Raw genomic sequence first — 144,179 nt, 5'->3', positions numbered from 1 at the left:
GTTGGAGGAAAAAGGGGGAGGCTTGCAAGCCAAGCCTACTGGAGCTTGTTAAATGTATTTACCCAAGAGAGAAAAGCTACATCCACGGACTATTATGTTTTTTTTGTCATGCATAATGTGCTGTAGCATAAATAGGCTATGTATTGGATAATGGTATTATCATTCGCTTTTTTTGGGGCTTGGGCTCATAATATGTCTTTAATGTCGGGATAATCAAAGGTATTTAAGGTATGGTTCATCAAGCTCAGGTAGCATCAGGCTTGAATTTTCATGCCTATCAAAACAAATCAAATCCATACATATATGTTTTGAATGACACTCAGTTTTGCCGGAAAATATCAGGTTACCTGGAAGAAAAGGTGATTTATTATCAGGATGGAACGTTTGTAAAATACTGGGAAAATATTCAACCCTAATGGTGAATGAAGGAATTGGCTGACAAAATCTATGGATAGTAGACGATAATTTTGTCGGTTTAACAGGTAGGCCTACCACTTATTTATTGAACAGGAAGAAATAGGCTCCAACACAAAGACCTCCTGTTGTTATTAGACTAAAGTCAAATTAAAATGAAGATTATTTAAATGGATTAGGCCTTCTCGAATTAGCCTACTTTCAGCTGTCCATCTCAGTGGCTACCGCTTCATAGTAAATTATGCAAATTACTCGAATATGGTTTATTGTGAGGTTAATAACTCTGATAAATAGCTTTATTTTTGGCAACAAAAATCTATTATAGATGTAGCAAGCTTACCTCCAGTCCTCCTCATCTGCATGCTATCCCTTTCATACATAACAGGACATCAGTAGGCCTAATCCGAGCGCACATACAGTATATAGATTTTTTTTTTTTACTAATTGCCTTGCCCCCTGAAGTGCCACCGTGCACAGCGCAGTCATTGGTTAGGCAGGAGAAAATGGTTTACTCAGCAAAAGCAGGGCAGGCCAGGATCGTGATTGGGAACGCCTATCCATTGCAGTGTGTAATTGTATACTTCACCAGTGGCGATTTTAGCATGTAAATCTTGGTGGGGCAAAAAAAATAAAGAAAAGTGAGATGCATGCCAGCAAAGCCACTACACTACACAACACAACACTAAATAATACATGAATTGCACCCACAAACTGTTAGGGCCCACATAAAGGTGTCCCAATAGCAGTCCCAACATCTTTCCACTGCTACACCTGGCTATCAGCGGAGCCTTGTCTGGCAGCAAAACAATTCATTCAGCCTCATTTACTGCCTTTAAAAAAAACATAGCTGATATGGCTGACTTGCTTAAACAAATGTGGTTTCTAATGACAATTGAAATGCACAAACTATTGGCATAAGGGGACGACAAGTGGATGAGATGCATGAGCTAGGACGTAGTCAATTTAACAATTTGTTTAGCACTTTTGAAATGTACAGTGACAGAATTCAGAACATGGGCTGTTCTTACAGTGTTCTGCCTGTACACCAAGTCAGAACCTTAGGATAAATAAAGGGGGCATATAAGCAGACAATGAAAGCTCTTACAATGTTCGATGATTACATTTCTCTAAAACAGGTTATAGGCTACATGTGCACCACCAAGTCAGAACAGTAGGCAAAATTAAGAGGTGTAAATAGACCAAATGTGAGGCACATGGGCTACTAACATTTTACAACACAATATACACTTAGTATTACTTTCTTAGCTACAGTATACATATCTCCCTGGCATATTACACCATTTATGCAGCAGCGTACAATACATTTTTGGACTAAACTTGTTGTGCTGTGCTCACTTGAACAGGAAGGTGGCATGCTGGTCCTTCGTGGGCAAATTTGGTCATCAAAGTCTGTCATTCTCTGGATATATGGTGCTTTCAAAACAAGGTTGGATCATGATGACCTCATTGATCTTCAGGTCATAGCTCCTGAAAGAGGCCGGATTTACAATTCCGAGTTGGATGACCATTCAAAACATATTTTCCCAGTTGGAGCTCATTTATTCCCGATTTACAAGTTTTCTTGAACTCACTGAAGTCAAGTTTTCGCTGTTCCGAGTTAACAGTTGTTTTATGCGCGGCACAAATCATGCTTCATTGACAGCATGGCCAATGTTGAATGTGTATAATTTTAAACTTGGAAAAGAGCCCCTCAATCCCAGATTTGCGACCACATAGCCACTGTTACTGATTCCTTCCAAACCACTCATTGTTGAATTTGCGATGTCCAACTTGTTGTGTAATGTTTATGTCCAATGGCCAATGAGCACCGATAGTTTTTATCTATAATTTATTTTCATTATTTATCTTCATATGACAAGGATTAAAAAGGATTTGCCAGCAGATTGTCGGCTTGTTTCATGATGATGACTGCTAGCTAAGATTTTGAAAGTATGAGGGTGACATGATCAGTCCAATCAAAGCTACGGTAGATATAACGTCATTTGATGTCATTTTATCTGTGGCCAATGACCTTGAGCCTCCTTGGATTGGCACTTCTAATGTAACTGTAACGATCGTCTGTAAAAGAAGGGGACCAAGGCGCAGCGTGGGTTGGGTTCATCATACTTTAATATAAACGGAGAACCAGTGTCACGTCCTGACCAGCAGATGGAGCTATTGTATTAGTTTTGGGGTCAGGACGTGGCAGTTTTTGTGTATGTGAATGATTGTGTTGTTGATTGGGACTTCCAATTGAAGGCAGGTGTGTTGAGTTGCCTTTGATTGGAAGTCCTATATAGGTGTGTGTGTTTTTCTTTGGGGTTGTGGGTGGTTGTTTTTGCACTGCGTTTAATAGCCTGCAGAACTGCTGCTGTTGTCACCTTTATTGTTTTGTCAAGTGGATGCTTTACTCCTTTTTTGAAATTAAATATGAGTATTCACATACCTGCTGCGCCTTGGTCTTCTCTCCATGACAACTGTCGTTACAACCAGCAAAAACCAAAACACGAAGCAACACAACGAACGAACAGTTTCGCAGGCTACTCACAGCAATGCAAAACCACACAACAGAAAAAAACTACCCACAAAAACCCAAAGGAAAACAGGCTGCCTACGTATGGCTCCCAATCAGCGACAACGATGTACCTGATTGAGACCCATACCAGGCCAAAACAAAGAAATACAAAAACATAGAAAAAAGGACATAGAATGCCCACCCTAGTCACACCCTGGCCTAACCAAAATAGAGAATAAAACCCTCTCTATGGCCAGGGCGTAACAGTAACTCTATGACAGCACCAAGGGGCTAGAACTTTCATGGTCTACCCTTAGACTTGTCGATGATGTAGTGTCCCCATGAGTGACAGAACAATGAGCCAATCACGGCGCAACACTCCGTAGTTTCTGCTGGCTTGCCCCACCACCACCACAGAAAGCACTGAGCTAGCCTGAAACACCTGCATTTTGGAGCTACCTTACTCAAGAAAACAAAAAAGAGACAATGTTTGAATGCGGCTTTATTAACTCAATGATATATGTTTTTTTTTTTTTACATTGTTTGCAAACTGATACGTGACACTTATTGCCAAAATAACATGCAAAACAGGCAAACCCCCCCCAAAATCGCCACTGATATTCACCATCCCAGCAGCAATTAATTCCCAAACCCTGAGCAATATAACATTTAGTCAATTACAAATTACATAACCCTCCCTTGGACTAAATTAAAAAAATACTAAACCCTCCCCTTGACTAAAATTGAAAAATGTGATTCTATCCATCATGATCGGCCCATCATCAGTGCAAAACGTTTGATTGTGAGTTAAAACAAACAAACAAAATAAGTGAGACTGCAGAATAACAAAATAATAGAGTTGAGTCTTTCCCTTTCTCACCTTCCATGAGTCCTCCTCTTTCAACACCTTGTAGGCTATTGAGTGGCTCACATTTCCTCCACATTTAGCTTGGAGTTAAGACAAGACTGATTGTGCGAGGACGCTATATTGTCTATAATATCTGTCACATACATCTTTACCTTTTACAACTAACAAATAAACACTATCACGTACAGTTTTGTTGATACATTAAATACAATCACTTCTATTCTCCATTGTACTATATGATTGAGTGTGTGATTCACAACTCTCCAATACAAAGCGACCCTCAGGGTTTGAGTTCTGCTCCCATTGCTACTCTTCCTCAGAACCAAATGATTACTTCAGATATAAATTTGGTTAACCCAAAACTAAAGTCTCACGTAATTGGTCAGCTTCTTTGTTTACGTATATATGTCCACTAGAGATTACTTCAGATGACTCAGAAAATGTATTTCAAATATTCATGTTCGTAACCACAAATGTACAATATTCATCCAGAAATATGGAAATGTAGTTTCACCTTTCACCCTTCTCCATGTGCTGCTGTGTGTATCTTGTCCCTCTGACTGTATCTGACAGGAATGCTATCAGATCAGTCTGGCTAAATCATTCTGCTCATGTCAATGTTGGTTTGGTGTTTGTAACTTAAACGGTTCAACAGCATTGGGGAATCTATTATTGTCTATGGAGCATTTATACAAATGTAAAATTGTTGTAGTTCACAAAGTATTAATGAACTAGTAAAAAGCAACAAGAATAAAAAAGTTTATGACTTGAAGCAAGACTGGAGTTCCTCTGGCCAGTGTCTGTGTTCTTTTTCCCATCTTAATCTTTTGTTTTTATTGGCCAGTCTGAGAAATGGCTATTTCTTTTCAACTCTGCCTAGAAGGCCAGCATCCCGGATTCGCCTCTTCACTGTTGGCATTGAGACTGGTGTTTTGCGGGTACTATTTAATGAAGTTGCCAGTTGAGGACTTGCGAGGCTTCTGTTTCTCAAACTAGCTCAGTTGTGCACTGGAGCCTCCCACTCCTCTTTCTATTCTGGTTAGAACCAGTTTGTGCTGTTCTGTGAAGAGAGTAGTACACAGCGTTGTACCAGATCTTCCGTTTCTTGGCAATTTCTCTCATGGAATAGCCTTCATTTCTCAGAACAATAGACTGACGAGTTTCAGAAGAAAGTGCTTTGTTTCTGGACATTTTGAGCCTGTAATCGAACCCACAAATGCCGATGCTCCAGATACTTGTCTAAAGAAGGCCAGTTTGATTGCTTCTTTAATCAGAACAACACTTTTCAGCTGTGTTAACATAATTGCAAAAGGGTTTTCTAATGATCATTTAGATTTTTTTAATTATAAACTTGGTTTAGCTAACACAACGTGCCATTGGAACACAAGAGTGATGGTTGCTGATAATGGGCCTATGTAGATATTTCATAAAAAATCTGCCGTTTCCAGCTATAATAGTCATTTACAACATTAGCAATGTCTACACTGTATTTCTGATCAATTTGATGTTATTTAATGGACAACAAAATAGATTTTCTTTCAAAAACAAGGACATTTCTAAGTGACCCCAAACCTTTGAATGGTAGTGCATATATATATATAGTCAAAGTGCAAGTAATCTTCAACTGTCCCTCAGGGAATCAATTGACATTGTAATTACACACATGGGGGTCATTCATAAATATTTACTGCCACAGGAAAATAACCACTTTTTGGGAAAATTACATAAAATCCCATTGAAAAACATCATGCAATTTACAGGTCACCTTTTATAAAAGTGCAAATTCATTCGGGAATGAAAGTGTTATTCAACAACATTTTAAAATACATTCTCTCTCCGGGTATGCAATGATTAGATGACGTAGGCTGTAGGAAGGCTGGGACGTATGGCGGCATGATATATGATATGGCAACATCAATAAATCCCACCTTCCTATCATGATGCTGATGAGCTATACCCGGGTGGTGGGGGAGGGAGGGTTGGGGGGGGCACAACGTAAAAAGCTTTTACATTTCCAAGCTATTGTGTGAATATCAACTTATCCTAGGTATCTAGTTTTGTGACCCCAAACACACACACACACACACACACACACACACACATATACAATATTAGGTTTCAGCCTACTCAATAACAATATTCATATTTGCATTCCACTGTGTCAACATTAACTTACACTAGTCTCAGGCAAACATGCAAAGGATCATAATCTGTTCAGGCATGGGCAGTACTGTACAGTGTACTAACATTTCCATTTTTATGTTGCCATTCCCTGGGTATCCATGGTAAGGAAAGTAGAACTGTCAATAGGACCATTGTAGGGATTCTTTTCCCATACGTAGTGGAATCAAACGTTTAAAGGGTCACATTTCCCTATGCCCCCTGCCAAATGTTTATTGTCCTCATTTCGATGTGTATAAATATTTTTCTATTATCAAACGGTGAGGGGTTAAAGTGCAGAGGGGCTTGTAGGGTCTGGTATCGGAAGCAATTAAGGTGATCAGGACTTATACTTCTATCCATGTTCTCCGTCCGTTTCTCGACCTAGATGACGTTCTCAAAGAGCTGCATGGAGGCCATGATATTTTCATCCTGGTGAGAGAAATGAAAAGTTGAGGAATCAGTTGTTAAGGACACAATGTCAATTGAACACTACTTATGGCAGAACTGTTCTTAGCTCTTCATATGATTTGTGTTCCTCTGACATGTAAGACAAACCTGTCAGTTAACCTGCTGTCTACCAGCTACAGGAATACCTGAAATGTTAGCCGGGCAAGTTAAAGCCATGTAATAGCATGTGGCTTGTCTGGGCATTCTAACATGATGTACAGTACATCTTTTCATCAGTAAAGATTGTGGAGGATGTGTTTACCTTCTGACAAGTCTCTATGAACTCATCAATGGTCACCACCCCGTCTCTGTTCCGATCCATTTTCTGAAAAAGCTAGCCATTAAATATCTTATACGATTACATACAGAACTACAATTTATTTGATTTTATTTAACCTTTATTTAACTAGGTAAGTGAGTTAAGAACAAATTCTTATTTACAATGACGGCCTTCCCCCGGCCAAACCCTAACCCGGACGACGCTGGGCATGTTGTGCGCTTCCACAGTAACAAAATGTGAAGCTTTTAGGTTGGGAATACTCAAACAGACGAGAGTTCTTATTACACAATAGCCAAACAATAAATCTTTAGGACAGAAACAATACAAACATAAGGACAGAAGGTGTTAAACAACGTGAAATGTTAGACATGGGGGTGGGATGGGAGGGGGTCATACACTGGGGGTTTATGTACCTGAAAGAACTTGTCCACATGCTCAGATGGATCAACATCTCGTACACTGGGAGAGGTATACCTGCCCATCATGTCATAGATGGACGTCATTATGGCCAACATCTCCTGTACACAGGTTTACAAGCACACACACACACACACCCCCGCACACACATACAGTCATGAGTCAGCGCCATGTCTTGGAGTGTTATGTCTAGCAGAAAAGCATCTCTATGCAACAAACAGGAAATGCACGACCTTACACTGTACCTTCTTGGTGATGTAGCCATCCTTGTTGATATCATACAGATTGAAGGCCCACCGGAGTTTCTCTGTTTCTGAACCTCTGAGCAGTACAGATAGTCCAATCACAAAGTCCTGCAAAAAAACATAGAAAACCTGACTGACTGTCGAAGTAACAGATTACATCTACTGAAGGCAGATTGAGCAGGTTATCGGGATGGCTAAGGTTGATTGTTCTGAAAGGTTTTATACGAGAGGACAACTGACCTAACTTAAAAGGAGCTTTGCTTACCTCAAAACGGATAGAGCCATTTCTGTCCATGTCAAATGCGTTGAACAGGAAATGTGCATATGTGGTGGCATCTGAGAAGGGATGCCAATAATGTAGTTAACATTAGGCAGGTACTGTACACAGTGGGTGACAGCTGGTTATTTATTCTCTTTCCACTTTTATCCACTTTGACAGTTGCTCTGGGTGAAATGGGTCAGTCTTTATAGCATCTATAAATCAATAGGTGAGGTTCTGAGTTGTCAGAATCTTGCATTTCTTATCAAATGTTGATTACAAAACAGTATGACCATGCTCTCTATTAAACCCATTGAAAGAGCTGACAACGTAGCAGCAGTGGAAAGGGAGTCTCCCACCTATCTGCAGTACTATTCCATTGTGCCTCCCTTACATCACTTGAGGACAGACTCCTACCTCCCTGGGGGAAGAACTGTGAGTAGATGTTCTTGAAAGTCTCCTCATCCACCAGCCCGCTGGGACACTCCTGTTCAGAGGGGAATTAAAATATATTTATTAAGTACTAAGTGCTTAACTTGTATGCAATGTATGTATTTATAAATGTAGTTACATATCTATGAAAATAGATATGTCTAACGGTTTGCTCACGGCTAATATATGTGTAACAGCTTGTAGTGAGTGAGTGTAAATATCTGTGTAAATAAATGTGTGTAGCTATGCAAGTATATCAAACATATTGTGAGATGATATCTTTGCAGTCCTTCAAGTCCCTGACAGTGTGTGTTTAACCTCTACCCCACTCCCACTTGGTGCTCTACGCCCAGTCAAGTCCCAGTCACACGTTTTTGAAGCCTCTGTAGAGCGACTGCAACTCCTTCTTGGTGAACTGGGTCTGGACCTGGAGCTGTTCCAAGCCTTCAGGCTGGTGACGAACAGTAGAAAGCTCCAATTCACAGTCGCTACTCTCTGTTTGAGAGAGGAGAGGGAAAGAGAGAGACGAGGAGAACCCAGGGAAATGAAGGAGAGTCGGGAGAAGGGGAGAGGTGAAAGGGAGGGGAGAATGTGGATCAGGTGAGAGGCAAGAATAGGACGGGAGCGGATGAGGAAGGTCGAAATCGGGAGAGGAAGACGTGACAAGAAGATATTGGGAGGGAGAGGAATTTGTGTGGTGGGTAACAGAGAAATTGGATTTGATGAAAATGGTGTACAATATTTCAAGGCAAAAAGAAGGTGGACAGGTGAACAATAAAGTGGGAGAGGATGACGAATACAGGGAGTTACAACTGTGTGTGTGCTCACCATCTATGAAATACAAACAAACAGCGCGATGAACGGGGAGAGGAAGACAGGGGAGAGATTGAAGTATAGGGAAGTGAGAAGGGGGGAACAAATACAATCAGATTAAGCCAGACAGTCACAGTATTTTGGTTTAAGTTGTTTCTTTCTCTATAAACCAGTAATAAGACATGAAACCTTCGTTGTCTTGAGGCAGTCTTCTCTCATAGAGTGACAACACTGAAATCAATTTATATCTTCAACTATCAACAACACAGTACAAGAAGCTTCTGTCTATCGCTGAGGAATATGATGGCCTTGAAAAGAACAGGGCACTGTAGAGTCTCTCCTTGTTACTTACCATCTAATGACAAGGGCTCCCAGACACCAAACTGCTTGAACACTTCAAAAAACAGGCCAATGACTACAGTAATTGCAATCAGTTCCATGCCTTCCAGCACCATGGCTGACTTGTTTGAATAAGAACCTTTATCAGCTTGCTATTGGCCAGCGCTGAACATATTGGATGCATTTTCCACAACTTAACAAATGTTTCCTGCTGGATGTGTGTGTCTAAGAAAACATCAAAACAAACAATTGAACAATGTCTGAAAAATAGCTGTGAACACTGAAATCTATTGGTCACACTTTACTCCCCCCCATTTTCCCAGCCACACACAGTGTTAAAGGAGGTGAACTCTCAGGTGACGATGCTCCTCGTGATGAACACGGTAAAGATCCAGTGGAAGAAGAGATCCATTAACAGTCACTCTGTTTCAGGTGCCCTTCATTTAACCCCTTGATATCCAGCAAAAGCAAAAAGGTGAGTTTGATGATAATATCTTCTTGTCTTCAAAAAGTCCCTCTAAATCCAAGTCCAGCGCATGGTATTGAGTTGAAAACAAACGTGTACTACTTGATTCCTCATCTCCCAAATATCTCCATCCTCTGTGAAGTATCTTCCATAGTACACATTCTGCACCAGTTAAGGGCTGAACCCCCTGTGTCTCCCTTTTTGGGCAAGTCTGTCCTACAGGTCCATCAAGACAGGAATTTTCCCTCTAAGGGCAGCGAGACCGGAGGGATGATGTGCTGTTTTTTGGACTAATAGTTTCTAAATGACGGTCTGAGCGTTTCCTTGTTTTCCCGGGCATTTCAAGGATGATGTAAAGCTGTAAACCAGGCATTGATCCACATCCACTGATGGCTGGAATATGACCAGCAGCACTTAGAGTGAAGGAGTCTGCCCTGTGTGGTGCTGCCTGTGTCTACCTCTCCATTCACACAGCCAACATGACACTGGATTCAAAAAGAAACCTCACATTGTGGTTCTGATTCAACAAACTTATATCAAAAACTGATATTCCAACTGAGTTTATTAAGGGACTTTAAACGGGAGAAATAGCGGAGGTAGACTGAGTGCCCTAATTATTTTTCCTATCCCAAAACCCCTTACAAAGTCTCTGTGAAGTTTTAAACTCCTTACAAAGTCTCTGTGAAGTTTTAGCAACATTCATTGACAATCCACCAAATGCTTTCATGATATCACTTGTGGTGTGCATGAGTGTGAGGCCGTAACCAGTTCATAACTGATGAGTGTGCACATCTTATTGGAGAGAGTTTAAGCAGGAGCTGAGAGAGGGAGCGGGGGAGGATAAATCAATGAGATGCAAAATACTGGTCTTAGGACTGGAATGGGAACAGGCCAGAAATGCATTTTACCAGAGAGAGATTTAGATGGAGTTAGCCACTGGACTCGATCTTCTTTATGCTGCACATCAAGGTGCTGCACCTTGTGGACACTGTAGGGAAACCACTGAAGCAAAGCTGCACCACTGCACCACTGCACTGCGAACACAGTCCCACAAATGAGCCCCTGTTCATCATTTCCAAGTACTACTTTGCAAACTCATTAATGTCAAACATTTGTGTTTTAAAGATAACCGTATCCTCACTTTCAATTCCATTCCTGCAAAGAGCAAGCACAGGTAACCAAACCACTACCACCAGAATGATCACAGAACATTTTTAATCCACTGTTGTCTCTATAACCGTATGAACTGCCACAACAGTGTCAGGCAGAGCCTTGTATTCATGCATACAGTACAGGGTTAGCTCATGTAATAGAGACCATTGAAAACCAAGACAGCAGCAAAATGTTCATGCTCCCTAAATGCTGATCTATCTTAACTCTTACATTAAAGACGAACAAGGCCTAATGCTGGCATATCGGCATTTCTGCACTCTTCAGATCAAACATGAATAACAACAGTAATGAGAACGTCATGAAGGCCCATAGACCCAGACTATCAATCATACGACAGCAACTCACAACAACACAACCATCTGCTTAGAGTATAACCCAGCTCCCTCCCTCCCTCCCTCCCTCCCTCCCTCCCTCCTCCCTCCCTCCCTCCCTCCCTCTGAAAGGTTCTAAGACTGCCAGAGTGTGAGACTACCATCTGGTGTACATAGAGAGTACTTATATTGTGTCATGTAATGATTAATACTATCCAGCAGATGGCAATGCCTAGACATGGTTGTATTGGTGGTTCCTTACTGGAAAGGACTTAGAGTTGACGCAGGGCAGGGCGACGGAGGGGTTAACATGGGGGGGCGGGATGGTGGTTGGGGGTCTCTTCGCTCTGGTGACTGCACATGAACATGTTAGCCCCAGTCTGCATGCACAGAAGGGCAATGTCAATAATTTAGATAGGTAGAGAAAGCGAGGGCACACCGGGGTATAAGCAGTAACAGACACTCGGCTATTCCCTCCATATTCAGCTCATACTTCCACCCATAAAAAAAATACAAATATCAAACTAGTTCAGGTGCTGGACAGAAAAAACAAATAATGGACTCTTTCAACAACACCCTTATTTACTTAACAATATTGTGTTTAGCCTTGGATGTCTCTCTTTTTGCATGTGTTGTACATGTTTTGGCTTTGAAACAAAAGTCATTGATCATTACCATTTTGACAAAATGACTGGCCATAGTTTCTTTCTGGAGGCAGCTTCTCTCCAGTAAGAGATGACTGGTACATTACTGTCAACACTGGGACTTTTATTTCAATAATCATTTTAAGCTTTCTAAATCCCTACTAAAATAACTGAAGGAAAAGGAAAGAAGAGAAAATGGAGAGAGTGGGAGAGTTTACAGGAGAGTTTACAGGAGCGTTTACAGGAGAGTTAACAGGACAACTCTCAGCAGTAAGCCTACGGCAATCAGTTTGCTGGGATTGTGGAGAACGAATAGAGATGTATTGATAGTATATTGAAATGACACAAAGAGATGAGCGGCTAGCACAGTAGAAGTCCACTGAGAGACAGCAAGACAGATGATAGTTTTAAAATATAGTCCTATAAGATGGGGTACACGCATTAAAATTAATCTTACATGCATCCCCTCCCCCTCTCCTCTGCCTTCGTCTTCACTCCACCCCAGCTATCCCACACAGGGAAGAACACATACAACTCTGTAGCTGGGATGACTGAGCCTCATGTAAGTTTGGCACTGTCCCTGACCTACCTGGCCCCTGAGTGTTTGTGGTGCTGTCAATGATCCATTTGACGAGGCAGCACTTCATCAGAGATTTACGAGTGATTCGGGGCTTCTGCCATTTCCCTCTGTCCTCCCTCTGTCCTCCTGGGCTGGGCTCCTTCCCGTTGGCATCAGGCAGCAGGCCACCGTCCACTCCCTTTCCATCAGCCTGGGGGACACAGAACTAACTGGGTTAACAGATGACAGAGAGAGGGGTAAGGACACTACAATGAAGACTGTTGGTACAGAAGGGTTAGAGGATGCACAAAAGACAATGTATGGGCTGGACAGAGAGGGGGAAGAAGAGAAAGAACATAATATTACGGAAAATGTGTACAAAGAACCCTGCATAAAAAATCTAATAAAAATAAGCCATCCCTATTCCACTTTTTGTTTCAGTAATCTATTGTTGTCCATGCATTTTGCATCATACTGTATGATTATGCTTTTTTGCAAAATGCATCATAGCGGCTGTATTTCGAAAGTTATACAGTGCCTTCAGAAATTATTCACACCCCTGGACTTTTTCCACATTTAGTTGTGTTACAGCCTGAATTTAAAATGGCTTAAATAGAGATGTTTTCTCAATACCCCATAATGTCAAAGTGGAATTACGTTTGTCAAAATGAATTACAAATTAAAAGTTGAAATGTATTGCGTCAATAAGTATTCAACCACTTTGTTATAAGTACCCTTGCACGAGCCCTGGACAGGATGCTAATCTATTGCAGGGCCTTCATTTTCTTTCAATATCAAACAATCTATCTTCTTAATGCTGAGTATCAAGCAGCAGAGACACATCAGGGCCCATTTTTACAGCCTTTGGTATGACTCGGCCAGTGATCGAACTCCCAACCCTCCAATGTCAGAGTGGACACTCGAAGGCCACTGAGATGGTAGCCTTTTGTTATGACAAGCCTAAAAAAGTTCAGGAGAAGACAGTGAATGTTCCTGAGTGGCCAAGTTATAGTTTTGACTTAAATCTACTTGAAAATATATGGCAAGACCTGAAAATGGTTGTCTAGCAATGATCAACAACCAATTTGACAAAGCTTGAAGAGTTTTTAAAAGAATAATGGGCAAATGTTGCACAATCCAGGTGTGGAAACTCTTAGAGACTTAATAGGAAAGACTCACAGCTGTAATCGCTGCCAAAGGTGCTGCTACAAGGTATTGACTCAGGGGTGTGAATACTTATGTAAATGAAAAATGTCTGCATTTTATTTTCAATACATTTGCAAAAATGTATTAATTTTGTATTCAGGCTGTAACACAACAAAAATGAAAAAGAAATCCTTTAAAGTTGGCAATTCTTTCAACTTGCCACCTACGCATTACCTAGCAACACTGTCTGGTTAGAAGTTAGAATAAAGCGTGATAAAACAATGGAATGTACATAGTTATAAATCCAATGTGCTCCAATGGGATCACATATCAACGTTACAGTCAATTCACAGAGGATGAAGAAATACAGGATGCTGTGACTGAAGATTAGAGAAGGATGGGCTGTAGGATGACATGGATGAATAAAAAAATAGATAAGGAGAGAGGAAGCTTTATCACCCCTGGATTGATGGGGAATGGAAGGCCCACTAGTATGTATGGGGTGTGCATTGCAGAGTACTGTATGTGTGTGACTATGTAAAATATATTCCCTGTTAATGTGTGTGTGTGTGTGTGTGTGTGTGTGTGTGTGTGTGTGTGTGTGTGTGTGTGTGCGTGCGTGCGTGCGTGCGTGCGTGTGTGTGCGTTAGTATGCATGCGCATGGCCGCACACATGCGTTCTTGTTTTGTTACAGTATTTGAAGAGAGAATGGAGCAAAATATCATGGGAGATTCCCAGCCCCCTTGTAATCTCCTCATCTCCTATTTGAATATGAAAGGAAGCCAGGGCGCACAGAGCACTGAGGAACTCACTCAATAATTCACACTCCTGAAAACAACATAAATAAAAGATCAGAGTCAGCTGCCATGGTGGGGATGAGTACCAGCCATGTGTTAAACACTGAGTACCAGCCATGTGTTAAACACTGATTACCAGCCATGTGTTAAACACTGAGTACCAGCCATGTGTTAAACACTGAGTACCAGCCATGTGTTAAACACTGAGTACCAGCCATGTGTTAAAAACACTGAGTACCAGCCATGTGTTAAAAACACTGAGTACCAGCCATGTGTTAAAAACACTGAGTACCAGCCATATGTTACAAACACTGATTACCAGCCATGTGTTACAAACACTGATTACCAGCCATGTGTTAAACACTGAGTACCAGCCATGTGTTATACACTGAGTACCAGCCATGTGTTATACACTGATTACCAGCCATGTGTTAAACACTGATTACCAGCCATGTGTTAAACACTGATTACCAGCCATGTGTTATACACTGATTACCAGCCATGTGTTATACACTGATTACCAGCCATGTGTTAAACACTGATTACCAGCCATGTGTTAAACACTGATTACCAGCCATGTGTTAAAAACACTGAGTACCAGCCATGTATTAAAAACACTGAGTACCAGCCATGTGTTAAACACTGAGTACCAGCCATGTGTTAAACACTGATTACCAGCCATGTGTTAAACACTGAGTACCAGCCATGTGTTAAAAACACTGAGTACCAGCCATGTGTTAAAAACACTGATTACCAGCCATGTGTTAAACACTGAGTACCAGCCATGTGTTATACACTGATTACCAGCCATGTGTTAAACACTGATTACCAGCCATGTGTTAAACACTGATTACCAGCCATGTGTTATACACTGTTTATATACACTGATTACCAGCCATGTGTTAAACACTGATTACCAGCCATGTGTTAAACACTGATTACCAGCCATGTGTTAAACACTTATTACCAGCCATGTGTTAAACACTGATTACCAGCCATGTGTTATACACTGATTACCAGCCATGTGTTATACACTGATTACCAGCCATGTGTTAAACACTGATTACCAGCCATGTGTTAAACACTGATTACCAGCCATGTGTTAAACACTGATTACCAGCCATGTGTTATACACTGTTTATATACACTGATTACCAGCCATGTGTTAAACACTGATTACCAGCCATGTGTTAAACACTGATTACCAGCCATGTGTTAAAAACACTGAGTACCAGCCATGTATTAAAAACACTGAGTACCAGCCATGTGTTAAACACTGAGTACCAGCCATGTGTTAAACACTGATTACCAGCCATGTGTTAAACACTGAGTACCAGCCATGTGTTAAAAACACTGAGTACCAGCCATGTGTTAAAAACACTGATTACCAGCCATGTGTTAAACACTGAGTACCAGCCATGTGTTATACACTGATTACCAGCCATGTGTTAAACACTGATTACCAGCCATGTGTTAAACACTGATTACCAGCCATGTGTTATACACTGTTTATATACACTGATTACCAGCCATGTGTTAAACACTGATTACCAGCCATGTGTTAAACACTGATTACCAGCCATGTGTTAAACACTTAGTACCAGCCATGTGTTAAACACTGTGTACCAGCCATGTGTTAAACACTGATTACCAGCCATGTGTTAAACACTGAGTACCAGCCATGTGTTAAAAACACTGAGTACCAGCCATGTGTTAAAAACACTGAGTACCAGCCATGAGTTAAAAACACTGAGAACCAGCCATGTGTTATACACTGATTACCAGCCATGTGTTAAACACTGAGTACCAGCCATGTGTTAAACACTGATTACCAGCCATGTGTTAAACACTGAGTACCAGCCATGTGTTATACACTGATTACCAGCCATGTGTTAAACACTGATTACCAGCCATGTGTTAAACACTGAGTACCAGCCATGTGTTAAACACTGATTACCAGCCATGTGTTAAACACTGATTACCAGCCATGTGTTAAACACTGATTACCAGCCATGTGTTATACACTGATTACCAGCCATGTGTTATACACTGAGTACCAGCCATGTGTTAAACACCAGGATAAGAGAGACCATCCCCCACCAACCCAAAACACACACACACACACACACACACACACACACATACATACACATACATACACCCACCCCCACACACACACCGCCCTCAAACGACTACACTGAAACATGGCGTCAACTGTCGCCTCCTGAGCGATAAACAAATGCAGCTTCTTGCTTACGCTGGCAACATGGCATCGAATCCAGGAAGGGTTGGTACATGATATGCATGCAGGGGGAACGGTTTGTCCACAGTGCTCACATTGCTCTGCAGCAACTGTTCTCCTTTTTGATCACGTTGACCGCTATCTGTGTATGCTGGACTATTCTTCACACACACTGTCAACAATACAGTGAGTGTACCAATACACTGAGTGAACCAAACATTAGGAACACCTTCCTAATATTGAGTTGCACACCCTTTTGCCCTCAGAAGAGCCTCAATTCGTTGGGGCATGGTCTCTATAAGGTTTTGAAAGCGTTCCACAGGAATGCTGGCCCATGTTGACTCCTATGCTACCTACAATTGCGTCAAGTTGGCTGGATGTCCTTTGGATGGTGTACCATTCTTGATACACGGGAAACTGTTGAGTGTGAAAAACACAGCAGCATTGCAGTTCCATGTTTTAATTGTCTCAAGGCTTAAAAAAACCTTCTTTAACCTGTCTCCTTCCCTTCATCTACACTGACTGAAGTGGATTTAACAAGCAACATCAATAACGGCTCGTAGCTTTCACCTGGATTCACCTGGTCCAGTCTATGTCATGGAAAGAGTTCTTAATGTTTTGTATACTCAGTGAATGTCATCTCAACAGTGGATGATTGTAGGCCCTGGCATCCGCAGTTCTACATTATTAACGTTTAGCCTGACATGTGGGAGATGCAGCAGGGTTTAACTATCCTCCCGTAATAATCCAACTCATCATGCACACTGCGGGCGACAGCACTATCCGCTGATCACCACACATGTCACCAACACATGCCCTCTTCATTATCAGCCACTCTTCCTCCCCGTGTGTGTGGAGCTTGTAGCCTCTCCCTTGGTCCTGACATAGTAGGAGAACACAGTGTACACAGAGCTCATTGACATGCAACACAGATACAGCCTCCTTTCCCTTCTTCTCTTGCCATGGATCACAGTGAGGTGGTACACTCACCACTCCAGTAGAACTGGCCCATAACAGGACTGCTAAATACAGATTGTCTGGGTGATCACAAGCCCTAAAGATGAACTTTCCCTGTCCTGACCTGGATCACTACAGTACAGTTTACGGTAACTTTTTGGCCTTTAGCTAAGGACAATGCACAAGGGACATTTTCTTGTGGGAGAAATATTCCAAAGAGAAATGTTAATATATTACATAATACATTCGTGGACAAGCAAATACATTTTTGCTTTCTTACAGAAATACTTCAAATAGTCTCCATAGTCCCCATACACTCCTCCAAGATGTATTTTCCTCTCTCAATCAATCCTGCTTCCTTTCTCCTATTGGCAAGCTAAAGCAGATTTCACGACAGGTGAGAAAAGGGGAAAAAAATCTATATTTTATTTGCCTGGACGAATTGTTCAATGAACAATCCAATAGAAGCAACAGTGTGGTTAATATGAATCTTGTCAACGTGTCCACTGAGTCTGAAATCGCAATGTATGAAATTCTTTGTGTTTAGATCTACAGGCCTGAGGGGTTCCTCTACTACTGTGACCTTTTGGGAAAGAGCTCCTTTTCCATATTTCCTAAGCAATTCTAACTATTTATTCCAGTTTTGTGTAGTTTGGTGAGAAAGGGGCCAGCAGTTGAGAAGCTTCAGGGTACAGTGCTGCTGGCTGGTAAATCACAGACCCTTTAGGGCAGAGCGTTGCCTTCCTTTTTTCACAAGGGCCGCCCTTTTCACATTTTCACAAGCTTCATATTATTATTATTGTCTATTGAGATAGCCTATATTAAATACACCACCAGCTTGATTTTGTTTAATGTGAGGGTTTTTAAGCTCATTTCCTACAATTCTACTTAGTTTAAAAAGACTCATGACATATTTTAGATAGTATATCTAATGATAATAATAATGATAATGGATAAGGAAACTGTCTGGACCCGATTTCCCCAAATGTTATTCCACTGCTACACATGTTTTTATTATGATAATTAATATGAACCCTCAATTTAATTCTACATATTTTCTTTTACAGAAAGTGAACAGATCAAATGATAGCAACAGAGTCCCACATAAGATCACTTCCAAGCAAAGTCCAATTTCTTTGACTCCTCAACTGTAGATGGTTGAAGCTCAGCTTCTGTCATAGAGACAAAACCCTCTGATGTTCCCATGTGCATCAGAGTAGCATCTTCCTCTGACATTGTACAACTTGGTTCTGGCCTAAAGCATCAGAAAAACATGCATTGTTTTAGATCGGTCTAAACAATCGCGAACGGGGAAAAAAAGAAAGAAAAAAATTCAATCCAGCCACTTCCCGTGTACCCCACACAAGACCTTGGCGCGCTGTGCCTCCTATGGTGAGAACATCTGCTCTAGGCTTCCATTGTACTCATAATGCCTGGCTGCATGGAACAGCTGGGATCAGCTGATTATTGTCACAGAGGGATGCACTGTAACTCAGAACACTGTTATTATATTGTATTAAATATTATCTCTGTGCACTGTGTCTCTCACAGTCAAAATACAGTACAGAGTGGGACAACTACAGTGAAAATGGTTATATCATTTGCATAACGCTCCCTCGTTGCTTTTGTGGACGGTCCCAAGATACATTGCCTTCAGAAAGTATTCACACCCCTTAACTTTTCCCACATTTTGATGTGTTACAGCCTAAATTTAAAATGGATTACATTTAGATGTTCTGTCACTGGCCTACACACAATATCCTATAATGTAAAAGTGGAATTATGTATTTCAAAATGTTTACCAATTAATTAAAAACGAAAAGCTGAAATGTCTTGAGTCAATAAGTATTCAACCCATTTGTTAGCCTAAATAAATTCAGGAGTAAGAATGTGCTTAACAAGTCATATAATAAGTTGTGCACACTCTGTGTGCAATAATAGTGTTTAACATGATTTTTGAATGTCTACCTCATCTCTGTACCCCACACACACAATTATCTGCAATGTCCCTCAGATGAGCAGTGAATTTCAAACACAGATTCAACCACAGACCAGGGAGGTTTTCCAACGCCTCGTAAAGAAGGGCACCTATTGGTAGATGGGTAAAAAAAAGGACATTGAACATCCCTTTGAGCATGGTGAAGTTATTCATTACACTTTCGATGGTGTATCAATTCACCCAGTCACTACAAAGATACAGGCCTCCTTCCTAACTCAGTTGCCGGAGAGGAAGGAAACCACTTAGGGATTTCACCATGAGGCCAATGGTGACTTTAAAACAGTTACATAGTTAATGGCTGTGATATGAAAACATTTAGGAAGAATCAACAACATTGTAGTTACTCCACAATACTAACCTAATTGACAGAGTGAAAAGAACGAAGCCTGTCCAGAATACAAATATTAAAAAAATAATGCATCCTGTTTGCAACCAAACACTAAAGTAATACTGCAAAATATGTGGCATAGCAATTTACTTTTGTCCTGAATAAAAAGTGTTATGCCTAGGGCAAATCCAATAGAACACATTACTGAGCACCACTCTCCATATTTTCAAGCATAGTGGTGGCTGCATCATGTTATGGGTATGCTTGTAATCGTTAAGGACTGTGGAGTTTTTCAGGATAAAAAAGAAATAGAATGGAGCTAAGCACAGGCAAAATCCTAGAGGAAAACCAGGATCAGTCTGCTTTCCACCAGACACTGGGAGATGAATTCACCTTTCAGCAGAACATTAACCTAAAACACAAGGCCAAATCTACACTGGAGTTGCTTTCCAAGAAGTTAAAGTTTTGACTTAAATCTGCTTGAAAATCTACGGCAATACATAAAAATAGTTGTCTAGCAATGGTCAACAACCAATGACAGAGCTTGAAGAATTTTGAAAAGAATAATGGGCAAATGTTGCACAATCCAGGTGTGGAAAGCTCTTAGACACTTACCCAGAAAGACTCACAGCTGTAATCATTGCCAAAGGGGATTCTAACATGTATTGACTCAGGGGATTGAATACTTATTTAATCAAGATCTATATTTTTTTCTTGTTTTTTTTATGAATTTTTTTACAAATGTTAGAATTTTTCTTCCACTTTGACATTAGAGTATTTTGTGTATATCGTTGACAAAAAAAATAAAATTCTATCCATTTTAATCCCTCTTTGTAACACCACAAAATATGGAAAAAGTCAAGGGGTGTGAATACTGTCTGAAGGCAGTGTAAAAGTGTATGCCCATTTTTTTGGGGGTGGACTGCAAGTCTTGAAGGCATGCTGTACATACATTTACATTTAGTCATTTAGCAGACGCTCTTATCCAGAGCGACTTACAGTAGTGAATGCATACATTTCATTAAAAAACATTTTCTTCTCCGTACTGGTCCCCCGTGGGAATCAAACCCACAACCCTGGCGTTGCAAACACCATGCTCTACCAACTGAGCCACACGGGACATACAAAAGGGATGCTGTACAGAGGCTTGCATTGAAATTCTATACGTCATTGTGCAGAAGACATTGCTTAGAGCAATGGAGTGTGTGTCTTTATGTTCATTATGCAACTACTTTTCTCCAGCTCACATTTAGGTGTGTGAACCCTCCCCCTCACAAATACGCTATTATTAACTTGAGCATTGGATACTTTCCTGACCATCAACCAAATTCAAACGGACTAATGGGCAGTGAATCCATCGCAGGGCTAGTTCCACAAGCTCTGTACAAAAGTAGACGCCTCTCACCATAGGCTCTATTTAAAGTGCCACGAAGAGCCAGTGGAAACAAACAACATGAGAGAGTGAGAGAAAGAGAGAGACAGAGAGTAAACAAAAAAGAACACAGTGCTCCTAATCCCTGGGCTGATGATTATGTCCGCCCTCCTTGTTTCCCCTCCATCAACTTTTTCTCCATTGTTACCTCCACTCCGGTCACAAAGATCAAGGGCTCCTCTCTGTTTCCCAATGTGAATCTAGCAAGGAACAGAGTTGAATTACAATTTGGGATTTAGTGAAACTGCCTGTCAAACTTGCTAAGTGGATTCTTAAGATCTTATTCAACAACCACTTTCTGTGGAGCTTTCCGTCCTTTTCACTCCCTGAAAGAATGTCTGATTTGTAACACAGTCAACATTTTGTCCCAGAGAGGAAGTGATATTGTTCAGTAAGTGCAGTATTGCATTAGTAGACAAACCACATAGGACAGCTGCTGAAAGATGAGTGATGGAAAAGGACATCACATGAGGTCACTGTTACATAAGACGAGGGGATAATGCCTTTAGTTGTGGTTCATCAGCACACTGTTCTTGTGTGTCACGCTATGCATGTCTGTCCCCTCACACATCTGGAAGATGCATGCCTGACTTACGGATTCTTGTCTAAATCAACATTTGTGCATTTGCTTTGAAGACAACAAAAAAACGTGTTCAATTATCAAAAATCACAGTTAAGCATCCCAGTTTGTGTGTGTGTGTGTGTGTGTGTGTGTGTGTGTGTGTGTGTGTGTTGTATAATGCAGGGGGGGGGGGGGGTGGTTGTGTATTATACATTATTTACAGTGTATTAACTGGAGGGCACTTACAACTACTTCTTGACCTGTTTTTCCCTCAAAGCAAGATGACATTTCAGCTCCATATTTTTCTGTTTGTTTTCCAATTAGCCTTTAGCACATTAACAAGTAAACACATTGAGCTTCTACAGGGAGTTAGTTGTCATAACCCAAATAGTTTTAATGTCAAATCTCAACATATGGCTCAAAACAGCAAGGCAGCTGCTGAAAACAGAATCAAACTCCAGCTGCAGCTGCAATGAGTGAAGTCTACATACTATATCTGACAGAATGCTGAGCACCTTCAAGAGAGAAAGAATCCCCCATGTACCTCACAACTTCAGCAACAAGCTCAACTATTGTACTATTAAATAGGTTTTTGCAGCTACTAGACTTCTGTCTAGCACAATTGCTACAATGGTTTGAACAACAGTCAGTCACTCTATATATCAACATGCACACCATTAGTTGATTAAATACATTAAGTGATATCTGAATGCCTGCCTTTGGACAATGTCTTCACTTGAAAAATGAAATAGTAATTGCCTGCTTGAAATTGATACTCATAATTAATTGAGTAGCACATGGTTACAAGACAATTAAGCTACTGACATACAATACTGCAGATGGTAAGAATCAATATAATTAATTATCAGAGCAGGTACAATATCAGTGACACATTTTACATTTATATTTAGGTAATTTAGCGGACGTTCTTATCCAGAGTGCATACATTTTCATACACCAAGCAGCTTACATGACAACTTTTCCATGGCATCAACAAGCAGTTGGTTACTGTTGCATTTGATTGATTCAACAACACTCACGTGCTTCCACTTTGTGAGACATGCAATAACTCAGTGATGAGTTTTTTCTGCAGTAACTTATTGCACGAATGACGTGCGCATGGATTTGTTAGATCTGCCTCGTACTGAACTCAAACTTGAGAGTGAATGTGCCGGAGCAGTTTGTTTAGGCTATGCCAACAATTTAAAAAACCACATCAAAATATACATGTAATATTTTTTTTATTTACCTGCATGATGTTGATGTTATGTTGATTTTTGCCTTTTTGCAGTAAACCGCTCTGAGGCATTCGTCTAGTCGCGCGCACTTTCTGTTCTGAGGATCCTGACGTAAACGTTAACCTGCGAGGCATAAAGTCGCTCATTTCAAAGCACGGAGAGAGAGAGAGAGAGAGAGAGAGAGAGAGAGAGAGAGAGAGAACACTACCAGTATGCCTTCTTCCACGTGCTGTCCGTGGTTCTGAACAAGCTGTGGTGTTTTCCTTGTCGGGATTCTGACCGCTGGCAGAATGTCTTTCCCAATCTAGCACAAGTCAGTCACCAACGAAACCTGGCCAACTATCTGTTCCCCAATTAAACTGATCCCACAGGGAGCTACATTTGTATTGAGCCCATTGGGGATATCTTACTTTGATTTTCTTTCTGTAGACTTTTGCGCATTTTGCTGATCATTATGATAAGCAAGTAGGACAGTTACATGTACATTGTATACTGTTATGTGGGCTAAACAATGGAATACATAGCCTGTAGCAGATTAAACAATTATTTATTTGAAGAAGATATATTTTAGCTTGAGATCCCTAAATCTGTGGATGAGTTAAGCTATGTGCAATTGAGTACATGTACAGTTTACACATCACCAGGATTTTATATCAATATTAAATCATTTCTGGGTAACAGTTTAGTAACTTACTGTGATTGTTTACAATTAAAATGGTCAAAAATATACAAAAATAGCTTCTTAGCAAACAGCAATTTCTCAAGCAAGAATTTAGCTAGGACTGTCTGGGAGTGGTCTGAGTGGGGAGGGGAAAACAGAAAACTAGCTGTTATTGGCAGAGTGGTTTGGAACTCTGTTTCTTATTGGTCTATTAACTAATTTCCTGCTGTCACCAGGCAGGCCAAAACACCATCCCACCAAAACAGGCTGAAATTTCAGGCAGCCTTTTCAAACAGCTCTTACACTAAAATGGAATTATAATAATTTTCACAATTTCACAGTATTATTCCAAACTCATAGTGTTGAAATATATATCAAAATATATCCAAAAAAAACCATCAGTTTTTAAGACAGCAGTGCTGCACTGAAAAAAAGTGGCTTGGCTTGGAAGCCAAGCAGAAGAAGGGAGGATGAGGAGATGAATAACTTCCCACTGTTTTGGCTTGTATTGAAGCTACTCAGGCTAGGTATTAGCAGTTCAAGACATTTTTCTATCAGTTACGATAGAGTGAACACAGGATGAATGTGTAGCAAGGTCACGGTAAAAATATCCCTTAGGAACCTGTGATTGTATATTATACTGGACATTAATAGATGTTATAAAAGCATATAAAGTACCCATTTGAAATTAATACAAACGCTGATGGTATTGCCAGATATTTTATGGGAATTGCCATGTCACTAATGTTTACACAGTCCTGCCTCTAAAATTAGCCTACACTGTTGTAATTTCACTATTTAAAGACTGATCTGAGTCCTTTCTCTTTTCTTTTCTATAGACAGATGATTGACTAGAGATTGGTCCTCTTTGACCTCTCATGTCGTTTCTCCCAACAGTGAATTAGGAGGTTAATTTCCTATTGAACTCAATCAGGATAACAGAACACACAGCGCTAATCACAGAGGTCTCTCCTGAAGAGTGTTTAAGATTCCCACCCAAATACCTTGTTTCTAGTTACCTTCCGAAATCATTTGATTAATGACAGAGCATCTTTATCTGCACTGATCTCCCTGCTGCATAGGCAGACTTAATGAGGTGTTCAAAGCCTCTCCTGCTTTTTTCCTACGGAAAAATGGGAGTAGGGTTTCATTCAGAATGTGAACTGTAAAGTAAAGCCATTTGATCACATTGCTTGTCAAATATCTGAATGTCATTCCATTCACTGCTTTGATTATCTTATCACTTGCAATTTTATAACAAGCAGTTCTTGTTACTTTGTAAAAACGCAGTCTACTGTATGTGCTATCATATATCAATCCATGAAATCACTTTCAAATTACAGTCAGATCAATAGACTCTAGCAGGAACAGCAGGTCCCCCCCCCCCTTTTCTTTTCACCTGGGGATTCTATTATTGTCGAGAACTGTCAACTTGTTAAACTTCTGTGGAACTGTGTGACTTTATAATGAGCAAGATAAAGGCCAGGGAGGGAAGATAGAGAGCGATATATAGACAGAGATATATATATATAGACAGACAGACAGACAGACAGAGATATACAGACAGACAGACAGACAGACAGACAGACAGACAGACAGACAGACGGTGAAGTTTTTCAGTTTGTTGCTGTGGGAACTGTTGCTAAGCAGTGTTTAGGAGGCTTAGAACATAAGGAGAGAATAAAGTTAAACAGACATAAGTGGGAGGTGAACAAAGTGAAGAGAAGAACATTTTGAATAAAGAAAAAGTAGAGACCAAGCAGATAGCAGCATAAAGTGAAGACTCCAACTCAGTGATCCCAAGGATTGAAATGGATATACTGTAGGTAGAAATTAAAATGACCAATGCAAACATGTTCTCTCAGCCATCTCAGCTATCCAAAAACACATCTTCTCTGAGGGAAAGGGAAGGTGCGGATGTCTCTTTAATTCATTAAATAATAATAGAGTAATAAGTAATTATATTTTAAAACCCAATCAATTAGTGTCACACAATGATCTATATATTTTAAAACCCAATCAATTAGTGTCACACAACGATCTACCAATTAAGGCTTATACTCTTTAATGTGATTCATTTCTTTGGTATTTCCTTACACTACATGTATTAAATTCCACTATAATTTCTGTTACAGGGACCAAGCAAAAAAGATTCAATATTTCCATGAGTCTGTCCCTGTGTGCCTCTGGGTGCTTATCTCCCTACAGGTCTATCTCATTCCTGCAGACACTATGGCTATTTTTAGCCTAGTGACTAGTGCGCTCCAGCTAGCGCTTGGTGTCCCTGGTGATTACACACCAATGGTGAGTCTAATTGAGAATCTGAGTGTGTGTGTTTGCTTTTTCATCATATCTTCTCCCTCAATGGATGCTGTTGGACCATGCAAACGTGCATGCACTCACACACACAATAACCCCTCGGTCGTTGCCACGTTATTTCATCTACAATATCCGTCCCTTTCTCCTCTCTCTATACTTTCATCCCTCAGCCTGTTTTACATTCACACTTCTTGCACTCCTTCTCTGTCATCTCTCTTTTTTCCGTCTCTGCAATCTCACTCCTACTCTCTGTCATCTTTTCTCTGCTTGCTTTACTTGCCCCACACCTCCTCTCTGTCATCCTATCCGTACCAGTTCTCCCCCCTTCCTGCCAGCCTGCAGATTCAATCTAGTATTGCCTTTTTTTGCTTACATACTGACTATCGTGTGATGTTAAGCAGATTCAAAAAATCTATCATGCATTGATAATATGCATGAAGTATAATAGCAGATGTCAAAATATAGGTATTGGAGATTTTGAGAAAATGAAAATGTATACCTCACTGATGTATATTTAGGGTGATACAGTATTGAAACTCCCATTGCTATGATTCAGAGTGCTTGGGAATATGAAGACGAATGGGAAAATAAGTCAACGTCACCATATACAGTGAGGGAAAAAAGTATTTGATCACCTGCTGATTTTGTACATTTGCCCACTGACAAAGAAATGATCAGTCTATAATTTGAATTACATTTACATTTACGTCATTTAGCAGACGCTCTTATCCAGAGCGACTTACAAATTGGTGCATTCACCTTATGATATCCAGTGGAACAACCACTTTACAATAGTGCATCTATCATCTATATATATTTTTTGGGGGGGGTGGGGGGGGTTAGAAGGATTACTTCATCCTATCCCAGGTATTCCTTAAAGAGGTGGGGTTTCAGGTGTCTCCGGAAGGTGGTGATTGACTCCGCTGTCCTGTCGTCGTGAGGGAGCTTGTTCCACCATTGGGGTGTGTAACGGTTGTCGTCGGGAATAGAGGACCAAAACGCAGCAGGAATGTGGATGCTCATCTTGTTATTTATTTTAAATAAAGAGAACACCAAAATAACAAACTGAAGAACGCACGAACAACAAAACAGTCTTGTCAGGCTCACACAGGCGAAACAATCTCCCACAAACACTTAACCAAACACATACCCATATATAGGACTCTCAATCAGAGGCAACTAGAAAACACCTGCCTCCAATTGAGAGTCCAACCCCAATAAACTAGACATAGAAATACAAAAGACTAGAGACCACATAGAAATACAAACATAGAACATAACCACAAAAACCCGTAACTAACTAAACCAATACCCTACTAAATAAATCACCACCCCGAACCACATAAACAAAATACCCTCTGCCACGTCCTGACCAAACTACAATAACAAATAACCCTTATACTGGTCAGGATGTGACAGGGTGCCAGAGCAGCGAACAGTTTTGACTGGGCTGAGCGGGAACTGTGCTTCCGCAGAGGTAGGGAGGCGAGCAGGCCAGAGGTGGATGAACGCAGTGCCCTTCTTTGGGTGTAGGGACTGATCAGAGCCTGAAGGTACAGAGGTGCCGTTCCCCTCACAGCTCCGTAGGCAAGCACCATGGTCTTGTAGCAGATGCAAGCTTCAACTGGAAGCCAGTGGAGTGTGCGGAGGAGCAGGGTGACGTGAAAGAATTTGGGAAGGTTGAACACCAGACGGGCTGCGGCATTCTGGATGAGTTGTAGGGGTTTAATGGCACAGGCAGGGAGCCCCGCCAGCAGCGAGTTGCAGTAATCAAGACGGGAGATGACAAGTGCCTGGATTAGGACCTGCGCCGCTTCCTGTGTAAGGCAGGGTCGTACTCTGGGAATGTTGTAGAGCATGAACCTACAGGATCGGGTCACTGCCTTGATGTTAGTGGAGAACGACAGGGTGTTGTCCAGGGTCACGCCAAGGCTCTTAGCACTCTGGGAGGAGGACACAATGGAGTTGTCAACTGTGATGGCGAGATCATGGAACAGGCAGTCCTGCCCCGGGAGGAAGAGCAGCTCCGTCTTGCCGAGGTTCAGCTTGAGGTGGTGATCCGTCATCCACACTGATATGTCTGCCAGACATGCAGAGATGCGATTCGCCACCTGGTTATCAGAAGGGGGAAAGGAGAAGATTAATTGTGTGTCGTCTGCGTAGCAATGATAGGAGAGACCATGTGAGGATATGACAGAGCCAAGTGACTTGGTGTATAGCGAGAATAGGAGAGGGCCTAGAACTGAGCCCTGGGGGACACCAGTGGTGAGAGCATGTGGTGCAGTGACGGATTCTCGCCATGGCACCTGGTAGGAGCGACCTGTCAGGTAGGACGCAATCCAAGAGTGAGCCGCGCCGGAGATGCCCAACTCGGAGAGGGTGGAGAGGAGGATCTGATGGTTCACAGTATCAAAGGCAACCTAATGATAGGTTTATTTGAACAGTGAGAGACAGAATAACAACACAAAAATCCAGAAAAACCCATGTCAAAAATGTTATAAATTGATTTGCATTTTAATGAGGGAAATAAATATTTGACCCCCTCTCAATCAGAAAGCTTTCTGGCTCCCAGGTAACAAGCTGAGATTAGGAGCACACTCTTAAAGGGAGTGCTCCTAATCTCAGTTTGTTACCTGTATAAAATACACCTGTCCACAGAAACAATCAATCAACCAGATTCCAAACTCTCCACCATGGCCAAGACCAAAGAGCTCTCCAAGGATGTCAGGGACAAGATTGTAGACCTACACAAGGCTGGAATGGGCTACAAGACCATCGCCAAGCAGCTTGGTGAGAAGGTGACAACAGTTGGTGCGATTATTCGCAAATGGAAGAAACACAAAATAACTGTCAATCTCCCTCGGCCTGGGGTTCCATGCAAGATCTCACCTTGTGGAGTTGCAATGACCATGAGAACGGTGAGGAATCCGCCCAGAACTACACGGGAGGATCTTGTCAATGATCTCAAGGCAGCTGGGACCATAGTCACCAAGAAAACAATTGGTAACACACTACGCCGAGAAGGACTGAAATCCTGCAGCGCCCGCAAGGTCCCCCTGCTCAAGAAAGCACATATACATGCCCGTCTGAAGTTTTCCAATGAACATCTGAATGATTCAAAGGACAACTGGGTGAAAGTGTTGTGGTCAGATGAGACCAAAATGGAGCTCTTTGGCATCAACTCAACTCGCCGTGTTTGGAGGAGGAGGAATGCTGCCTATGACCCCAAGAACACCATCCCCACCGTCAAACATGGAGGAAACATTATGCTTTGGGGGTGTTTTTCTGCTAAGGGGACAGGACAACTTCACCGCATCAAAGGGACGATGGACGGGGCCATGTACCGTCAAATCTTGGGTGAGAACCTCCTTCCCTCAGCCAGGGCATTGAAAATGGGTCGTGGATGGGTATTCCAGCATGACAATGACCCAAAACACTCGGAAAAGGCAACAAAGGAGTGGCTCAAGAAGAAACACATTAAAACCTGTTGGGGCTACAGGTTAGCAATGAACCCCGAGCCGGGATTGCTAACAAGGCTGGAAATTCAAAACATCAAAAATCTAATAATTTCAATTTCTCAAACAATCAACTATTTTACACAATTTAAATGATAAACATCTCCTTAATCTAACCACATTGTTCGATTTTCAAAGAGGCTTTACGGCAAAAGCATAAAGTTAGATTATGTTAGGACAGTACATAGCCACAAAAGTACAAACATCCATTTTCAATTCAAGGTCAGGCATCACCAAAAGCAGAAACCAGCTTGAATTATGCACTAACTTTTGTCAATCTCCATCAGATGACACTCCTAGGACATTATGTTATACAATGCATGCATTTTTTGTTCCATCAAGTTCATATTTATATCCAAAAACAGCATTTTACAGTAGCGTGAAATTCAGATTTTTTCTTCTCTGAAATGCTTCCGGTGAACATAACAAAATTACTATTCGAAAACATTGGTAAATTATAATATTGTCATTCAAAGAATAATATATTATCATCTCGTAATTGCTACCGAATGGCCAGATCTCAAAATAACTTTACTGGGAAATCACATTTTGCAATAAACGGGGTGCTATGCTAAGAACAACAGGCTATGCTATACAGTTAGCATCATCTAAAATCGATAATAACATTGTAAATACCCCCTTACCTTTGATTATCTCCATCAGAAGGCAGGATCCCAGGTCCGGAAGGCATTCCAGGTCCGGAACAAATGTGGTTTCTTTTGACAAAGTTCATAGTTTATGTCCAAATAACAACAAGTACTTAGCGTTCATTATGCTCCCACAAAACGTGGTGTGGGGCTGGTAAAATCACGCCGAAAAGCTAAAAAAAACCTAGTAAATAATCTATTTATGTTCGTTCAAACATGTCAAATGTTGTTTAGCATTAATCTTTTGGTCCATTTTTAACGTTAAACATCAGTAATATTTTCACACAACCTATCCTATGTCTAGATAAAAAATGATGACAAACTCACGTCTCTCAGATTTATGCGCAGGCGCAAAAAAATGAAGTGATGACATGTCAACTTCCTTGCATTCTAATTTGCTCTCTGTTTATCATAGACGCTTCAAACAACTTTATAAAGATCGTTGACATCTAGTGGAAGCCGTAGGTGTTGCGAAATGAATCCTTTCTCACTATGGTATCTATAAAACAATGACACTAAATAGTACAGTCACAAAATCCACATTTTTTTGGATCTATTTTTCACAGGTTTTTGCCTGCAATATGAGTTTTGTTATACTTACAGACACCATTCAAACTGTTTTAGAAAATTCAGAGTGTTTTCTATCCGAATGTGTTAATAATATGCATATCCTAGCTTCTGAGTTGGTGTAGGAGGCAGTTAAAAATGGGCACATATTTTTTTCAAAATGTCTCAATACTGCCCCCGAGCCCCAACAGGTTCCTGGAGTGACCTAGCCAGTCTCCAAACCTTAATCACATAGAAAATCTGTGGAGGGAGCTGAAGGTTCGAAGTTGCCAAATGTCAGCCTCGAAACCTTAATGACTTGGAGAAGATCTACAAAGAGGAGTGGGACAAAATCCCTCCTGAGATGTGTGCAATCCTGGTGGCCAACTACAAGAAACGTCTGACCTCAGTGATTGCCAACAAGGGTTTTGCCACCAAGTGCTAAGTCATGTTTTTCAGAGGGGTCAAATACTTATTTCCCTCATTAAAATGCAAATCATTTTATAACATTTTTGACATGCATTTTTCTGGATGTTTTTGTTATTATTCTGTCTCTCACTGTTCAAATCAAATCAAATCAAATTTATTTTTATATAGCCCTTCGTACATCAGCTGATATTCTCAAAGTGCTGTACAGAAACCCAGCCTAAAACCCCAAACAGCAAGCAAAGCATGTGAAAGAAGCACGGTGGCTAGGAAAAACTCCCTAGGAAAAACTCCCTAGAAAGGCCAAAAACCTAGGAAGAAACCTAGAGAGGAACCAGGCTATGAGGGGTGGCCAGTCCTCTTCTGGCTGTGCAGGGTGGATATTATAACAGAACATGGTCAAAATGTTAAAATGTTCATAAATGACCAGCATGGTCAAATAATAATAATCATAGTAGTTGTCGAGGGTGCAACAAGCACGTCCGGTGAACAGGTCAGGGTTCCATAGCCGCAGGCAGAACAGTTGAAACTGGAGCAGCAGCACGGCCAGGTGGACTGGGGACAGCAAGGAGTCATCATACCAGGTAGTCCTGAGGCATGGTCCTAGGGCTCAGGTCCTCCGAGAGAAAGACAGAAAGAGAGAAAGAGAGAATTAGAGAGAGCATATTTAAATTCACACAGGACACCGGATAAGACAAGAGAAATACTCCAGATGTAACAGACTGACCCTAGCCCCCCGACACATAAACTACTGCAGCATAAATAATGGAGGCTGAGACAGGAGGGATCAGAAGACACTGTGGCCCCATCCGATGATACCCCGGACAGGGCCAAACAGGCAGGATATAACCCCACCCACTTTGCCAAAGCACAGCCCCCACACCACTAGAGGGATGTCTCCAACCACCAACTTACCGTCCTAAGACAAGGCCGAGTATAGCCCACAACGATCTCCGCCATGGCACAACCCAAGGGGGGGCGCCAACCCAGACAGGAAGACTACGTCAGTGACTCAACCCACTCAAGTGACGCACCCCTCCCATGGACGGCATGGAAGAACACCAGTAGGCCAGTGACTCAGCCCCTGTAAAAGGGTTAGAGGCAGATAATCCCAGTGGAAAGAGGGGAACCGGCAAGGCAGAGACAGCAGGGGCGGTTCGTTGCTCCAGCCTTTCCGTTCACCTTCACACTCCTGGGCCAGACTATACTTAATCATAGGACCTACTGAAGAGATAAGTCTTCAGTAAAGACTTAAAGGTTGAGACTGAGTCTGCGTCTCTCACATTGGTAGGCAGACCATTCCATAAAAATGGAGCTCTATAGGAGAAAGCCCTACCTCCAGCCGTTTGCTTAGAAATTCTAGGGACAATTAGGAGGCCTGCGTCTTGTGACCGTAGCGTACGTGTAGGTATGTACGGCAGGACCAAATCGGAAAGATAGGTAGGAGCAAGCCCATGTAATGCTTTGTAGGTTAGCAGTAAAACCTTGAAATCAGCCCTTGCCTTAACAGGAAGCCAGTGTAGGGAGGCTAGCACTGGAGTAATATGATCAAATTTTTTGGTTCTAGTCAGGATTCTAGCAGCCGTATTTAGCACTAACTGAAGTTTATTTAGTGCTTTATCCGGGTAGCCGGAAAGTAGAGCATTGCAGTAGTCCAGCCTAGAAGTAACAAAAGCATGGATTAATTTTTCTGCGTCATTTTTGGACAGAAAATTTCTGATTTTTGCAATGTTACGTAGATGGAAAAAAGCTGTCCTTGAAACAGTCTTGATATGTTCTTCAAAAGAGAGATCAGGGTCCAGAGTAACGCCGAGGTCCTTCACAGTTTTATTTGAGACGACTGTACAACCATCCAGATTAATTTTCAGATTCAACAGAAGATCTCTTTGTTTCTTGGGACCTAGAACAAGCATCTCTGTTTTGTCCGAGTTTAAAAGTAGAAAGTTTGCAGCCATCCACTTCTTTATGTCTGAAACACAGGCTTCTAGCGAGGGCAATTTTGGGGCTTCACCATGTTTCATTGAAATGTACAGCTGTGTGTCGTCCGCATAGCAGTGAAATTTAACATTATGTTTTCGAATGACATCCCCAAGAGGTAAAATATATAGTGAAAACAATAGTGGTCCTAAAACGGAACCTTGAGGAACACCGAAATGTACAATTGATTTGTCAGAGGACAAACCATTCACAGAGACAAACTGATATCTTTCCGACAGATAAGATCTAAACCAGGCCAGAACTTGTCCATGTAGACCAATTTGGGTTTCCAATCTCTCCAAAAGAATGTGGTGATCGATGGTATCAAAAGCGGCACTAAGATCTAGGAGCACGAGGACAGATGCAGAGCCTCGGTCTGACGTCATTAAAAGGTCATTTACCACCTTCACAAGTGCAGTCTCAGTGCTATGATGGGGTCTAAAACCAGACTGAAGCGTTTCGTATACATTGTTTGTCTTCAGGAAGGCAGTGAGTTGCTGTGCAACAGCTTTTTCCAAAATTTTTGAGAGGAATGGAAGATTCGATATAGGCCGATAGTTTTTTATAATTTCTGGATCAAGATTCGGCTTTTTCAAGAGAGGCTTTATTACTGCCACTTTTAGTGAGCTTGGTACACATCCGGTGGATAGAGAGCCGTTTATTATGTTCAACATAGGAGGGCCAAGCACAGGAAGCAGCTCTTTCAGTAATTTAGTTGGAATAGGGTCCAGTATGCAGCTTGAGGGTTTGGAGGCCATGATTATTTTCATCATTGCGTCAAGAGATATAGTACTAAAACACTTTAGTATCTCCCTTGATCCTAGGTCCTGGCAGAGTTGTGCAGACTCAGGACAATGGAGCTTTGGAGGAATACCCAGATTTAAAGAGGAGTCTGTAATTTGCTTTCTAATGATCATGATCTTTTCCTCAAAGAAGTTCATAAATGTATTACTGCTGAAGTGAAAGCCATCCTCCATTTGCGAAGGCTGCTTTTTAGTTAGCTTTGCGACAGTATCAAAAAGAAATTTCGGATTGTTCTTATTTTCCTCAATTAAGTTGGAAAAATAGGATGATCGAGCAGCAGTAAGGGCTCTTCGATACTGCACGGTACTGTCTTTCCAAGCTAGTCGGAAGACTTCCAGTTTGGTGTGGCGCCATTTCCGTTCCAATTTTCTGGAAGCTTGCTTCAGAGCTCGTGTATTTTCTGTATACCAGGGAGCTAGTTTCTTATGACAGATGTTTTTAGTTTTTAGGGGTGCAACTGCATCTAGGGTATTGCGCAAGGTTAAATTGAGTTCCTCGGTTAGGTGGTTAACTGATTTTTGTCCTCTGACGTCCTTGGGTAGGCAGAGGCAGTCTGGAAGGGCATCAAGGAATCTTTGGGTTGTCTGAGAATTTATAGCACGACTTTTAATGCTCCTTGGTTGGGGTCTGAGCAGATTATTTGTTGCAATTGCAAACGTAATAAAATGGTGGTTCGATAGTCCAGGATTATGAGGAAAAACATTTAGATCCACAACATTTATTCCATGGGACAAAACTAGGTCCAGAGTATGACTGTGGCAGTGAGTAGGTCCAGAGACATGTTGGACAAAACCCACTGAGTCGATGATGGCTCTGAAAGCCTTTTGGAGTGGGTCTGTGGACTTTTCCATGTGAATGTTAAAGTCACCAAAAATTAGAATATTATCTGCTATGACTACAAGATCCGATAGGAATTCAGGGAACTCAGTGAGGAACACTGCATATGGCCCAGGAGGCCTATAAACAGTAGCTATAAAAAGTGAGTGAGTAGGCTGCATAGATTTCATGACTAGAAGCTCAAAAGACGAAAACGTCATTGTTGTTTTTTTTTTTGTAAATTGAAATTTGCTATCGTAAATGTTAGCAACACCTCCGCCTTTGCCGGATGCACGGGGGGTATGGTCACTAATGTAACCAGGGCCTGCACCCTATTTCATTGTGGAGCTAGAGGAGTTAGAGCCCTGTCTATGTTCGTAGATAAGATGAGAGCACCCCTCCAGCTAGGATGGAGTCCGTCACTCCTCAACAGGCCAGGCTTGGTCCTGTTTGTGGGTGAGTCCCAGAAAGAGGGCCAATTATCTACAAATTCTATCTTTTGGGAGGGGCAGAAAACAGTTTTCAACCAGCGATTGAGTTGTGAGACTCTGCTGTAGAGCTCATCACTCCCCCTAACTGGGAGGGGGCCAGAGACAATTAATCGATGCCGACACATCTTTCTAGCTGATTTACACGCTGAAGCTATGTTGCGCTTGGTGACCTCTGACTGTTTCATCCTAACATCGTTGGTGCCGACGTTGATAACAATATCTCTATACTCTCTACACTCGCCAGTTTTAGCTTTAGCCAGCACCGTCTTTAGATTAGCCTTAACGTCGGGATGCCCTGCCCCCTGGTAAACAGTGTATGATCGCTGGATGATTAGTTTTAAGTCTAATACTGCGGGTAATGGAGTCGCCAATGACTAGGGTTTTCAATTTGTCAGAGCTAATGGTGGGAGCCGTCGGCGTCTCAGACCCCACAACGGGAGGAGTAGAGACCAGAGAAGTCTCGGCCTCCGACTCCGACTCGCTTAATGGGGAGAACCGGTTGAAAGTTTCTGTCGGCTGAATAAGCGACACCGGTTGAGCATTCCTACAGCGTTTCCCTCCAGAAGCCATGAGAAAGATGTCCGGCTGCTGGGACCGTGCGAGGGGGTTTATACTAACGTTACTATCTGTACTTACTGGTGGCACAGACGCTGTTTCATCCTTTCCTACACTGAAATTACTCTTGCCTAACGATCGCGTCTGAAGCTGGGCTTGCAGCACAGCTATCCTTGCCGTAAGGCGATCGTTCTCCTGTATATTATAAGTACAACGACTGCAATTAGAAGGCATCATGTTAATGTTACTTAGCTTCGGCTGTTTGAAGTCCTGACGAACCATGTCCAGATAAAACCTCCGGGATGAAAAAGTTGAATGAAAAAAGTTGAGTGAGGGAAAAAGTAAAAATATACGGTAATGAAAAAGTAAAAAACCGTCAGGTATCAAAGTAAGATCGGCAACAAAAACGCACAGCAGCGTAAACAAGTCTGCAAGTTGTGACCGGAAACAGGAAACGAATAGCAGGAAAAACTAAGTTTGTCACATGCACAGGATACAGAAGGTGTAAATATAAGCCTACCATTAAAATGATAGACTGATCATTTCTTTGTCAGTGGGCAAACGTACAAAATCAGCAGGGGATCAAATACTTTTTCCCCTCACTGTAGGTACCATATACAGTAGGTATGTAACAGAGGCACATGTTGTGTACACATGTACAAATCATGTCAGAAGTTCACATCATGCATTATTTGAGACATACTATGTTAGACAAAAAAAGGATCTGACAATCTCAAGGGAACACACAAAAAGCTGAAATGTCTTGAGTCAATAAGTATTCAACCCATTTGTTATGGCAAGTCTAAATACGTTCAGCAATAATAGTGTTTAACATGATTTTTGAATGACTACCTCATGTCTATACCTCACAGTTCCCTCAGTCGAGCAGTGAATTTATAGCCACAAAGATCAGGGAGGTTTCCTGTCTCACAAAGAAGGGCACCTATTGGTTGAAGGGTAAACATTTAAAAAAGCAGACATTGAATATCCCTTTGAGCATGGTGAAGTTATTAATTACACTTTGGATGGTGTATCAATACACCCAGTCACTACAAAAATACAGGCGTCCTTCCTAACTCAATTGTCGGAAAGGAAGGAAACCACTCAGGGATTTCCCCATGAGGCCAATGTTGACTTTAAAACAGTTACAGAGTTGAATGGCTGTGATAGAAAACTGATGATGGATCAACAACATTCTAGTTAGTGTGCCTTCAGAAAGTATTCATAACCTTTGACTTATTACACATTTTGTTGTGGTACAGCCTGAATTCAAAATTAAATATATACATTTTTCTAACTCATCTACACACAATACCCCATAATGACAAAGTGAAAATATGTTAGCGAAAATGAAATACATAAATATCTCATTTACATAAGTATTCACACCAATGAGCCAATACTTAGTTGAAGCAACTTTGGCAACAATTACAGCTGTGAGTATTTCTTGGTAAGTCTCTAAGAGCTTTCTACACCTGGATTGTGCAACATTTGCCCATTATTCTTTTTGAAATTCTTCAAACTCTGTCAAATTGGTTATTGATCATTGCTTCACAACCATTTTCAGGTCTTGCCATAGGTTTTCAAGTAGATTTAAATCAAAACTGTACCTTGACCACTCAGGAACATTCACTGTCCTTCTTGATAAGCAACTCCAGTGTAGATTTGGCAGAAATGACAGTGAAAAGAAGGAAGTCTGCACAGAATATAAATATTCCAAAGGCAGTAAAGTAAAAGTGCAAACAAAATGTGGCAAAGAAATTAACTTTATCTCCTGAATACAAAACGCTATGTTTGGGGAAAATCCAACACATCACTGAATAACACTCATATTTTCAAGCATGGTGGTGGCTACATCATGTTATGGGTATGCTTGTCATTGGCAAGGAATAGGGATTTTGGAGGGGAATAAAACAGGCAAAAACCTAGAGGAAAAGCTGGTTCAGTCTGTTTTCCAACAGACACTGAGAGACAAATTCACCTTTCATCAGGACATTAACCTAAAACACAAGGCCAAATATACACTGGAGTTGCTTTTGCTTACCAAGACAACACTGAATGTTTGTGAGTGGCCTAGTTAAAGTTTTGACTTACATTGGCTTGACTTGAAAATGGCTGTCTAGCAATGATCAACTACCAACTTGACAAAGCTTGAAGAATTAAAAAAAAAGAATAATGTGTAAATACTGTACAATCTAGGTGTGCAAAGCTCTTAGACTTGGCCAGAAAGACTCACAGCTGCAATCAATGCCTAAGGAGATTCTGACATGTATTGACTCAGGGGGTTGAATACTTATGTAATCAAGATATAGATTTTATTCTTCCACTTTGACATTACAGAGCATTTTGTGTAGATCGTTGACAAACAAATTACAATTAAATCCATTTTAATCCCAATTTGATAACACAACAAAATGTTCAAAAAGTTAAGCTGTGTGAATACTTTCTGAAGGCATCCTATGAGTATGTCAAAACAATATAGCCTATTTGTATGTACTTGGAAAATGTATACAGCAGTAAACTAATATTGAGCAACTGATTTCAGGTTTTCATCAGAAAGTAAAGGACCAGGTAGGAATAAATTGTGCTGGAGTTCCTCTTTAAAACACTTGACCCATAGAGTAGACAGTAGTAATACTGAAAAGCCATTTCACTCTTTAATTAACTCCATCCTAAACTGTTAAATACTTGAGGGCTGAGCAGTTAAGCAGCAGGCTATGTTGTGGTTTTTATCAAACATTAACGAAGCTTAATTACTCTTAATACCAAGTGTGACTGTACATGCTGTCTTCTCACTTCAACTTACCAGATAACTTCAGAGGATAGAAAGCAGAGAAAAGTTGGACTAGAGTCAATTTTACACGTATTAGACTATTTTTTGCTTTGTCTTGACTGCCATCAAGTGGCCATACGTGGCAATAGCACAGTGTATCTAGTTCCATACTCTGATGAACAACATGAGGGATATAACTCAGTTCCATAATGAATAAAACTTCTATAGAACTTTATTTGTGTGTAACAAAACAGCATATTTACAAAGGATGTGGGTAAAATAGGAATAAACAGTTAGCCTAGAGTACATTATTGAGAGGAGCAGTATGATGAGGATAAACAATCCGTGGCAAACATACTGTATCCACCAGACAACTTCAATGTTTCTTACATAACAACACATAAAACCTCTCTCTAGTTATATTGCATTAACCATATAGTACACACCATTCCTACAGGATTTAACTGACATCTGTAACACATTGGGAAGTGCAGAACAGCCAAACCTCTTTAAAGGTAACCTTTCACTAGGACCAGACAGTCTTCTTAAGGGTTCAGTCCAGGTGTTGTCAGACGTGCTTTGGGTCAGGTTGACGATTAGGATGCATCATCGTCAATTTTAGGTGCCAGGTAGTACTTGATGTGGCCGATGTCTGCGATCCTGTACTCCACCACTGGAGGGAAAGAGCAAACAGGTTGAGATGGTCTTACACACATTACCTTTGAACAGAAACTCCACAGACCTGAGTCTTCAGGGCCAACAGTGATCATGGAAGTTATGAACAGCTAACTTGTTACCATACTATTACCACTTCAATCCGTTCTGTACCGCTACTTACTAATAGGCAGCGTGAGTAAATGATGGCCTTGGTTGGCTTTGAGAGTTGCAATTAAAAATGAATAGGTAAGTGGTGTGACTCTCTGTGAAGTCTTCCCTCTGTAGTCTCTGGGCATGTAGTGTACCACCCTCTGACATGCAGAGGGTGACCGTGTTGGAGAGAGGAGTAGCTCTGGAGAAGAAATTCAGGTACCGGTAGTTGAGGGTAAAGATCAGCCGTACTTGTTCTTTGACCTCAATGTTCACCTGTAGGAGACCGAATCAAAAATGGGTCACTTTGGAATTATGGCTCTCGCTTTCTTCAGCTTGACCCATTTAAATGTAATCAGCCTCAAATAACCCAGAGGGTGGAGCAAAATTAGGAATTAGGCATTTTGCTGCAAAACGGTTTTATTATGCAAAGTTCTCTGTTAACAGTACTTGTGCTGAGCCTTTTGACAGACTGATTTAAAAGGTCATGTAAGTCGGGGCAGCAGGTAGCCTCGCAATTAAGAGTCTTAGGCCAGTAACCGAAAAGTCACTGGTTCGAATCCCCGAGCCAACTAGGTGAAAAATATGTTGATGTGACCTTTAGCAAGGCACTTAACCTTACTTGCTTCAGGGTCACTGTCAATAATGGATGATCCCTGGCCCTGATCCTGCTTTCAAGGGGAGTGGGATATGAAAAAAACACATTTCCAGTTCACACAAATGAAAGAAATGTAAGCACCCACCTAATTATTACGTGTGCAGTGCACTTGGCACAAGTCAACAATCCATACAACTACAGTAATTGCTATTGAAGTGGTGGGCCTAGTGGTTAGTTGCCTGACTACAAATGATGTCATGTGCCTGTTGATTTGACTGTCAGGGCAAGTGAGTGTGAGAATGTGTGTGGAGGCAGTCAGGCCTCTCTCACCGACTCATCCTCATTGTCCACAATGTTGGTCTGGGACAGCTTGATGTTGCCAGTGCCCAACTCCCCACTGGCTGAGAACTGGACCCTGCCTTTTGCACAAGTGATCATGACAACATCCCCGATTTGGGACAGGTCTCTACAAATCTGTGAGAATTCGCCAGACGGCATTTTCACCACACAATTGTACTCTTGTTCCTAAAGAGAGAACAGGATATCGTGCGAGCTATCAATTTTGCCAGCTCCTCCACTTCCACTGTACATCAATGGACATTGAAAATATCACATGTAAATTGCAGTGAACCGATTGTGAATAAGGAATAAAGATTGCTTACTGGAATACGGACGGAGCTGTTCCACATCCAAGTCCATCAACTTAATCTCATAGTCAGAGACTTTCTCCTGATCTAACAACACAGAGACAAGGTTATACATTAGGACATGCCTCAGAAAATATATGACCTTCATACATGGAACAGGTCACTTAGCAGGTGTTTGGACCAAGTTTGATAACCTACCCTAACCCTAACCCTTTTAGCTAACCCTTCCCTAACCCTAACCCTTTTAGCTAACCCTTCCCTAACCATAACCCTTTTAGCTAACCCTTCCCTTAACCCTAACCGTTTAACCTTACTGCTAAACTTAACCCTAACCTTAAACCCTAGCCTAGCTAACATTAGCCAGCTAGCTAACGTTAGCCACCTAGCTAGAATTCGTAACATATACATTTAGCAGATTTGTAACATTGTATGTTTTGCTAATTCATAACATAGTGTACGTTTAACAAATTCGTAACGTGTAATATGAATTGTTATTTGTAACATATCATATGAAATGGGTGATGGACGTCCACAATATATTCCATACGAAACAGGACATATCATACTACACTGAACAAAAATACAAACACAAGATGTAAAGTGCTGGTCCCATGTTTCATGAGCTGAAATAACATTTAATAACATGAAATAACATTTCCCAGAAATTGTCCATATGTACACACAATAATATATCTCTCAAATGTTGTGCACAAATTTGTTTACATCCCTGTTAGTGAGCCTTTCTCCTTTTGCCAAGATAATCCATCCACCTGACAGGTGTGGCATATTAAGAAGCTGATTAAACAGCATGATCATAACACAAGTGCACCTTGTGCTGGGGACAATAAAAGGCCACTCTAAAAATGTGCAGTTTTGTCACACAACACAATGCCACAAATGTCATGCAATTGCCATGATGACTGCAGGAATGTTGATCAGAGCTGTTGCCAGACAATTGAATGTTCATTTCTCTACCATAAGCTGCCTCCAAAGTCGTGTTAGAGAATTTGACAGTATGTCCAATCGGCCTCACAACCACGTGTATGGCGTCGTGTGGGTGAGCAGTTTGCTGATGACAATGTTGTTAACAGTGTTCCCCATGGTGGCAGTGGGGTTATGCAGTATGGGCAGGCTTAAGCTACGGACAACTAACACAATTGTATTTTATCGATGACAATTTGAATTCATAGAGATACAGTGACGAGATCCTGAGGCCCATTGTCGTGCCATTCATCACCTCATGTTTCAGCATGATAATGCACGGACCCATGTTGTAAGGATCTGTACACAATTCCTGGAAGCTGAAAATGTCCCAGTTCTTCCATGGCCTGCATACTCACTTGACATGTCCCATTGAGCATGTTTGGGATGCTCTGGATCGACGTGTATGACAGCGTGTTCCAGTTCCTGCCAATATCCAGAAACTTCGCACAGCCATTGAAGTGGAGTGGGACAACATTCCACAGGCCACAATAAACAGCCTGATCAACTCTATGCGAAGGAGATGTGTTGTGCTGCATGAGGTGGTCACACCATATACAGACTGTTTTTTTTATCCATGCCCCTAGCTTTTTTTAACGGTATTTGTGACCAACAGATGCATATCTGTATTCCCAGTCATGTGAAATCCATAGATTAGGGCCTAATGAATTTATTTCAATTGACTGATTTCCTTATATGAACTGTAACTCAGTTAAAAAAATTAAATTGTTGAGTTTATATATTCTTTTGTCCTGTATAAATGGAGTGTCTTGGACTTACATACAGAATAATATGAAATGCTCTGAGACCTACTTACTGGCCTACTTACTTTCAGTCTCAAACATCAGGAGTCTCTGCAGTGTCATTTGGACGTAGGGTGACGATGTCCTCATTCCCTGCACACCTCAACATCTTGGACATGCTGCAAGTAAACCAGCAAGTGTTAATTTTAGGTAAACTCAAACAGAGTTATCAATGAATGCACACATTGTTCACGCACCTGTTTAGGTTGACTCCCATAGCGAGCGTGCGATCACAGCGATACCAGTCGAATCCATCGCTTCGCAAGTTGATGTGCACAAGGGAAACGCGAGTCCATACTCTGGAGGGAGATACCCGAGGAGTTCACATCCAAGCAAGCTTCAGTGATAAGGTCTTTCAGAGCATCCAAAACTTTCTTTAGTATTAGACCTTGGGTCAATCGTGCCTCAAACATTTCGCTTTTGTTTGTGTTTTCTTTGCTGATTTGGAAAGCAGTATTTAGGATCAGCTGATGCTAGTTGCTGCTACAGGTCGAAATATGCGCAAGGAGCCCTTCTAATGTTATTTCCACAATTAAATGTAGGCCGCGTTCCAGACCGTCTACAAAGCAGTCGTGTTGCACAAATAAAACCACACGAATATTCTGGCATGATGTGAGGTACTTGGTGTAAGAATTGTTTTTCATTTTATTTATTTATCCTTTATTTAATCACAGAAGTCACATTGAGATTTAAATAGATTTTTCAAGTGAGCCCTAGCCAAGAAAGCAGCATACATTAAGTTACACATGAGACAACAAAACATAAAACATAACAATGAATGCAAGTTAAAACAGTGCATAAGATAATTTAAAAGGTTTAAAAACATGTGCAATCTGTGGTCAACAGCCATCCAATCTGGGATTTAAAATCATCAATCAGAATATAAAATGTATGTCCTTTTGCAAAGTGTTCCAAGATGATGGGGCAGCAAAGCTAAAGGCTTTTACCAAACTAAGTTCTTGTGTTGGGAACATTATATAAAATACAGTTCTGTGATCTTAGATGGTAATGTCAATTACTCTGCAGGGTTAGTGAAGTGCTTAAATACTGTATATCGACAGCTGCCATTAGATGGCTTTATAGACAACCATGTACCAGTGAGTCTGTGGACTTACAGTTAAGGATGGCCATCCAGCCAACTGATAGAAGGTACAGTGATGTGTGAGAGGTCTTGTGTTGATTACAATTCATAATTGTATGGTACTGGATCATTTGTTTTCAGCAATAAATCAGGTATTTTGTTTAAAACTAACATTTTGTTTGACTTGGGTTGATCCGAAATTATGAATTGAATCAAACATAAACAAGTTCTGGATTTAATTGAATTATGGATGTATTTATTTTCTTATTCTCTCCACCCCAGTTCAGTATTTCCATGTGTAGTAAAATTCCATCTCCTTCTATTCCTGGGTCCTCTGTGTGTACCACTACAAGATAGCAGGCACTTTGACCACTAGATGTCGGTATTCTGCTTCTGATTCAGTGGTAGGCTATGTGGAACAAAAGGGATGGAGGGTGTGTTGTAAATTCACTCTGGAATGCCAGAGTGTGCTCAGAGTGCACTCTGGGTGTGTCAGAGTCTTGTCAGATTGTCTGTTCCTAAATTCAGAGAGTTTTGCTCTCGGGGCGTTCAGAGCGCAAACTGGACGTTCTGGCCAAGGAGTAGGGTTGATCCGAGCCTTCGGACCTCACAACGTCAGTCAAGCACCCAAGCTAACTGGCTAACGTTGGCTAGCTTGCTAGCTACTTTCAGACAGAAATAAGAGAACACCTCCCTCTGACCATTTTACTCGCGCTAGCAGAGCTGATTAGGCTGTTTTCATGGTATCTCGAGCGTTCTTGACTAACTGTGCTGCTGGCAGCAATTTCATTTATTTTCTAAATTGGCGAAGTTTACTGACACCGGTCATACTCAACGGGTGTTGCGTGTTCGTAAATTCATCAGTTATTCTGCGCTTTTGCACACAGACAAGAGTGCTCTGAAATCAGAGTAGATAGCCAGGGAATATACGAACGCACCCTAAGTTATCCTTTGTGACAAGGCTGAGACAAGGCTGACACACATCAGTTGACACAGTATCTACGCTGCAATAGTCTATGTGCCGGGAGGCTAGGGTCAGTCTGTTTTATCTGGTGTAGGTCTCCTGTCTTATCTGGTGTCCTGTGTGAATTTAAGTATGCTCCCTCTAATTCTCTCTCTCTCCCTCCCCTCCCGGAGGACCTGAGCCCTAGCATCATGCTTCAGGACTATCTGGCCTGATGACTCCTGACTGTCCCCAGTCCACCTGGTCATACTGCTGCTCTAGTTTCAACTGTTCTGCCTGCGGCTAAATTCACCGGATGTGCTACCTTGTCCCGGACCTGCTGTTTTTGACTCTCGCTCTCTCTCTCGCTCTACCGCACCTGCTGTCTCGACCTCTGAATGCTCAGCTATGAAAAGCCAACTGACATTTACTCCTGAGGTACTGACATGTTGCACCCTCTATAACCACTGGTTATTATTTGACTCTGCTGGTCATCTATGAACATTTTAATATCTTGAAGAACAATCTGACCTAAATGGCCATGTACTCTTAAAAATCTCCACAGGCACAGCCAGAAGAGGACTGGCCACCCCTCTGAGCCTGGTTCCTCTGTAGGTTTCTTCCTAGGTTCCTGCCTTTCTAGGGAGTTTTTCCTCGCCACCGTGCTTCTATATCTGCATTGCTTGCTGTTTGGGGTTTTAGGCTGGGTTCCTGTATAGCACTTTCCCAATATGAACCCATAATTGGTAGATAATCAATTATCTCCATACTTTATCACCATTCGGCAGTCCCTACTTTCATCTCAGGCTAAAATAACAATTTATTTTCAAGGACACATCCCACAACCCCTTCTGCAGCACTATGTGGACAGGGTGATGTTTGAGGGCCAGCGTGCAGACTGTGGGTTGATGAACGTCTGTACCCGCAAGGTGATGGCGGCCACCCCAGGGGATCACTGGAACATCTGACCCAGTGTGAGATTAGGAGGCTGCTGGCCAGGGAGAGAAAGATGCCATCCAGACCCTGGGGGTGAGCCTGGGGGGCTGCGCTGTGCTCTGATGAGGGACAACATGATCACCCCAGGGGAGAGGTCCATGGAGCTACGCACCAAACAGAGGCCCAGCCGGGGTGCGCCGGGCACGCTATCTCCTTCTGGTTCTCCTCGGCAACAGAGATATCAGCAGTGGAGTCCTCAACCAGAAAGCCTATCAGATGGCTGCATGCCTCTGCAATGTAGGACATTAACTTGCATGAATGCACTGCTTACCTGAACTCTTGCGTTTCTCCAGTGTCATCAACAGTAAAGGATCTGTAACAGAGTAAAACTGAGTTGAAACTGTCCAAAACTGGCTACACTGTCTCCGAAGGTTACTGACATATTTGTTCTTCTTTAACTACAGTGACCTGCTATGCAAGACCAGTACACTCTATAGTCTGTATCATTTTCATCACGTCAGCCACAGAGAGTGAACTAGTATGCAGTGACCTACTATGCAAGTACACAGTAGTCTGTATGGTCAGGTCCCACATTGTTATTACATTATTATGACAGCCACAGTGTCACAGTATCCACAGAAAATGGTGCCCCTCCTCGGCCGGGCGGCGCTCGCCGGTCGTCGTCGCCGGTCTACTAGCTGCCGCCGATCTGTGTTTCTGTGTTCATTGTGTTTTGTCTGTCTAGGTCCGCACCTGTTGTCATTTCTGTCATTAGTGGGGGGGTATTTAGTTTGTTCCTTTGGGGTTGTGTGTTGTGCGGGATTGTTTGTTTGTCAGCGGGTTTACGCTGTGGCCGTTTCTTCTCTATCGTTTTTATATTGGAGGATTTATTTTCTCGCCGGGCTGCGCCCCGTGCGTGATTTTTAATCACCTAGTGTTTGGGTGTGAATAAACTTCGAGCTACTGGACGATATCTCCTGCATTTGACTCTACTCCTTCCTCCTGCCCTAAGTACCCGTGACACACAGAGAGACCAGTATAAACACGCAATGTAACACTAACTGACAGTTTAAGGGTTAAGAGTCAGACACTCAGTTTAACCTCTACAGGATGTAGAGTGTCCCCCCCCCCCACGGGACGGTTGAGCTAACAAAGGCTAATGTGATTAGCATGAGGTTGTAAGTAACAAGAACATTTCCCACGACATAGACATATCTGATATGGGCAGAAAGCTTCAATTCTTTTTAATCTAACTGCACTGTCCAATTTACAGTAGCTATTACAGTGAAATAATACCATGCTATTGTTTGAGGAGAGTGCACAGTTCTGAACTTTAAATGTATTAATAAACCAATTAGGCACATTTGGGCTGTCTTGATACAACATTTTAAACAGAAATACAATGGTTCATTGGATCAGTCTAAAACTTTGCACATACACTGCTGGCCAAAGTCTAAATTGCACCTAGATTCCTAAGTCATGTATTGGGCTTGCTCTTGCATTTTAAAGATGAAAAAATTACAAAAACGTATGTTTTGTTCTTTGTATTATCTTTTACCAGATCTAATGTGTTATATTCTCCTATATTAATTTCACATTTCCACAAACTTCAAAGTGTTTCCTTTCAAGTGGTATCAACAATATGCATATCCTATGCATATCCTTGCTTCAGGTCCTGAGCTACAGGCAGTTAGAGTTGGGCGTCATTTTAGACGAAAATTGAAAAAAGGGTTAGATCCTTAATTAACAAGTAGTAGGCTAATTATTATTGATGTTTGGAACACTAAATACCAATAGCAGAGTAAATATGTACCCTGTCAAGCATCTTGGAGAAATGGTTGCATGCTGTGTTAATTAACCTGCATAATAGCATAACCTGAGTCTAATGTAGATACACCTTCAGAACAGAATGTATTAGAGCCGTGAACAATTAAGGTAGTATGACTCATGCATGCTGTGCTTAAGGTAGTAGAAATAAAAAAGAGCATATGCTCAAAGTATGAAATCAACCCATAGTGTTTGACAAGGTGTTTGTCTACAGTGGAGTGAACTTAAAGGCCCATTGCAGTCAAAAGTATGTTTTCCTGTGTTTTATATCATATTGTACAACAGCTGATGAAACTAACACTGAAAAAGTGTGAAAATTTGATCAGTGTTATTCCTGATAGTTGCTTGTTGAAAATACAATCTACATAGGACCTTCTAATCTGCAGGTTTGCATGGGCAGGAGTTGCGGCTTTCCATCGTGACATCACCATGCGGTAAATTGATTAAGAGTTTCAGACCTCTGTCAATAACAGCTAGTTTTCTGTTTCCCCTCCCCACTCAGACCACTCCCAACAAACAGTCCAAGCTAAATTCTTGCTTGAGAAATAGCTTTAGTTAAAAAGCAATTTTTTCCCATTTTCTATTACAGTAAGTTACTTAATTGTTACCATGAAAAGATTTTATATTGATATACAGTATAAACGGCTGCATTGGGCCTTTAATATAAAGTAGCTAGCGCAGGCTGACACTGTACTGGTACTATAAATGAACATAATTGCTTGAACTAGACTAATAACGTCATACACTTCTATTGGAAACGTACATGATGGAAAACCTGTTTGCTAGAGTGCAATCCAGACTTCAAACTTCTTAATATTTTTCTGGGAACAGTGATGGCTCTTTTCTCTACAATCTCATTGTGTTGGCTGTAACTGCATTCTCCAGGAAGTTACCCAGCCCTGTTATCTTGCCATTGTCCTAGCGCTGTCAATAACCATTTGCAGTAATTGATGTTTTGATAGTTTTTTTTCAACCATTTTGTTTTTCCAGCCAGCTAAAGAGAAAATAGGGCACATCTGTTTTGACTCACAATTTGCACAATGTAGGCCTAAACACACACACACACACACACACACACACACACACACACACACACACACACACACACACACACACACACACACACACACACACACACACACACACACACACACACACACACACACACACACACACACAACCCCAGACACAACCCCAGACACAACCCCAGACACAACCCCAGACACAACCCCAGACACAACCCCAGACACACAGCCACACACACACCGCCCTAACTTCTGACGTCAGAGGGGGAGTTTAGAAGGGGGCACAAAAATCACCCCTGCCTTTTTGGGATGGAACAAGAGACAGAGGCCGCCTCCTCACCAGCCCCTTCCTTTCCCACAGTAAACAGGAAGACTGAGCCAAGTCAGACCGGAGACCAGAGAGAGGAGCCAAACACTCAGGAGAAGGAGGACGTCTAAACAGCTGCAAATCCAGCATAAACAAAAGAGAAGTCTGACAAAAGGAATGAACATAAGGAGTAAGAATCACAGAGAGGTGGAGAAACTCCAGTTAACGTCTCAATACAACGTTGAGGTGGAGAAATCAGACAAGAAAAGTTTTAAATACAGAGAGGGGGAGCTTTCAAAGCAAACTACAAAGGAAAAGCCTAGGCAGTCTACTATGGCTGGGCAAGTATCCAAGAGCTCAGCACAGCGACTCAGCCGAGACCTGACCTGTTCTATCTGCCTGGACCTCTTCAAGCAGCCTGTCTTCCTGCCCTGCGACCATACCTTCTGCCAGGCATGCATCGCTGGCTACTGGGCGGGCCCCAGAGGCCAGGTCCAGGGGGGGTCTGGATCCTGTCCACAGTGCAGGAAGGTGTTCCCTGGCCAGAGCTACCGGCCCAACCGCATCGTGGCCAACATAGTGGAGAGCTACTGCCAGGGCCTGGAGGAGAGCGGGGGGCTGCTGGGGGACGTGGGGGTACCAGAGAGGAGCTCTGCCCCCGCTCCTGCCCCACGCTGTGGCCGGCACCGAGAGGAGCTGAAGCTCTACTGTGAGGAGGACCAGGAGCTGGTGTGTCTGGTGTGTGGACTCTCTCAGGAGCACAGGAACCACACCATGGTGTGTGTCCAGGAGGCACAGCAGAGATACAGGGTAAGTCCAAATTCAAATTGATTTCTGTTGCCTTTTTACACTGCTAAATTTCAGGAAGAATACTTGTAAAAGGCTTAGCACAGGGCAAAATATGTACAACAAGCCAAAGGGTCACAGATGCAGGGGAAATTGAGGACAGGAAAAATACATTTTTGGGCCATGGATGGAGTAGCAGTATTATGCATGGGAGGAATTGAAGCAAAACTTTTTTGGGATCAAATATAGCACAGAAAAACTTGATGTGACTTGGCATCAACTACTAAAATGTCAATGATTTGTCATAACACTTCAGGTGTCACTTTATTTTTGTACGACAAACCGCTCATTATCCTCCGCTGTTCGTCTGCTTTCCAGTTGCATCCGGCTCTTTTCCCGTAACATTGTTTTTGCCAGCCTCACTCCCAGGGCAGATTACTGTATTTACCGTGGATGAGCTCTGGTGAACAGTAGAGAAGAGAAGGCTGATGACGACTTACAGTAATGCTGCTGCTTTGTTCTGGCTATGCAGGCCTCTCTCAACAGCTCCATGGACTCTCTGAAAGGGGAGCTGAACACGGCCCTGCAGTGTGAGAGAGAGACTGAGGAAGAGGTCAAGAAGCTCAAGGTAAGAAAAGCTATAGTATCTCATACCTACACCTGGTAACAATCTATACATTACGCTTAAACCTTGATCTTCTCAAATTAGGAGCACACGGCAGACCTGAAGCAGCGCATCGAGGCCCAGTTCAGCGACCTGCATCAGTTCCTTTACCAAGAGGAGAAGCTGCTACAGGTGAAGCTGAAGACAGTGGAGCGCATGGAGCTGATCAGACTGGATGAACACAAGGCCCTGCTCTGTGTGGAGGTCTGCCGTCTGCAGAGGGCCCTGAACGAGATCGAGGACAATTTGAGGGTTCAGGACCCCTTTACACTGCTGCGGGTGAGACAGGACAGGGCTACTGTTTACCTACTGGAGTTATTGTTGAACGACTACACTGAACGATTTTTAGGTTAGATTTAGTTTTTTTTGCATGTGCTGTTTGAACAAAAATATGGTTGTGAGGACAAACCTAGCTTGCACACTTCTAGACATTTACATCTGCTATAATAATGTAGTAAGTATCTATTCTAGACATTCTACAGAAGGACCCCAGAGTGAGGGAGGAACACTTTAGGGTGGAGCACAGGCAGAATGTGGGCCCATGACCTCACTCCTGGTCGATGGTGAGGATAAGGAGATTATAGGGACAGGCTCAGACCCAGGGACTTTCCCCCAACTACGGGGAGATCCCAGAGGGTGGGATAGCATTAGCTCAGACACTGATGTCATATGGAACACTGCTTTTCCTCTTTTCAACCACTGCCCAAACTAATTATCACTCTCTCCCCTCTGTTTTTCCTGTTGCGTCCCAGAATATCAAGACCCTGCTCCAGAGGTGAGAGCATGGCGGGACGTGGGCCGTTTTAGCTTTCACCATGTTATTCCATAATGGGGTTTTCCTGTTTCTGATATGTATTGTCTAAAGCTTGTGTTGTCTTTGGCAGGCCATCTCCGAAGTTTGAGAAGCCTACCCTCACGGCTCCCAGTCTGTGTGAGGGGCGGTTCGCAGGGCCCCTGCAGTACCGAGTGTGGAAATCACTGAAAGGAAGCATCTACCCAGGTACTATAATTTAAATATTCATCTTGAATAGAGTGAATGTCAATTACAGAACGCAGGAGCTGCAATTCAGGAGCTTTCAGCTACTATTCTTGCTCTGCAACATAGGTGATTTGTGGTGTTGTAGTACGGTCTTGAGACGTGGTCTCGCTCTTGTCTCTGTGTCGGATACATTTGTACTAGGTCTTGACTCGGTCTCGGACAGCGAGGACTCATCATTTCTTCTTGAGACCAGTGGAGTAAAAAAATCTTAATTATCAGCCTCCATTCAGTCAGCGCATAAAACAATATCTTAACAGCCTTTATATCTATTATAGACATGTTTGCGCAGAGGTGAACCTATAGGCCTTCAGTGTGTGACAGGTTCATGTTTCTGAAAGGACAGCAACCATAATACCAGTGCACTCATGTAGGAGAGAGCACTTTTGGTAAAACACAAACGGCCAGGGGTGTAGTGGAGTGTATGGCTTTTTTTTTATTCAGTGGGCTTTGCTTATACTCACTTTTTAATCCGTACTGATGCATATCAAAGTAGTGTAGTGGAGGTATACAACTTATCAATTATGTAGTATAATAGAGAAATCATGCACAAAGTAGCCTACACAATCGCAAAGCACATGAAATATATTCACATGCTCGCCGCACACATAGCCCAGTTTCAGAGGAATATCATCTGCAGGAAGCAAGAGTGTCGCAGCTGTCATCTGGTTTTGGAATGGAGCAGCTCACAGAAGAATGACATCGGTACCCTGTAGGGTAGGAAAGACATTTCAAATCATGATATCTACCAGTAAATGCTTAACTAAAGCATCAATGGGTATGCAAACCAGGTATTGAAAAAGTTTAGTCCAAAGTGTTGGTTAGTAGGCTATTTGTGATGCGCAATTGTCATCATGCACTATTTGCATCAGGGGTGTAGACATGGATAGGCCTGGGTGGACAGAGGCCCAGCCACTGGGGAGGCCGGCCCTGACAGATTGATGTGATCAGAGCCGGGCGGCCAAGTTGCGTAGGGCCCCGCAAATTACGCAAGGGCCCCGCCTCCCCCTCGTGTCAAAGCAGGTGTCAATGTTTACAACTTGGATGAGAGGATGAAGTGGAACTATCCGTCTGGTTACGAAAAGAGAAAGAAAAAAAACATAATGAGAGTGAATTGTGGGAACAGCAATCAGGTAAACTTGTGTTCTCTCCTCTCCAAGTTTGATGCCAGCAAATAACAGTAACGTTAAGTTGATGTGCTAGCTTGCAGTGCATCTCTCTCTAGTCTGTCTGTCTTGCTAACCTAGCAGGGCAGTGCATCTCTTGTTCTGCCTGTGTCTTGCTTGCTTGCCAGCCACTTCCAGGGCTGTGTTCTGTGACTTTGTGCCTGACAAAAGTGAGACTGAAATACAACTATTTATTACGTTTGATAAACGCCAACGGTGTTTACAAACTGCAGCTCGGAAAAGATAACTAACACAGACCCAGTACAGCCATCTTCAGCAAGTACTAACACAGACCCAGTACAGCCGTCTTCAGCAAATACTAACACAGACCCAGTACAGCCGTCTTCAGCAAGTACTAACACAGACCCAGTACAACCGTCTTCAACAAGTACTAACACAGACCCAGTACAGCCATCTTCAGCAAATACTAACACAGACCCAGTACAGCAATCTTCAGCAAATACTAACACAGACCCAGTACAGCCATCTTCAGCAAGTACTAACACAGACCCAGTACAGCCGTCTTCAGCAAGTACTAACACAGACCCAGTACAGCCATCTTCAGCAAGTACTAACACAGACCCAGTACAGCCATCTTCAGCAAGTACTAACACAGACCCAGTACAGCCGTCTTCAGCAAGTACTAACACAGACCCAGTACACCCGTCTTCAACAAGTACTAACACAGACCCAGTACAGCCGTCTTCAGCAAATACTAACACAGACCCAGTACAGCCATCGTCAGCAAGTACTAACACAGACCCAGTACAGCCGTCTTCAGCAAGTACTAACACAGACCCAGTACAGCCGTCTTCAACAAGTACTAACACAGACCCAGTACAGCCATCTTCAGCAAGTACTAACACAGACCCAGTACAGCCATCTTCAGCAAGTACTAACACAGACCCAGTACAGCCGTCTTCAGCAAGTACTAACACAGACCCAGTACAGCCATCTTCAGCAAGTACTAACACAGACCCAGTACAGCCGTCTTCAGCAAATACTAACACAGACCCAGTACAGCCATCTTCAGCAAGTACTAACACAGACCCAATACAGCTGGCTTCAGCAAGTACTAACACAGACCCAATACAGCTGGCTTCAGCAAGTACTAACACAGACCCAATACAGCTGGCTGCAGAAAGTACTAACACAAACCCAATACATCTGGCTTCAGCAAGTACTAACACAGACCCAATACAGCTGGCTTCAGCAAGTACTAACACAAACCCAATACAGCTGGCTTCAGCAAGTACTAACACAGACCCAATACAGCTGGCTTCAGCAAGTACTAACACAAACCCAATACAGCTGGCTTCAGCAAATACTAACACAAACCCAATACATCTGGCTTCAGCAAATACTAACACAGACCCAATACAGCTGGCTTCAGAAAGTACTAACACAAACCCAATACAGCTGGCTTCAGCAAGTACTAACACAAACCCAATACAGCTGGCTTCAGCAAATACTAACACAAACCCAATACAGCTGGCTTCAGCAAATACTAACACAGACCCAATACAGCTGGCTTCAGCAAGTACTAACATAGACCCAATACAGCTGGCTTCAGCAAGTACTAACACAAACCCAATACATCTGGCTTCAGCAAATACTAACACAGACCCAATACAGCTGGCTTCAGAAAGTACTAACACAAACCCAATACAGCTGGCTTCAGCAAGTACTAACACAGACCCAATACAGCTGGCTTCAGCAAATACTAACACAGACCCAATACAGCTGGCTTCAGCAAATACTAACACAGACCCAATACAGCTGGCTTCAGCAAGTACTAACACAGACCTAGGTGAAGTACAGACAGCCTCAGCCAGGACTAGTACAACCAGAGGTGTACAGCCAGCATCAGATACATTGACAAACAAGGTGAACAAGCTCCTCCAATCCGCCTCAATGCAGCTGGATATCGCAGTGAATTTAATCTCAAATGCAAAGGCCTCCCTCACTACATACCGGGAAACTGGATTCTCTGAGGCCCAGACAACAGCCAAAAGCATTTGTGAAGAAATGAATGTGGAGCCTGTTCTGAAAGAGAAGAGACAGAAACAGCAAGAGGCATTTCAGCTATGAGGCTCCAGATGAACCAGTGACTGATGCACTGAAAAACCTTGAAGTCAACTACTTCAACATTGTGGTCGACTCTGCTGTGACATCCATGGATGAGAGATCTAAACACTCAACCAGATGAAAACCAAATATGGAGTGCTGCTGAACTTCAGCACTGCCTCAGATGTCCAGTGAATCTTTAAAGGCTCACTGCATGGAAGTTGAAAACACTGTAACCTTCAGAGATGACTGTGACATCAGTGCCTTTGAGCTGCTTTCCTTTCTCTGTGAGAAAAACCTGAAGGAACTATCCTAACCTTTGGACAGCCCTAAGAATTGCAGTCATCCTAACAGTAACATCGGCAGAGAGGAGCTTTTCAAAATGAAAGCTCATCAAAAGCTACCTGTCACAGGAACGTTTGAGTGGTCTGGCCATCATGAGCATAAATCATGACGTGGGGAAACACATGTCCTATGATGACATCATTGATGATTTTGCCTCAAGAAAGTGCAGAAGAGGAATATTTTGACGGTAAGACTTTAATTCAAACATTCAAATGTTTACACACTTAGTAACATTTAAGATTGTATGGCAGAGGTGCATTTGTGTAAATGACTGCTTAACTATGTGACATACTTTCTCAATTTCTTCCAGACAGTCCAGATAGACTGGTGCCCATGCTGATGCTGAAAATTCCCAGGCTGTAGAGAGAACCAAAGTTAATCACACAGCTGTATAGGTTTATTTGACTATTTTGAGACATAGCTGCAGCCATAGCCTATAGGCGTATGTTTATATTGTATAGACAAAGCTAATTGTATAATATTGTGAGGACTGGACTCATTACCAGGCAGCAGAGCCAAAGCTCACTGTTATATTTTATTATTTTCTACGTTTTATATTTTCTACAATTTCTTATTTATGTTAATGTTAATATTCACTTATCTTAAGGTTCTATAGAACATATTATATTCAATAAATATTGTTTGTTTATACCTCATTCTGTTCTGTATAAGTCTACTTATTCTTAGACCGACTGATGGAGCAAACTTTTTTAAAGGAGGGAGGATTGTAGTGGGAACACTGGCGTGTTAGGTGTGACTGTGGCAATGGCAAATGGTTTACATGGCTCGCGGGTCAGGTAGGAGGGCCCCTTGGCAGAATTTTGCTTAGGGCCCCAGGGAGGTCAGGACCAGCTCTGGATGTGGTTTAAGCATTTTTGTGGACTTAGACCATCACATTTTTCTATTCTTTCTGTGATTTTGAGTGTGAAAAATCAGACAAATCTATTGGAAAACTCATTAAAAAAACGAAGGAAAGGATTTTTCAAACAGGGTGCCTTTCCTTCTCTGGGTGGGCCATTTAGGCACTTTTTGGCAAAATTAGAGTATACCCACTTCTCAAGGCACAACTACACCCCTGCATAGGGCCGATGGAAAGTCAGCAGTCACACAGAATGATATTAAAGGATAAGCAGTCCATAAACTCGGACACAGTAAGCCAGTAGGTCCCAATCATAAGAATACAAAAACACAACCATTAAGCATTTCCCAATCAAAATGTACAACTATTACTTCCCATTGCACGTTTTGCACACAAAGTAACCGGTGACTTAAAGTTTAAATTGGAACTGACAGTGTTTTAACTACTTTGCAGATATGAAACAAACAGACAATCATAATATCTGTCAAAAATATATATAAAAAAATAGGTTATATTTGACTCAGCATTCCATGATGTACGTTAAGGCATTGTTGGCAGAATAGACGGATGCAGTTAAAAGCATGATTAATATAATTCACCAATACATTTCTTGGTAGTACAACAAATATTGCTATCAGGTTGTAAATCACAGCTGGTCTGGTACATTGTTTGCTGCCTCCATTCTGAATGCACTGTTTCAGTTTCAATGACTCAATATTCTGGATAGAAACAGCCGAATGTAACTAAGGCTGGGAATGTCAATACAATCAAACTATCAAGGGCAATGATCACAAGTCAGTCATAACACATGTATGTAGCAAGCTAAAAACACGTAGCCTAACGTTAGCTAGCTAGCTAGCTGCTAGAAAGATGTCATGCCATTGGAGGAGTGGGTGAGTGACTGACTTTTCCCTCTCATATCGTTTTTCAGTGGCTATACAGTGCATTCGGAAAGGATTCAGACCCCTTGACTTTTTCCACATTTTGTTACATTACAGTGTTATTCTAAAATTGATTAAATAAAAACGTTCATTCAATCAATCTACACACAACACCCCATAATGACAAAGCATATTTTTTGTTGTTGACATTTTTGCTATTTTATTCAAAATAAAAAGAGAAATATCTTATTCACATAAGTATTCAGACCCTTTGCTATGAGACTCTAAATTGAGCTCAGGTACATCCTGTTTCCATTGATCATCCTTGAGATGTTTCTGTAGTATTGAAGAACACAGTGGCCCTCCATCATTCTTAAATGGAAGAAGTTTGCAACCACCAAGACTCTTTCTAGAGCTGGCCGCCCAGCCAAACTGAGCAATCGGGGGAGAAGGGCTTTGGTCAGGGAGGTGACCAAGAATCCGATGGTCACTCTAACAGAGCTCCAGAGTTCCTCTGTAGAGATGGGAGAACCTTCTAAAAGGGCAACCATCTCTGCAGTACTCCACCAATCAGGTAGAGTGGCCAGATGGAAGCCACTTCTCAGTAAAAGGCACGACAGCCCACTTTGAGTTTGCCAAAAGGCACCTAAAGTCTCTCAGACCATGATAAACAGGATTCTCTGGCCTGATGAAACCAAGATTGAACTCTTTGGCCTGAAGGCCAAGCATCACGTCTGGAGTAAACTTGGCACCATCCCCACGGTGAAGCATGGTGGCGGCAGCATCATGCTGTGGGGATGTTTTTCAGTGACAGGGACTGGAAGACCAGTCAGGATCGCGGGAAAGATGAATGGAGCAAAGTACAGAGAGATCCTTGATGAAAACCTGCTCCAGAGGGCTTAGGACCTCAGACTGGGGCGAAGGTTCATCTTCCAACAGGACAATGACCCTAAACACACAGCCAAGACAATGCAGGCGTGGCTTCGGGACAAGTCTCTGAATGTCCTTGAGAGGCCCAGCCAGCGTCCGGACTTGAACCCAATCAAACATCTCTGGAGAGACCTGAAAATAGCTGTGCAGCGACGCTCCCCATTCAACCTGATAGAGCATGAGAGGATCTTCAGATCCTGGGAGAAACTCCCCAAATACAGGTGTGTTGAGCTTGTAGTGTCATACCCAAGAAGACTTGAGGCTGTAATCGCTGCCAAAGGTGCTTCAACAAAGTATTGAGTAAAGCGTCAGAATACTTATGTAAAATGTGATATTTCATTTTTTTAACACATTTGCAAACATGTCTGTTTTGTGTGTAGATTGATGAATGAAAAAATATATTTAATACATTTTAGAATAAGGCTGTAACAACAAAATGTGGAAAAAGTCAAGGGGTCTGAATACTTTCCGTGTGCACTGTACACAGCTAGAGATGCAGGTGTCATTTTGTTAGCTAGCAAGAACTCGAACGACTGTTATAAAATGAACATATCCCTTGCGTTCACAAATTCATTCTGACTATCTACTCTGATTCCAGAGCACTCTCGTCTGAGTGTGCCAGAGCGCAAAACAACTGCTGAATTTACAAACACGCAACACCTGCTGAATAAACATAGGCAAAACAAGTAATATTTAGTTAAGAATGCTCTAGATAACATGTAAACAGCCTAACCAGCTCTGCTACGGTGAGTAAAATGGTCAGAGTGAGATTCATTTGTGTCTGGAAGTAGTTAGCTAGAAAGCTAGCCAACAAGCATGAATTGGCAGGCAAGCTGCAGAAGGACGAGGAGGCTACAAATTCCCCATTGTTTATGAGTGCAATTTTGACAGCCAACTTGCTGAAAAAGTATGAGGGTTTACAGTATCTAATGTACCTTCCTTACATTTAAGCAAATTTTGCTCTGGCTAGCAATAGTTGTTGATCTTGTTGTTGTTGATGCACATAACTGAGGGAGAGAGAGCCTACCTTTTCGGGTGTATTTTGTTGCTTTTGGCAAATTTGTTCTAATGATCTAAAGTCGGGCTTTAAGAGATTAAATCAGAACTATCTTTGAAAATAATAATATAATAATTATTATTATTATTCTAATCATTATTTTATAAATCCTTAAACCTTCTCTAAAGGCGTGGAAGGCCCATTGTTCCAAACTGTGTTTGGGTTAGTAACAATTTGTAGAGTGTCTCTATTTCCCCTCAGCCTGCATTTTTTCACTATTCTGAATGTCTAAAGAATCCACGTTGTTCTGAAATATGAACCCAGAAATACAGGACATTTAGAACTCTTATTATGCTGGTGATTTGACAAAATTACAATCATGGTCTTTAATTGGACTCGCATTTTGCTAGTCTCGGTCTTGACTCCGTCTCAGACCCATTCTCCCCCTCCCGGTCTCGGTCTTGACTCCGTCTCACCCTCCCCCCTCTGGTCTTGGTCTTGACTCGGACTCGATTTACTCCGATCTTGTTCTTGAATCGGTCTCGCTTTAGCTGGTCTCCAACACAACACTGGTGATTTTCACAGAATTCACTACTTTACTACACAGAATTGACAATTTAATTGTTGTTTTCTTATTTTAGATAGAAGATTAAACTGTTTCATTGAGAATGACACTGCTGTACCACTTTTATCTGTATTATGGAATGTTATACTTGGTTTCCTTGCTCTCAGTTCCAGCTGCCATCACCTTAAACTCAAGCACGGCCAACCCGTGGCTCAGCCTGACCTCATCCCTCACCTGTGTCCGCTACCAGACCTTCAACCACTCTGTCCAGGACAACCCTCACCGCTTCAACGCTGCCCTGTCCCTACTGGGCAGTCAGGGCTTCACCCATGGCCGTCACTACTGGGAGATAGAGGTCTACAGCAGCACTGTGTGGACCGTGGGGGTAGCCAGAGAGTCTGTATCCAGGAAGGGGGTCATCAAAGCCCTGCCAGCCAATGGCTTCTGGACCCTGTCCCTGTCCTATGGAATACAGTACATGGCCTGTACATCGCCCCCTACTGTCCTGTCGCTGGAGGAGCCTCTGGCTAGGATAGGGGTATATCTGGATTATAAGAGGGGTCTGGTGTCTTTCTACAATGCAGAGAGCATGACTCATCTCTATACCTTCCGTGAAACCTTCACAGAGACGTTGTACCCCTACTTCAATCTGGGATTCCTGGATAAAGTGCATGAGAATGAGCCCCTCAAAGTTTTCCTTCCCAAAATCTGACAGCCGCGGCACGCATCGACACATCGCAAAGCCTGAGGCGAGCCTTATACTGGTGCTAAACCTCCCTCAGAGTATAACTGTCAGATAATATGCAACATCAAAAAAACGGACACAAAATACTACCATATTGTGATGAGATGTTAACGAGTAAGTAGGCCAACTGTTCAACTTCAGAAATGTCTCAATATCTTAATGAAGTCATCTTGATGGGGGTCAGTGAGCTTCACCATCCAGGTTTGTTTAATGTTTTTGTCATCATTATTATTAATGCACAATAACCTTTTGCAATATTACAGCGTAAATTGTACGGGCCTGGTGTTAACTGAATGACGAATACAAAATTGCCTTATTGTCTACAATGTACAGCAGTTCAGTATTTTGAGACAAAGGTGCGGCAATTATTTGGATAAGTAATTTTCAATGCATGATTAGACTTTTCATATAAATGTTGGATATCATCAGTACACTGCAAGATATCGTTCAAAATAAACGCGAATTTGTTTTGTGTCTCTGTGTTGAAATATAACCCTTTTTTGATATGAAGAGTCTTAGCAAAAAACAGCAACAAGCATGTTTGTGAATATCAGAGCACAGGAAAGAAGAAACTCATTAAGAGGTCATTTGAATAGAGTTTTCTGTGTGATTGTGTCCTTTTCTTACTGAGCTGAGTAATGGTCCAAATGATTGGAGTCAAATTTAAGATGGGAACCATTTCCTAAAAATCCCCGATAGTGCAAGTCAGAGAAGTGCTTATCCACAATGGAGCTGTCATTGTCTCATCAACAAGTGTTTTTGTCAGTGTGAGTCATTTTGGAAATGAACATAGTACATAGAGCTACTATAGATAAAGTGAAAAGCAATTATAAAGTCTCTATCAGCATCCAGGAGCAGAAATGGAGATGGATTGGCCACACGGTCTGCAGAACATCATACAACATTCATTGACTGAAAGTCTGCAAAGCAGAAGTGGTTAAAACACAACAACTGAATAACAGTTTTGTTTATTTAGGATAGCACCACTAGCACCATACCAGGTACCTCAGAAGTACATGTGGATACAGTACAGTACCATAACATTAAGTGCTACCCACGTTTTGCCCAGGATTAGCAGATCAGACTTAGAAGTTACATGTCTGTACAATCTCCACAAGAGTACATTTCATACGCTTTTTCTTCCCTCCCATTCCCCTTGCCTTTACCTAATTAAAAAAAAACATTATTATTCAAAAGCTATTTTTGGAAGGAAACTGCACTCAACATAATGGCATAGGCCTAAGCTATTATCAGTGGAGCGAGAGAGAGAGAGAGAGAGAGAGAGAGAGAGAGAGAGAGAGAGAGAGAGAGAGAGAGAGAGAGAGAGAGAGAGAGAGTGAGAGCAGTTCAAACAAGCACATTGAAATGCTGTATACCACTAGTAGCACTTTAAGGAAAGTATTGTCATTCCACCATGCAGGCTGATACAAAAACATCAATCAGTAATTGTTTCATGGATTTAATGGATTAATCAAGATAGAGCGTAAGTGAGGGAGAGGGAGAGAGAGAGAGAAAGAGAGAGAGAGTTAAAAACAGAACAGTGAAACAAACATCAGGAACACTTATTGAGGACAGCATGGGACTTATGAATATGTTGGTCCTTCTGTGAAGTATATATTTGGGCCAAATCATCGAAACAAATGGAAAAGAACAGACCACCACCTTACACTATATTTATTAACCTAGCTCTTGAAAAGAATGACAACAAATGTTTGTTTTTCTTGTCCGGCTAACATCAATCATTATGGGGGGGAAAAATCATCCCTGTTCTGCATTGGAGGACCATACAAATTACAACTGTGTGCTCAAAACACATTTCCTGATTCTCTTTGTCTTTCCTTGTCATTCATGTGCACCCGTAAAGATATATAGTCATTTCAGTGCCAAGAATTAAAGTCAAGAGTAAATAGTCATATTTAGGAATCAACCTTTTATTAAAGCCACACCAAGGTAAGGTTGGAAGGTTAGCTTCCCAAGGAGATCAGGATCAGCTGAGCTTCAAGTTAGGAGGTGGCTGGGGAACTGGGGATTAGTCCCTATAACATGTTACATTTTAGTCATTTAGCAGACACTCTTATCCAGAGCGACTTACAGTATTGAGTGGATACATTTTTTTTACCCATACTGGTCCCCTGTGGGAGTCGAACCCACAACCCTAGTGTTTAACATTGCCATGCTCTACCAACTGAGACAGATATGTACCCTGACCATTGTGTATCCTGTACAGTAATACCACCACCCCACTGTTCCTTACAGGCCTGTGGGATCTTTTTAGTTGAGAAAATGAAAATCTTTGGGGGGAATTAAATTAAAGTCTCCCCCACATATCCACCCTCTCATCCACCCTCCCTAATCTAAATGATACAAACTTGAAAAAACTGTCTTTTGCTACATGGCTTCACTCCTTACAGTTGTGATTGGAGGGTAAGGGGGGTGGCTTTGGGTGGCGGGTGGAGTGTGGGGGGACAGCTATCCAAGCCCCTTCTGCTCTTAGGGAACTGGGAGTATCAAAGCATTGGGATGCACATTCTCCTCTTATTAAGTCTGGGGAAGTCTGGTTCATGTGCAAAGGGTCTTTGAACTTTGCGCTGGTGTACCGTACCTGGAAGCCCTTCTTATTGCTGGTGACATCAGAACTATATAACGATGGCATCCCCAGCAGAGTAGTATCTCCTCAGGGGGATGAAAGAAAGTGAGCGAGAAAGAGAGAGTCAGAGAGAGAGAGAGGAGAGAGGGAGAGTCAGAGAGAGAGAGGAGAAAGAGAGAGTCAGAAAGAGAGGAGAGAGAGAGAGGGAGAGAGAGAGGAGAAAGAGAGAGTCAGAGAGAGAAAGGAGAGAGAGAGGAGAGAGAGAGGAGAGAGAGAGTCAGAGAGAGAGAGAGAGAGAGAGAGTCAGAGAGAGAGAGAGGAGAGAGTCAGAGAGAGAGGAGAGAGAGAGAGAGAGAGAGAGAGAGAGACAGTCGGAGAGAGAGAGAGTCAGAGAGTCAGAGAGTCAGAGAGTCAGAGAGAGAGAGGAGAGAGTCAGAGAGAGAGAGGAGAGAGAGAGTCAGAGAGAGATGAGAGAGAGAGGAGAGAGAGGAGAGAGAGACAGTCAGAGAGAGAGAGTAGAGAGACAGTCAGAGAGAGAGAGAGAGAGTCAGAGAGAGAGGACAGAGTCAGATCGAGAGAGAGAGAGAGAGAGAGTCAGAGAGAGAGAGAGAGTCAGAGAGAGAGGAGAGAGTCATAGAGAGAGAGGAGAGAGTCAGAGAGAGAGAGAGAGAGTCAGAGAGAGAGAGAGAGAGTCAGAGAGAGAGAGAGTCAGAGAGAGAGGAGAGAGTCAGAGAGAGAGAGGAGAGAGTCAGAGAGAGGGGGAGTCAGAGAGAGAGAGTCAGAGAGAGAGGAGAGAGTCAGAGAGAGGAGAGAGAAATAATCTTACACTTCTACATTTTAAAAGTATGCAAACACCCCTGGCATTTTGTGAAACACTACATACAGTAAAAATATGTACAGTAGCTGTTACAGTCTAGTAGGTGTACTGAAACCTTTGGTTGTCCTTACCCCAGATTCACAGTAACAGCCAAGCCTTGGGGCCTTGATATCAGCACCGTCAAATAGCTCCACGTAGTCGTAGCCGCAGTCTGGCTTTTCCTCAATCTCAAAGGTTTGGAATATGAGCTCTACTCTGTAGCCCTTCTCAGCAGAGACCACCCATTGGCAGTCAGACACCCCTGGGTAGTTGTTATCCCCAAACTGGGCGTGGGAGTAAAGATCTTTGGTCTTGACCTCAGCTTTAATGCTTCCTCCACAGTCTGAGAACGCACAGCCACAAAATGAGAGACCGAGGCTCAGAGAAGGGACTCATTCAGATATGGAATGTACAATTTAGCAACACATAATTCTCTGAGAGCCAGTTATTTTCCCCCAAAAACTCCACTACATTCCCTGTGGTATTGTGTAACTTTATACGCGTGAGTTGAAAGAGACCACTAATCACAGACCCAGATGGCAACATGGCCATTGTAGCCCTCAATTTATGCAGGGTTAATTCCTTCAGATGAATCCTCTCATTATTCAGGGGTCCTGACAAAACCACATATGTTGTTCACGCATTATTAACATAATGTACTGTACTTTAGTGATAATATAATACAAACAAAACAAAAACCAGAAATATTTCCATCAGCATACAAGAAGAAATTTGCATCAGTGGACACAAAGCTGATCATTAACGATGAAGGAGGTAAACAATGGTCCCAGGATGAAATCCTTGTGGCCCATCCTTTTCAACCTCCTGTAATTGGAGTTGTCTTTGGGAAAACACAAGCCTTTTTGATTGATTTGAGAGACAAAATGAGCCCAACTGGATCAAAGGCCTTGCTAAGATCAATGAATACCTCTTAACTGGTCGGCTGAGATTGATGGATTATTTATTATTATTATCAATATTTTAAATAGGCTATGGCAGTGGATTGACCAGACCTAAATGAAAAAGGTTGAATAATTGATTATACAATCAATATTACTTGATTATTCAAATTTCTCTGAAATAAAAAAAAACACGATAGAAGTTCGCACATCTCCCTGTGCACGAATAAGAATGATCCATTCAGTCCTTTCCTTTCTGGTGTCACAAAATCCTAATGCCAGTGCACGTGTCACCCACCTGCACTGTCTCAAAGCCTCTCTTCTGGACTAAGTTGTCAGAGAAGAAGCTCAGGAACATCTTGTTGCCGCTGGAGATGACTGGCGAGGGTTTCTTGGTGCCACGGAAGCATCCTAGACTGGGGGCCCAGCCGTCCCGCCCATTGTAGATCTCCAGGTGGTCATAGGCACACTCCGAATGAGCCTCCATGTCGATCTCTTTGAAAACCTGAACATTTTATGAAGATTCAGCGAGGTACTGTAGGTGGTAAAAATCTACATGAACCTTATTCCGATGTCTATGTACTGTTACAATGTACATTACAAGTATGACATAACAGGTGCCATTAAAACAATGCCAATCTTGTCATGACACTAGCAGTAAACATCGAAGTTTGATGATGTGGCCTGGGGTGGTAGAGAGGGCCCAGGTACAGGCCTTCTTGCTGGGGTACTTTTCAGGCCAGTTGGGGCTGGTGGAGGTGCCTACATGCTTACCACATGATCACAGCCGTCTGGAAAAGAAACATCGCCGAACAGCTCAGTAATCCAAGAGGACAGATCATATCCCCAGCTCTTTGATTTCATGAGCCATGTAAAATAGGATGTCAAGGGCTTTATGTAATTCCTGAATGGATGGATATGGCCTTTCTGGGTGATATGGCCTTTCAATATCAAGCCTGATATTGGGCGCTGTGAGCAGCGCTGTGTGAATACCCTGGGCCAATGTGCCTCTGACCCTAGTTCTCCTAAAACACCATCAATGTAGTATGAATCACACAACTTCACCATCCCACTCACAGGACAGTCTCAAGGTTTTTAATTGAATAATGAGCTTCTCAAGAAATAAGTATCCCAATATTGACACCATTGTATTTAAAAAGCTGTCATCAATCATTGTCTTCTAACTAAATGTTGATATTCTTTAATACTCTGAGAGAGCTCACTAGGTTGCAAACTGCTACAGTAAGTGAAGCTAATAAGAAAGTCAGGTCCTACCTACAGTACCAGTCAAAAGTTTGGACACACTTATTCATTCAATATTTTTTATTTTTTTTTGTATTTTCTACATTGTAGAATATTAGTGAAGACATCAAAACTATGAAATAACACATGCAATCAGGTAGTAAGCAAAATAGTGTTAAACAAATCAAAATATATTTTAGATTTTAGATTCTTCAAAGTAGCCACCCTTTGCCTTGATAACAACTTTGCACACTCTAGGCGTTCTCTCAACCAGCTTCACCTGGAATTCTTTTCCAACAGTCTTGAATGAGTTCTCACATATGCTGAGCACTTGTTGGCTGCTTTTCCTTCACTCTGCGGTCCAACTCGTCCCAAACCATCTCAATTGGGTTGAGGTCGGGTGATTGTGGAGGCCAGGTCATCTGATGCAGCACTCCATCACTCTCCTTGTTGGTCAAATAGCCCTTCCACAACCTAGAGGTGTGTTGGGTCATTGTCCCGTTGAAAAACAAATGATAGTCCCACTAAGTGCAAACCAGATAGGATGGCGTATCTCTGAAGAATGCTGTGGTAGTAATGCTGGTTAAGTGTGCCTTGAATTCTAAATAAATCACAGTGTCACCAGCAAAGCACCCCCACACCATCACACCTCCTCCTCCATACGTCACGATGGGAACCACACTTGCGGAGATCATCCGTTCACCTACTCTGCGTCTCACAAAGACACGGTGGTTGGTAACAAAAATCTCAAATTTGGACACGTCAAACCAAAGGACAGATTTCCACCGGTCTAATGTCCATTGCTCGTGTTTCTTGGCCTAAGCAAGTCTCTTCTTATTATTGGTGTCCTTTAGTAGTGACTGACCTTCATGTCTTAAAGTAATGATGGACTGTCATTTGTCTTTACTTATTTGAGCTGTTCATAATATGGACTTGGTCTTTTTTTTCATCACAACTGTGATGAATGTGGTGTGACTGTTATAAAAACACACTCTTTCCTCGGATAAAGGATGATTGTTAAGGTGGCAGACACTGAGTTCATTAATAAGTTTGTGTCCAATTGATGTCCAAGTGATAAAGAATATCAACATTTAGTTAGAAGACAGGGGCTGATTAGTGTTTTTTAACTACAATGGTGTCACTATTGGGATATTTATCTCCTGAGAAGCTCATTATTTCATTATGACAATTTGTCAGATGATTATTTGGTGGTGTTAGACTGTAGCTTGAGTTGTCTAACACCTTGAGACTGTCCAGTGAGTGGGATGGTGAAGTTGTGTGATTCATACTACATTGGCGGTGTTTTTAGGAGATGGATCAGTAAGCACTTTAACTCTATTTTACTAAGTATATGAAATGAACTGATATGCGGAGGAAGACGTAACTCTTTCATTCCATAAGTCAGCCATGTTGGCCGTCATCAGATAATATGTGCAACGGTGCAGAAATATACAGGTGAATTTTAATTGAAAACAATTACAGTAAGGTACTTAGTTGTTACCCAGAAATAACTTGATATTGAGATAAAAATGGCTGCATTGGGCCTTTAATGTAAATGTGAAGGCCTGAGATACAGTTTAATAATCAGAAGATGGTTCCACAGATGTTAATGTGAACTAATACAGTGAGGGAAAAAAGTATTTGATCCCCTGCTGATTTTGTACGTTTGCTCACTGACAAAGAAATTATCAGTCTATAATTTTAATGGTAGGTTTATTTGAACAGTGAGAGACAGAATAACAACAAAAAAATCCAGAAAAACGCATGTCAAAAATGTTATAAATTGATTTGCATTTTAATGAGGGAAATAAGTATTTGACCCCTCTGCAAAACATGACTTAGTACTTGGTGGCAAAACCCTTGTTGGCAATCACAGAGGTCAGACGTTTATTGTAGTTGGCCACCAGGTTTGCACACATCTCAGGAGGGATTTTGTCCCACTCCTCTTTGCAGATCTTCTCCAAGTCATTAAGGTTTCGAGGCTGACGTTTGGCAACTCGAACCTTCAGCTCCCTCCACAGATTTTCTATGGTATTAAGGTCTGGAGACTGGCTAGGCCACTCCAGGACCTTAATGTGCTTCTTCTTGAGCCACTCCTTTGTTGCCTTGGCCGTGTGTTTTGGGTCATTGTCATGCTGGAATACCCATCCACGACCCATTTTCAATGCCCTGGCTGAGGGAAGGAGGTTCTCACCCAAGATTTGACGGTACATGGCCCCGTCCATCGTCCCTTTGATGTGGTGAAGTTGTCCTGTCCCCTTAGCAGAAAAACACCCCCAAAGCATAATGTTTCCACCTCCATGTTTGACGGTGGGGATGGTGTTCTTGGGGTCATAGGCAGCATTCCTCCTCCTCCAAACACGTCAAGTTGAGTTGATGCCAAAGAGCTCCATTTTGGTCTCATCTGACCTCAACACTTTCACCCAGTTGTCCTCTGAATCATTCAGATGTTCATTGGCAAACTTCAGACGGGCATGTATAGGTGCTTTCTTGAGCAGGGGGACCTTGCGGGCGCTGCAGGATTTAAGTCCTTCACGGCGTAGTGTGTTACCAATTGTTTTCTTGGTGACTATGGTCCCAGCTGCCTTGAGATCATTGACAAGATCCTCCCGTGTAGTTCTGGGCTGATTCCTCACCGTTCTCATGATCATTGCAACACCACGAGGTGAGATCTTGCATGGAGCCCCAGGCTGAGGGAGATTGACAGTTCTTTTGTGTTTCTTCCACTTGCGAATAATCACACCAACTGTTGTCACCTTCTCACCATGCTGCTTGGCGATGGTCTTGTAGCCCATTCCAACCTTGTGTAGGTCTACAATCTTGTTCCTGACATCCTTGGAGAGCTCTTTGGTCTTGGCCATGGTGAAGAGTTTGGAATATGATTGATTGATTGCTTCTGTGGACAGGTGTCTTTTTTACAGGTAACAAGCTGAGATTAGGAGCACTCCCTTTAAGAGTGTGCTCCTAATCTCAGCTCGTTACCTGTATAAAAGACACCTGGGAGCCAGAAATCTTTCTGATTGAGAGGGGGTGAAATACTTATTTCCCTCATTAAAATGCAAATCAATGTATAAAATTTTTGACATGCGTTTTTCTGGATTTTTTTGTTGTTATTTTATCTCTCACTGTTCAAATAAACCTACCATTAAAATTATAGACTGATCATTTCTTTGTCAGTGGGAAATCATACAAAATCAGCAGGGGATCAAATACTTTTTTCCCTCACTGTATATTATGACAAATTCTTCACTGGTAGTAAATGTTGTAAAGGATTTTGGTGCAAAATGACCCAATCCTGTGGCATCTCATCATCATCATTAACACTAGTCACAGATGGACACTATTCTTGATCTCCGAACTTCGAAGTAGTTCGCAGCAAATCCAGCCTTGTTCACTGACCCATCAGACACAAACTTCATCCAGAGCTGGTTGGAGCTGGTCTTGATGTCATCTGGTTTGTCGTAGCCACAAAAGCGGCCCAGAAGTGGACTGCTCTCTGACTTCCCGTTTCTCACCTCCAGGTAGTCATAGGCACAGCTGTCATGCCTCTCAATCTATGGTAGAGACAGGCAAGGCACATTGGAGAATGTTGACACAGGATGCTCAACTGTCCTACAAATTCACATCTACTCTGCTATGTCGGTTATAAATAGGATTATTTCAAGCTGACATAGCAGTATCCTCCTATCAGTAATAAAGAAGAAGTCTCCAACACAAATCAAATGAAATCAAATTGTATTTGTCACAGTGCATTTGGGTTACCATTTGGGTTACCAAATCATTCAAATCCAGATGGAAAATATTTACACAAGAAGCAACCTAATATCACACAGTCAAACTCTCAGTCATTTAGTAAGTTCACCATTCTGCCATTCTCACTGTTAAACATCACACAGTATTCAACACAACGGCTCTTTATGTCAAACATTTGATCTGATCAGTCAAACCTTACTGTGAAATGCTTAGTTACAAGCCCCTAACCAACAATGCAGTTTAATAAATAGAGTTAAGAAAATATTTACTAAAGAAACTAAAGTAAAAAAATCCAAAATGATAATAATAAAAAAGCAACACAAGAAAATGACATAATAACGAGACTATATACAGGGGGTACCGGTACCGAGTCAATGTGCGAGGGTGCAGGTTAGTCGACGTAATTTGTAAAGACATAGATAATAAACCGTGAGTAGCAGTGAGTAGCAGCAGGGAAAAGTACACTGTGCATTCAGCAACACGGACAGAACTCTTGTTAACGGGTATGCACAAAAACACAAGAAAGAGAGAGAGCTCAACATTACATTTAAACTAGTCAATCAGTGTGAGGAGTGAAGTCTCTGATGGGCATTGACTAGAGCAGGGAAGTCAGGTATTGTTTCTCACGTCCCTATGTGCAGGATTGCTGAGAGGTGAAAGTCAGTAAGAGATGATCTGTGCCTTGACTTATTATATTTCATCACTGAAAATGTCTGTTCACATACATAGGTTGACCCAAAAATGTACCAACATCTTCTGAGCATGACTCCTAATCTTTAGAAATCTTGTTCATCGAGAGACGCATAGAACCTCGTCAGTGACATTGTTTTGAATAGTTCTCCAGTCACTACATCAGACTGAAGATCGATAAGCTCAAGCTGCAGGTCAGTGGGAGCGTTATCCACATTGAAGGTGAAAGGAGAGGAAACCAACATCATGTCATTGTCTAACACTTTGAAATCCTCAAGACTCACCGTTCAAAGCACGCAGCAGCAATGTATACTTGCTGGTCATCTGATAGGGAACAGACTAGTAGTGTGGGAAGGTGGGTGAGATTGTTGGCTTCTACTTTGCGGGTCAGGAGGAGTAATTTTCCCTTGAAAGCTTTGACAAGGCTGTACATCTGATCTGCAAAAAGACCCTTCCCTTATAGTTTGCAATTCAGTTCATTCATGAGTGCCATGATGTCCATGATGAAGGCAAAATCAGCCAACCATTCTTTATCTTGCAGAAGAGGGAAATCCATATATTTTCCGTTCATTTGCAAAAACTCAGAAATCTTCGACTTCAGGTCCCACACCCTTTTAAGCACCTTCCCCAAACTCAGCCATCTCACGTTTGTGTGGTAGGGGAGATCTGCATGACCCGACTCTGTCTCTTCCAACAGTGAGACAAATGGCCTGTGGTTTAAAGATTTTGCTTTATGAAGTTTACCACTTTTGTGACTGTATCCACAACATGGCTCATTTTCAGAACACATTTACAGAGCACCTCCTGATGAATGATGCAATGCAGGAGAAGAAAAACAATTCAGATCTGGGTTCAGCTCAGCTACTTGATCTTGTATCCTTTTCAAAAGGCCAATGTTTTCTCCTGTCAAGTTTGGGCACTCTTCATTGACTGCGCTGAAGCAAGTTCCTCTGTAATTTCAAAGTCTGGGGTTATGCCTTGTAACAATATCAACAACTGCGCCGTGTCACGTGCATCACTGCTCTCATCCAGGGCCAAGGAGAAATAGGTGAAATCCTTTACCTTGCCTTTCAACCTTTGTTACATATTCTCTGCGATGTCCTCAACACACCGTGTCACTGTTCGTCTTGACAGGGAAATATTTTCAAACAGCTCTTTCTTGTCGGGGCAAAGTATTGCTGCAGAGTCAATTAAACATTCTTTAATGAATTTGCCCTCAGCGAATGGCTTGCTATGTTTAGCAATTTTGTGGGATAGTACACAGCTAAAAATTCCGTTGTTTGCTGAATGCAGTATTGTGAAAAGTCCTTGCAGCTTTTGCAACAGAGAAAGCAACTCTTTCAAAACACTTGCCCTATGCTCAGAAGACATATTTCTATATTTCTCTGCATGCTTCGCCTGGAAGTGTTGGGACAAGTTTTAGTCTTTCAAGACAGCGATGCTCTCTTTGCACACTAAGCACACAGCTTTCCCTGATACTTCAATAAATACATATTTTGATGTCCACTATTGCTGGAACACCAAACATTCATTGTCTACTTTCCTTTTCTTTGAAATCTTTTTTTTTCTTCATTTTTGCACAATTTCTAGCTAGCTACTATTTGTAACTGTGACGTGTGTGTCAGCCTGTCAGTCACTGTCTGTCCTCGTGCAGTTGTTATTTATACGTGCCTTCAAAATAAACGTCCCACAAGTGGTGGGAGTTAAATCATTACACATAGGAGAGTATTCATTGGGCTTTTAATTTGAATAACAAATATGTTTTTCAAAACTTTACTATCACAAATTCTTTATGTGATCTGAGCATGATTCCGCGGGCCGTATTGAATCATGTCGCGGGCCGCATACGGCCCCCGGGCCGGCATTTGCCCAGGCCTGGCCGAGTACATACACTACCGTTCAAAGGTTTGAGGTCACCTAGAAATGTCCTTGTTTTTGAAAGAAAAGCACATTTTTTGTCCATTAAAATAACATCAAATTGATCAGAAATACAGTGTAGACATTGTTAATGTTGTAAATGACTATTGTAGCTGGAAAAGGCTGTTTTTCTATGGAATATCTACATAGGCTACAGAGGCCCATTATCAGCAACCATCACTCCTGTGTTCCAAATGGCACATTGTGTTAGCTAATCCAAGTTTATTGTTTTAAAAGGCTAATTGATCATTAGAAAACCCTTTTGCAATTATGTTAGAGCAGCTGAAAACTGTTGTTCTGATTATAGAAGCAATAAAACTGGCCTTCTTTAGACTAGTTGAGTATCTGGAGCATCAGCATTTGTGGGTTCGATTACAGGCTCAAAATGCCCAGAAACAAAGAACTTTCTTCTGAAACTCGTCAGTCTATTCTTGTTCTGAGAAATGAGGCTATTCCATGCGAGAAATTGCCAAGAAACTGAAGATCTCATACAACGCTGTGTACTACTCCCTTCACAGAACAACGCAAACGGGCTCTAACCAGAATAGAAAGAGGAGTGGGAGGCCCCGGTGCACAACTGAGCAAGAGGACAAGTACATTAGAGTGTCTAGTTTGAGAAACAGATGCCTCACAAATCCTCAACCGGCAGTTTCATTAAATAGTACCCGCAAAACACTAGTCTCAACGTCAACAGCGAAGAGGCAACTCCGGGAGGCTGGCCCTCTAGGCAGAGTTCCTCTGTCCAGTGTCTGTGTTCTTTTGTCCATCTTAATCTTTTCTTTTTATTGGCCAGTCTGAGATATGGCTTTTTCTTTACAACTCTGCCTAGAAGGCCAGCATCCCGGAGTTGCCTCACTGTTGATATTATGTAGATGTTAGATAAAGATCCCAATGTGTGTCTACTACATGAAGTTCAAACAGACCTTGGAGGTGAGGCAGTTGTTTTGTAGCAGCAGCAGCATAACTAGACCATTTTTAAATTGTTAAGATAGGCACATGATGACTTAGACACACTTAAATACGTATTCTATTTGATATGTATACTATTAAAACGTTTTTTCTTTCAGTAGTAGATTTTTAGTATGGTAACCTATGTGGGAGCGAACATTAAACCTAAAATTCCCTTTGTTTACTCACTCCTTGTGCCTAGAGAGCCCCAGGTAGGCAAAATCTCAGCAGAAAGCTGTCAGACAGACTCTGATGCAGAGGAGAGCAGGGAGGAGGAAGAGGAGTTAAGGATTAGCAGCAGTGCCAGTGAAGGAGTGACAGAAGAGATTGAATAAGCAAGTAATAACGGAAAGGAAGCATATGGAAAGATTCGAAGTGAGGAAGATGAGGTTTTAGATGATCCAGCACTGTGGCCAGAGAAAGTACAAGACCATGAAAGAGAAGCAAGTGTTCGCAGACTCGCCAACAGGTGTGGTGAGGAGACAGAACTGTATAAAATCATACCCCCAGACTCAGAAGGCAAGCCATTCCCCAACTATTAACAGTATAGTAAGTCAGCAAACGGAAGAGAAAAGGTGCAGACAGACTGGCTTATTTATAGTAAGAGTGTAAAGGCATTATATTGCATTCCATGTGTTCTTTTTTTCTCATGAGCAAAGTAAACCATCACCTAGTTCTCTGAATAGTAAAGATGACTATAAGATATCATCAGTGTAATGGCGGAGCATGTATGACAAACTACCAGAGCATGAGGATGGTGTGTTTCACAAGAACTGTTACTGTTACTGGAAAAATCTGCAGCATACCGTAACAACAGCTACAGCTATAGACAGTCAGCTACAGAAACAAATCCAGTCACAAAAAAAACAGAGCACATGTAGAAAGGATTGTGGATGTGACACTGTACTTAGCATCTAGGAATCTGCCATTCCAGGGGAAATCACTCAATCTTGATGTGCATAATGGACATTACCTGGGCTTACTTGAACTGTTGTCAAATTATGTGAGCACTTACAGGAAGTCAGGGACATAAAGAAAGGAGCACGACTGACTCATTACCTCAGCCCTGAGAGTCAAAACGACTTCATAGGAATATGTGGTCAAAGGGTTTTGAAAACAACACTTTATGAAAGAGAAGATGCAATCTATTACTCGGTTATATGTGATGCAACACCAGACATTTCTCGTACTGAGCAAAATGTATTATTGGTGAGATATGTACAGAAAGATAAAGTTCAGGGAACAGGTGAATGGGAAATAATTGAACGTTTTCATGAATTTAAAGACTTTGCTAGAAGGACAGGCAGTGAAATATTGGAAGGGCATGGTATTGACATAGCAGATTGCCGTGGTAAAGGCTGTGATAATGGTGCAAATATGTCAGGGAAAGTGAAGGGAGTTCAAGAACACATACTGCAAAGATAATCCACTGGCCACATACTCACCTTGTGCCTCCCACTCTCTCTTAACTCTTAATCTTATGGGTGTACATGCAGCTTAGTCGTGCCCAGAAGTATCAACCTTTTTTGGCTGTGTGAATCGTCTTTACAATCTGTTCAGTGCCAGCTCAGAGCGATGGACCATTCTCAAGGAAAAGACTGGCTGCTGTCTTAAACACCTTTCAGACACGCGATGGAGTGCACATATTGCTGTGGTCCAACCAGTGGCAACTCATTTACCGTCTATCATCAAGGCCCTAGACATGCTTCTTGCTACCTGCAGCCTGACAAACGAAGCCAAATCTGAGGTAAAAGGTCTGAAAAGCTACTTCATGTCTTTCAAGGCAATCTTCCTGCTCACTTTCTGGGTAAAAGATTTGCAGTGTATTGAGAATTAAGCCTAATTCTTCAGTCAGGAAATATTTCTCTGGACACTGAAGCAGCTCACATTAAGGCACTACAGGAAGAAATACAGGCTCTGCCTAATCAGCGGGACGCTATTCTGGCAGAAGCTGGTGGCAAATGAAATGGGTGTAACTCAGTTTCACAGTGAACAGAGGAGCCACCAGAAAAAAAGAAAAAGTTTCCCTGATGAGACTGAAGATGACATAGCAGATTAACAGACGTCAGACACTGGGTTTCTCAACACAATGTTTTATGTGGCTCTGGATAGTATAAACAATTATTTGGACATGCGGTTCCACACGAGTGCAACTATATGCGAGGAGTTTTCACCAATTACATTTAGGAAAATGACTGAAAACAAAATTTGTGTATCTTGCCACAAATTGAGAAACAAGTACTCCAAAGATCTCACAGATGGATTTGAAAATAAAGTGCGACGTCTAAAGACGATATATGTTGCCACTTTTTCAGATGGTCTTTCTCCTGTATAGATCCTAAATGCCATCCACAAGATGCAGCTACAGAGCATTTTTGGGGAGGTGTGCATTGCACTGCGAATCTTCTGTACCATGCCTGTAAAAGTTGCTGGAGGTGAACGTGCCTTCAGTAAGCTGAAAATTATGAAGAACTATCAACGAACTACAGAGTGCCAAGACAGGTTGAACAGCCTTGCCATCCTTCAATTGAAAACCAGTTAGCTAGAAAATTAAACTTGAAAGACATTATAAATGGGTTTGCTCACAAGAAGGCTCGACGCTGGGCTCTTGGGGCAGTGTAATTTCGGAGTTATGTTTACAGGGAACAAACACAAGGACAACTGCCTTAACCTGTTCTACCTAAGCCTGCCCGGGGATGGGCAAAATATTGTTTCAGAGTATTTTCTGCTATGGTTTATCTCCTGTTGAACTTACTCAGGAATGTCCACATAATGTCTTGACAGTACAGTTGCAGTTTCACAGATGCTTGTTCTCTGTAGGTACCACATTGATGCCGTCCATATAGTTCAGATCTTTATTTTATTTTGGGTATGTTATTTAGGCACATATTTAGGAATTATGCATAGGGCAGAAGAGGGTTAGCCTTGTTTATAAGAATTGGCAATAAATTATTTAATCTGAAACATGGATCATTGGTAATTTGTTCATTAAAACTGACTCCAATACCATATATTAAAAAACAAGTCACCAATTGTGTAGTTATTTATAATAAAGCATCATAAAAATCTCATGACACAGACAGCTTTTGCTTACATTAGGAACCAAAATTGTTTGCAATAATGTCAATATAGGCAAAGGATGAAGGTGGAAACTAGAATCTGCACAATTGTAGTATAGAGCAGCAGAAGCTTATAGTTAGTACATTTAATAACACATATTGTTCAGTACGTTATTTTAATCTGAAACATTCTGATTTCTATGTTAGGGGCCCGGTAATCATTTAGGCAGGTTTCCTTCACTTTCTTGGGAACAGGGACTATGGTGGTCTGTTTGAAACATGTAGGTATTACAGACTCGGTGAGGGAGAGAATGAAAATGTCAGTGAGGACACTTGCCAGTTGGTCCGCGCATGCTTCGAGTACACGTCCTGGCAGAGGTGTGGACTCGAGTCACATGACTTGGACTTGAGTCAGACTCGAGTCACAAATATGATAACTTGCAACTCGACTTTGACTTTAACACCAATGACACGTGACTTTGCTTGGACTTGAGCCTTATGACTTATGACTTGATACCCTCCCCAAGCCCAAATATTAAAAATGGTGCTATTAAAAAAAGTGTGCAGTGCATCAACTCTTCATTTAACGGATTACAGTTTGAATCGGACAGGAGCCAATCAAATTGTTCCAGCTGAGAAAAAGTTGTGTGTGGCAGTGCAGAGGAACGTTCAGGGACTCATTATTCCATTTCTGTTAGTCACATGTCTGTGGAACTTGTTCAGTTTATGTCTCAGTTGTTGAATCTTGTTATGTTCATACAAATATTTACACATGTTAAGTTTGCTGAAAATAAACGCAGTTGACAGTGAGAGGACGTTTCTTTTCTTTTCTTTGCTGAGCGTAAAATATTAGCTCAAAAGTATTGTGGAGCTCCGGCACCTAAATATAAACAGTACAGTCACCCAAAAGAATTACCGGCATCTATTTCAGTCCAAGTCAAGCACTGCATACAAGTACATGATTGAGTGAAAATGACATTACACTTCCCTTTCTGCTTCATAATCTTTACTTCATATGACTGGAAGGAGAGGCCCACATGGAAATCCTGCGCTACAGTGATCTTCCACACACACCGGGTAGTTAGGTGACTGGATCTGGCCATTGTTCCTGTTCACCTCTCCCCCACAGATGGCTGGTGAGAGAGGAAGGGGGGGGGGGGTACACCTTCCATGAATTCTTCTAACAACAATATCAACTTCCCTCTTTTTTTAAATCAAGGGAATACAGTGGCAAAACATGAGTTTTGTGTTTAGTGTTTATAGCGCTTATGTAATTTGAATGTTGCAGAAAACTAAGGCTTTTTAAACACTAAAAGAAGGACATTTAGACAATATATAGACAATATGTTCTATGGTGAAACGGCTGATGTTAACTTCATACACGGCTGAGAAGCCCTTGCCCACCCAGTTGCTGCTGCTCCTGGAATCTATCCATAGCCGACAGTCCGTGGAAACGATGGGGCCAGGTAGACTGTCCCCACAGTAACGTCCTGATACGAAAGACAAACAAATAAAAACTCAACAACAACAACTCCAGGGTAACGACGAATAACTACACTGAGGCGGGCAGCTCTTAGTTCATCTCAGTTACACAGACAGCTGGTGAAGTCTGATCTTTATGCATCAGTGTATTATTCTGAACATATTGTACATTCTATTCAAATTCTCTACATTTCCATAAACTGTTCTGCTCTAGGAATTCAAAATCTCAGGTGAACATTGACTTAGGCACAGATGTTTTCTAAATTACGTATTGGCAGATGTAGACAGCAGGCCTCTCTGAAGAGTTCCCCGTGGATGGGCTCCAATCTAAATCTTCATCCATGTAAAGACCTTTCAGAGGGGTTTTTCTCCAGACAGACAGACAGACAGACAGACAGACAGACAGACAGACAGACAGACAGACAGACAGACAGACAGACAGACAGACAGACAGACAGACAGACAGACAGACAGACAGACAGACAGACAAGAAAGAGGGGTTGGCGAGTGGTGGGTTGCGGGACGCAATGCAGATAGCCCGGTTAGCCAATGTGCGGGAACACTGGTTGGTCGACCCAATTGAGGTAGTATGTACATGAATGTATAGTTAAAGTGACTATGCATATATGATAAACAGAGAGTAGCAGCAGCGTAGAAAGAGGGATTGGGGGGGTTGGGGGGGCACACAATGCAAATAGTCCGGGTAGCCATTTCATTACCTGTTCAGGAGTCTTATGGCTTGGGGGTAAAAACCTTTGAGAAGCCTTTTTGTCCTAGACTTGGCAGTCCGATACCGCTTGCCATGCGGTAGTAGAGAGAACAGTCTATGACTGGGGTGGCTGGGGTCTTTGACAATTTTTAGGGCCTTCCTCTGACACCGCCTGGTGTAGAGGTTAGACCCAGTGATGTACTGGGCCGTATGCACTACCCTCTGTAGTGCCTTGCGATCAGACGACGAGCAATTGCCGTACCAGGTAGTGATGCAACCAGTCAGGATGCTCTTATCCAGAGCGACTAACAGGAGCAATTAGGGTTAAGTGCCTTACTAAAGGGCACATTGACAGATTTCTCACCTATTCGGCTAGTCGGGAATCAAACAAGCGACCTTTCGGTTACTGGCCCAATGCTCTTAACCGCTAGGATACCTGCTGCTCCCAAGAAATCCACAAAAAACTGGTGATTTAAACCTTCAACCCATTGGCTGCAAGGCAGGGATTCAACTCCAGAGCCACAGACTCCTGAGGCTATTAATTCTTATGGCTTGAATCCCATTAGCGGGATCAATATGACAACAGCCAGTGAAAGTGCAGGGCGCCAAATTCAAAACAACAAAAATCTCATAAAATTCCTCAAACATACAAGTATTATACACAATTTTAAAGCTTTACTTCTTATTAATCCAGCCAGTGTCTGATTTCAAAAAGGCTTTATGGCGAAAGCAAACATATGATTATGTTAGGTCAGCACCAACACACAAAAAAACACAGCCATTTCCCAGCCAAAGAGAGGAGTCACAAAAGCAGAAATAGAGATAAATTTAATCACTAACCTTTGATGATCTTCATCAGATGACACTCATATGACTTCATGTTACACAATACATGTATGTTTTGTTCGATAAAGTTTATATTTATATCCCAAAATCTCAGTTTACATTGGCGCGTTATGTTCAATTTACAGAAATACTCATCATAAATGTTGATGGAAATACAGTTGTTATACATGGAACTTTAGATAAACTTCTCCTTAATGCAACCGCTGTGTCAGATTTCAAAAAAGCTTTACCGAAAAAGCTACAATCTGAGTACGGCGCTCAGACACAAAAACATGCCATACAATATATCCCCCATGTTGGAGTTAACAATAGTCAGAAATAGCATTATAAATATTCAGTTACCTTTGATGATCTTCATCAGAATGCACTCCCAGGAATCCCAGTTCAACAATAAATGTTTGTTTTGTGCGATAAAGTCCATCCTTTATGTCCAAAAACCTCCTTTTTGTTCGCTTCTTCAGTTCACAAATCCAAAGTCACGACGCGGAGGTCAGACGAAAACTCAAAAAATCCCATTACAGTTCGTAGAAACATGTCAAACGATGTATAGAATCAATCTTTAGGATGTTTTTATCATAAATCTGCAATAAAGTTTCAACCGGAGAAATCCTTTGTCTTCAGAAATGCAATGGAACTGAGCTACCTCTCACGTGAGCGTGCATGGCTGAGCCTCATGCCCTGCTGGCAGTCCACTCACTCAATGAGCTCTTATTCATCCCCACTTCACAGTAGAAGCCTCAAACAAGGTTCTAAAGACTGTTGACATCTAGTGGAAGCCTTAGGAAGTGCAAAATGACTCCACAGACACTGTAGTTTGGATAGGCAATCACTTGAAAAACTACAAACCACTTCCTGTTTGTATTTTTTCTCAGGTTTTTGCCTGCCATATGAGTTCTGTTATACTCACAGACATCATTCAAACAGTTTTAGAAACTTCAGAGTGTTTTATATCCAAATCTACTAATAATATGCATATCTTTGTTTCTGGGAGTGAGTAGCAGGCAGTTTACTCTGGGCACGTCAGTCATCCAAGCTACTCAATACTGCCACCATCCATAAGAAGTTAAGAGGCTATTTCTGAACAAGTCTAAACAGAAAAGACTGAAGCCAATGCACTTCAATTAAATTCAACCAGAACTATCATCTCCTTTGGTTATAGGATACGATATGTTTGTTGTCAAGTGAACTGACAGAATTCACTGAGAAACTCACTGCACAGATGAGAACTGAGTTTGACGGCTAGTCCTTGGCTGTTTTCAACCTACTTTCTCTTCAGGTGTGACAGAGATCCTCCAGATACAGTGGACATAGGCTGCATATCCATTGGGATAACCAGGAGAGGAGAAGTTTCCACTACTGTCCTGTAGGCGGTCCCCACACCCTGCCCACAAAACACAACACAGCACACAGTGAAAAAGAAACACTCTAAACACACCACAGAAATGGATACAGTAAGCTACAATAGAAAAACATTGCTGGGATACAAAAGACAAGCTTTCGTTTCAGCTGTCTCAACAAAGATTTCCCTTAGCCTTAAAAAGGAGGCACAATACCAAGCACTTGATGGTTGCTGATTGATTGGTTGTTGAATTGTAACAACTGTGGCCCGTTCCTGGGGTTTGAGTTCTCCAGACTACAACAATAAACTGAATTCCAATTTTTGGAAACTAAAGAATCAATCAATCTCCTTTGAATGGGCGGGGGTGGTAGTAGTCAGATCTTTTGCAGGGTTTATCCTCATGTTCTCTCTGACATTTCAAGTGGTGAAAAGCCTACATGAGTCAGGGGGTCTGTGAAGTTGGATATGTCTTGTACACTTGTAGAGTTTGCGAGCTCGTGCGATGTCCCCTTTGCTCAGCCTTGTCCTCTGCCCAATGGGTGGCCTGACTCCATTGACATCATAACAGGCAGAATGGTGTCTAAGAAGACGCCTCTGAAGTTGAAATCCGCATAAGGAAAACAGCGCCACTCTTCGCCCCCAGTGCATTTGTTCTGGTTTTTGTTTTGTTGATGAAAGGTAGAGGAGCATCCAGCATCATGGTAAAAAAACGAATTACAGTACTCTGCTGTTCTGTCACACGTGCAAAAATGAGGGGGAAAAAGTGTATGTTGTTTGAAGTAACTTCTTTGTTGTTGTAATATCGCAAATGGATGTGGTAGTTTCACCATTACGGATTTAGCTTTAAGAGAGACCTCTCCCTATTCTCTCTTTGCAAAACAAAATGTTTAATTTGTATTCAGCTGACTTTTAAGAATTTTTTGTACTGTCAAAACTCAACCATTCATCCTAGACATCATCATCATCAACAACAGTTCCATCACTGGAAAATAACCATTCATCCTAGACATCACCATCATCAACAACAGTTCCAGCACTGGAAAATAACCATTCATCCTAGACATCACCATCATCAACAACAGTTCCAGCACTGGAAAATAACCATTCATCCTAGACATCACCATCATCAACAACAGTTCCAGCACTGGAAAATAACCATTCATCCTAGACATCACCATCATCAACAACAGTTCCAGCACTGGAAAATAACCATTCATCCTAGACATCACCATCATCAACAACAGTTCCAGCACTGGAAAATAACCATTCATCCTAGACATCACCATCATCAACAACAGTTCCAGCACTGGAAAATAACCATTCATCCTAGACATCACCATCATCAACAACAGTTCCAGCACTGGAAAATAACCATTCATCCTAGACATCACCATCATCAACAACAGTTCCAGCACTGGAAAATAACCATTCATCCTAGACATCACCATCATCAACAACAGTTCCATCACTGGAAAAGTAGTCATGACATGGCACTGCTGAGAAGCAGGCCATAATAAGACATTTTCACATGGGGTTCCGGTTTGACACTTTTCTACTTTATCGACCTCCCTTTCTGTCCCCCCAGCAGCCAGGTGTCACCCAGTTCCCATGGTGATGCACTCTTGAATGGCAGGCATGTGAAAATGGAGCAGTCTGAACGAGGGCTTTATGCTGTGCCAACGGGCTCAGTGGAGCCCAGCCCTGAAAGCCTAGATTGTCCCAAACAAAGACCCAACTGACAGCCCTATATTTACCCTGGCCCGCCACCACGACCCTGGCCTCCAAAGTGTTGGTGGAGGTAAAAAATCTTAACACCAACAGGGTAACAACATGCACGAGACAGAAATGAAAAGACATCGGCCTTCTGTGAAATCATTCTAATCACAATCAGGACCCAATCCCCATGGCATCCCAGGGTTCTTTGAAGTCAGATCTAGATGCAAAGTGTTTGTTTTGTTGGAAGATAACCAGTTCCTGACAATGACATTGTTATTCTAATATGTATACTAATTAGAAGATTTAATGTTATCGTGCACAAGCAACCTGACTGGAATATGTCAGGTGAAAAACAAAGTACTTGAGTGAATAATACTCAACTGAAGGTTAGACTAAATCAAATGTATACTGAATAAAAATATAAGCGCAACATGGAACAATTTCAACGATTTTACTGAGTTACAGTTCATAGAAGGATATCAGTCCATTGAAATGAATTCAAAAGGCCCTAATCTATGGATTTCACATGACAGGGCAGCGGCGCAGGCAGCCATGGGTGGCCTGGGAAGGCACCCACTTGGAAGCCAGGCACACCCACTAGGGAGCAAGGCCCAGCCAATCATACTTGAGTTTTTCCCCACAAAAGGGCTTTATTACAGACAGAAATACTGCTCAGTTTTATCAGCTGTCCAGGTGGCTGGTCTCAGACAATCCCGTAGGTGAAGAAGCCGGATGTGGAGGTCCTGGGGTGGTGTGGTTACACATGGTCTGCGGTTGTGAAGCTGGTTGGACGTACTTCCGAATTCTCTAAAATGACGTTGGAGGCAGCTTATGGTAGAGCAATGAACATTCAACTCTCTAGCAACAGCTCTGGTGGACATTCCTGCAGTCAACATGCCAATTGCACGCTACCTCAACTTGAGACATCTGTGGCATTGTGTTGTGTGACAACTGCACATTTTAGTGGCCTTTTATTGTCCACAGCACAGTGTAATGATCATGCTGTTTAATCAGCTTCTTGATATGCCACACCTGTCAGGTCGATGGATTATCTTGGCAAAGGAGAAATGCACACCAACAGGGATGTAAACAAATTTGTGCACAGAATTTATGAGAAATAGGCTTTTTGTGCGTTTAAAACATTTCAGGGATATTTTCTTTCAGCTCATGAAACATGGGACCAACACTTTACATGTTGCATTTATATTTTTGTTTCGTATAGATACTGAGGAGAAGAATGATTGACCTTCGACACAAATTTATTGTGCAACCACACAGTAACTAATTAACCAAACAGAGCTTATGAATAATCAGTTCTTTGTACCAACCTGGAAAAGGTGTTCGGTGCATAATGCATGATGCTGTCAAATAAATCCAAGGCCACAATAACGGACCGACTTCGGCGGAAGTCGTGACAACTGCACACACTTCAATAACCCAGCATGGTCAAACTCTGCAACTGTAGAAACACAACACAGCTCTAGCTCTGTGGTCAGTCACACATGAAAGCCCAGATTTAGAAAAGGAAGAAAGACTTTGCTCTGAGGCAATGTTCCCGGTTTTCTTTCTTTTGCCATGAATTCTGACAATAACACAGACACATCCAGGCAAACACACGCTTACAGTACACTGTTCACAATCAAATCCCTTTATACAATAACTACCTCACAGCTTTGTTCCCAGTCTTTTCTTACTTTATTTTTTAAAGGAGAACAGAATTGAAAACTCCTTTCATATTTGTATTTATTTGTGAAATGACAGAAGAAGAGAAACAGAGAGACAGAAGGATGAGAAATGCATAGGGTGGATGTAGGGATCGATCCGGCTTCCGTATGTGGTTCCGAGGACAAGAGTGTTACTGCTCGATCAGACAGACTCCGAGCCCATTTGTTCCCAGTCGTTTTCAATATCTTATGCAAAGAATATGAGAGAATAAAGATCAGTTGGTCCTGCAATGTGCAGCATGAACCCTGTCTGAATAGCAGATATGGTGAAAAGGTTTAAGAGCAATGGAGAGGCATGTAGAGCTGCTGCTCATGGAGAGAATCATTAGGTTTGAAACCACAGGAGCCAAAGACAAAATTCTAAAATGACAGTGAAGCGTTCCTGCCTGAAGTGCATTACCATCAATTGTTTTGTCAAGGAGAACTTAAGAGGGCCACAGCTCTGAAGCAACTGGCAATGTTCTGCTGTGATGAAAATCAGTAGGGAGCCCTGGGCCTGACTGTCTGGAGACGTGTCATTCTTACTGCTCTCACTGGACGACAAACCATTCACTGGAACAGACATATGCAAACAGATATGTGGCCCATGCAGGTTTGAGGTCATTCAATCAATTTTAATGTAACCTCTCATCTCAAATTCATGCATGAATTTGCAAAGGAGATGGCAGTCATGTGAAAACACCCTAAATTGACCCCAATCTGGGATCCTCCATGTCCAGCGCGGCTCCAACACTGAACCTGCATCTGTATTGTTAAAGTTCTGGATGGTCCTATGAGTAACATCCAGACTGTGGTCCACCTTAAACATACGCAGTATGTGGTAATGTTTTCCAGGAAGGCAGCTGGAACAGTAACACACAGGCAGAAGTGATGCTGCAGCTGGAACAGTAACACACAGGCAGAAGTGATGCTGCAGCTGGAACAGTAACACACAGGCAGAAGTGATGCTGCAGCTGGAACAGTAACACAAAGGCAGAAGTGATGCTGCAGCTGGAACAGTAATACACAGGCAGAAGTGATGCTGTAGCTGGAACAGTAACACACAGGCAGAAGTGATGCTGCAGCTGGAAGAGTAACACACAGGCAGAAGTGACGCTGCAGCTGGAACAGTAACACACAGGCAGAAGTGATGCTGCAGCTGGAACAGTAACACACAGGCAGAAGTGATGCTGCAGCTGGAACAGTAACACACAGGCAGAAGTGATGCTGCAGCTGGAACAGTAACACACAGGCAGAAGTGATGCTGCAGCTGGAACAGTAACACACAGGCAGAAGTGATGCTGCAGCTTGAACAGTAACACACAGGCAGAAGTGATGCTGCAGCTGGAACAGTAACACACAGGCAGAAGTGATGCTGCAACTGGAACAGTAACACACAGGCAGAAGTGATGCTGCAGGTGGAACAGTAACACACAGGCAGAAGTGATGCTGAAACTGGAACAGTAACACACAGGCAGAAGTGATGCTGCAGCTGGAACAGTAACACACAGGCAGAAGTGATGCTGCAGCTGGAAGAGTAACACACAGGCAGAAGTGATGCTGCAGCTGAAACATGGTTTGTTTTTAATGTGATTCTTTTAATTGTTGCTTTAAGTTTCCTTAATTGGAAAAAACACTATATTGACAGTTTTCTAAACAGTTTGCAAAACTATGGAGATACTTACACAAGCAATCATGAAGACAGATAGAGAAAATGAAAGGGAGAGACCTACTGTCTTCATTAAAGCCTGGCTTAATTTATTTGTACTGAAATATAGCTACTGTATTTAGTAGTTGGGAGAAACTGAAGCAATATGGGGATCTGGTAAATAGAAACCATAAATGTATCTACAGCCACTCAGTATGGCATGCACTTGAAGTCAGCTGACAGCATGTAAATATGCTGCAGTGCTTTTGTAGTATGTTTTGCTCAGGTCCCTAATTTTTTACATGCGCTGTGTTTTGCTGGAGAGTCACATGTGTGAAGCGACCCTGCCTGCTGGCTATGATATGTGAGCTGATGTGTGATTGGTGCTTCCCTCTCCCCAACGGGAGACCCTCACATGGCTCTGTTAGTCTGACCTACTGTTTGAGCAGCCAATACACCTCCTGCATACTGTATGCACTGCAAAAGAACACTAACATACACACTAGCTCTCACGTGTGTGCGCACATATACATGAGGTCTCCAATCCAACACAATTACATAAAATGGTTGAAATAGGTGTGCTTTCTATTCTGGGCTCCTTTTCCCCAATGAAATAATTATATCAATACTTTTTCCCCAAATAAAGTTCTACATTATTTTTGTGTACTTCCAAATGAAGGAGGATCATGTACACAACCAACCCCACACAAACTCTACGGCCATGTTCCAATACCCACACTACAAAATAAATGGGCATGATAGTGTTCAGCAGATGTAGAGTTGAGCTGAAGGCATACTCTTTCATATTCAGACAGGCTGCTACTTGTCAGTTAGCATCACCTGTCAGAGCATAACAATCAGAAGGGTTAATTAACACAGTGGGTTAGGAGAAATTGCTCCGGTAACAGGTTAAATCCAACCTGCCATGTCACGCTGAGCTTTAGTAGCAACAAAGTGTCATATAGACTGGCAAATATCAGATGTGATACTCAAAATTCATTAAAAGATAGCCAAAGCAATATGGTAAAGTAGATGCCTTCTGGGAATCTGCTGACATCTGTCCATAGGGAATGAGGATGGTGGGATTGTTTGAAGCATTCAATATTTAATGAGCCTTTTGTAAATGGTCTCTTGGTGTGGGAGTAAAATAAATGGTGAGATTGCCAGGCAATATAGAACTGAGAGGACAGGGTTGCAGAACAGTATACAGAAAGCAGTGGTACAATCTCCAGTCTACAGTCTACATTTGTGTTTTACATTTGTGTTTTACAGTGCCTAGCGAAAGTCTGGACACCCCTTGCACAGTCTTCACATTTTGAGGCCTTAAAATCTAATCTTAATTAGGGATTACGTTGGATTTACTTTCCTACAGATCTGGGTGATTTTGCAACTACGGGCACATTTGGCATTTCTTTTTTTTTTTTACGTAGTTTCTTGCAAAAAACTTTTATCAATAAATACTTTTCTCATTTTGTCAGGAACCATAAACTGGTATTGATTGTGACCATTATATTCAACAATACATGGATTTTACTAAATTTTCCAGAAAACATCATCACATCATAAAACATTACATTTTTGTTAAAAACTGGATTATTTGATTTATCTGTCTATAAGATTTGGTACTATGGGCCTGTGCCGGCTGTGCTTGTATACCTGCATGGAGGCTACCATCAACAATGCAATTTCTTGTTGCAATAGTTATATATTTATCATTTTTACAGTAGTTATATAGGAACAAGTTGAAGTAGACAGTAGACAGTGTACACTTGAAGTAGACAGAAGTGTGATATTTAATGTGTAAATACACTATATATACAAATCCCTTCAAATGAGTGGATTTGGCTATTTCAGCCCCACCCGTTGGTGAAAGGTGTATAAAATCGAGCACACATCTAAACAATCAGAGATGTCTATGTTTCACAAGTTTGGACAGCACAGTGTAGTACAGTAGAGTTCAGTACAGTACAGCAGAGCATACTAGAGCAGAGTACAGTATGATGTACTGTATTGTACCGTATTGTATTGTACTGAACATAATGCTTTACTGTTCTGAACTCTACTGTGCTGTACTCTACTGAACTCTACTCTACTCTGCAGTGCTGTACTGTACTGTACTCTACTCTACTCTGCAGTGCTGTACTGTACTGTACTCTACTGTTCCCTGCTGTGTGTTCTGTAATGTCCAAACTTGTGAAACATACATGTCTATGACTGGTTCAGATTTGGTCTGGTACAGAGCACATTAGAATAATAGCCAGTGTGTAGAATAATATCTAAATACGCAATAGTATATATTGCTTATTTCTGCCTTTGTTTACTTTTTCAGGATACACCATGAAGAGAATTATATTCATATCCATAATTATGCGTTTCTGTATGGTACGGATCAGGTAACCATGATGTAATTCCATTACAGTAATTCTGTTACCGGATGTGAACCCATTTCATTTACTATAGTTAAATAACCAAAATCGATTTTCAAAGTCAAGATGTCAAGTCATAGCTGATGGCACATTCTTTCTGCAGACTTCTATGAATCTTAATTCAGAGCAGATATTTAACAGAGTTTTTGGAAAATGTGGTCACATAAAAAAACGGAAGTTTTACCTAAATTCTGTTACCAAACCTTGCATCTGCATAGTTCTTCCAGTAAATGTGTTTTGAAAAATGTTCAGTGGAAATTGTTAAAATTAGTCACATAGGTTTGTTTGGTAACATTTTGAAATCTCATCATAATTCCGTTATTGTGGAATTTCCCATAAAGACCAAAAAAATGACAGCTGTGCCATATAGATTGCAAAATAGTTGGGAGATTTCTGATGTACCGATTCCATGGCACATGGTTTATTAACTAATAAGCAAAACAATGTCAGATTCAAAACTTAGAATTTTTCAATTTAAATTATTATACAAAGTTCTTGCAACAAATATAATGTTATATATATACTGTATGTGGGATACAACCATCCCAGCTTTGCAGATTTTGCTGTGAAGAAATCCAATCATTAGATAATATATTTTGGTACTGTCCAGCTTTGCCAAGAGTGTGCAAAGCTGTCATCAAGGCAAAGGATGGCTACTTTGAAGAATCTAAAATCTATTTTGATTTGTTTAACACTTTTTGGTTACTACGTCATTCAATATGTGTTATTTCAGAGTTTTGATGTCTTCGCTATTATTCTACAATGTAGAAAATAGTAAAAATAAAGAAAAACCCTTGAATGAGTCAGTGTGTCCATACTTTTGACTGGTACTGTATATATTAGCCAAAGTGCAAGTAATCTTCAACTGCCCCTCAGGGAATCAATTGACATTGTAATTACACACTTAGGAGTCATTCATAAACATTTACTGCCACAGAAAAATAACAATTTTGGGGGAAAATTATATAAAATCCCATTGAAAAATATCATGGAATTTATAGATGAACGAGGCAAAGTACATAGAGATCCTTGATGAAAACCTGCTCCAGAGCACTCAGGACCTCGGACTGGGGCGAAGGTTCACCTGAAAATAACAGTGCAGCGACGTTCCCCCTCCAACCTGACAGAGCTTGAGATGATCTGCAGAGAACAATGGGAGAAACAACCCAAATACATGTGTGCCTGTCAAGGTGTGCACTACTGGTGGAGAAGTCAGGTGCAGGAGAGCAGAAAGTTGTGAACAGGCGCACAGTTTATTTAGGCAGAGGCAATACAACAGACAGACGCCACTGCGTCAAAACCTCCAGCCAAAGGTAAAAGTGCAAGGTGCAAAACAGTCACAAAAATGATCAAATGTTTTACAATAAATATCCTTCGTGGAAAAACCACGGAATAACTGGGAAAACACAGCCTGGCGCGTACACACGAAACACGTAACAAAAACCAATTCCACACAAAGACATGGGGGGGAAACAGAGGAATAAATACATGCACTGTGATTGGGAATGTAAACCAGGTGTGCAGGGAACAAGACAAAACAAATGGAACAATGAAAAATGGAGCGGCGGTGGCTAGAAAGCCGGTGACGTCGACCGCCGAACGCCGCCCGAACAAGGAGAGGAGCCAACTTTGGCGGAAGTCGTGATAGTGCCCAGCTTGTAGCGTCGTACCCAAGAAGATTTTAGGCTGTAATCCCTGCCAAAGATGCTTCAACAAAGTACTGACCAAAGGGTCTGAATACTTATGTAAATGTGATATTTCCGCTATGGGCATACACCATCTCTAGACACCTCTTCCGGCAAATTGATTAGAGTATGCCCTCTTTTCATTCAGAGAACACATTCATTGATGAACATGCTTTTAGGTTTAATTGCAGCTGTTCAGGTCTTATGATATTCTAGATAGACATGGATTTTGACTGCACTGGATATTCAATTGAGACAGAGGTCTCTTTTTCAAGGGAGCCCTGCATGAAAAGATTGTTTCATTTGTTTTAATTTTATTACAATCCCCATTAGCCATGACGCCATGATGACAGCTAGTCTTCCTTGGGGCTGACACATAATGAACAATACATTACAAACAAAAACACTTTACAATTTACATTTACAATTAAAAACAATTAACAAGTAGACATTACAGACAGTTCAAATACCTGAAAGGTAACATTTAACATTCAATTAGCATATTCAGTGATCGGTATCTGTCAAGTGATATGGTCGATCACATTTTTTCTTGAATGTGAATTTACTTTTTGCTTGGGAAATATGAGTTGGTATGGAGTTCCATTCAGTGATGACTTGAGGAGATTTGTCCTTGGTAAGGTTTGGTGATTATATCTATTACTGGTATACACTAATTGGACTGAGAAATTATGGGGTTTCTTGAACTGGATTACATTTCTAAGAAAAATCTAAAGACCGGAGAGTAATTTACTTTTAACACAAAGCCATGGCCAAAGCAATGAATAGTTAATCTGGCAGCTCTGTTTTGAGCTAGCTGGAGTTTTTGTAAGATTTAGTTTTTCTGCAGGTGACCATATGAATGGACAGTACTCTAGGTGTGACAGGACCAAAGATTTAATCACTTTACAAATGTTAGATATTTGTATATTTTCGGGGGTTCACATCTATACATTTTCCCATCTTAATAACAATGTGGTCAATATGATCAGGCCAGGATAGCAATGCTTCTAATGTGTCACCCCATCTATTGACAAGTTTAATTGCAGGTCACCAGCAAGCATATTTCTAGGGCCAAACACAATAATTTTTTTATTTAACTAGGCAAGTCCGTTAAGAACAAATTCTTATTTACAATGACGGCCTATCCTGGCCAAACCCTAACTGGACGACGCTGGGCTAATTTTGCGGCGCCCTATGGGATTCCCAATCACAGCCAGTTGTGATACAACCCAGGATAGAACCAGGGTCTGTAGTGACACCTCTAGTGCTGAGATGCAGTGCCTTAGACTGCTGCGCCACTCGGGAGCCCCAAATGTGGTGTTCTTAATTCATTGCTCGGGTTCTTAATCACATTGCTCAGTATGTGAGGTAGCTCATTATATGCTGATGCAGCACTATACATTGCAGAGTAATCAGTATACATAATCACACTTGCTTTTTCAATTATTGAAGGTAAATCATTTGTCAAACTTTAGAAGAGGAGTGGGTCTAGGAAGTTGCCTTGGGGAACACCACATATACTGTCTGAGAAACTTCCATTAAATAAAACTTTTTGCCTTCTGGATAGGCACAGTAGCTTTCCATCCAGGATAGAGCAGTGGATGTGAATCCATAACACTTGAGTTTACCTACCAATAGTTCATGATCAATTACAACAGAAGCAGCACTGAAGTCTAAACACTGGCCCCACTAAGATTCTGTCATCTATGCTCTTTAGCCAATCGTCTGTCATTTGTACTAACTGTAAGTCACTCTGGATAAGAGCATCTGCTAAATGACTAAACTGTAAATGTAAATGTAAATTTGCTCTAAGGCCATTCATGTAGAATTACCTTCTCTGGATGCATGCTGAAAACCCTTATCAGAACTTTACATGAGAAATAATCCTGGATTTGCACAAATACAATTTTCTCCATTATTTTACTCAATACAGGCAGTAATCTTATATAGGACTGCTATTAGGAACAGTGAACAGTGAAATGACATTTGACTCTTTCCAAATTCTGCCCACACCTCACACGTCAAGCACTTGACAAATTTGAGTGGATATATGGTTGGCTGTGACTCTAAGCGATTTAGCGACAAGATTGTCTGTACTTGGTGACTTTTCATCCGAAAGAGACAACATCATCTTTTCAACCTCAAATTGTTCTTCTTGGTGAAATTCAAACATGCATTGCCTCTCCATCATGATACAATCTTGTATAAGGGTATATGACAGCGAGCCATCAGTTGGACTCAACTTTTTCCAAATTGTGGCCGGTACAACGTCTGTGGACATTGAAATCACGACTTCTGTGGACATTGAAATCACGACTTCTGTGGACGTTGAAATCAAGGCCAGGGCAGTGGGACCAAATTTCAACGTCTTTTCAACATACATGAACGTCTGCGTCAGAAGATGCTCACTGGGTAAAAGCAGTTGTACCTAAGTCTTGGGTGACAGATGGAATTTCAACGTGGGAGTTTCTGCAAAAGGGCTACTACAAAATGAAACATTTCGATCCTACGCGACGTCAAAGAGGTCCAGTCTACCTTCCGACAGAGAATGCAGTGATTACTGCAAAGTCTGCCACGAATAAAACTCGGTGATAAACAGCTTTCATACATGGAAAAACATAGTCAAAAAATGCATGAAAGTGTAATTTGTTTTAAAGTGTCTATCCTATATCTGAGAGATAGAAGAAAGATCAGGAAATTATTATACTGTGTATTTTTTTCCCCATATTTAAATCCTTTTGTTGGCACTAAACTATTTCCATATATACTTCCATGAATTTTTTTAACTGGTATCGGGCTACCTTAAGACAAGTCTTGTGAGACTGTTGGGCGTCCTAGAGTAAAATATGTACAGTTGAAGTCGGAAGTTTACATACACTTGGGTTGGAGTCATTAAAACTCATTTTTCAACCACTCCACAAATATCTTGTTAACAAACTATAGTTTTGGCAAGTTGGTTAGGACATCTACTTTGTGCATGACACAAGTAATTTTTCCAACAATTGTTTACAGACAGATTATTTCACAATTACAGTAGGTCAGAAGTTTACATACACTAAGTTGACTGTGCCTTTAAACAGCTTGGAAAATTCCAGAAAATGATGTCATGGCTTTAGAAGCTTCTGATAGGCTAATTGACATCATTTGAGTCAATTGGAGGTGTACCTGTGGATGTATTTCAAAGCCTACCTTCAAACTCAGTGCCTCTGTTTGACATCATGGGAAAATCAAAAGAAATCAGCCAAGACCTCATAAAAAAATGGTAGACCTCCACAAGTATATTTCATCCTTGGGAGCAATTTCCAAACACCTGAAGGTACCACGTTCATCTGTACAAACAATAGTACACAAGTATAAACACCATGGGACTACGCAGACGTCATACCGCTCAGGAAGGAGACGCATTCTGTCTACTGAGATGAACGTACTTTGGTGTGAAAAGTGCAAATCAATCCCAGAACAACAGCAAAGGATCTTGTGAAGATGCTGGAGGAAACAGGTACAAAAGTATTCTATATCCACAGTAAAACGGGTCCTATATCGACATAACCTGAAAGGCCGCTCAGCAAGGAAGAAGCCACTGCTCCAAAACCGTCATAAAAAAAGCCAGACTACGGTTTGCAACTGCACATGGGGACAAATATCGTACTTTTGGAGAAATGTCTTCTGGTCTGATGAAACAAAAATATAACTGTTTGGCCATAATGACCATCATTATGTTTGGATGAATAAGGGGGAGGCTTGCAAGCCGAAGAACACCATCCCAACCGTGAAGCACGTGGGTGGCAGCATCATGTTGTGGGGGTGCTTTGCTGCAGGAGGGACTGGTGCACTTCACAAAATAGATGGCATCATGAGAAGGAAAAATATGTGGATGGAAAAACGTGTGGATGTATTGAAGCAACATCTCAAGACCTCAGTCAGGAAGTTAAAGCTTTGTTGCAAATGGGTCTTCCAAATGGACAATGACCCCAAGCATACTTCCAAAGTTGCAGCAAAATGGCAACAAAGTCAAGGTATTGGAGTGGCCATCACAAAGCCCTGACCTCAATCCTATAGAACATTTATGGGCAGAACTGAAAAAGCGTGTGCGAGCAAGGAGGGCTACAAACCTGACTGAGTTACACCAGCTCTGTCAGGAAGAATGGGCCAAAATTCACTCAACTTATTGTGGGAATCTTGTGGAAGGCTACCTGAAACATTTGACCCAAGTTAAACAATTTAAAGGCAATGCTACCAAATACTTGAGTGTATGTAAACTTCTGACCCACTGGGTATGTGATGAAAGAAATAAAAGCTGAAATAAATCATTCTATCTACTATTATTCTGACATTTCACATTCTTAAAATAAAGTGGTGATCCTAACTGACCTAAGACAGGGAACTTTTACCAGGATTAAATGTCAGGAATTGTGAACAACTGAGTTTAAATGTATTTGGATAAGGTGTATGTAAACTTCCGACTTCAACTGTATGTGTTCGTGAGATACATGTACATGCTCGTGAGAGTCTCCCCATTCTAAAGAGGGGTCATGTTAGTGTGTTGCCCAAGCTTTTCAGACTCATGGTCTGACAAGCATCACTGTAGTTTGGCCACCTTCCATTGGACTTCCATTTCTACTTACTCAGAGTTAGATGCCAGCTGCAAGACTTCAAGTCATTGCGCAAGTTGTCAATGACTCCAGGAACTACCTTAAATTTCTTTCAAACTGCAAGGAGTGACATCAAAATCATATTCATTAGTTCATCTGGCTCTGGGTAAGTAGAACAAGGGGCTTAATTGCCACAATGTCGAAACAGCCCTATTAAAAGGTAGTTTGATTTAGCTTTTTTAGTCAATTATAGTACAGTTGCCTGAAATATTGCCTATCACCTTGTTTGCCTTGCTTTGGACCAGGCCTGATTTCTAAGCTCATATAAATTCAGATTGCTTTGGTGTGTATCAAGGATTTGATCTATTCTTGACTATGAGTCCTTTAAAAAGAGCAAGTTTATCTGCCAGGGGTATAAAAATAAATAAGGAATGTTCCAGAGCTAACTCAGGGTCAGGCGTACAGGAAGCACTGGATAAATAAACAATATTTTTAAATATCAGACGAGGACAAGATTTTTGTAGTTGAGTATCTCTAATACACACTATGGAGAGATGATTGTTAAGATCCTAGGTAAAGACTCCACTAGACCTGTTGTTATGTTGGGTCTTTGTAAGAATTACATCAATTAGAGAAGTTTTTGTCCGAGTTTTCACATTAAGACGACTAGGTTTGGAAACTGTCTTGAGTTAAATTCAGCTTTGATTTAACTTTATTAAACGAGTACCATTCGCCAGAGTAGCCTGTTGTCTGGGCAGCCGAATGAGTAGAGCAGAGACTGTCCGTAAAGTACAGTTCTGCACATTCTGACCTTTAGCTGTCGGGAAGAAGGCTTCAGAAAAGCCACTCCTGAGTTAAAATCAATACAGATACTCTTTAAATGATCAAAGGCTGGGGATAGCCAGTCAAGATTTTAATTCCCCATACTGTCTCTGAGGACAGAAAAGGGGTTATCAACTCAGATAAAGCACTAACTGCACCCAAATGGGAACCATTCAATGACTGACGTCTCATCATGTGTCTTCCTGTAAACCAGAAATACTCTCATCAGTTTGAATGTCATTTCACAGGCCCAGAGGACCAACTCACACAACCACATTTACATATAACGGCTTTGGAGGCTGTTTGATGTGTGTATATCCACACATGTATATGTATGTATGTGTGTGTGTGTGTGTGTGTGTGTGTGTGTGTGTGTGTGTGTGTGTGTGTGTGTGTGTGTGTGTGTGTGTGTGTGTGTGTGTGTGTGTGTGTGTGTGTGTGTGTGTGTGTGTGTGTGTGTGTGAGAGAGAGAGAGAATGAGTGTGTGCATGTGTGCGTGCATGTGTTTGTGTGATCCTATTGATATTGATGGTATAAGGTTTAGATTGTATCTTATCGTCCTAAAGTCAATCAACAGGAGGTGTTACTCCAAAAGGGAAACCTCTAGCCAAGGGAGAGATCATGATGTGAATGCAAACTGAGTGTGATGGAATCTGATGGTGTGCACTTGTCCATGGTGCATCTCCAGGGTAATCAGGACATGCTGGGAATGAATCTGATATCCAGCATGGACATCTCATCAGCATACAAATTCCTCTGTGTAACCAGGGAAAAACTAATAGATTTGGCGCCCTCTAGCAGCCATTTTCTGCACACTGGCAAATTAAAACTTCCTTCCCCTTTCCCATATTTTCACTAGATGGCCATGGCATGCTGCACAGTCTTATGAATAAGGAATTAGCTATTTGGTCTTGAATGATGGTTAGCGTTCGGCTTATGGTTAGGGGTGAGGTTAAGGTTATGGTAAAGATGTTGTGATGAATACATCCCAAAAGTGTTGTATTAGATTTAGGGCTGGCACAATGATCATTTAATCGTGTAACCAACAGTTTACCCAATAGCATTTTTTTTTATACATGAAGTGGGTAATGTTGGTAATCATTTTACAAGCAGAATGGCACATGTCAAAAGATTTTATAATTATTTTTGTTCCTGATTTTTTGTTCTTGATGCTTTTTGTTTCTCTCAGATGTATTTCAGACACCTCAAATCATACTGACTTTTGATTTATTTTTGGAATATGTTTTGCCATTTATGAATGTGGTATTCAATGTGTTTCTATAGGCTACTAGCAGTAAAGTCAAATTCAATTTCATTAAAATAAATGTCATATATTTTTTATACATACAGGGGTCCTACAATTCAAAATCAAATAGCTAAATGATCCATGGTATGACATCTTAAAACAATTCTATGCAACAGCTTAGTAGAACCCCGCCCTTAATTGTTATGACAAAAAAAAAACATGACAATTTGCATGACAATCGTTGCCCAAAATTCCATAATCGTCATAGCCCTAATTACAGTCACTCCACCCAGGCACCAATCACCCTGTTGGGAGCAACATTCCTGTCATCCAGGATGATTCCATGGGATCCATGTGGGATAATCTTGGGAGTGCCCTTGGAGCAATGGCCTTTCTTCCCACCAGATGACTCAGGGTTATCATTGAATACTCTGTTAGGAGGCGGAAAGTTAAAGCGTGTATTAACCATAACTGTTGTTATTGTTTGTGAACAGGACCTGCAGGCCACTGTAGCCTGGAACCCCCTGCGGAAGTTCTCATTGAAGAAGCCATAGATGATGGGGTTAATCCCACTGTTAAAGAAGGCCAGCCAGTGGGCTACAGGGAACAGGTAGCTGCTGAGGAAGTCAATCTGCTGCGTGTCCAGATCCCTGTAGTCAGTCAGCAGCATTAACGTCCACAGAGGTAGCCATGACACCATGAAGAGCACAGCCACCATGATCAGCATCTTGATCACTTTAACCCGGCGTTGGGAGCGGGCCCTTCGCACTTTTGCCAGCCTCACCTGCCTCAGGTTGATAGAGAGCTTGGCAGCGATGCAGCCATACATGATGCTGATGATGCCCAGGGGGGCCAGGTACACGTGCACGAAGATGACCATGGTGTAGACCCGACGCATCTCGGGTCGAGGCCAGTTCTCGAAGCAGACAAAGACAGGGTAGGTCTGGTTGTCCTGGAGCATGTAGGTGTCCTCCAGCTGGATGACAGTCAGGTTGGCGGCCGAGGGGCAGATGACTGCAAACGCCAGCACCCATATGAAAAGGATGGTGAGGAGAGCAGTCACAGGCCTTATCCGATGTCTAAAGGGGTACACAATACCTGTGAACCTGAGAAAGGGGGGGAGAGATAGAGAAAGAAAGATAGACATCACCCTTCCGATGGCACCAACGGAATTGTGAATATTACTCATTGATTATTTGTGCAAAATTATTATCACAAAATGCAATATGGTATGCAATATAGTCCCTGTATTATTTAAGCAGTTAAACATTGCTGTCAGCCATTAATTGATTCCCTATTCTTTTCCAGTCCATTGCCATTCTTTACCATCATTGAGGTGGTAATAGACCATTATTTTGGTCATCCATTCTTTACCATCACTAAGGCTGCCCAATAACAAAACGCTGAACATGATGAAAGAGGACCCTTTACAAATGTATGGCTTGACACTTAAAGCAATGAAATTCACAAGAGCACAACCAGATGTGGGACAAGGCTAGTGTGGTGGTCTATCAGACTAGCCCACTGGGGGTGTATTACCTGTCAACAGCTATGGCCACCAGAGTGAAGACTGATGCTGACACTGACATCCCCTGGACCAGGTTGCTCATGGTGCATGTAATCTGGCCAAATGGCCATCCTGAAAAGACAAACTCCATTACACACAAGCAGTAGCCTGGTTGACAGTCTGTTTCTGCTCTCCCTCGCCAACTCATTAAAGAATTGTCATGCCAAACATGTTTGGCTTAAGACAGCAATGGAGTCAGCACGAGCAGATCTGGGACCAGGTTACATATATATATATAGCTGGCAGGGATTAAGAAGGAAACTATTGACTTGTTGTTTCACTGTGTATTTTGGGGTTTTCTTAATGTTTTGTATACTCAGTGTAAATATATGTGAAAGGAGCAAAGGGGTGAAAAGGTGGGAAAACGCATACATGTCATAGATATTCACTTTTTAAATCCTATCAACACCAAGTTGATTGAAATTCAGCGTTTTCACTCCACTCCACAGGGAAACCTTTGATAAATACAAAAAAAGTCCCATTTGAATCAAAATACAAGCACTATTACAATATTATGCTAAGTTTCCAAGAGGTTAAGAAAATGTTAAATCAAAGCAATTTAGCTGGCTGGATTTAATGATGCAGACAAAAGGACTGCAGAACAGTTCTCAACACTCATTCCCAAAGCAACAAATGTATGCACCAGTAATAACTATAATTTGTCACGACAAGCGTCCCAATAATGAGTCCAGGCTATAACAAGCAAAACTCCCCACCTGATATCAGGCTGTCAATCAAAGTCGTTGGAACACAGAACACTCCAATGAGCAGGTCACTGATGGCCAAGTTGAGGATGAAGAGGTTAGTGACAGAGCGCATGTTGCGGTTCCGGAGGACCACCAGGGAGACCAGCACGTTCCCCCCGACACAGAGCAGGAGAACAACCACATAGCATAGGATGTAGCTGATGGCCATGCCGGTGGAATGCAGGTAATAAGGCATATAGGTGCGGTTGGCGCTGTCCACAGCGACGCTGTGCATAGTGGCGCTGTCCATAGCGACGCCGTGCATGTTGCTGTTCACAGCAGTTTCATTCAGTGACGCAATCTCCATTTTCACAAGTCCCCTTCCAAGTGGAATCACATTAGAAAAACGAGGTATAGTGTACATTTTGCCATTAAAAACTTTGCAGATACAGACAGATTTTTTTTAAAGAAAAGGAAAGAATAGAAAAGGAAAACGATCAGACCTGTGTTAAAATACTATTGAAGGTATTGGAAAGACATTTGGGAGTAAGTATTTAGATATTTTTTATTTGTAAAGTCAAATAGTTGAATATTGGAATGTATTTGGAAATACTCAAATACACGGACTCAAATACACTCCCATGCATTTAACCCAGGTATTTGAAAATAGTATTTGAAATAAGTATTTGGTAGTAGGCTATTTATAGGAAATTATTTGAAAATCCTAACAAATAATCAAATACAGATGTATTTGAACACAGTTCGAAAACGATAAAGCCATACACAACAACATTCCCTCAAAACAAATGTCATCATAACCATACTCATTCAGGAAAGGTTGACATTTGGACAAAACCCCTCCATCATGATTTATTGTTATTATATTTTACTATAACTTTATCAAATGGCACTTATTTTCTTGCTGAAACAATTGCTTTACTGTAAGAATTTACAGTATAAACTCAGCGAGAATGGTGAATGAAATTCATACGACTGAGAAGACCAAAGTTCCCATTTCATAGAAATCTGCAGGATGACTATTGTCAGAGAGGGACTTACCTTTGGAAGAGCTCCACAATGGTTATTTTGTCCGGTCTTGTCTGTGCAGCAGGTACGCTCTACTGTGCCTCGTAATGACTCTAGTCTGTCTCTAGACCCGCATCAGCATCACTCATACTTTACAATGATTAGGCTACTGTACCACATGATAGTGCAACCAATAAGTGCAGCCTATACTACAGGATGAAAAAAATGATATTTATGTAAATTCATGCTTTACATTTGGATTTATAGTAAGCCTACAGAACAATTTAAATGAAATTCGATGATCAGTCTATAGTTCCTTGAAATAGCCTAATCTATTTCCCCACCACTATAAGACTGTTGCCTATTCATTATCCTGAATAATGACACATCAACAAGTGAATTAGACACTTCCAGATCTGTCTAGAAACATGTAAATGGAGTGTAAGCTACTGTATGTATGATCATCTACAAGGAGAGTTATAAAGAAAGTCCCAAGAGACTTGAAATCAACAAGTAACATAGTAGTTAGCAGATGTGACTGTACAGTATAGATACCAGCAGTGGTGTAAAGTACTTAAGTAAAAAAAAAAAAACGTTTAAGTATGACTTAAGTCGTTTTTTGGGGTATCTGTACTTTACTATTTATATTTTTGACAACTTTTACTTTGACTGTATACCAGTGGACATCTAAGAGGGTGGCAAAGTCCTGTTCTATTTCAATTACTTGTTAGGTCTCTCACTTATGGGTAGTGTCTCCTTTTAGGGGCAGAGTCAAGGAAGGTCCAATCACAAAACGTCTGTCGTAGACAGACAGGAGCAACGGCCAATAGTGGACCACTCCACTTTCAATATGGGCCCATTGTTCACGCCTATCTTCACTTCTTTTATCTCTCTTACAGATTCGATCAACTTGGACATCTGCTTTCCTGCTAACCTGTTCACAGGTGGATCGTCAAGGACTCCACCAAACGTAAGAAAGCAACTTCTCATTGAGCTCACAATGAAGAAAACTTTTCAGTCTGGAGACCATGGCTAGCTCTTGCCCACTTAGCTACCTACTTTGTGGTGCTTATTCCCACCTAGGTGGAAAAATAACATTTTTGACAGCTACGAAGGACGCACATTCTCTTCCGCTAACAACATGTTTGCTATAGCTAGGCTACTAAAGTGAACACTAGCTAGCGAAAAACATGTTTGCTATAGCTAGGCTACCAAAGTGAACACTAGCTAGCTAACAACATGTTTGCTATAGCTAGGCTACCAAAGGGAACACTAGCTGTCTAACAACAGTCTACTAGCCACACGGTTACAGCATCGAAAAGCACACGCATAGCACGAGTGTCAATACTCGAGCTATGGCAAATTCTGGCCTCAAACGTCGGGTACGATAGGCTGCACGCTCATCGTCCTCCCAGCTTTCGGGTGAACAGACAACTCAACAACCCCTACTTGCCCATACTGAGCACAACTGGGCTGAGGTTATGGACATTCTCCCCCCGTATATGTGGTTTGACAACCTAGCATTAGGGGAAGATGACTTGGTCATAGACGAGAATGAGGACGATATACTGCGTCTCTTCCATAGAGAAGAGGAGGTGGAGGAGGAACTCAAAATTGACGGGCCTGCTCTGTTGGGAGACCAGAATGCTAAGAGGGACAGGTTCGAGGGAAAGAGGCTTCTGTCCCGTACCACCCCGGGAAAACAACGTATCCCAGCCATACCAGCCTGCTTGTTGTAGGCCAAATGCAACTGGGACAAGCCCATATCTGGCAAAGCCCTAGCCAGGGACACCACTGCCATGGTATTGCACGATATGGAGGATCTGGGGTTCTTCCAGCCTCCAGTCGTAGAACGCTCTCTGGACAGCCACCTCAACTCAGAACGCCTTGAACCCAGAACGCCGTGCCTCTGCTCTCTCTGCCCTGACTCTCCCTGAGAAGTTGGAACGGTTTTCTGCCTCCATCCACCACAAGGTGGCATGTCAGGGCGAGCTACTGGAAGAGATGGGCAACCTCCTTGACAAGAGCGAGCCAAACTCACTACTCTGGGAAGAGATCTTTGTAGTCTCAAACCTCAACCTCTGCGCCTCCAGGGGAGCTATCCAAGGCTGTGGGTGCGTCACGAGTGGTGGGTGAGCGAGCTCTGTGGTTCAGCACCTGTCCAGCCTCACAGAGAAGGAGAAGGCAGACTTCCTAGATGCTCCCATTGAGCCAAAGGAACTGTTTGCCCCCACTGTCGCTACTATGCGGCAGAGTGTGGAACTGCGCAGGGCAGAAGGAGAGGCTTTCGACCCGGATCCTGTCCCGGCACAACTTCCACAATCACAATTGTGGTGGATATTATAAAATAAGGATTTGCTGGAGTCCAAGTCAAACTAAGATTCTTTATTTTCTGAGCTCAGAGAGAATAACAGAGTTGCACAGCGCAATGTAGACACACTGAATTCCGAAGCATTGGATGATAAGCACATATCTTTATAGATTCCTGTTCTTGGGCGGGACTTTTAGTTCTCCTTTTATCCATACAAGGACACAGGAGCAAGCTGGTTTGCAACACAGGATGATACTCCCAAGAACAGGAGATTATAATAGGACAGTTTTACAAGGTTAGTCACATACTCAGTTATATTGACACAGACAATACAAATTTCCCCATTACACGAGCCAGTGTGCCTACTTGGCAGGAAGAGGTCAGTACCAGGGACCCAGCATACCGCTAATCCACAAGTAGATGCTCAAAACAGAAACTGGGGCAGACGGTCCTAAACCACAGCCACTCCAACGATATTAATATATGAGTCAAATGAACAGTGGCCACCTGGCCCCACAGGCAGTCCATGGGTCCTGGGTCCTGACCACGGTTACGAGAGGCTACAGGCATCAGTTCACCAGAAAACTCCCCTCATTCAACAGAGTGGTGGTTTCAATGGCAAATGGCGACTTAGCTCGAATACTAGAGGAGGAAAACTCCTTTCTGTTGAGCAAAAGGGCTTCTACTCTCTTTACTTCCTGATTCCCAAAAGGGTTGTGGGGGGGGATACTGTTTGGTGCCCACACTGAACATAGTATATATGGGTATCAGAATAAATCATATTTCCTTCTTAAATAATACTTCCCATCTGAAGGGTGAGTCATATCATTCCGCCATTGCCTCACCCTGTTCCAACTTCGCCAAAGGCCAAAGTCTCTATCCTAGGGTTAGTAGCTATGAGGAAGGTGATGACTGACGACAGACGCAGTTTACGAAGGCAGAGATACGAACGGACTATGGCCCACACAACGGTGCTTTTAGCCCTAAAGCAATTTCTGCCTTTTCTCTGGAATTGTAGTGTCCTGACCAGAGCAGACAATACAATACAATACAATACAATGGCATACATCAACCGCCGGGGTGGTGCCCGATCTCTGCGCCTGCACAAACTAGCCCACAAACTCCTGTTGTGGAACAGAGCACATCTCTTATCATTACGCACGACCCATGTCCCAGGCGTAATGAATACAGGAGCGGACTTGTTGTCCAGGGGGAATACCCTATACAGGGAGTGGGCACTCCATCCCCAGATAATGGCCCAAATATGGGACAATTAAGGACAGGCCCCTGTAGATCTCTTTGCATTGCGTAAAAACGCACACTGCCCGTTCTTTTCACTAACAGGCAACAATGCGCCACCATGGGTAAACGCGTCGGCACACCAATGGACCAACAGCTTTAAGTGTTCCCCCTCTCAGTTTAATTCTCACCACTCTCTTCAGGATGAGAGAACAACAGGTCCTATTGGACAAGGGGAAAGCCTTCTTTTCTTTTTTTTTTACCTCCGGAGGGCCTGAGGGCTCACTTCACCAGAGGTATGGCTACAACATGGGCATTGTTCAAAGGCATCTCTGTTCAAGAGATCTGAAATGTGGCATGTTGGGGTATTCCCCATACCTTTATGAGGTTCTACCAACTGGACATCACTGTGCCCGGGACTTCTGAGGGTTGATCCTGTCTAGACTAGGCTTCAGTGGGTATATGAGCACTACGGGAGTTGGCTATATCCCCATAAGTGAGAGACCGAACGAGTAATTGAAATATAACTTAAGGTTACTTAACGTAACCCTAGTTCTAAGATATTATGAGTGAGGTCTCTCACTGCGTTAACCTTCGCGCTTTGCGTAAGGAAGACGAACATGTACTTAGAAGGGAAGATAGGAGCAGACTACGGCCCCTTATATGGGAAGTGGGGTGGTCCTCTATTGGCCTTTGCTCCTATCTGTATACGACAGACATTGAGTGATTGGATCATCCGTGACTCTGCCCCTAAAAGGGGTCGGTTCCCAAAAGTGAGAGACCTCACTCAAAATATCATAGAACCAGGGTTACATTAGGTAAGTTATTTTCACACATTCACAAATACAACATGTTCTCCCTACAAAAAAGAGCAATGCTTTAGATGAGTGGATATCTGTTACACTACACAAAGCATATGAAAAGTGATGCTCAAACCTCTCTTAATTAAATCTGTTTTTTGGGCTGCCGGTACACCTTGATTGCCCCAAGGCCATAGCTGCAGTAAATATAACCTTGCTTCTGTTGACCTTGTATTTTTCACAACAGCATATTTTCACTTCTCATCATATAGTAACCTACTTGCATGTATTCCTTATGTATATACAGTTGAAGTCGGAAGTTTACATACACTTAGGTTGGAGTCATTAAAACTCGTTTTCAACCACTCCACAAATTTCTTGTAAACAAACTATAGTTTTGGCAAGTCAGTTAGGACATCTACTTTGTGCATGACACAAGTCATTTTTCCAACAATTGTTTACAGACAGATTATTTCACTTATAATTCACTGTATCACAATTCCAGTGGGTCAGAAGTTTACATACACTAAGTTGACTGTGCCTTTAAACAGCTTGGAAAATTCCAGAAAATGATGTCATGGCTTTAGAAGCTTCTGACAGGCTAATTGACTTCATTTGGAGGTGGAGGTGTACCTGTGGATGAATTTCAAGGCTTACCTTCAAACTCTGTTTGACATCATGGGAAAATCAAAAGAAATCAGCCAAGACCTCAGAAAAACAATTGACATCCACAAGTCTGGTTCATATTTGGGAGCAATTTTCAAATGCCTGAGGGTACCACGTTCATCTGTACAAACAATAGTACGCAAGTATGAACACCATGGGACCACGCAGCCGTCTTACCGCTCAGGAATGAGATGCGTTCTGTCTCCTAGAAATGAACGTACTTTGGTGCGAAAGTGCAAATCAATCCCAGAACAACAGCAAAGGACCTTGTGAAGATGCTGGAGGCAACAGGTACAAAAGTATCAATATCCACAGTAAAACGAGTCCTATATCGACATAACCTGAATGGCCGCTCAGCAAGGAAGAAGCCACTGCTCCAAAACGCCTGCTCCAAAAGGACCTTGTGAAGATGCTGGAGGAAACAGGTACAAAAGTATCTATATCCACAGTAAAACGGGTCCTATATCGACATAACCTGAATGGCCGCTCAGCAAGGAAGAAGCCACTGCTCCAAAACGCCATAAAAAAGCCAGACTACGGTTTGCAACTGCACATGGGGACGAAGATCGTACTTTGTGGAGAAATAGTCTGATGAAACAAAAATAGAACTGATTGGCCACATTGACCATCGTTATGTTTGGAGGAAAAAGGGGGATGCTTGCAAGCCGAAGAACACCATCCCAACCGTGAAGTATGGGCGTGGCAGAATCATGCTGTGGGGGTGCTTTGCTGCATTTGGGACTGGTGCACTTCACAAAATAGATGGCATCATGAGGATGGAAAATTATGTGGATATATTTAAGCAACATCTCAAGACATCAGTCAGGAAGTTAAAGCTTGGTCGCAAATGGGTCTTCCAAATGGACAATGACCCCAAGCATACTTCCAAAGTTGTGGGAAAATGGCTTAAGGACAACAAAGTCAAGGTATTGGACTGGCCATCACAAAGCACTGACCTCAATCATATAGAACATTTGTGGGCAGAACTTAAAAAGCGTGTGCGAGCAAGGAGGGCTACAAACCTGACTTAGTTACATCAGCTCTGTCAGGAGGAATGAGCCAAAATTCACCCAACTTATTCTGGGAAGCTTGTGGAAGGCTACCCAAAACGTTTGACCCAAGTTAAACAATTTAAAGGCAATGCTACCAAATACTAATTGAGTGTATGTAAACTTCTGACCCACTGGGTATGTGATGAAAGAAATAAAAGCTGAAATAAATCATTCTCTCTACTATTATTCTGACATTTCACATTCTTAAAATAAAGTGGTGATCCTAACTGACCTAAAACAGGGAATTTTTACTAGGATTAAATGTCAAGAATTGTGAAAACTGAGTTTAAATGTATTTGGCTAAGGTGTATGTAAACTTCCGACTTCAACTGTATGTTGGATTATATGGTTTTATTTTATGTTGTGTGTTTTTATATGTGTTTGTATGCTGCACTCATTTTTTCGGGGACAATAAAGATATACAGAACTGAAAAAATAGACAATGGTCAGTATGACTCATGATGTGATTTGGAATGCTGGTATTCATCAACCTCTGAGGACACTCATTTATTGGTCACCATGTTAAAACTGCAAAGCATTCTGGTCCCAGATCTGTTTGTGCTCTTGCCAACTACTGTACATTGCTGTCTATGGAAGCTCGTTCCCACCATGCAATACATATAATCTGACTACGAGTTGTGAGATAGTAAATCATTATTATGAGATATGTTTAGGCGATCTGTATCACATGAATTCAATGTGCACTTTGCATCAGACCCTCCTCAACTCATCGTGATCTCCAAAAGTATTGGGACAGTGACACAATTTGTTCTTATTTTGGGTTCTGTAGTCCAGTATTTTGGATTTGAAATTATATAATGACTATGAGGTTAAAGTGCAGATTGTCAGCTTTTCATCCATATCAGGTGAACCGTTTAGAGATTACTGCACTTTATGTACATAGTCTTCCCATTTTATGGGACCAAAAGTATTGGGACAATTTCACTTATATATATGTATAAAAGTAGTAAAAGGTTAAGTATTTGGTCCCATATTGTCACGTCCTGACCATAGTAAGATGTTATTTTCTATGGTAGAGTAGGTTAGGGCGTGACAGGGGGTGTTTTGTGTTTTTCGATGTTTTCTATTTCTATGTTCTTAGGTTCTAGTTTTTGTATTTCTATGTTGGTTTGTTTGGGATGATCTCCAATTAGAGGCAGCTGGTCCTCGTTGTCTCTAATTGGAGATCATACTTAAGTAGGGGTTTTTCTTCCTGGGTTTTGTGGGTGATTATTTTTGAGTAGTGTTTGTTTCTCCTCTGCGTCACGGTTTGTTTTTTTCAGTTTATGTATGTATTGCAAAGTTTCACAGATTAAATAAAATGTGGAACGACACACGCTGCACTTTGGTCCGCTTCTCCTTTTGACAACCATGACACATTTATCGCACACAATGACTACATCAAGTTTGTGACTCTACAATTTTGTTGGATGCATTCGCTCTTTATTTTGGATGTGTTTCAGATTATTTTGTGCCCAATAGAAGTTAGTGCTGTCTTATTCAATAGAAATTAATAGTAAATAATGTATTGTATCATTTTGCAGTCACTTTTATTGTAAATTAGAATATGTTTCTAAACACTTGTATTCATGTGGATGCTATCATGATTACGGATAATCCTAAATGAATCATGCATTAAAGAAATGCTAACCTCCTTTATTGTAATGGAGAGAGGTTAGCATGTCTTGGGGGTATGATGTGCGTCTAACTTTCTCACTGATCATTATTCACGATTCATCAGGATTATCTGTAATCATGGTAGCATCCATATTAATGTAGAAGGGTTTAGAAACATATTCTGTAAATAAACAACATAATTAGCACCCGTAGGTTAGACAATGCATATAATTAAAATAACAATTATGTGTAAAATAAGATTCTGTTCTGATTAATGATTTGTGTCTTTGAGTGTGTAACAAGTTAAACCTGTAATCACTACAACCTATTGGAAAACAATTACTTTTACCAATTTAGCCAGACCTTGATTGATTGTGACAGGTTTAAATTCAACTGCTGCTATTGACTAGTTCTAATGTCTGTGTTGTTTCAAAACATGTGAAGCAACAAATATGAAAGACCTATCTACTAAAACGTTTGCATAATTTAACGTATTGTACATCAGACAGGATTTGTTACAAGTTTTTGCTATTATAAACTTTACATAAAGTTTTTTGAAAAGTGTGCTAATATGAAAAGGAACAAGATGGCAAAAGACTCAAGGGGAATCATGATCACTGTAGTCATATCACACTTTCCACTAAGTGGCGCTATTGCTGATGTAGGGAACAGTCAAAAAAAAAGAATTTCAAGAAAGACAAAAAGAAAAAGTATTGAGGGCCAAAAGTGTATCCCCTCTGCCAGTGTGTGTGTGTGTTTGAGAGAGGGAGTGTGTTTGTCCTGGAACAGCTCTTCCTGATTCAGGCCAAGCAGCTCCACTTCCCGTCTCCCAGCACAGGACTGCTGCTGTGGAGATGGGACGCTGATCCAGACTGGGAATATTTCATGCCTGGAATCTTACATTTTAGAGCATTGTGAGGTACTGGGGAACACAGGAACTACTTGAAACAATCTGAAAGGAGATCATTTGGACTTGTTCTGAATTTTTTTTATGTGTTAATTTTGTCGTTGCAGCCTTCTCCTGAAGCTGGAATAATGTCTCTGTGCAGTTGCAGGCAGGCCATGCTTGCAGCAGAAATCTGCACACTGATGGCCATTCTGGTGGCAGGCACTGCAGGACAAAGCCCTGACAGGAGGGAGGCAGGGTCCTCCTGCTATGGGGGGTTTGACCTTTACTTCGTTTTGGACAAGTGAGTGTGCTCCTCTTGTCTTCTTGCAAGCTCCCAGTCTCACCTTACTGTAGAAGCATCCATAGCGGCTCTGTAAGATTCTGCTTCCATTTAGTCCCAGCAAGTCGCCTACCACGTTGGCCATTTCTCTGCATTCTTATCATTATTACCCAGATAAATACACTGAGCAATTACAATTTTCTTTACAAACTTCTTTAAACAAAGGGTAGTCTAATATTAATGTATTGATAGCCAGATTAGCCATACTGTATCGCTCCAGGGCTAATTGGAAATGTGTTAGTGTGTTAGGAGTGGAGGGGGGGGACTACATCTGAGGAGGTAAATTAAGTTCCTCAGCTTTCCCCACCTGCTCTATCACGAGGCTCCATTCATTTCTACAGGAAAGTGGAAATGGAAAAAACGAAACATATCTTTAAACTTGTTGTGCTCTTACAGGCCTTAGAATAAGTTAGTGCTGTCTTATTCAATAGTCATCCTCTTGTGAGCAGTCACACTATTCAGGATATATGAAAGTTGCTTCGCAAACAAGATGATTTTAGAACGAAATGGCCTCGCGAAACCATTAGTTCATATATTTTTTACAAGTCATTTGGATGCATATGATACTTACAATAAAGAGAACAATAAAAAAGTTAAAGTTAAAGTCAGCTCTTGAAATTGCAAAAGCAACCACATCAGTTAGGAAGTGACAAAACAATGCATTGGTATGTTAGATTTGTTTTACTACTTTACCTTTCATCTCTCAGAGCAATTCAAATCATTCCGATGAATTGTTCTATAGATCACATGCAGTATTTCACACACTTTAATCATAATACAGTATGCATGTGTGTGACTGTGTTCATAGAGCATGCAGGACAATAAATGGTAGGCTCCTTCACTTCGCTTTCATAGTGTAATGTGGAGTGAGTGGGGAGAGCTCCTGTCTTTCTCTATACCCCAACCCCCTCTCCATGTCTGTCTGGTCTGCAGAACCCTTTCACCATTAGGCCCAGATGTTCCAAAGCTCCAGAGTTTCTGGCAGCTGTGTCAGGACTGGGACTCATATCACAGCACAGAGGACGGGAAAGTGGGAGGGAAGCAACGAGAGGAAGAGAAAGAGAGTTGGGAGAGAGATGGGTGGAGAGAGAGAAAAAAAGAGAGATCTTTTCATTAATTCTTTCCAATCAATGTATTCAGACTTTCAAGAATCAACATCTTTCAAGTATTTAATTAAACGGATCCAGAAAATATGTGGGACATTCTATAAGTATTCATAACTGCGGTATTGCTATTGTGTCAGTCGGAATCGACCAATCACTCAAAACCTCTGGCACGTCTGTGGGCTTATAGAAAAGGCACGTTGCGATCCATCCATCCATGCATTGCTCTATGTGCTATACTTCTCAAGTCTAAAGTGTTCACATCTCAAAGTTGCAGTGACATTATCCTATTTGACTGGTGTTTTGGAAAATGCTGTGCTCACTTTGTGCTGCACCAGTGAATAATCATCTGAATAATATTTTCCCTTAATGCTGTCCAAACTATTCCCCATTTCAAAAGGTTCCTGCTTTTATGACTGCACTAAAAAACATATTTCTTTAAAAAGGTATTACATTAGTGCACACTTTTTCTCCTTCTCTTGCTCTCTCTTTCTCTCCCACACACACACACACAACTGAACAAGATCCTCTTTCTGCTGGTTCTGCAGGGCAAAGGTCATCTCTTCACTCAGACTGCCTTTGATGTGATTCTGAAAAGATGCCTGATAGAAGTAAATCATAATGAAATGTGTATAACATGCATTCAATGTAAAACCCCAGAGAGGATAAAGGATTATTCCACCACGTCTCTTGTCGAAATGAAAAAGCAAAGGAAGTACACAGTATTCTCAGAGGTGTCAGTAAAAGTGGGGGAAAAACAATATTGATTTGCTCTGTGGTTTTATCCGTAACATTGTCATTACAGAGTTTCTCTGATGGTTTATTTCTCTCTCTATCACCCCGGATATGGTATATAATTGTATATAGTTCTCTTTTTTTATTATTTTGTTTTGATGCATCTGTTTCTGCTCTCTGGCCAACTCCTTATGACATTAAGATGTTCTATCAACGAATATGGCTGAATAAGCGGTAAGCAGGCCCAGGTAGACTTGAAGCTAACATTATCCATGGCAAGTGTATCAACACGCTTACATGCTTAGATGCTTGTGACTACTGCATGAGTTGAAAAGGCATTAATCTCGGAACGCAGAATATTGTATGAACTGGCTTCTGGCCTGCTTAGAGGCCCAGAGCAGTCAAAAACTAAATTGTCCTGTGTTTTATATATATTTCCACACTATGAGGTTGGAATAACACAGTGAAAATTATAATAATGCCCTTTTAGTGTAAGAGCTGTTTGACAATACAGCCTTTACTCAAGTAGGATTTTACTGGGTGACTTTCACTTTTACTTGAGTAATTTTCTATTAAGGTATATTTACTTTTACTCAAGTATGACAGTTGGGTACTTTTTCCACCACTGGCCCCAGTTATTGTAAAGGTTTACCCAGCAAACATACATTTTATGTGATTGAACTGGGATATTTGGCTATTTCTGTTTTCATACATCATCTGAGTGATCTAACCAAATATAGTTAGCTAAAAGAAGAATACAATTTGACCCATGCTGACTTTGGCTTTTAGATGAATGTTAACCTAATTTACACAGATGAAGTAAATAGCAAAAAATCCTAGGTCTTTAAATATGTCATAACCAAGAATGCTAATGTTAGCTAGCTTGCTATCTTGTTCACTTGCTGACGTTAGCTTAGCTAATGTTGTGAGCTAACCCAGATCATAGACATTAAAACCAGTAGATACTGATTGCCCTGACGTTATACACGTATTCCTATGGAAAACTCTCAAGTATTTCAATTTGTATTTCAAAAAGTATTTCAATTCGAAGCGTGCCATATTGCTGAATGGGGCTGAATGGCACCAAAACAATCGCTATGGATAATGGTCCGTAATAAAATGTCCGTAACTAGCAGAGGATCATGGTCGATGTAGTCGTTTTCATGTTGCCTGAGAAAGTCTTATTGTCTATGGATCCTCCTCTTAGCCTGCCAGCCCATGATTGGTCTGTGTCAGCACATGGTCCTGCGTGATGACAAATGTAGTAGTCAGAATGGATCACTATGTAATGACATTTCTCGATTTGTAGCAAACTTGTAAAATAAGTTACTGTGGAGATCGAACTTGATCATAATAAACTAATTTTAAAAGGCCAAAATGTCTGTATAAAACATTTTTGTTTGTCCGTTCTAGCCATCGTAATTTACATAGGCTTTCTATGGCAGACCAGGGCTTTTGGCACTGCTAGGTTGCTGTGCAGTAGCCTACCAGCAGAGTTCATGACTTCACTCTCCAGACTGGGGGTACTGGGGGCCTGGCCCGGATACCTTACATGGCTAGCTAGCTAACCACCAACACACATAGTGACAATGACATGCTAGCCACAATAATGGCTATTATCAATGGGTGGTAGTTAGCCATGTTGCTATCTAGATAACTTAGCTGCAAGGATAGCTAGCTAATGTTAGCACGCTAGCAAGCAAGACAACAAGGCTACTAGCTGCAACCTAAAACAAATATGTGTTTTATTTACACTTTCTTATCTTGTGAATGTAGCCTAATGCAAGGATTGCGTCGAGACGGATGGCAAGTGCCTGTCGGGCTCAAAGGCTGCCCCTGAACCCATGTCATGGATGATTTGCATAGCCATACGTTTTCTTGTAATGCATCAGTGTGATACCTTCCCCGCCAGTTCATTGCCAACACTGTAGCCTATTTTATAGCAATTCAGCAAGAAAGAGGATCAATCGATGCTTCCCACCTTGAACAGGCCTAAGCCTATTCATATTTACAAATTGTTTCAAACTATGTCGCTGTTCATTGTCAATATATAGTAGCTATAGGCGTCTCGTTTAATAGCTAGAGAGAGGGGGAAGAGATAGGCAAGTTGCCAGCGGAGATATGTGAATTATAAGAAAGGAACAGTGAAATATCTGATGGAGTTTAGGCTACCCTTAAGTGGTTGCACAGATTTAGATTTAATCACAGCTACAGTTGGCCATAGCTGCAGTAAATATAACCTTGCCTCTGTTGACCTTGTATTTTTCACAACAGCATATTTCTCATCATATAGTAACCTATTTGCATGTATTCCTTATGTATATAAAGTTGAAGTCGGAAGTTTACATACACTTAGGTTGGAGTCATTAAAACTCGTTTTCAACCACTCCACAAATTTCTTGAAAACAAACTATAGTTTTGGCAAGTCAGTTAGGACATCTACTTTGTGCATGACACAAGTAATTTTTCCAACAATTGTTTACAGACAGATTATTTCACTTATAATTCACTGTATCACAATTCCAGTGGGTCAGAAGTTTACATACACTAAGTTGACTGTGCCTTTAAACAGCTTGGAAAATTCCAGAAAATGATGTTATGGCTTTAGAGTTTCTGATAGGCCAATTGACATCATTTGAGTCAATTGGAGGTGTACATCTGGATGTATTTCAAGGCCTACCTTCAAACTCAGTGCCTCTTTGCTTGACATCATGGGAAAATCAAAAGAAATCAGCCAAGACCTCAGAAAAAAGATTGACATCCACAAGTCTATTTCATCCTTGGGAGCAATTTCCAAATGCCTGAGGGTACCACGTTCATCTGTACAAACAATAGTACGCAAGTATAAACACCATGGGACCACACAGCTGTCATACCGCTCAGGAAGGAGACGCATTCTATCTCCTAGAGATGAACGTATTTTGGTGCGAAAAGTGCAAATCAATCCCAGAACAACAGCAAAGGACCTTGTGAAGATGCTGGAGGAAACCGGTAGAAAAGTATCTATATCCACAGTAAAACAAGTCCTATATTGACATAACCTGAAAGGCCGCTCAGCAAGGAAGAAGCCACTGCTCCAAAACTGCCATAAAAAAGCCAGACTACGGTTTGCAACTACACATGGGGACGAAGATTGTACTTTTGGAAAAATGTCCTCTGGTCTGATGAAACAAAAATAGAATTGTTTGGCCATAATGACCATCGTTATGTTTGGAGGAAAAAAAGGGATGCTTGCCAGCCGAAGAACACCATCCCAACTGTGAAGCACGGGGGTGGCAGTATCATGTTGTGGGGGTGCTTTGCTGCAGGAGGGACTGGTGCACTTCACAAAATAGATGGCTTCATGAGAAAGGAAATTATGTGGATATATTTAAGCAACATCTCAAGACATCAGTCAGGAAGTTAAAGCTTAGTCGCAAATGGGTCTTCCAAATGGACAATGACCCCAAGCATACTTCCAAAGTTGTGACAAAATGGCTTAAGGACAACAAAGTCAAGGTATTGGAGTGGCCATCACAAAGCCCTGACCTCAATCCTATAGAATATTTGTGGGCAGAACTGAAAAAGTGTGTGCGAGCAAGGAGGGCTACAAACCTGACTCAGTTACACCAGCTCTGTTAGGAGGAATGGGCCAAAATTCAGCTTGTGGAAGACTACCCGAAACGTTTGATCCAGGTTAAACAATTTAAAGGCAATGCTACCAAATACTAATTGAGTGTATGTAAACTTCTGACCCACTGGGTATGTGATGAAAGAAATAAAAGCTGAAATAAATCATTCTCTCTGTTATTATTCTGACATTTCACATTCTTAAAATAAAGTGGTGATCCTAACTGACCTAAGACAGGGAATTGTTACTAGGATTAAATGTCAGGAATTGTGAAAAACTGAGTTTAAATGTATTTGGCTAACTTCAAATGTATATATTTAATATAGATGATTGTGATAATACATGCATTCTTACATAGTCTACAGGGGATTGATGCATGTTGCATATAATCACCATTGGAGTGCGTAATTGCCATGAGGTTTACATCAAATGCAACGGTGCCCAAAAAACAACACAGCGGAATATAGCCTACGGTTGCCAGCAGAGGACTTCTTTGTAACCTAAAATAAAGAAAATAGAATCAAAATGGAATGAATAGACCTTGTCGCAGTTGAGAGGCTTATGGTATTATAAAAGCCTGCAGATTACCAATATAGCTCAATGCTATTTTTGAAGATGCAGGTGTCATGCAAAGGTTAGTCAGGCGTTGGTATCAGGACATGTCAGTTAGACGTTCAATGCATAGGAGGTTGGTGGCACCCTAACTGTGGAGAACGGGCTTGTGGTAATGACTGGAGCGGAATCAGTGGAATAGTATCAAATACATCAAACAGATGGTTTCCAGGTGTTTTATTTCATTCCATCCTCCCCTCAGCGGCCTCCTGTGGTTCAATGGTTGGCGACAGTAGCTAAGTTGGCTCATTATTGGCTCTTTTCACCCACGATAGTCTAATTTACTTTCACTAGCCCACTGTAACTATTCGCCTTCAGGTTATGGGTACTCAATCTAGTGGGCCGCTGTAGGGTTATAATGGCCTGCAAAATAGAGGTGTTGCGAATTTGGAGGGCAGCTCGACATGGGACACAAGCTACACAATCATAGCCCCCGGTCTCCAGGATCCCAATATTATTTGTTTTATTGGGTCTGCTCATGTAGCCTACTAGCCTACAGTCATTAAAAGGATATTTGCCATAAAGTTGGAAATACTACTGTTAGTAAATCACCATGAATAAAGTTGTTAATAGTTTCGATTATGCACAGATTTTTGTCCCCCCCTATTCTGAACTTCCCTTTCGTCATATAAGCCTATAGATGTAGGATCTTAATTTGAAATGGTTTTCAACAGCAGGAAAACAATCCTGCAGCGACAGGACATTTTTATTACTATGTGGATTAGAATTCATGTTTTTTTAGGGGTTGATACATCTTTCATTAGAGCAAATCAAGTCTGACATTTTAAAGTGGAAATTACACACTTTAGAAGCCTTTTTAAACCTCATGCAGGAAAATTCTCACCAACAAAAGAGTAATCAAATTAAGATCCTACATCTGTAGCTGTTAGACTCTCTAAGCTACTGTAGGCTATGCAAGGTGTTCGCCTAGGCTATGCAGCAGAACGTTGTAGCGAATTTGAATTGCAGACACAAGGACTCAAATGTATGGAGCGAGATACTGCCAAAAAGTTGAACGTACGTATCGTTAGGATCGTAAGAAACTCCCTATGTAATAGTTAGGATCGTAAGAAAACCCATGCGTGAAACATGAAACGTAAACGTAACATTTCATATGTGAACGTACAAACACCATGCTCCGATTACGGACTAACATTTTAGGCTTGAACAAATCCTGTGTTGCAATTTTGACATACAATAAAACCTTTTGGAGTTTTGGTAGTTTCATCTCACCAACAAACAAAAAAATGTCCCCAAACGGCCTTTCAGGAGAGCGTCGTGAACAATCATAACACAATATAAGAAAATGTAAGTCAGGGAAACCGGAAAGAGGTATCCGGCACGTTTTCAAGTTAAAAGTCTTCATTCTCTATTACTCCTCAGTTAAGTTTACTTCACATTTAAGTAGCTAATGTAATGTATTTGTTTGCCAGTGCAAGTATAGGTAGCAATAACTGTATTGTGCCTACAACAGTGAAGTTTCAGTTCTCTAGGTGTGTCTCTACAGCATTGGCATAATTATCTCTGGGTGACATGGACATCCCCATGCATGCACCTTATCAAAATATGACTAATTCAATATTGCACCATCCCATTCTCTGGGCTCTGTCTGCAATCATAACTAGTAGTACATACCAGGAATAATGAAACATATAATAGATGTTTGGTGAATCTACGAATTAGGTATGACCACTGGATTCTTTGTTTTTTATAGATTCTTTTCATATTTATTTCATCGCTCAAAATCTTGCCAAAGCATATTCTGTAGGAGGGTATAATATGAATTTATATGAATCGGGTCATGAACATATGGACTTTGAAATGAACAAGGGAGAGGATAAACATAGTGTCACGCCCTGATCTGTCTTTGTGCTTGTCTCCACCCCCTCCAGGTGTCGCTCATCATCCCCGGTGTATTTATACTTGTGTTTTCTGTCTCTCTGTGCCAGTTTGTCTGGTTTGCCAAGTCAACCAGATGTTATCTCCTAGCTCCTATTTTTTCCCCCAATCTCTATTTTTTCTAGTCCTCCTGGTTTTGATCCTTGCCTGTCCTGACACCGAACCCACCTTCCTGACCATTCTTCCTGCCCTGACCTCGAGCCTGTCAAACATCTTGTACTGTTTGGACTCAGATCGGGTTACTGAACCCCTGCCTGTCCTGATCTCGAGACTGTCTAATGCCCTGTACTGGTTGGACTCTGACCTGGTTTATGAACTCTCGCCTGTATCCGACCTGCCTTTTGCCTACCACTTGTGTTATAATAAATATCGGAGCTCAACCATCTTTTTATTTATTTATTTATTTCACCTTTATTTAACCAGGTAGGCAAGTTGAGAACAAGTTCTCATTTACAATTGCGACCTGGCCAAGATAAAGCAAGCAGTTTGACACATACAACAACACAGAGTTACACATGGAGTAAAACAAACATACAATCAATAATATAGTAGAAAAATAAGTCTATATACAAAGTGAGCAAATGAGGTGAGATAAGGGAGGTAAAGGCAAAAAAGGCCATGGTGGCAAAGTAAATACAATATAGCAAGTAAAACACTGGAATGGTAGATTTGCAGTGGAAGAAAGTGCAAAGTAGAAATAGAAATAATGGGGTGCAAAGGAGCAAAATAAATAAATAAATACAGTAGGGGAAGAGGTAGTTGTTTGGGCTAAATTATAGATGGACTATGTACAGGTGCGGTAATCTGTGAGCTGCTCTGACAGCTGGTGCTTAAAGCTAGTGAGGGAGATAAGTGTTTCCAGTTTTAGAGATTTTTCTAGTTCGTTCCAGTCATTGGCAGCAGAGAACTGGAAGGAGAGGCGGCCGAAGGGGGAATTGGCTTTGGGGGTGACCAGAGAGATATACCTGCTGGAGCGCGTGCTACAGGTGGGTGCTGCTATGGTGACCAGCGAGCTGAGATAATGGGGAACTTTACCTAGCAGGGTCTTGTAGATGACCTTGAGCCAGTGGGTTTGGCGACGAGTAAGAAGCGAGGGCCAGCCAACGAGAGCGTACAGTTCGCAGTGGTGGGTAGTATATGGATCTGCCTCGTGTCTGCATATGGGTCTTGCCTTGTGCCCTTAAACATAGGCTAAATCTGGCATAAGCTTATTCCCACACTTTACAATAACTCTGTTGCAGTGGTCTTAGGTAGTCGCCGTATAGGCTCCATCACGACACTGTTGCCCAGCGGAAGAGCTTGTGATCTCCATTCAGCAACACAGTACTATGAGCCTTCGGAAAGGCACCCTCAGCCTCAGAAGATGCCCTTCTGGAGGCATGCATCAATAGAGTCATTATACTCTAATATTTGCCTACTAGCCAAATAAAGTGCAGAGCGTGCATCTCGTCATTTCAACATATTTGAACATTTCATTCATCCTTCATTCAGTTCAGTCAGTATGTTAGTCATTTGTCTGAGTTGCAATAGGAACTAAATCAAAGAGAATAGAACAGACTTATCCATTTCTTTACTGAAATCCATGTGCGTATTCAAAAACATCTAAATTCTCAAGTTCTTTAGCCTGTTACTTTAATAATAAATTCTAACCAAGTGAGAGATGCTTCAAACAATCATACTTTAATATCGATTAATTATTGCAGTAATGGAGCTGGTCAACAATCACCCAAAGTTGATTGCTGAGAACCCAACGAGTAGAACTGAGCCACAGCATTTTATAGTTAAGACATATCCTCCTGAATACATTACAAACAACAGATGTGTGGGATGAGTCAAAAGGTTAGGATTTGTTTGTGAGAAAGGAGTATCCCCCAGCCAGATAGCATTTGCTCTGAAGACTGTCCCAATTGTATAGAAATCAGGGTTTGGGCCCTAAGGCAAGGTTCTTCTTATTCGCTATCCATACCAAAGCCATCTCCTCCCTGGTACCTCTGTGCACAAACACCAATTCAATCTAGGTTCTATCAGCAAGCCATCATAAATCAATTGTCAGTCCCAAGCCCCAGAGGCCCAACTCAGTTCCACAGACACAGATGACAGAGTACTCATCAAAGCTATTCAATGCATTAACAGTATTATAACATAATCTTGTAATTTTCCACCATAATATCCAAATAAAACTTGTAAAATTGCAATTTAGGCTATCATTTTGGGTGCTGGTATCTTGCAGAATAATTTAGAACTCTTTGTGTTTTATAACTGTTTTATCACAGGTCTATAAATATAGCCTCTAAATAAATGTTAAACAAAATATTTGAAGAAGCACGCACAGTGGCTGATAGGGAAAACAGATCTGGCAAGAAGAATAGGCTACAGATAGTCTTGACCATTTGGGATCCCTTGGATATTTCGCTCAGAACAGGTTATAGCCAAGATTTAATCAATATCTTGTTTTGTCTCATTTATTGATATGGATACAGCCTCTGTGTGGTGGGGTTGTGCAATACAAATGGCTATAACAAGCCAACATACAGAGTGGAATTTACTAATACAACAGTCAGAATGCCTAATATAAGTCCTACAGTCTGTGCTCCCAAATACTGGAAAAAGTGTGATTCATTAGGTTACATGATCACCACAGTAGCCACACACAGCTATAAAAATAAATAATGCAATTGTATGGCCATTAAATAACACAACAGCATGACATATTTAGACATATTTAGAGAGCGGAATAGGCCAAGCTCAGGCGGTTATTCTAGACAAGGCTCTTCTGTGTCGTTTATCATTCTCACAGAAGTCATTTGCTGAAGGCCCAAGCCTATACTCCGCTATCTACTGGTATCATGTCGTTATTGAATGCAGTTCTAAAACAAGCTCTAGACTTTTATTTTGGAAATGAAACCAGAAGATGCAAAGCAACTCTAACGTCTGGGCTAGAGTTGCTTGATTGACTAGCTAACTTCGACTAGCTTCATTCGGTTCATGTCCTTTGCTGATGCCACATTACTGACAAAGGTTTGTACATCTAAAAAAATATCTGTAACCGAGTAAAGGGAGACGTCAAGTAAGAATTGAACGTGTAAATGTTAATTCACGTCTCCCTTTACTCGGTTACATATATTTTTTTAGATGTACAAACCTTTGTCAGTAATGTGGCATCAGCAAAGGACATGAACCGAATGAAGCTAGTCGAAGTTAGCTAGTTTACAGATCTAATTTCAAGTTTACGTTTCATGTTTCACGCATGGCTTTTCTTACGATCCTAACAATTTAGGTATGTATTTTCTTACAATCCTAATGATACGTACGTTCAACCTTTTGGCAGCTATCTCACTCCATAACCATGTCTCTTTGCAGCAGACCAGGCGCCAGAATGAATCAGGTGGACGGGCCTTTGATTTTCCATATTTCTGTTTATGTGTGCAGGTGCTTGCACTTTCCAATTTGTTTTATATGGCTGTAATAGTAAAGCCCATAGGCAGCTCGTGAGTTTCAAGTTTGGGGAAACTTTATCCAACAATTTAATCCAACCATTTCTACCGATCTGCATGACAGCTTCATTTCAATAATAACATTTTCGTTTCTCTAAATCATTGTCTCGTGGTTAACAATCTATAGTGAAATTATAAAAATCTAAAAGTTCAAATTAAACTATGGCAAGAGCACTAACCTCTGCATATGGACACATTGATACACTGTGATCAATTGGCAGAAATGAGAGCATAGAACTCAGAGAGAGCCTATAGGCCAATGCAGCAGTAGGCCTATAACTTCCATCGTCAACTAAGTAAAATACATAGGCCTAAAGCCAACAAATAAAAACAGTAGAAAATATCTTGATGACAATGTCGGTTCTTTCAATCATATTCATCTCTCTCTCTGCCTCCCTTTCTATCTGTCTTGACTTGAGCTATTGCTAGTGTATCAAATCATCACTGGGTCCGGCCTGAAGTGGTGGCTAGCAAACTTGGAACATTGTATCAACCAGCCTATTCCGGGCCCTCAGAGTTTCCTGCACCAGTGAGCTCAGGACAGAAAGCTGTTTCTTATTCAATTTCCACTGGATATGTACAGCGCATTCGGAAAGTATTCAGACCCTTTGACTTTTTCCACATATTGTTAGGTTACAGCGTTAATATAAAATTGATTGAATAGTTTTTTCTCCTCATAAATCTACACACAGTACCCCATAATGACAAAGCAAAAGCAGGTTTTTAGAAAATGTTGCACATGTATACAAATAAACAAACTGAAATCACACATGTACATAAGTATGGCACACCTGTATTTAGGGAGTTTCTCCCATTCTTTTCTGCAGCTCCTCTCAAGCTCTGTCAGGTTGAATGGGGAGTGTCGCTGCACAGCTATTTTCAGGTCTCTCCAGAGATGTTCGATCGGGTGCAAGTCTGGGCTCTGGCTGGGCCACCGAAAGGACATTGAGACTTGTCCCAAAGCCACTCCTGTGTTGTCTTGGCTATGTGCTTAGTGTCATTGTCCGAAGGTGAACCTTTACCCCAGTCTGAGGTCCTGAGTGCTTTGGAGCAGCTTTTCATCTAGGATCTCTCTGTACTTTGCTCCATTCATCTTTCACTCGATCCTGATTAGTCTCCCAGTCCCTGCCACAGAGAAACATCCCCACATTATGATTCTGCCACCACCATGTTTCACCATAGAGATGGTGCCAGGTTTCCTCCAGACCTGACGCTTGGCATTCAGGCCAAAGTGTTCAATATTGGTTTCATCAGACCAGAGAATCTAGTTTATCATGGTCTGAGAGTCTTTAGGTGCCTTTTGGCAAACTCCAAGTGGGCTGGCATGTGACTTTAACTGAGGAGTGGCTTCCGTCTGGCCACTCTACCATAAAGGTGGAGTGCTGCAGAGATGGTTGTCCTTCTGGAAGGTTCTCCCATCTCCACAGAGGAACTCTGGAGCTCTGTCAGAGTGGCCATCAGGTTCTTGGTCACCTCCCTGAGCAAGGCCCTTCTCCCTCAATTGCACAGAAGGTTACAATAAGTGCATTTACTGTTGGTGTAATTAAGCATGATCCCAGAGAATGATCCAATATCATTATGTCATGGATATTTTTTAACCCAGTTAATTGTAGAGAGCATTTTTTAAAATAAAAATGTAATAATTCTTGACTAGCATTTCTTACTTGGAGAAAAAAATGTGTAGTCTTTTGTAGTTGGGAATAGTAATCTCCAGGTGTCCTGTAAATTATTTGTAGAGATTACATTTTTCAGCCTCCTTGGAGGTTCCTTGGAATTGCCTTTTTATTGCTACGTCTGTCGATTTTATCGACTGTATGATTTTGGTGCCATGTCATCGACTGTGCCGTCGGGCACCAGATTGCAATAACATATGATGTGGTTAGCTGATACCTAAAATACCTATCCAGGCTTTGTAAAATCTGGCATGCATCAGAAACGTCTGAGCAGGGGAACACAACCTTTATCAAATTAGGTAATGCCCTGTAGGCGGGGAGCCAGTGAGCTGATTGGAGGACACACGGGAGCAGTGATTGGTTTGTGGACAGGTCAATCATGGTAGCTTTACAGCTCCACAATAACAGACATCTGCCAACCTTTCTTTCAGGTCAGGGAGTGTACAGCACCACTGGAATGAGATATATTACTTTGTTGATCATCTGGCTCATAAATTCATAAGGTATAGTATATTGTTACCTGGATACACCACTACATGTCCCAGAGAGCTCATACATTGGTCAAGTCCAGTAAGGATGTAAACAGACATGTTATTGAACAAAGTATTTGGACAAAACAGCAACACACAAAGAGATTATGTCAGTCAATTGTGGAAATAACCTCCCCATCCCTCTCTCTCGCTAGTCCTCAGCTGCGGATGTCCTTCATTGTGTTTTCTACAGAGGGACGGATCCTGATGAAACTAACAGAAGACAGGCAAGACATAATCCCTCAAGCTGTTGTGCTCATGCTTTAACTACTCACAACTAACACAGGCAGGATTTACACAATACACAATACACACCACCTTCAGTGACCTGCTCATTTTCTTCATTGATCAATCTTTTTGTGGAAGGTACTGTGTGCCAATATTTCTATTGTGGGGTACAGCCCACATGATACACTGACAGTACAAATGGCCTGTATTTTTCTGTGTGTGTGTGTGAGCAGGGAGCAGATTCGGGCAGGCCTGGAGGAGCTCCGTATGGTGCACCCTGGGGGAGACACTTTCATGCACAAAGGGTTCCAAAGGGTGAGTAGTGGATTGGAAGCCAGTAGCTGAAGGTAACTAGCCAACAGCTTGACGTCCTACTGCAAAAATTAGTACAAGATATTTTTCTGTTCCAATAACCATTCTTATCTCTCTATACGGGTAAAAGCAGAAGACAAAATGCTGTCTCAATAAAGTATTCTTCTTAAAATCCTTCTTCTATCTGCTCCTCCAGGCCAGTGAACAAATCTACTATGCTGGAGACAGTGAGTAAATTACTCTTGTTATTTGCACTTGGAATAAATGATTTGGGTAGAACTCTCATTATGCTCCCAGTCATAAGCAGACACAGATGAAAAGCTACCAGTACAATTGAAACGTATTGCTCCTTGTTGAACCCTTTACCAAAAAACGATGGTATCAGAAGGGTTAGACTTGAAGAGGTGTCAGATTTGAATTATCCTATTATTGTCTTCCCCTTCAGTGACAGTACAGTCTGTACTCTAGAGAAGTCTTCTGTTCTGCTCTGTTGTCTTGTTCTAACTGTTGTCTTGTTGTCTTGTCCTGGTCCATCAGGTTTCCGTACAGCCAGCGTCATCATTGCCTTGACAGATGGCGAACTGAGGGAGAATCAATTTGATCTGGCAGAGAGAGAGGTGAGAGAAATGTTTGTTTAAGACCTGCAGTAATGGATGATCTATTGGCAATATCTATGTCTACACTCAGAGTGGGCAGAGTGAAAATAGTCAGCCACATTGCACAGGATATTCCAGTCCTGGAAGAGCAGAATTTCATACTCTACTCCCTGTCATCATATGTAATTATTATTATTAGAGTTGCCGTTTCCGTTTATCTCTACAGCTGGTTACATAAGTTATTTCAGCTGGTCATTTCAGCCTTTTAATTACTGGATGTTTCAATCTTGTCTATACATTGGCCGGTGGCCAGTGGTGCAGAACTTCCTAGACTTGATTAAATGTCACCAAGACCCAAGAAGTCATCATTGGCTGTGGAAGAACACTCAAAGCACTACATGTAACCATCAACAATCGATAGAGTGGACTGCTACAAAAACGCCTGCACCATTATAGACAGCAAACGCCTGTGTCTCCAAACATCAGTCATGACTTAAGACTAAGTACCTGCACAAACCTGCAGTAAGTAAGCCTTGGACAAGTACGCCTTGTCCGAACCAGAAACGGCCCAGACGGCCAAGAGCCTATCTTTCTGCAGCGTAAGGCAGCTCAATGTACATGTATACAGCCCCAGGGCAGGACGCTAGTCTGCCGCAGGGGCTTACCCCAAATCGATCTCCTTAATGTTGAGTGCCAATCTAACCACAAGCCCACTGAGTTGGTTGCACAAACTGAGAAGGCTAGACAGAAACCCATCTGTCTTGCAAGCCTTCCATAGATGCTTCATAAAATCCCTCATCATCCTTTACGGATACACCTTCATACAGTGCATTGTAATGCTTTTCAAAGTATCTGACACCACAAATGAAGTTCTCTACTTTGGTCAGTATAGAGTTATAAAAGAGCTTTCATGTCTATTTGTGTGTCACTAGGCCGGCCGATCGCGTCAGCTGGGTGCCTCTGTCTACTGCGTGGGAGTAAAAGACTTCAATGAAACCCAGGTGAGCTACATGTTTCTGTTGTGAGCAGGGGATTTAGCAGTTGGCTAGTCTCACATTGTTATTACACTGTTATTAAATAAAACGTCTTCTCCCTCCCCAGCTTTGGACAATAGCCGACAGTAAGGACCATGTCTTCCCTGTAAATGATGGCTTTGAGGCACTGCAAGGAGCCATTGATTCAGTAAGTAGGGCAACAATGTTAGGGGCTGGTAGAACGATGCAAACATCTGTTCACTATTGTAAGGTATAGTTTCAACAGCCAAGGTATACATACTTTCAACAAATCTAACTCTAACAGATTTACAGTTTGTGCCGCTCACCGCTGTCTCCATTATCCACATCCTTCTCTCTCTCTCTCACTCTCTCTCCTAAGATCCTGAAGAGATCATGCATTGAGATATTGGCAGCAGAGCCCTCTAGTATCTGTGCAGGAGGTGAGTGGTGTATTGGAGTGGGTTTCATAATGGGCTCCAGCTGCATGACACTGTCACTTGTTTATTGATAAGCTGAAGACATGGATCAATCCACTATGTGTTTCTACTGTGTCTAATGACACAGCAAGGGGGAAACGGATTGACTTAAATATGTGTTTGACTCTGTGTAAATGAAAAGTGCCAGCTGAAGATAAATAGGCACGGTTAAAACGTTACATCCTCTCTGGCTCAGCCTAGCCTGCATTTGGCTTGAATATTGTCCGATTTCAGATAATCACAGATCATTATGGATAATTGGGGAGCTTTTGGCCTCAGGAAATAAGGACTTGAAAATATTATCATCAACTGTAATTCCTCTTTACCAATGATATCAAGGTGATCAAATGCCATTGATGATTCTCCCTGTTCTCTCCCTTTCATCCTGCCTTAGAGTCCTTCCAGGTGGTTGTGAAAGGAAATGGTTTCTCACATGCCCGTGAGGTGGGGAAGGTCCTTTGTAGCTTCCGCATCAATGACACTCTCACTTTGAGTAAGTGGAAGTTACGGTACCTACAACTTTCGACCATTAACCCTAATGAATCCCATCAGCAACACCCCTGTTTTTAAAGAGCAGGAAACAATCTCTTTAACTTTCACACGGGATTCTAGGTGCAGGGTAATGAGGCTTAGAAATACATCTATTCAGCAATGCCACAGTGAGTTGGTTGTTATTGACTGTGTCCTCAGGCTGTGTGAGAAAAAGGCAAAGAGAAAGGATTTCAACCATTCTGAATGAAAGAGCTTAAAGGAACGAGCCTGAAAGAATACTCATTAGTTCAAGCAGGCACCAGTTGGCCTAGCTAGCAAATAACGTTCTGAGAACCATATGTTTCTTGGAGCTTGGTGAGAGCCTGGTTGTCCTATGGTTATTTTGCATACAACCTCACCACAACTTTCTGGGAATGATGCAGGATAGTGGCTTGGCGTTGGAACATTCTCACCACATTCAGTAATTAAGGAATTTTGTTATTTTCTTGGTAATTCATTACTTTACCAGAATGTTTACTAGGAGTTGAAACATAGTTACATTTTATTTAAATTTTGGTAATGTTCTAGGAAGGTTTTCCAACTGGTTTGACATTGGGAATGTTCTCAAATAGTTTAGAGAATGTTAAGAAACAACATTCTTCTGTGGGAATTTCAGTACTTCAGCATAACGTTTCCTACAGGTTTCCTCATGGTTCAATTTAAGACGTTCTCAAATTGTTTCTATAAAAACACAAGAAACCTTGAGTAAAGTTCAGAGAATGTTCTAAGAATGTTATTTAATATGCAGTCCATTCTCAGCATCAACAAAACTCTCTATCCTCTATCTTGTTAAGTGTGTTCAGGTGTGTTGGCCCCGCCCACTAATTGGCCACACCTGATCTTAATGAGTGCTTGTTTCCTATGAAATTGGGTCTGTTTGAATAGACTAAAATGAACAGCTTTGTATGTGTCAAAGAATGGCATGCTAGCTCCGTCCTGGTTCCGCAGTGGACTAATTCCATAGCTAGAGAACAGAAGATTATAGGTTTGAATCTCACTGATGCTGTGTCACAATAAAAAATACATGTTTTTGCATGATTAATGCCTAAGGAAATGTATTTCTATGTGTTCTATCTGTGCTTAGTTTAAAAAAGTTAACCCCAAATAAGGTAGCAGTATTATTAAAAGTAAGAGCGTTAATTAAACCTCCCATGAAAACTTTAAAGGAACCAGAGTAAAACGTTCTCTGAACCTTGGGCCAATGTAGAGCAGTAGAATCCAACAAGGTGGCCTACACATGACAAAAAAAATTGACTTTGGGCCAAGAAAGGACTTCTTTGCTACTGTGGTACAAACCTTTTGATGCAAGACCCTCACTGGCAGAAAATTACAGGTCTGCAGCAGTGCATAAACAGATCTGAGTTAGCAATGTAATGTGGTTTCTTTGTTCCTTTGCATTCATCCACAACTAATATAGCACATCTGCTGTAGGCTGGGTGCCTCTGGGGATCATTGGGGATCAAGCCAGGTAAAAGGCTCTCTGAAGCTTCAAGAGCCAGGGTTTATTTCCTGTAGAATTTTCTAATTTCCAATAGATCAGGGACTTGCAATCACATCCTTTGATAAGCAATCTTAAGTATAGAGAGCAGTCCAATTCTTACACTGAAGTCTGATTTCTGCATTCTTCCCTCAGGCAGTAAGGGAAATTGGGCTATGTTTTCCTTGGCCACAAGCAAGAGCAACCTTGTCTCATATTATTCTGTATGTAAATCCGAGACACCCATTTAGTATGCTAATGTATGTTATGTTTCCTATGGTATCTAGTAATTTGTGGATGTCCATCATCCATTTAGTATGATATGTTACGAATTACAAATCATATATGTAACGAATTTGCAAAAAGTACAATATGTTATGAATTTACAAAACGTTAAATAATGTTACGAATTTGCAAAATGTATGAGATGTTACGAATTCTACTTTGGTTCGCTAACGTTAGTTAGCTGGCTAACATTAGCTAGGCTAGGGGTTAGGGTTAATGTTAGGAGTTAGGGGAACGTTAGCTAAAAGGGTTAGGGAAGGGTTAGCTAACATGCTAAGTAGTTGCAAAGTAGCTAAAAAGTAGTAAGTAGTTAAAGTTACTAATTGGCTAAAATGCTAAAGTTGTCTGTGATGAGATTCGAACATGCAAACTTTGGGTTGCTAGACCCACCCAACCAACCACCCTCCTTTCATTTTTGCCTTAAGCAACCTTCTGCCTTATGTACTGTAACCAGACCAAACGTAACATATCATACTCATTTGAGTGTCCCGGATTTACATTCACTATGTTACACCTAGTCTATGAGACCAGGCTGGCAAGAGGAGGTTAGCATGCCTACTGTTCTTACAAATCCTAATGATTTTTGGTCCGTCTTCACCCTCCACACACACACACACACACACACACACACACACACACACACACACACACACACACACACACACACACACACACACAACACACACACACACACACACACACACACACACACCTCGCTTTCCTTCAGCTGGTTTAATACTTAAGGCTTCTCAGATGCACAGAGGGAATGTGGATCTCCTGACATTCTGTCAGCCAGGCTAAATAAACCACACTCACGTTGAAGGATTTCAGTTGATTTAAGGTCTAGAAAGACAATAAAGCAAGGAATTTTCCACTATTTGTCTCAATGTATTTCAATTTGAACTATATTCTTTGAAACACTCTTTGAACTACAACTCGTTGAAATTATGCTAATTCAACTATGATAATTACGTTAATACTACAGTTTGTAAATGAACTAGCTCCAGTACTCTATTTTGTTTGTTTTTGTTTCCATGCACCTCTTGCTGGATGCATAGCTATAGGATTTCTAGTCTGGGGGATTATCTATATACAGGTGACTTGTCTACTGTATACAGTATTAGGTATTCATATACACACATAATCCAAAGTGTTCTCTTCTATAATCCCATAGTGAAAAGGCCATTGGTAGTGAGAGACACCTACCTTCTGTGCCCAGCTCCCGTATTGGAAGAAGAAGGGACGTAAGTGACTCCTTAACGCTCACATCCCCACTGCTTTAATTGATGCACGTCAAACCCAACTCATGAAATGCAACCCATCTCTTTTGCTCTCAAGTCAATACAGTATTTTCTCAGAAAAGCAGCTATCCTTGGTCTCTGGAATGAAAAGAGGGATGTGTTGATTAGAGCAAAACAAATAAACAGTGTAGGTAATTATACCCTCCCTCACCTCTCACTTCCTCTCACCTCCTCCATCCCCCCTCCACTCCCTCTCACCTTCCCATCCCCTCTCTCCCTCCTTCTCATCTCCCCCATCCCTTCTCTCTCACCTCTCCCTCTCTCTCACCTCCTCCTCCCTCCCTCCTCCCTCCCTCTCATCTCCCCATCCCTTCTCTCTCACCTCTCCCTCTCACCTCCCCATCCCTTCTCTCACCTCTCCCTCTCACCTCCCCATCCCCTCTCTCACCTCTCCCCTCCCTCCCTCCCTCCCCCTCCTCCTCCCCATACCCTCTCACCTCTCCCTCCTCATCTCCCCATCCCCCCTCTCTCTCACCTCTCACCTCCCCATCCCCTCCCCTCCCCTTCCCTCTCTCTCTCACCTCTCCCCTCCCTCTCAACTCCCCATCCCCTCTCTCCCTCTCAATCCCCTCTCTCCCTCATCTCCCCATCCCTTCACTCTCACCTCTCCCCTCCCTCCCTCACCTCTCCCTCCTCATCCCCTCTCTCACCTCTCCATCTCCCTCCCTCTCACCTCCCCATCCCCTCTCTCTCACATCTTCCTTCCCTCCCTCCCCATCCCCTCCCTCATCCCCTCTCTCACCTCTGCCCTCACTCTCACCTCCCCATCCTCTCCCTCACCTCTCCCTCCCTCCCTCTCACCTCCCTCAGGGAAGCTACCCTCCACGTCAGTATGAACAATGGCCTGAGTTTCATATCTAGCTCTGTCACCATCACCACAGTCAGCTGTGTAAGTACCAACCCTTCTCCACAGGAAAATCTCTCAACCATGGCTACATGGAGTATTGTGCTTCTAATAGAATGGTTTATTTTAGTACTTTACTCTTCTGTATCTATTCCTAGGAGGTGATAGAGCTTGTGTTCAAGCACAGTAAGTACACGTGGTTCTAACCTTATTCCCTCTCTCTGCCTCCCCTAGTCTGATGGGACGTTCTTGGCCATAGCTCTGCTCATCCTGCTGCTCCTGCTGATGCTGGCTCTGCTCTGGTGGTTCTGGCCTCTCTGCTGCACAGTGGTAACATCTCTCTCATTATCAACCTCTCACATTCAAAACCATTTCCTGTACCCCAGCAGAGACTCTGCCATGTATGCATGTGTCAATAGGATAATCATTAACTCCTGTGGAACAGAATATTAGGATTCCGTGTCTTTTTCCATCTTTGCAGATTATCCATGAGCCTCCACCTCCAGTAATGGAGGACAGCTCAGTGAGTAAAGCTTTTTTTTCTTCTTATTTACGGTCTCTAGGCCCGTGCCTCCTGTAGAGTTGAAACACCACTATCATACCATAAAATCAGACTCTCTGTGTCTCTCGCTGTCTCCTGTTGTCTGATCTGAAAACAGCCGGCAGCCTATGCCTCAAAGAGCTCTGAGAACCTGTAGAAGCATAATAGGGATTAGACTGAGTTATTGACTCACAGCTGACATTTTCCATTTTGACCCGACACAAATTCCACTCGATGGTGCTGGATGCAGCCAGGACCAGACTGGGCAGATTGTCTGATCTTGTTTTTTTTTCATATTTTTTTTCTGTCCAGTAAACTGGATAGCAGCCCAGCTCTTTAGGTAGAGAGGAGTTTAGTTATGCTACAAGTTTAGTTACAACTATTTTCAGGCTCTCAGACATGGTTGGAGCTTCTAACAGGGTGACTCCCTGGCCACACCACCAGGGATGCCATGCTACCTATTTCTTTGTGAGACTTGGTTGAACTTAATCAGGACATCAAGTTTAGCATGAGGCCTGCCTTACTTGTTTGGAACAATACCACTGGTATTGTTGACTTGAACTGGCTGAAGAGAGTGGTAGGCATCTGATGTTATGAACATTTTAGGGCAAAGCTACCATCTGAGGGATCTATTTTTCCCCTTGTAAGGATGAGGATGAGGACGGGTATCCCAAGAAGAGGTGGCCCACTGTGGATGCCTCATACTACGGTGGCCGAGGTGTGGGTGGCATCAAGAGAATGGAGGTGAGAAAGACATTCACTGACTGTTGTACACGGCCTGGTGTGCCCTTTATCCAACTACGGCTCAGACCTGGTCATTATACTACCATTCCCCTGGCACTGACTGGCTGCTGTTGCTTGTCCTTGCTCAGGTCCGCTGGGGTGACAAGGGTTCCACTGAGGAGGGGGCCAAACTGGAGAAAGCCAAGAATGCCCGTGTCAGGATGCCAGAGCAGGAGTTTGACATGCCACCAACACACACTTTCAACAATGGCATTCACAAACCTATCAGTCCCCAGAAGTGGTACTCTCCCATAAAGGTATCGTATCCAGCTAGCATATTTGGTTCCTTGGAAGTTGTGTGAAGCTATGTTAAATATAGGTTATTTGAAAAGAAATAAAATAACGTTCTGATAACACGTTTCAATAAGACTTCTAATAACACTGCTAGCTTAGGTTAACTGTTTTGAACTCCAAGAACAGATAGGACATGTATTTGCTTAGGCGTTAAATCACGCAAACACATCCCTTTTTTTATTGTGGCACGGCGTCAGTGAGATTCAAACCCATGATTTTCTGTTTTCTATCCATGGAATTAGTCCACTGCACCACCAGGATGGAGCTAGCATCTCATGTTTTTTTTACTCATACAAAGCTGTTCATTTTAGTCTATTCAAACGGACCCAATTTCAAAGGAAACAAGACTCATTAAGATCCGGTGTGGCCAATTAGTGGGCGCGGCCAACACACCTGAACACGCTTAACAAGATAGAGGATAGTGAGAGTTTTGTTGACGCTGAGGACGGAATGTATATGTTTTAAAATAACATTCTTAGAATGTTCTTTGAATGTTAATGTTTTCTAGAACGTTGTTTCTTAATGTTCTTGAAACAATTTGAGAACATTACTTTAAATAGAACCATGAGGAAACCTGTAGGAAATTCCCACCTAAGAAACGTATAGTTCTCAGAACATTATGCATCAGCTGGGTATCCTGCACAATATGCAAAATAATCATAGGACAACCACACTCTCACCAAGCTTGAAGAAACATATAGTTCTCAGAATGTTATGTGCTAGCTGGGTAGTCCTGTACTTAGGAGTTCAACATTTCCTTGGTATACCATAAAAGGTACACTTTATAGTTGAGTAGGGGAATAACAACAACAGTATCTTTCAATTGAAATAAAAGTCAATCATATGCACTTCATCTTAAACATGACATGGTTTACCATACATGGTAGAATTTTGGGGAATTGAGTGAGGCAAAAACAAGAACACAATTGCAGTACCATGCACTCTAAATTCCATGGAAAACATTGTTAGTAAACTTTTAACATTGTGGTCCTCTGTAGCTCAGTTGGTAGAGCATGGCACTTGCAACACCAGGATTGTGGGTTGGATTTCCCACTCCCAAATAAATGTATGCACGCATGACGAAGTCTCTTTGGATAAAAGCATCTGCTAAATGGCATTTATTCTTATTATACAGTGCCTTCGGTAAGCATTCAGACCCCTTCCCTTTTTCCACATTTTGTTACGTTACAGCCTTATTTTAAAATGGATTAAACATTTATTTTTTTTTGCAATCTACACACAATACCCCATAATGACAAAGCGAAACAGGCTTTTAGAATTTTTTGCACAGGTGGACTCAATCAAGTTTCTACAACTTGATTGGAGTCCACCTTTGGTAAAATCAATTGATTGGGCATGATTTGGAAAGGCACACACCTGTCTATATAAGGCCCCACAGTTGACAGTGCATGTCAGAGCAAAAACCAAGCCATGAGGTTGAAGGAATTGTCCATAGAGCTCCGAGACGGAATTGTGTCCAGGCACAGATCTGGGGAAGGGTACCAAAACATTTCTGCAGCATTGAAGGTCCCCAAGAACACAGTGGCCTCCATCATTCTTAAATGGAAGAAGTTTGGAACCACCAAGACTCTTTCTAGAGCTGGCCGCCTGGCCAAACTGAGCAATCGGGGGAGAAGGGCCTTGATCAGGGAGGTGACCAAGAACCCGATGGTCACTCTGACAGCTCTAGAGTTCCTCTGTGGAGATGGGAGAACCTTCGAGAAGGACAACCATCTCTGCAGCACTCCACAAATTAGGCCTTTATGGTAGAGTGGTCAGATGGAAGCCACTCCTCAGTAAAAGCACATGACAGCCCTCTTGGAGTTTGCCAAAAGGCACCTAAAGACTCTCAGACCATGAGAAACAAGATTCTCTAGTCTGATAAAACCAAAATTGAACTCTTTGGCCTGAATGCCAAGCATCACGTCTGGAGGAAACCTGACACCATCCCTACTACGGTGAAGCATGGTGGTGGCAGCATCATGCTGTAGGGACGTTTTTCAGCAGAATGGACTGGGATACTAGTCAGGATCGAGGCCAGGATCAACGGCGCAAAGTACAGAGAGATCCTTGATGAAAACCTTCCAACAGCACAATGACCATAAGCACACAGCCAAGACAACGTAGGAGTGTCTTCGGGACAAGTCATTGAATGTCCTTGAGTGGCCCAGCCAGAGCCTAGACTTGAACCCGATCTAACCTCTCTGGAATGACCTGAAAATAGCTCCCCATCCAACCGGACAGAATTTGAGAGGATCTGCAGAGAGGAATTGGAGAAACTCCCCAAATACAGGTGTGCCAAGCTTGTAGCGTCATACCCAAGAAGACTCTAGGCTGTAATCGATGCCAAAGGTGCTTTAACAAAGTACTGCGTAAAGGGTCTGAATAGTTATGTAAATGTAATATTTTATTAATTAAATAAAAAAGAAACAGTTTTTACTTTGTCATTATGAGGTATTGTAAGTAGATTGATGATAAAAAAAATATTTAATTTAATACATTTTAGAATAAAGCTGTAACGTAACAAAATGTGGAAAAAGTCAAGTGGTCTGAATACTTTCCGAATGCACTCTATATACTGTATATATTAGAGATAGGTTATCAAGTGCAAACTATCTACCAATCAGGGTTGGGGTCAATTAGGAAAATTCTGAATTGAATTTAAATTGGCCACACCCCACAGGAAGCAGAAATTTAAATTAATTTGAATGAAATGAAATAGAATTGAATTTAAAGCAATTCAACTGAGACGTGAAACCTGAGTCTCATTCCTTTGACAAATCTTTTATCAAAAGGATATGCCACCTACAGTACTAATTCAAAGAATACACATACCATTTCAAATATTAGTTTGATTGTAACTCAAAGACATCAAAGTATTTTTCTTTGTCATGAGATGTTGGGGCTCCCAAGTGGCGCAGTGGTGTAAGGCACTGCATCTCAGTGCTTGAGGCATCACTACAGACACACTGGTTCGATTCCAGGCTGGATCACAACCGGCCGTCATTGGGAGTCCCGTAGGGCTGCGCACAACTGGCCCAGCGTCATCCAGGTTTGGCTGGTGTAGGCCATCAATGTAAATAAGAATTTGTTCTTAACTGACTTGCCTAATTAAATAAAGGTTCAATTAGAAAAAATATATATACAAATATTTGATTTTTCCCTTCCATACTACAATGTCCGATCGAATGCATTCTGGGAAATATGTTTTTTCTGTTATTTAAAAACATGAAGGGAATTATTAATCATTATAGACACCCCACAACACGATCTTATAATATTTCCAGACCTCTGTAATTGTTTCTAATTGTTTTAGGAGAATGTTCCAAACTTATGCTACCTGGTATAAACATTTTCATGGTGATGTGTAGTATAAATAAGCCATTTAAATGTAATTTAATTACATTCTACTTCCTCTAATTCAAATGATGCTTCCTGTGGGTTGTGGCCAATTCAAATTCAATTAAGATTTAAGAATTGATTTGGAATAAAAGTGAAATTCACATACTCAATTCAGAATTGACTCCAACCCCCACCAAAACCCAATCTATGATCAAAACACTTCTTAATTAGTTGCAGCCTTCCTGTAGTGTCATTGTTTCCAGGAAGTTTGCTTCAAAACATCTCAGTCAGCTGCATGAGTGGTTATATGAACCAGACATGAACCGAGCTGACCTCAGGAAGATGAGATCTGCAGAGCAGAGGGAAGCTGGTGCTAGTCCCAACACAATACATTCCTTGCCCTTTATCTCTACTTACTCTCCTCACTGACTATTATTATGTCATGGAGCATAGCTTTCGATAGTCAAACAGCACCAGATAGTCAGCCAGCCAGACACACACAGATAGCTGTTAGACTGATCAAAAGACCAGAGCGGAGTAAAGCAACTGACAGGCATACAGGCAGGCAATATTGTTATTATCATATTGTCATCTACTATGTAACATTCTTCTCTTTCATTTATTGTGCCCATCTTTATTCAGGGCAAGCTGGATGCTCTGTGGGTGTTTCTGAGGAAAGGCTATGATAGGGTGTCTCTGATGAGACCCTATCCTGGAGATAAGGTAAGACACAAAAAACAAACGACATAGAGAAAGACACATCCAACACTTGCTACCAGCTGTCATTGTACGGGATGATACGAGGGTATGCAGAGTCATGGAAGGCACTTTTAGCTCAATAAGAAAGCCAGTGTGTGACTGAGGCTTACATGTAGGTCAGAGAAGGATAGCTTCCAGGGGCTTTTCCTTCAGAGCTCTTCTAAGGGATGGTAAGGCCCACTGGCCCAGCACTTCATTATACTGTTATGTGACAAAAGTATAAAAAAATGCAATCAGATGAAACAGTTTAGGAGGCAGAGACCGCACTATGTAATGCCTAGGCCCACTCCGTTGCAAATAGTCAACAGAAAGAACTCAAACCCCTGGAAAATTGTGGGAAAGAAGAAGGTCTGGGGCCAAGACCACAGTCAAAGGAGCAAAGCAGACAGAATGGAAAATAGAGAGGGGGAGGCTTCAGTACCATCTTTATTTTTTATTCTCTTTTTGCACTTTAAATTTTTTTTGCAATGGTTCTTCCAACAGTTTTTTTCGAACTTTTTTTCTCCAACAAAACTATTCCACCAGGCAGCTGAGGAGAGTGGGAATTTTGATTAACTCCTTACAAACTCATCACGTTGGCAATTTTGGAAGCCAATTAAAGCTTTTTAATGCCTTCAATGCCCATTTCTTCATTAAATCATCTGCGCTGGCCAAATGCTTTTAAAACACTTCCAGCCAGGCAGTAAATAATCCACTAGAAAGGTTGCAGCTGATCGTAATAATAACAGCACACAGACAGAGCGGCTGTGAGGAAGGCATAACGTATCCTGGCATATACAGGCTGAAGAAGCTGAGGTGCTAATATTGCTCCAACCTGAAGGAATGTGTTTAAATCTGCTGAAACCATTAAGGACAGATGACTAGTCACTACCCACATCCCCACCTTCCCGTAACTCAAGCCTAGCTGGGAGTTTTGTTTTTATATGGTCTCAATGACAGCTGTGGATAGGAGCATGTGGCGAACCATCCACACAATTCCCTCTCTTCCCATCTTTCATAAGCTGTTGCTACCTCAGTAAATCTCCTTGTTTTTTTTTACTGAATTGGACATTTACAGGCAAACAAAAGACAAGATGGAGTCAGCATAATATTCAGAAAGGAAAACAATGAAGATAATGAGAGATTGGTCATGCTAATTAGAATATGTTCAAAGATCCATCCACCCAGGACACATACATTAACATTGAGGAATATTCATTGTCAGTAACAGGCCTCATTAGGATATGTGTTGATGATAATGTATCCACGATAACAATCCGGACATACCCCAACCGAATGGAGATATCCGTACCATGCTAGAGCCCATACTGCAGCATTCAATGTCAGCAGAATGAACCCCGATGACTCCGTGGTGCGTGACATGTACAAGGCAAGCATGTACGAGCTCCACAAATCCATTAGGGACACAAAAAGTTAATACAGACTCAAACTTGAATTGATGTTTGGACAACTCAGACTCTCGACGCATCTGGCAAGGACTACAGAGATTCCTCGGACTACAAAGGCAAATCCAGCTGTGTGGTACCCACCGAAGCCTCCCTCCCAGACGAGCTCAACACATTCTATGCTCGCAATACCGAGCCATCCAGGAGGACCTCTCGCTGCTCCGGACGACCAGGTGCTCTTGCTCTCCGAAGCTGATGTGAGGGAAAACTCTCAAAAGAGTGAACACCAAGATGGCATCCCTGGCTGCTTCTTCAGAGTGTGTGCTGACCAGCTGGCGTGCGTCTTCTCTGACATCTTCAACCTATCCCTCTTCCAGGCTGTAGTCCCCACCTGCTTCAAGGAGACCATCATCCCAGTGCCCAAGAAAAACAAAGTGACATGCCCAAATGACTATCACCCCCATCGCACTCACTCCATCATGAAGTGCTTCGAGAGGCTGGTTGTGGCCCACATCAAGGCCAGCATGCCAGGCACACTGGACCCACTCCAATTTGCCTACTGCTCCAACAGATCCCCGGAAGATGCCATTTCCATCTCTATTCATACGGATGTTACACATCTGGACAAGAGGAACCCTTATGTGAGAATGCTGTTCATTTACTACAGTTCAGCATTCAACACTATTGTTCCCTCCAAGCTCAGAGCCCTGGGTCTGGGCATCACCCTCTGCAACTGGATCCTGGACTTCCTGATAGGCAGACCAGACCACAGGTTGTGAGGATTGGCAGCAACACCTCCTCCACACTGACTCTTAACACAGGGGCCCCCCAGGGGTGTGTTCTCAGCTCTCTACTGTACTCGCTGTTAGAGGTCTTCATTGATCCACCTGTACCCGAATACCCGAGACACGATCCGGGACCTGAGCGGGTTCAGATCGAGAATTCTAAATAATGTCACAGGTCTGGGTCGGATCTGATATGATTGTCACAGGTCTCGGGGTAGGTGTAATTTCAACTGACTTGTTCAAAAGTTTGGGGTCACTTAGAAATGTCCTTGTTTTTCAAAGAAAAGCACATTTTTGTCCATTAAAATAACATCAAATTGATCAGAAATACAGTGTAGACATTGTTAATGTTGTAAATGGCTATTGTAGCTGGAAACAGCATAATAAAGGCACGGCCCCATGTCGCAAGGATCTGTACACAATTCCTGGAAGCTGAAAATATCCCAGTTCTTCCATGGCCTGCATACACACCAGACATGTCACACATTGAGCATGTTTGGGATGCTCTGGATCGACGTGTACGACAGAGGGTTCCAGTTCCCACCAATATCCAGCAACTTCACACAGCCATTGAAGTGGAGTGAGACAACATTCCACAGGTCACAATCAACAGCCTGATCAACTCTATGCGAAGGAGATATGTCGCGCTGCATGAGCCAAATGGTGGTCACACCAGATACTGACTGGTTTTCTGATCCACGGCCCTACTTATTTTTTTAAAAGGTATCTGTGACTAACAGTTGCATATCTGTATTCCCAGCCATGTGAAATCCATAGATTAGGGCCTAATGAATTTATTTCAACTGACTAATTTCCTTATATGAACTGTAGCTCAGTAAAATTGTTAATTGTTGCATGTTTATATTTTTGCTCAGTGTAGTTCACTCATCTTCGTTCCCCAATGACAGTGTAGAAGTAGTACCATAACCTGTTCAATAGATGGCAAGGTGTAGGCCTGTTCAAAGCACAAACAAATCTGGATTCTGTGATCTTAATATTGTGATATCTGGATCAGAATGATCTTATCTGATCCTTTCTGAAAAACTTGGTCAAAATCAATCAGATTGTATGGCAAAAAAAAGGGGATTACAGAATCCAGGTCATTCTGATACAGATTAAATGTTTAAAAAAATTGGGCCCAGGTTGCACAGGTTATGTTTCTGCATTTATTTGGCACTACTCAAAATAACAACTGACCGAATACATTTACCCGACATGACCAAAAGTATGTGGACTCCTGCTCGTCAAACATCTCATTCCAAAATTATGAGAATTAATATAAAGTTGGTCCCCCCTTTGCTGCTATAACAGCCTCCACTCTTCTGTCAAGGCTTTCCACTAGATGTTGGAACATTGCTGCGGGGACTTGCTTCCATTCAGCCACGAGAGCATTAGTGAGGTCGGGCACTGATGTTGAGCAATTAGGCTTGGCTCGCAGTCAGCGTTCCAATTCATCCCAAAGGTGTTCGATGGGGTTGAGGTCTGGGCTCTGTGCAGGCCAGTCAAGTTCTTCCACACCAATCTTGACAAACCATTTCTGTATGGATCTCGATTTGTGCACCATGAAAAAATGCCCCAGACCATTATTCCTCCTCCACCAAACTTTACAGTTGGCACTATGTATTGGGTCAGGTAGCTTCCTGGAATCTGCCAAACCTAGATTTGTCCGTTGGACTGCCAGATGGTGACGTGTGATTCATCACTCCATTGCTCCAGAGTCCAATGTCGACGAGCTTTATACCACTCCAGCCGATGCTTGGCATTGCGTATGGTGAGGTTAGGCTTGTGTGCGGCTGCTCGGCCATGGAAACCCATTTCATGAAGCTCCCGTTTAACAGTTCTTGTGCTGACATTGCCGCCAGAGGCAGTTTGGAACTCGGTAGTGAGTGTTGCAACCGAGGACAGACGTTTTTTATGTACTAAGCGCTGTAGCACTCGGTGGTTTCGTTCTGTGAGCTTGTGTGACCTACCACTTCACGGCTGAGCCGTTGTTGCTCCTAGACAGAAATTTGACGAACTGACTTGCTGGAAAGGTGGCAACCTATGACGGTGCCATGTTGAAAGTCACTGAGCTCTTCAGTAAGGCCATTGTTCTGCCAATGTTTGTCTATTGAGATTGCATGGCTGTGTTCTCAATTTTATACACTTTTCAGCAACGGATGTGGCTGAAATAGCCGAATCCACTAAGGGGTGTCCACAGTATACTGCAGTAAATTTTACGTAATGAAGCTTTAATTATCAGAATAAAGAACGTTTTTTAAGCCTCCCCATTTTAGTTACATTTGAAATATCTCAGTTGTAGTGCCTTTCACCTTTCTAAATCCACCCTTTCTGTGGGTTCAAGATTATCCTGATTTTCTGCATCAAAACTATATTAATCACTGCCTTTAGAATTTTGAAAAACACGAAAACAACATTTAATCCTGATTCAAGGTCAGATTGGATTACTGAATCCTTATCCGGAAGTTCAGAATGTCATTTTTTTGTTTTGAAATACCAAATTCTAACATTTAATCGAATTTCATTGCTAATTTTTTTTAATCAAATTTTTTTTTTACTGGGCCCTGATGACTGCCTCTTATTGCTCTCTTCCCTGTTTTATCCCTCTCTCCTAATTTACAGGGCAGGTGCATTAGCTTCACCCGGGTGAAATCCTACCCTGCTCCTCGTTATCCAATCTACCACCAGCCCTCCACGCCAATCTACAGTCTGCCTCACACCTACAGTCACGCTTCCTCAAATGGCACCCTCTCCCACATGCCCCCCTCTCCCACCTCCACTCTTCCACCCCTGCCATCCACCCCCCCTCCTTACACCCCCCCTCCAAACCAAGCTCTGCCCCCAACTTCTGTAAGTCCTCCCCTACCTGTTGCTCCACCCAACCCTGCACCTGTTTTTTCTCCGACCCCTCAGGCCCAACCCTCATGCAGAGCCCCTCCCCTTCCCGCCCTCCCCCACACCCATATGACCAATTTCTCTGAGGAAAAAGGAAGGAAGGCCAATGCATACGTTAAAGAACTGAGCAGCAAGGACCCTGAGGGCCCCTGAAAATGTCCTGAATACTGTGCCTTTCTCTTCTCCACCAATCCAAACCACTATCAACAGATTGACAGGCAGGACAGCAAGCCCAGCTCTACTTCACTCAATGGTTCAGAGAAGCTGAGCAATTGATCTGTAAAACAAAGTTCCATTAGATTTTCCATGTTCTCTATTCTAACCGATCAGGAAGTTGTATCATTTTTTTTACTGTAAGACTCACGAGACTACAGTGAAGTTAATGCCAACTCTTTACTGCTTTGCTTAATCAATGGAAGCAGAATATTGACATCTTTAGCAGAAGGGATAAACAAAGTATTTCATAAGTTAAAAGATCAATGGCTCAGCTTTTAACTCTGTCTTTTATGTGTTATATAGGTACATCTTACATGCTGATTGATACAAACCTGTGTGTATTATGGATGAATCACTGAATGAATGAATGCATTTTTTTATACATCAATCAATAAGTATATTGCAAGGAATGACAAACATGTCAGACACATTAGCAATGAGGAAAACCTCTGACTGGGGAAGAACGGATTACTTTGTTTGCTTGTTCACACAGAAATCATGTGAAGAGTTTTTAAAGCCAAAGGAATGAAAAGCATGTCCTGTGGACTGTTAAATGCACAATATGTGATTTCAACAGCCGGATCCTGCTACTTGAGCTGATGGAGCTGATTGATATTTTCAACCTTTTACATTGTTACAAAAAACACTAACAACCTTAGATATTGTGTTATGACAGTTGTACTGAGCTCATAAGGCATTATTGTAATATATGTCATTAATTCAAATTACCATTGGAAATCACCAAATCGGACAGATTATGCCTTTAAAATGAGCATGGCTGACCTACCATTGGCCAAATCAGGGACCAGCCAGAGCACACTGACCTTTTGACGTGACCTTTGGCTGTTGTTAAATGGGGAATTTTGTTGTGTAATCACTCCTACAGCAGTACTAGGAATGAGGATCTCTGTGAATCCACTAGGGTCTAATTCCATTTCCAATCCAGATAAGTGTGTATTGAATATGTGCTTACTGAGTACCTCCAATTAATGTATAGAATGTACAGAATGTATCCAAAACCAGCCAGGCCTTTTTCAGATTGTAATAAAATATAGAATTTCAGAACAAAGATGGCCTGTTATGTCATTCATTATCACTTTTGCTGATAAGCTTCACCTATATTCTAGAACTAACCAAAATGACATACTGTATGAGAGCAGAGTAGACAGATAAAGTTCAGGAAAAGTAAGGACGCTGTAGGCTATTTCATGCGGAGTACTTAACGTCAAACAGAATGCATCTCAGAGGAAATAGCTAGACATGAATAATGCATTGAGAAGTCAGTACTGGGTTTAAGGTGAGACTGATAAATCAGTAAATAGCCCCTGTACAATGAGCTTTATGTGTTTGTAATATCATTTTAGATGAACTCTCATGTTATCTCCCACTGCTCTCCCAGTTCATCTTCCCTGGCCCAGATAGACACACAAGAGGTGCGTTCAGTACAACAAAACAGAAACGATACTGTACTGAGCGACCAGTTGAAAAACTGTGTGATTATGGTGGGTTAGAGGGATAATGTGTATGGATGTGTGCTGCACAAGTTTTGAAATTTCAAATGGTCACATCCATACAGATCAGGCCATACCCACCAAACAGAAGCAAACATACCTCAAAGGCTGTTGAAGAATGGTGAGCACCGTTTGCAAGTGGTTTTCCTTTCACTTTCTACCTGGGCTTTGCCCCTTTCATATTTATTTTGATCCTGACAAACTCCCCAGTCCCTGCCAATGACAAGCATATCCATAACATGATGCTGCCACCACAATATTTTAAAATAGAGAGCGCTTCACTTTGTGTTTTGTTGTATTTGATTTGACCCAAACCTGAAGTTTTTAATTTAGGCCAAAAAGTGAACGTCTTTACCGTGATGTTTTGCACTCAACGGCCTTGTTGCAAATAGAATGGATGATTTCGAGTGGAATTTTTAACACAAGCTCCTTCTTTTCACTTTATCATACAGGCTAGTAATGTGGAGTGAATGCAATGTTTTTGATCCCTTTGTATTTAGGTATTATGGTGGCAGCATCATGTTATGGGTATGCTTGTCACTGGCAGATACTGAAGAGTGTGTTAAAATCTGAAGAAATATGAAAGGAGAACAAAGCCCAGGTAAAAAGTTAAAGGAAAGCCTTCCTCTTCTGAAAATCGAACCCTGGGATAGAGTTTTATTTTTGAGCATGGCAATGACACAAATTTGAATGCCAAAGACACACTAGAATGGCTTTCCAAGGGGTGTTGAGTGTTCGTGAATGGTTCAGTCTGAGTCCTGACTTAAATCAGCTTAAAAATCAGAAACAAGGTTTGAATATTGTTGTCCATCAATGATTCCCAACCAAATTCACTGAGCTTCAGCAATTTTGACCCCAAAAAATGTATATACAGTATGTTGTACAAGGTTGGTAGAATCTTATTCAAAATGGTGTGCTGTAATGGCTGCTGATTCACTGCTGTAATGGCTGCCAAAGGTGCTTCCACCAAGTATTAACTCCCAGGTGTGAAGACATACGCAAATCGATACATCCTCATTTTGTATTATGTTAGTCATTTAAAAAAAACAAATCTATATATTTTTTTCATTAGTTTATGTAGAGCGATAGGAATAAAAATGTAATTTAATCAATTTTATGATTACATTTTGAGGCAGCAACATGTGAAGACTGTGCAAGGGGTGTGTAGACTTTCATTAGCAACTGTACTGTATATCCTTAATACCTCTGGATATACCCACCATCTGCCAAGACCCGGTGCAGTGTTCCTGCCAGCACAGAGATGAGACACCTGCTCTATAAGATTCATGCCCCAAGCTACCTATGCTTAGAACACTTCCTGGATGCTGACCAAGTCATTTGCTTGAGTTAACAGTGGCTCAATTTAGCCTTAAGCATTTTCAATTTAGCCTTAAGGAGTTATCCAAATTTTTCCCAGACATGCCACTATGCAAATCTTATACCATTAGTGACTCTAACATGTAATCCATATTGCTTTAGTCCTCAACTGGCAGCTTCATTAAATAGTACCCGCAAAACACCAGTCTCAACGTCAACAGTGAATAGGCGTCTCCGGGATGATGGCCTTCTAGGCAGAGTTGTAAAGAAAAAGCCATATCTCAGACTGGCCAATAAAAATAAAAGATTAAGATGGGCAAAAGAACACAGACACTGGACAGAGGAACTCTACCGAGAAGACCAGCATCCCGGAGTCGCCTCTTCACTGTTGACGTTGAGAGTGATGTTTTGCGGGTACTATTTAATGAAGGTGCCAGTTGAGGACTTGTGAGGCATGTGTTTCTCAAACTAGACAATCTAATATACTTGTCCTCTTGCTCAGTTGTGCACCGGGGCCTCCCACTCCTCTTTCTATTCTGGCTAGAGCCAGTTTGCGCTGGTCTGTGAAGGGAGTAGTACACAGCGTTGTACGAGATCTTCAGTTTGTTGGCAATTTCTCGCATGAAATAGCCTTAATTTCTCAGAACAAGAATAGACTGACCAGTTTCAGAAGAAAGTACTTTGCTTCTGGCCATTTTGAGCCTGTAATGGAACCCGCAAATGCTGATGCTTCGCATATGCTGATGCTCCAGATACTCAACTAGTCTAAAGAAGGAAAGTTTTATTGCTTCTTTAACCAGAACAACAGTTTTCAGCTGTGCTAACATAATTGCAAAAGGGTTTTCTAATGATCAATTAGCCTTTTAAAATTATAAACTTGGATTAGCTAACACAACGTGCAATTGGAACACAGGAGTGATGGTTGCTGCTAATGGGCCTCTGTACGTCTATGTAGATATTCCAATAAAAAAGCAGCCGTTTCCAGCTACAATAGTCATTTACAACATTAACAATGTCTACACTATATTTCTGATCAATTTGATGTTATTTTAATGGACAGAAAATGTGCTTGTGTGTATATGTATACATACAGTTGAGGTCGGAAGTTTACGTACACTTAGGTTGGAGTCATTAAAACTAGTTTTTCAACCACTCCACAAATTTCTTGTTAACAAACTATAGTTTTGGCAAGTTGGTTAGGACATCTACTTTGTGCATAACACAAGTAATTTTTCAAACAATTGTTTACAGACAGAATTATTTCATAATTCAATGTATCACAATTCCAGTGGGTCAGAAGTTTACATACACTAAGTTGACTGCCTTTAAACAGCTTGGAAAATTCCAGAAAATGATGCCATGGCTTTAGAAGCTTATGATAGGCTAATTGACATCATTTGAGTCAACTGGAGGTGTACCCGTGGATGTATTTCAAGTTCTACCTTCAAACTCAGTGCCTCTTTGCTTGACATCATGGGAAAATCAAAAGAAATCAGCCAGGACCTAAAAAAAAAAAATTGTAGACCTCCAAAAATCTGGTTCATCCTTGGGGGCAATTTCCAAATGCCTGAAGGTATCATGTTCATCTGTACAAACAATAGTACCCAAGTATAAACACCATGGGACCACACAGCCGTCATACCGCTCAGGAAGGAAACGCGTTCTGTCTCCTAGAGATGAACGTACTTTGGTGTGAAAAGTGCAAATCAATCCCAGAAC

The 144,179-nt window shown here is 41.7% G+C and overlaps 4 protein-coding genes and 2 pseudogenes across 7 annotated transcripts; 2 read left to right on the top strand and 4 right to left on the bottom strand.

The window, feature by feature from the left end:
- Positions 1-5,205: 5,205 nt before the first annotated feature.
- LOC106564765 (calsenilin) lies at positions 5,206-23,307 on the bottom strand. Of its 2 annotated transcripts, XM_014131111.2 has the most exons (10): positions 23,059-23,307; positions 12,376-12,556; positions 11,304-11,306; positions 8,411-8,535; positions 8,026-8,095; positions 7,615-7,685; positions 7,350-7,457; positions 7,101-7,205; positions 6,670-6,732; positions 5,211-6,389 (listed from the first exon to the last, which is right to left on the bottom strand). In XM_014131111.2, the coding sequence occupies exons 1-10, from the start codon at positions 23,191-23,193 to the stop codon at positions 6,342-6,344; spliced, it is 909 nt and encodes a 302-aa protein (XP_013986586.1). In that variant the 5' UTR covers positions 23,194-23,307; the 3' UTR covers positions 5,211-6,341. The 2 variants fall into 2 exon arrangements, with proteins under 2 accessions (XP_013986591.2, XP_013986586.1); XM_014131116.2 differs by lacking the exons at positions 11,304-11,306; positions 12,376-12,556; positions 23,059-23,307 and adding an exon at positions 9,206-11,192 and having other exon boundaries at positions 5,206-6,389.
- Positions 23,308-39,134: 15,827 nt separating this feature from the next.
- LOC106565832 (proliferating cell nuclear antigen-like) lies at positions 39,135-42,826 on the bottom strand (annotated as a pseudogene).
- Positions 42,827-48,573: 5,747 nt separating this feature from the next.
- On the top strand, positions 48,574-60,047 carry LOC106564755 (zinc-binding protein A33). Of its 2 annotated transcripts, none has more exons than XM_045690102.1 (6): positions 48,574-49,342; positions 49,851-49,946; positions 50,028-50,261; positions 50,735-50,757; positions 50,867-50,982; positions 54,907-55,252. In XM_045690102.1, exons 1-6 carry the CDS (start codon positions 48,710-48,712, stop codon positions 54,957-54,959), a joined length of 1,155 nt encoding a protein of 384 aa, XP_045546058.1. In that variant the 5' UTR covers positions 48,574-48,709; the 3' UTR covers positions 54,960-55,252. The 2 variants fall into 2 exon arrangements, with proteins under 2 accessions (XP_045546058.1, XP_013986568.1); XM_014131093.2 differs by lacking the exon at positions 54,907-55,252 and adding an exon at positions 58,996-60,047 and having other exon boundaries at positions 48,575-49,342.
- Positions 60,048-60,956: 909 nt separating this feature from the next.
- LOC106563347 (bone morphogenetic protein 1-like) lies at positions 60,957-79,885 on the bottom strand (annotated as a pseudogene).
- A 16,133-nt stretch (positions 79,886-96,018) lies between these two features.
- Positions 96,019-98,301, bottom strand: LOC106565823 (neuropeptide FF receptor 1-like). Its single transcript, XM_014133393.2, has 3 exons — positions 98,022-98,301; positions 97,278-97,377; positions 96,019-96,844 (listed from the first exon to the last, which is right to left on the bottom strand). Exons 1-3 carry the CDS (start codon positions 98,299-98,301, stop codon positions 96,019-96,021), a joined length of 1,206 nt encoding a protein of 401 aa, XP_013988868.1.
- Positions 98,302-107,459: 9,158 nt separating this feature from the next.
- Positions 107,460-140,697, top strand: LOC106564752 (anthrax toxin receptor 1-like). 2 transcript variants are annotated; one of them, XM_045690095.1, is made up of 19 exons: positions 107,460-107,621; positions 107,717-107,892; positions 121,489-121,560; positions 121,743-121,814; positions 122,049-122,130; positions 122,324-122,354; positions 122,665-122,744; positions 123,656-123,724; positions 123,825-123,905; positions 124,098-124,158; positions 124,589-124,687; positions 127,662-127,731; positions 128,599-128,677; positions 128,867-128,962; positions 129,114-129,155; positions 129,822-129,917; positions 130,046-130,213; positions 134,235-134,315; positions 139,144-140,697. In XM_045690095.1, exons 2-19 carry the CDS (start codon positions 107,738-107,740, stop codon positions 139,567-139,569), a joined length of 1,860 nt encoding a protein of 619 aa, XP_045546051.1. In that variant the 5' UTR covers positions 107,460-107,621; positions 107,717-107,737; the 3' UTR covers positions 139,570-140,697. The 2 variants fall into 2 exon arrangements, with proteins under 2 accessions (XP_045546051.1, XP_013986553.2); XM_014131078.2 differs by having other exon boundaries at positions 107,608-107,892.
- Positions 140,698-144,179: the final 3,482 nt, after the last annotated feature.

The sequence above is a fragment of the Salmo salar genome, chromosome ssa01 (assembly GCF_905237065.1).
Source record: "Salmo salar chromosome ssa01, Ssal_v3.1, whole genome shotgun sequence".
Classification (NCBI taxonomy): domain Eukaryota; kingdom Metazoa; phylum Chordata; class Actinopteri; order Salmoniformes; family Salmonidae; genus Salmo; species Salmo salar.
The sequence above is the reverse complement of the archived record's forward strand: the minus strand, read 5'-3'. Positions and strand labels throughout refer to the sequence as shown.

Bases quoted from the DNA above. Each gene is read 5' to 3' on its own strand.
- LOC106564765 (XM_014131111.2), bottom strand. From the start codon at position 23,193: ATGAGCGACTTTATGCCTCGCAGGTTAACGTTTACGTCAGGATCCTCA. The intron at 7,686-8,025 runs GTAGGAGTCTGT...ATCCCTTCTCAG, and splicing joins ACAGTTCTTCCCCCAGGGAG to ATGCCACCACATATGCACAT. The intron at 6,733-7,100 runs GTACATAAACCC...TAGCTTTTTCAG, and splicing joins ATGTGGACAAGTTCTTTCAG to AAAATGGATCGGAACAGAGA.
- LOC106564755 (XM_014131093.2), top strand. From the start codon at position 48,710: ATGAACATAAGGAGTAAGAATCACAGAGAGGTGGAGAAACTCCAGTTA. The intron at 50,758-50,866 runs GTGAGAGCATGG...TGTCTTTGGCAG, and splicing joins ATCAAGACCCTGCTCCAGAG to GCCATCTCCGAAGTTTGAGA. The intron at 50,983-58,995 runs GTACTATAATTT...CCTTGCTCTCAG, and splicing joins GAAAGGAAGCATCTACCCAG to TTCCAGCTGCCATCACCTTA.
- LOC106565823 (XM_014133393.2), bottom strand. From the start codon at position 98,301: ATGGACAGCGCCACTATGCACAGCGTCGCTGTGGACAGCGCCAACCGC. The intron at 97,378-98,021 runs GTGGGGAGTTTT...TTGTCTTTTCAG, and splicing joins GATTGACAGCCTGATATCAG to GATGGCCATTTGGCCAGATT. The intron at 96,845-97,277 runs GTAATACACCCC...CCCCTTTCTCAG, and splicing joins GTGGCCATAGCTGTTGACAG to GTTCACAGGTATTGTGTACC.
- LOC106564752 (XM_045690095.1), top strand. From the start codon at position 107,738: ATGTCTCTGTGCAGTTGCAGGCAGGCCATGCTTGCAGCAGAAATCTGC. The intron at 121,561-121,742 runs GTATAGTATATT...CTCTCTCGCTAG, and splicing joins CTGGCTCATAAATTCATAAG to TCCTCAGCTGCGGATGTCCT. The intron at 129,156-129,821 runs GTGAGTAAAGCT...TCCCCTTGTAAG, and splicing joins CAGTAATGGAGGACAGCTCA to GATGAGGATGAGGACGGGTA.